Source organism: Condylostylus longicornis, unplaced genomic scaffold (assembly GCF_029603195.1).
Source record: "Condylostylus longicornis isolate FDR11 unplaced genomic scaffold, ASM2960319v2 ptg000030l, whole genome shotgun sequence".
Classification (NCBI taxonomy): Eukaryota; Metazoa; Arthropoda; class Insecta; order Diptera; family Dolichopodidae; genus Condylostylus; species Condylostylus longicornis.
The window spans coordinates 2,660,033-2,804,211 of record NW_026577999.1 but is presented as its reverse complement, the minus strand read 5'-3'; positions in this window follow the sequence as shown (position 1 = coordinate 2,804,211).

Genomic DNA, 144,179 nt, shown 5'->3' with positions numbered 1-144,179 from the left:
ATGCATTCGATTAACAATATTTATTATTCAATTTACCATGAAATTAGATTTTGCATGTGCCTAAAAAGCTAATAAAAGTATTTAGTAAGTACGTAATCCCTTAGCAATTACTTTACTCCATATATCAACACAAATATGCATGCATACAATATACATATGTACATACAAACTGAGTCTATAATTTACCCAATTAAGTTAAACACTAAATGAAATATTTCCAGTTTCAATCACCTTTACATTATTTTAGTTCTTTCGTATTATGTACGTTTTAATACAAATGATTTCAATTTATTCAGTATTACATATTACACATGTATGTAGATATATTGGTTACAAAACACCATATAATACCACATGTGATACAATACATAGCATACTTTGTATAAATAATCCATCATTAACAAATACCGTGAATTCCCATGGTGATTTCATTATACAACATCTTCATAATAATATGTATTACACAGACCTATACATATACTCGTAATAAAGGTGAGGGTATATACTTACGTTAACATTGAATTTGTACTTATTTAAAATTTGTATTGATTAAATAAAAAAAAAAACAGCAACACATTACACACTATTATGCCTATTTTGCCGTTCTATTTAGTTAGTGTATAGAGTCTAACGATATAATTTCAACAAATTACAAAATATCTCTTCACCATATCATATATGAACGAACACATATACACGCACAAATATAATAATATATTAAATGAGCACCTTATATTTTTCTTCAGCTAAGGTGGAGAACATAAAGATCATAACGGAAAGGAAATGAACGGAATAAAAAAGAAAGAATAAGAAAAATTGAAAATTGAATTGCACAAGTGTGCTCGAGACAAAAATACTTCCTTTCTTTATTTAATTCGTATTTTTATCTCCTTCATTTGTGCCATTTCATTATTGTTGGTGTTCTTATACTCTTTGTATATGTGTAGTTATATGTAGAAAAAAAATACGAAAAATGAGTGATAAGTAAGATAAAGTAAGAGAGGAAGGAACTACTCTGGTAATAAACGATTTTTTTTTTCTAGACAACTAATTTTCCGTTTTCCCGATTAATTTTTTTTTTATATTCAGTTTGTTTTTATGTGCTTTACTTTTTACTATTCTATTTTTGTTTTCTTTTTTATTGTATTGTGAAAAATTCTTATTCAAAAAGGAGACAAAACATAAGATACTAAAGAGATCTTTTATTATCTGCAATATAATACTCTTTTCGATTTCTTTTGAGATTTTCAGCAAAAAGGAAAAGCTTTTCTATTTCCCATGTTTTCACTTTTTTTTTCTTTTTTATCTAATAAATTTACTTTAATTTTACAAGCGTATATCAGATTATCGGATCGGTATTATAATCGGTACCGGCAACAACGCTCAAGCCTATATAGAATAACATCAGCACATTTTCAAAAAATTTTTAGTTGTCAACTTTTTGAGCTCAAAATTTATCAATAATTTTATGATACTATATTTGTAACTTGCGATGAGGTTCTTAAATACCACAACTCAACTGAGCAAACCCAGATTTTGCATATACGAAACAGTTATCTACTAGTCTTGCAATTTTCTACCGGGTTTTTGTCACCACATACAACTAATAGTTATTGCTTTTATAGGTGTACCACAGTTATCCGCGCCCGCTATTCGAATTAGTTCAATCACATTGTCAAATTTTTGAAAATTTTTTCTTTCATTTTTAAGTTACCGTGCGAAAATATATGCCATATTGCAGACGACCTTTGAATTGGTAAGAAACTCCATATTAAAATTAATCTCTCTTCACTCTTCAATAAGGCATAGTGTATACGAATGTAATTCTGTTGAATTTTGAAACTTCACAAAATCGTAACACTTAAATTTCGTAATCAAAGAAATTCCATTGATTATCAAATTGATCCAATTCAAATATGCAAGGGTTGTGCTCCTCCTAAGGCTATAAATAACACTAAAAACGTACTTTATAAATCACTTGAGATGTTGCGTCCGAAGAATGGAGTTCTTCTGTCTGGAAGAACTTGTTTAAATGAGTGACCGAGTAGGAATTTTAGTATTAAACAACAGAATTTTACAACTGTAAGCATCGGATATTTCGAACTATAAAGGTAATTTTGAATTTTCAACTCATTGACGCCATACCCACCAACTTTTTTTAATTTCTCATTTTAATAATAACACATTACTAAATTTTCGTTACAAAAGTAACATAAAAAAACACAATCCAACATTTGTTGCGCTCGTGTGTAATAACAATTTTAAAACTCATTCCAAGATTTTTTCTTCTATATTCTTTTTTATTTCCTAAAGGAAATCTAAAAGTTATTCAGTCTGTAAAAATTTTTTTTAATTTTTTGTTTCTCATTTTTTTCATTCATACTTCTTCAAAAGAAGCTTTTGCTAGTCGACTTATTTCATTCATTGTTCAGATTATCGTTTGATTTAATTAGAGTACACACAAAAAAAAAATAAAGAATAAAATTCCAAACTAGTCAGTCATTGTTGTAGATAAAAGGATGAAATCATATATGAAAAAGTATAAGTGTAGGTATACAAAATACTCTACTAGTTTAAAGAAACCTTCTGGCGTTTATCTTCATCATCAAATTAATTTATTAATAAAAATCTGAATTCATGAAAATTTAAAAAGGATGCATGAAGAAAATGAAAAAAAAAGGTTCAAAACAAAAAAAAAAATGAAATTAATTTTTGGAAAATATTTTCTGTTTTTTTCTTTTTTTGTTATTTTTTTTTTTGTTACTTTTTATTGTGTAGTGTGGTTTCACTATTTTTCTTTTCTCTTCTTTTGTTTTTGTTAGGTTCTGATTGAATAAAAAAGGGAATGAAATAAAAAAAAAAATAATTTTTAAAACTTATTTAAAGAAATGAACAGAAAAAACAGAAAATATAACAGATTTTTGAAATCTGATTTGATTATACCTGAGTTCATCCACATTATATGTACTTGTATATATATATATATAGGAATATACCAAATGTAAGCAATCTTCAGAGATAGGCAACTAAATGTGGACATAAAGAATTTTAAAGTAAAATATATTATTAACCCTCTCCCTCGTAATGACCACTAGAACGAATACAAATAATCACCAATTTATTTCGAAGAAACAACTAATATACTTTAGATGTATTTAACTACAATCACGTATTTCGAAACAAGTGACCACCGTACCGATAAATTTAGCTTATCCTAAACACCCTATTGATGAACCTATTAATAAATTAAACAGCTTTTTTGAAAATAAACAAGTGAAGATAAATTACAGTAGGTTCACTAGTTATAGTCCCTCAATATCCTTAAAAATGTAATTTTTTTTGACTAATTATTGTCATAACCCTTTAAATTCTCCAAAAGCAGCTTCCTTAAACATTACAATAATAAATGCCACTCGTCCGAACTAATCACCTCTAGAAATATGTTATTATTTTAAAATTTAAATTTTTGTTACCTTATATTTCCGAAGATGAAAACATTTCCAAATTTCTATAAAAGCAAAAAGCTATGGCACCTACCATCGAAGAATATAATTATTTACCTTAACTCATATACCTAACGATTGAATTCGGTCAATTTGATAAGACTTCTTTAAATTTTTTTTTCCTTTCATCCTAAGTGTATGCAATAATTTTAAATATTTTGATATTGTAATGAACGTAGCCGTTTAAGTTGCTAGTAGATTATTTTTAAAATAAAGAAAAAAGAGCTATTTTATAAACTATTTCCTTTACACTAACGAATTATTCTAAAATTGTCCCATATTTAATGTGTCAAATGTGTTCTCTTATTTATTAACATATTCTTAGCATTTGCTTCAACCTCAACTATGTCTTTGCTTTTCTCTTCTCTTTTATTTCAAAATATGTAAGTCAAATTAAATAATACATAATTAAGTATGCTCAATTCAATTCTCTTTTGAATATTCTCCTTAAAAAGCATACTAAAAATACAATATTCATTTTATTCGATCTAAGTATAACACTAAAAATTAAAGCAAAAAAAAACTTCCAAGAAAAACTTTATCATAGGAAATTCAAATTTTTTTTTAGTTTTCGTTCAAAATTTTTGACACTTTAACGAAAAGTTTTCTTCTAGATTAAAAAGAAAGAGAAAATTCCTTTAGGTTCTTTAACTTATTTGATGACATTTTTAAAAAGTTTATGTTTCAGCATCTGGTTTTTTTTTTAGAGCGTAGATACCTTCTTTGAAGAAAAATTAACATTTTACAAAAAACTCTTTTATAGAGTGGCATGATTTTGGAAAATTTATTTTGCCGACTTTTAATTACTTCAGGCTTCTTACAAAAACTGTTTACAAAGAGAAAACAAAAATCGTGTTTTTTTTTCCTATATACCTAGTTAACGCTACCATTTTCATGAAACTTTATAAATCTAACCTATTTAAATATTTTGTCAAAATCTAAATTGTTATATAAATTTATTACTTTAGCTATAATACAGTTTATTCTTAAAATAGAATGTGGTAATGAATTTTTTTTTACTGATTATTTATAATGCTTATTGTAATTACCATAACAGGGATCACAGTGTGTGCAGTGACATTAAATTGTATCTTACTTATTTACATGACGCGGTGGATCATACACAGTATGACGGCAAAACTAAACATAGTATCACAGTTTTTTTGAAGGGGATGGTCTTCCGTTAAGTGTGGACTACTGCTGTTCATTATCGCTATTAATGATGTTGCATCTGCTTTAAATTACAGTGAAGTGTTAATTTGTGCTGATGATATGAAAATTTTCAAATAGATTCGTTGTGTAAGTGATACAGTTTCTCTTTAAAACGATTTAAATAAATTTTGATGGTGTACTAGTAACAATTTGAAAATAAAGGAAAATAAGTGTGCACTGATGTGTTATTCTAGACTGAGACAGCCGGCAGTGTCAGATTATACACTAAATGATCAAAGACTTACAAGAGTTGATTCACTTGGGATCCGAGTGTTTGCTTTGGCAGTACATTGACGTTTTTTATTCACTGTAACTATATATGATTGGCAAAGCGGGTTGAATGTTGGGTTTTATTAACAGCTGTATTAATCTCTGGTTCGTTCTCATCTTCACAACTTTAATCACCCGATTACAACATTAATATTAATAGGACTGAGTCAGTTCAAAAAAAATTTTTAAGAATTGCATTTCGCCACTTCCTTGGGAGGATGCTGCTATTCTACCACCATAAGTATTTCCATGAAACGAATTTCTGTTCTTCGAATATAACAAGTTGGTACTTTTATAAAATATCAACTTATTTTACAGTATAATAATAAATAAAGAGATGTAAAATTTTATATATTCCTAAAATGTTTAAAGATAAAGACGCTCTCTCTTAAATCAAATTAATTGGCAAAGCTTTACACGTAGACATTTCAGTTATACTTTTCTAATTTTATACATATTGAAATAATTTATTATACATAAAAGAGTGGGCAAATTACAATATTTTTTTTTGGTAGCCATTTAAAATTATTGCACCTGAATCAACTATTGAAAAAAAATATTTTATCCCTACAACCTGTATACAAAAAATATTACAAATTATATGCAAATTATATTTTTGAACAAACCATAATTACTATAAATTATATTTGCATAGTATGTTAAAGTTTTTATAAAGGAAAATCGTTGATGGCCCACCCCTCATTTACTATATTATATTCATATTAAATTTTTTCTTTTTCTATTACAACTTAGCAACCTAACAACACGTTCTAATATAATGAATAGAATAATAAATTGTAATTTGCATATGACAAAATTATTTTCAAAGAAAAATAAATCAAAAAAAAAAGGGAAAATTAAGTATACATAGGTTTTATCTAAGGTGGGTACAATGAGTATAAGTTTTTATCTCTATATGCACTCATACACCTACATTATATATGAATATGTATATAATAATCAAAAAATTTGAAAATAATATCCTTTAATTTAGCACAATGATACTTAAAAGGTTTCACATCTGTTACAAAAAGAACCAAAACAAAAAGAGAGAGAAAGGAAATGTAAGTGTCCATTTCCATGAAAGGATTGAAATATGATTTTAGTCATGTATATATATATAAATAGACAACATATGCTACTTTTAAACAATATAGTCAAATTATTAAATATTTACATAATTACATGAATACATGTAATAAAATATACTCATCTAACTTGAACATCAAATTGTAGATTCCATGCATACAATATGTATGTGAAGTTATGTGGATATTTTTAGAAAATCAGGAAATAATAACTTTAACAAAAGGCTTCCTTATATACTAACTATACACCAATTAGTCAAGATTCTCAATAGGCCATTAATTTTAATTTAATGTAAAATTATTATGGTTTTTTGTTTTCTTCTTCTTTTCTTCTCATTTTTTACATAATATTTACATAAATGAATCTATAAAGAAATTTCCTTTTACCGCACTAAAAATGTTTCTTATATGTACACAGGAAGTTTTTAAAATTTAGTCGTATATCCTCACATCTGTTATTTTACTTTTCAAAGTTCATTACACTTTATCGTGACAATATTATTATACAAGGTATAAAAGAAATTTTACCTTTGTAATTTATATAATAGCCAATAGGGAAAATCAAAGATAATTATGTCATGTAGTCCTTTAAGTAAATATGTAAAAAAAAAATTTTTCTTGTTAACATCAAAATTCACTATCATTGGATAACATTATACTTATATTTATTATTAAGAATATAAGATTTGTATCTGTTAACTTCTTTGATTATCTTATAATACCAATATCTTATAAGAGAGTGCTATGTTAATATGAAAAAATTATGTGAAACTATAATGAGAATTTATAAAAGGAACAGTCTTATTAAACAATTTATAAATTTTTATACTACTCGTAATTATCAACAAAATACGTTTACTTTACTGAAGGAACTAGCACTAGAATGAATGCTGTTCTACAATTTTTATTCCGTAATAGACTTGTTCTGTATTTATTCTTATAGACCTGTTTATTCCGTAATAGATCTGTCCGTAATAAATTACTGTGCACTGCACCTAGTGAACTTCACAAATTATGAGTCTTCAGGTCTTAGAAGGAGAGGAGATAAAAAATAACTTGTAGTTTCACAACCCTTTAGAGCTTTAACTTCACATAAAGAGAGAATAAGGCAAAATATTGTTCTACAAAAAAATAATATTTGTGTTAAGATTAATTTGCCAACATTTTTTTTTTTCTATAGCTCTCTACAACGAAAGGCGTAAAAAATTTTCACGGACAAACTGACAAACATTCTAAAAAAATATATATAAATAAAACTACGAAATCTATATGATATGTAGGTATGTAACTACTACATGTTATTATGAAATTAAAATTATCTCAATAACATTAAAATTAGGCAAATACAATTTCCGAGACATATGCATGTTAATTACATTATTTCTGCTTAATCTACTGTAAGTAAATAAATAGATTGGTATACGCGAATAATAAATCATAAAATATAATTTGTAAAAATTATTTATAAAACAACATAATTTAAATAAACGAAACATGGTCCCATTATACAGTGTTGCACAGGGGTGGTCCAGCATTCCGAACAGCTGCGGAACTGAAATTGATAAGCAAAATTTAAAAAATGGCAATGATATGATACCTTTACTCAGGCTCTCGAAATTCTCTTGCATTTGCTGCCAATGGATAAACTTACCGACGGATGTATTCGGAATCCGCGGTGCGATTGTCACTCGCATCACAGTGATCACACTCTGGCGGACTGGGGTCACAAGGTAAGAACAATTGATTTTGTTTCTCTCATACTTTCATTCGTGGAGAATTTTTGACTTAAATCATGCCGAGATAAACCGGCCGGGACGAAAATATTGTCGGTTGCGGTTCCATTAATTTCTACACGGATGGATTCAAACTTGTTGGAATGGTAGGTGAGGTGGTCTACTCTGAGCAATTTACCTACATTTTAAGGGTGTCTACCTGTTCGTTTGCCGTATCACTGACTTGTTTTGCATTGTCTTTCATGTAAAGTTGTTGCAATTCGAGAAAATATGTCAATTAATGATATCTGAGGGCAGTGTTGGCATCACAGACAGGCAGGCAACAATAAAGTTGATGTGACCTTTATGTCCAAAACGGTCCTAGATTGTAATCTTGTTTTGCGGTTTCAGACATCATAGAGCTCCGGGAACTCTGTGAGATGGATGAGCCCTCGGGATTCTGCTTGAAAAAAAATCTGAGCATATCTCTAAGCGGACGGAAATTGCAGCCAAAACTATACATAAAAATATAGTTATAGTTTTTATACAAATAGGTAGAAAATATTACAAACAAATTAACTATCTCGCAAACTACAAGCCTACAAGTTATCAACAATCAATGACACAATATGATATTCTTCAAAAAATGTGCACACAAAACTATTAAGTGCCTTTAACTGAAGTTAACTTCAAGTTAAAGAATATTATTTATAAAATGTTTTATTAAAACTAATTGAAATTTTGAACAAAAGCTATATAAAATATTATATATGAAAGAATTTTATCCATTTACGGTTTAAATTAAGGAATTTTTTATCTTCTATATTTGAGAATTTAATAAAATTTTCTTAACTTAAACTGAAAAATATTTTATTTTGTCATAAATTTTATATACTAAAATATGTACATACCAATTTCTAAACAAATATACAATATATTATTTCTGTACGACCCCATTAACGCAATATAAATACATACAATGCTATATGTATACAGTTTTCTATATATTCAATAGAAATACACACACAATTCAGCTGAAATTTAAAGACAAAAATTTATATTTAATTAATATTGCGATTGAATTCAATTGAAATTCTTATAATTCCCTTGAACAAAGAATTTGAATTGTTAATTGTGGTAAATTATAATATTATTATATAATATAATTTAATAAAATAACGTATTGTTAATTTTAATAAAATGGTATAAATACTTACTAGGTATTCAGTAATTTATTTCAAATATTTCAAATAGAATAAAGTTCCTTATTTGAGGTTTTTGTGTTTGAAAAGAATAAAAAAAATTTCTATTATTTTGGAAATAAATTATTGTGAAAATTAAGAGCGTCAATGAATTTTTTATTGAAAATATTATTTAATGATTGAGCACTTAATTTTTTGGTATTTAATTTGGAATTTAAGATGATTTAAATTATGAAATTGAATATAAATTATAATAATTTCAATTAAAAAATTTTGAAATTATTTTCGATATTATTTTTTCAATTATGATTTTTATTCAATAATTCTAAATTCAAATACCTATTCATAGTATTTATTGAGTGGTAATTGAAATACTAAGCATAGAATATTGTGAATGAAATTAAAAACTGAAGAGAGGAAAATTAATTATTATGCATATGAACAATAAGAGCACACCGCATTCTCTCTTATAAGAAATTTCGTAAACGATTCACAATCTCTCGATATCTTCGCAATAAGAAATAAATTTTAAAAAGTGTGTAATGTAAAAGAACCATAATTACATATTATTAAAAACTGTATAGAATTAATTAAAGATTTAATGCTATATCTATATCATTATCAACATATTACTTAAATTTAATTTAAATTTTAAATTAAAATTCTGCAGAGAATTTATTTTAATGTTTGCGATACAATTGGCACATGTGTAATGTTACATTTTGGTATAAACCTTCTCCTGTAACGCTTTCTAGGTCTCATACTCTCTGTTATATTATGGATGAATCGTTTGTGCTTTTAAAAAAAACTTGACAACTTTTTTGAGGGCTTATATAGGTATAAAGTTTGAGTATACGGCTGTCACGAAATTCTTGAACCTGCAAAATATTTTCGATTTGAATAATATTTTTGTGCATTGTGAATATTACACTTTTTGGATATTGCAATACTGTTGTAAAATTTAATTTTATAATTTGTTGAAAACCATCGCTAGGTTTACTCTTTTAATTTTTACCTTATAGCTATTCTTATATTGAAATTGCCTATTCTTACATTGAAGCCCATTCTAAAGTAAAAGTGGTATAAATTTTAACTTCCTGTAAATTCAAATGATTATCATATTTCGTTAAATAATATAATTTAACTCCCTAATTAAAGAAATATCCAAATAAAATTTTTATCATACGTACACCTATTTATTAGATTTTAATATTATTGCAAGTCCCTTGAGAAATTTTAATATTGAACACAATAAATAATATGGAATTAATATTTTATTTAACAATAAAATGGCCTAATAAAACCCACTTTTCATACATATCTAAATCTAAATAAAATTACAAATTTAATCATTACAATTTGTTAAAATTATAAAGCAATTTTAAAATCATTTCAATTTGTACAGCACTCCGTTTTTGTTTCGCCATTCTATTAAAAAATTTTAATACTAAATTTGTTTACATTTATAATTTATTATAAATTTGCCTATCTAAATTCAGCACCAATTCTCAATTCTACCATTTAATATCTATCAAATGAATCAAAATTTTATTTCAATTTTTAAGTATAACAAAATGTTTTCTCAGAAAAAATAAAAGAAAAAAAAATCTTCATAAATTTTTGTTCTCGCATACACAGTGGCGAAATAAAAACAACAAAAACAAAAATGTAATCATAAATTTTTTTTAGCCTTAAAGGTCAAAAATTCGAATTATCCTTTTCTAACAACATTCTTTCTATATATATACATTTGTACATATATAAAATTTTCAACTTAAAATTCAATAAAAATAAAAATTTTCCACAGTTAATCGTTTAATTTTATTCTTGTAATGTGCTTTTTCATGCGGAAATTGTAATTTGAACAAATAGAAAAAAATGAATAAAAAAAAAAAATTTAATATAATATATAACGGTAAATTATACACATACACACATATAATATTTTGAATGCTAAAGAAGAAGAAGCAAAAAAAAAAGGATAACAGCTAATAGCCTTATGGCATCAATAAAAGTGAAAAAAAAAATTTATTTTGTAGAAGAAAATAATTTTCAACCGAAAATCACTTTAAAACATTTTAAAAATTCGCTTTTGGCTATCAAATAATCGTCATAATAACAATTTTCAGTAATATAGGGAAACAAACCCAAGTATAACAAACCCAAGAACAGCCAAATAAAGTAATGAATTTTATATAGAAATGCGAAAATAAAGAACATTGGAGAGGAAAAAAAAACTTCAAATCTGGTGAAAGTCAAGTATTTACCAATAAAATTTATGTTCTTAAAAATCGATTCCATACCATTCCATTCCATTTTATTTGCTTTCAATTTTCTTGTTTTCTACTTTTTTTTGGTTCTGTTGTTTTTCTAACACTTGTACAATGTCTAATCTCTAAAGATTATTTTCTTCATTCGCCCTTAAACTAAAATAAAAAACAACAAAAAAAATTGAGAACAGAAACGAACAAAACTGAAGCTCAATCAGAGACCAAAGTATGTAGTGGCTTTTTTTTAAGAATATTAAAAAGCATAAAATTTATAGAATATAAAAATAATCGATTTCTATCACCAAAATATGGTAATTGGTAATCATTAGGTCAATAAAAAAGGAAAAAAAAAATTCGAAATAATAGCGAAGAAATCAAAATTAGGGTGAAAATTAAAAAAATAAACTGAAAACAGAAGGAACTGTTGTAATACACTCTTAATATTTGTAAAAGAAAAAAAAAATAAAATGCTTATGTGTTACAGTGATTTTCAAATTTTCAGCTATAAATTTTGCAAAATTTTTTTGCTATAAATTTTCTTATTTTTTTGTTTTTGTTTTTAACTTAATGGCTATGTGAAATGATTATAAAATACAAATTGTGTAACATATTTTTAAATCTAGATAAATTTGCATATTTTTTTTCTACACAAAATTTCAAGTATTCTAAATACAGTCAGCGAATGTTGAATGGAACCTATGTTTTATTTCTTTTTCTACAAAAACTGAGCGAAAAATTCATAACGCTATTTATTCGCTTCCTACTTAAATATACTTTGTTATTCAAATTAATATGAAAGCATTCCATTAACAAATATTGAAAAATTATAATTTCTTAGGATAAACCACAAAATCTAAGGAAAATTATACAATGCACAATTTATTCACTACGGCCACTTTTATATGAAATTCTTTTTTACTCTACAAATGGATGGATGCTTTTGTAAACGAATTCAATATCGTAAAGTTGTTCAAATGATTGATGACGCAAAGCCAACAGAAAGCGTTTATAAAAAAATTTTAGTAATAGGAGATAGTTTGTTAGTTACAGAGGAAAAGTGGTACCACCAACGACCACCCATCCGATCGACATCCATCCAAGAATAAAGCTCTATTATCTTATTTATCTATAATAAAGCTCTATTCTGCAGAGCTTATCTCTGATATCATACTAATGTCTTTTAGTTATCTAGAAAAAGTTGCTTTATTTTGGCATTAAAATCTAAATTTTCATATGTCAACAATTTTATCATTGATTCCAAATACTTGACTGCACACTGTACTTTATACACCTACTGTTACACTATCAAATTAAAATAAAAAAAAAATTAAAAATACTTTAGGTTTCCTTGTTCCAGTCTATTACTTAAGTGTTAATATAATTGACAAATAATATTTGATTTTAAATATTTGATTTTTAACATTTTTTATAGTAAAACTGCTTACTAGGTTGCAAAAATCAATCACAACATAATGTTTAAACTTGTTAATATTATAACACTCATAGTATTTATTAGGAAGATAAAAGTGTAAATTTTTAGAGCTATAATATCTTAAGTAAATTACCTACAAATTAAAGCAACCTTCGAATAGCGAAATTAAATGAAAATTTTTGAAAATTTCAGGGCGTTTATAATCCTAAAAGAACCATGAAGACAGATTTATAGAATCCTCGAAAGTCAACCTAAAATATTTTCAAGATTAAACTGAATATTTGGACAATATTGAAGCTTCTTGTTGAACGAACAGCAATTGAGAATAGACTAGTCTTTTGGTTCGGGTACATAAATACAAATTATAGTATACTTACTTAAATAAAATATATTAAATTTTTTCGCATTTATTTTTAAAATTTTTTATTAATGCACAATTTTCTACAATGTAAAATCTAATTTAATAACATTTTAACGATTTGAAAATTCCCTAACGAACAAATTGTATATACGTACATATACATGTACCTGAATATTAACGTATAATCTTTTTATAACAAATTGTAATGTAAGTATAGATAAGATAACTAGAAACGTAACGAACGTAACGAACCAAGAAATAGAAATCTAAGAGATAAGATGAAAAATTAAAGAAAATGAAAATTTTTTAAATAGTAAGAAAATATTTTTTAAACGAATTTGCAATGCGTTTAATGATCTATATATATATATATATATATATATATATATATATATTATATATAAAAGAAAATAAATATAATATAATATTGAATGAGAAATCTAGAAAATGAAAAATATAAAATGAAAATGATTAAGTCACGTAATATCCCAAGATATTTAGCGGAATGTTTTCTTGAGAGCCTTATGAGGTCGCGCGTTCATTCTCGCCAGTGATAACAACCAATCTTTTATAATAATAATAAAATATTAAATATAATATTATATACAATATTATATTCTCTAACGCACACGTATACGTACAAGAGTATTTAAATACTATAAATATTTGTATATTTCATATTATTCTCTTACCTTCTCTTCACGAACATCACCATCATAGATTTTGCAGACAAACCATAGGAAAGAGCAGCACAATCTGAAATAAGAAGAGAAAAAAAGACGTATATTTTTTTTATATTATTTTTGTCCTCTCAATGAAAAATAATAAAGAATAATATTAAGAAAATATGAGAGAAGAAAAATTTATATTAACAACTTTAGGATATGCATGTTAAATGGACCCCAGAAATAACAACAATAATTCTAACTTATGTCACTTTATCAAAAAATAAAATCCATGAGGGAGATAATCATATTATATCTTAATAATATTATAATGAGGCAAACAAATACAATTAAATACGCATGTATAAGAAAGAGATGCCATTATTATTTTCTATATTAGAGTAACTATACATTAATTTCAACTGAATATTTATTTATTTAGACCGGTTGAATAGAAATTACAAAATGAAAGAAAATTTGTCAAATTTTTTTCAATATTGTTTTCATTTAATTAAAGTATGCATCATTAAACATTAACAAAAAGAAAAAAATTTTTAGTCTAACAAAGCTCTTTAAAGATTGTGACAAACATTGTAATTTGTCAGCCTATTTTAAAATTTGTTCTTATATTAGGAGATCAGTCATAATTACACTTACATTTACTGTTGTAGACAACATGAAAAACTAGATATTTTATAAACTCACTGCTACATTACGTTGTTTATAATAGAATGTTATGGTATATGCTAAATAATATGACGACACAAAGGAAAATTACGATTGGAAATATTTATAGAGACCCATCACGTGTTCTACTCGAAGCAATATTTTAAATGCTTAAATTCAAATAAAGTTATAAATATTATGAGGTATATGAAGTAGAAGTAGCATAATAACCAAACTAAATTTAAAAGCAACAAATAATATTCAACCTTAAAAAATTTTATGAATTTTTCCAAAAGGGAATTAATTTTTTTATTGGCATCAAATAATAATCTAATAATAACAATCTTTAATCAAGATATTGTTATAAATTTAGATCCTTTTGTAGAACAAAAAAAATAAGTAATCAGATTAAATTTAAAAATACTATTCAAATCGGATTTGGAAGTAAGAGTCATTATTTTATTACAAGTTTTTCTTTTAATCTATACACTAACTTTCCAACTGAATTTAAAAACAAAATTTATTATTCTATATTCTGTTCCGTCCGTCTATGTATGCGTCTGCTAGAAAACTGAAATAAAATCTTGTCACACAAAAGTTGTTTTATAAAAAAATATTTCACTCGGGACAAGATATACACAATTAACCTTTACGATCGATTTCTAAATATGTATTTTATTTATTTCCCCTAAAAGTATGCAATAAATATTTTTGTTAATTTCATTAAAATAATGAAGTAAATAGATGTTTCATTTAATAGCAATGAGTTTTCAGTTGCTTAAGAAAAATGTGCTACTTTAAAAATTTTATTTTGTTATATGTATATGTACATATATATACATATATATATCTATAAATATAGTGCTTGAATTAATATTAAAACTAAAAGCAACCATGGCTATAATAGAATAATCTTATAAAATACAAATTTCTTGTTTTCATTTTAGCTTTTTTATTGTTGTGTCGTATAGTTTGTTGCCATTTTGATGGAATATGGTTAAAATAATAATAATAAAGAATATAGTAAAAATAGAAAACAAAAAAAAAATTGTATAAAATATTGTGACTCTATGAAGTATAAGTGACTCCAAGAGGAAATTGAAAATGAACGTGTATTTTTTTTTTATTCTTAAATAGAAATTGTATACAGCAATTTGTTCAACACTAACAAATATTTTGATAAAAAATTTTTTTTTGATTGATAGCTTAAACGGTTTTTGTGATTAATCACTACAGTTTGTGTTTTCTCGTATAATACAATTATGTGTATATATATTGTATATATGAAGGTGTATATAACACATATTTTCATAGTATACTAAATAATAATATATTTATTGTAAATCAATACAATAATATTATGTGCCTCAAGGATTAAAAACATTAATAAAAGAAATCTAGAATAAAAAATAATTTTATATAACTATTGTCTATATGTATATATCGGTCATATATATGTTATACAAATTAAGTACAATATATTAATACATTTTACGAATAAAGAACATAACCATTCTCAAAAAAGCAAGTTTATCTTTATAATTCCAATAAACAATATCGAATCTAATTCTATTTACTTATTTAATATACCACGCAAAGAATATTGTTTTAACAAAATATTCTTATATATCATATATATATCACAATATATTATATAAATATAGAAATATACATTAATAGTAAATTGACCATTTAATATCCCTATAGTCTGCGATAGAAAATAAAATATTTATATAACTAGCTATATATTCATTTTTGGTATCCAATATGCTTATTCTATTTATAATAATTGTGGCGACTGTGGAAAAAAACTAAATGAAATTTTTAGTTTTATAAACCACCTATTTTTCCTTTATCTTATATTAAATAACGTTTTCTGGTCTTTCTAAACCTAAAATAAAAAAAATAAGGAGGCCACTCATTTTCTCACTTCAAAATTATTCTAAAAATTAAAACCGAAAAACTTAATGTACGTCTAACATTGCTATTGTAACAATCGTTTAAAAATAATTTAGAAAGTTCATTAGAAAATGGTTTCCTTCAGCAAAAAATGTTATAATGTAGGCAAAGAGAAATTTTTAGGCATTTTTCTATTATCACAATGTTCTATATATGTACATACAATATATATATACAAAATATTACGAAATATACAAGTACGAGTATATATTGTGCATTTTTAGTGGTAAGTTAGAGAAATTTATTGTCGACAGGAAATATTTTTTTCGAAATCTATTTATATAACATTTTATATAATTATCTTAATGTAAATAAATCTTAGTATATAGCTTTGGAAATTCATTTAGCTGATATACATAAATATAATTATAACATTGTTGGTTGTATGATGTTCAAAATCTAGTTTGTATATTATTAGGAGAAAAATTCATTCCTTCAAGTCTATATTTCAATTTTATATTCTTGTATTAACGTGTCCTTTATAGTTTTTGTTTTATACATTAAATTTTCTTTACCGGAACTCCAATATTTTGTAGATATTATTTTTTTGGTTTGCATTCCATAAAGATTATACAAACAAAATCAAATTATAATTAGTTTTTTTTTCTTGTCTATTTGCATACATAAAGGCGTCAATTAATATAGAATCGTGCTTATAACATGAAAATTTTTAGTGAATTTTTCTTTGTTTCTAAATGGACGCTTTAATATATTATTAATAAAGAATAGTGGCTGGAATTATAATCTAACAAATTTTAAAAAATTTGAGAGGGTAACAGTAAAGAAGTAAGGAGATGTTGTATAATTTCCAGGAAAATTCGTCGAACGGAAAAGAATCTTTTCAAATATTAATGTGAAGAAGACCAGAAACAAATAATAATTACCGTTCTAGAGTCAGAAATCCCCATTTCTTCAGTCTATACGCTTTAAATAAGAATATGAAACAGTTTTCAAAAATTTGGCTTGATTCGAATGAGAATGATATTAAATACATTCGAAACCACCATAAAGGGTGAATTTTCCTTAAATACGAGTGAATTTTGCGTAAATAAAGAAATGACATAGTAGAAGAAATTGATAAATTTGATAAAAATCCCGTCCGAAACTTATCAAATCTCATTAAATATCTCGTAATCATTACACTCAAACCCTCATATATTCGCTCTCATTCCTATATGTAATTTTGTTCTGTTGGATAAAATGTCAAAGTGTATTTCCAGTTCCGATCTCTTCTCAGTTTAAAAAATACGAAATATTTTTAAATATTAAATATTGTTTATGTATAAAGTACCTCCAAAAAGCCATTTCACATTCAAATCTAAATTTATTTATTCCCACATCTGCTCTCCATATAATCCCCTAAAATAATATTTCAACACCCATCTACAATATTTTTCTAGACTCTTAAGTAAATATAACTTTAATTTTATTTTATTTTTTTTTTTGCTAATTGCATTAGATGTTAAGTAATTCCGTTTCTTATAGAATAAAATGTAAATATATAAAAATATTTCGGATATATTTTAACAAGTAATTGGAAGAAGTAGGCGAAAATGTACATATACATCTAAACAAATAAGGAAGTAATAATTAGAATTGCTATGTTTTATTTTAGCATGCACACAAGAATTGTATAGATTTTCGTAGAATTTGAAAAATTCACGTAAAAAGTAATTTCCTGTTAATATAATTTCTTTAATATTGGATTTAGGTAGTACTTAATTATTAATATATAAATTATAATACAACTTTATACATAATTCATTTAAGATGTGTTATTTTTAAGAAATAGATTATAAGCTTAAGAAATTTTGCGCAAGTATAACAACTGTTACATAGGTATACGTTGAGATAATAAAATCATAAAGCACTCGTGCATTCCAAGGCTTTAACGATGTGAGAAGAACATTAAGATTTAAATTTATCAAATATTTAAAAATTTTCTAATTGAAATTTCATTCAAAAGTTGTGATTTAGCAAAATTTAGACATATAGCTAGTCGCTCACATTTAAATTCACGCAATACTAACGAAAATTAATCTTTATGCTTTTGACAACTACACGTATTCGTGAATGCCTCAAAAAGTCTTAAATAAAGAGAAAACAAAAAATCAAAATTGAATTTTCTTTGAAAAAAATCGTTTTCACATTTCTGAAATCTTAAAAGATTTTCACTATTATTTTTTTAACTGATTGTGGAAGAAAAGCAGTTTCAATTAAATTTCCGTCTCTGATATTGAAAAAATGTTCAATTTCCCAATGCAAGCAAATTTCTCAATTATTTGGTCAATTTTAAAAAAAACGTCAAGTTTATAAAATCTATATATTGCGTGATTGATAAATTTCCAAAAAAAAAAATCCTAAATAATTTAAATCTTAAAACCAATTATTCCCATAAGTTTGAAAAAATGGAAAATAAATTCCGAAATAAACAAGAGAAATCGAAGACCCGCACTTAAAAGAATCAGGCTTTTTTTTTTCAAAATGATTCTTCGTTTTTCTATTATTTTTCCTTTTTTTTTTGCTGTTGTTCCCTTTATTCAAAAAATTTAGAATGAATTTTTGGGTCATGAATAATTTCCTTATATTTTTTTTTCATTCTCATATTACAACTCAGCAAAAAACTCTTGGGGATTCCAATAAGAAGAAAAAGCTGAAGAAAAAAAAATTTTATACATAAAAAATGACACAATCTTTCGGTGAATATAAAAAAAAAAGAAATAAAAATAAGAAACTAAAGCTTCAGAATTAAAATCTAAATAAGAACGTGTACTTCCTTTAAAAGCAGAAGAATGCGAAGGAAATAAAATCAATATTATTAAATTATTTTTAAATATTTAACTCAGCAATACTTACATTATGCATATACATATAATAGCGTCCAGAATGGTAGAATACAAAATTATATAAAATATTTATAAAAAATTTAGTCCTTATAATAGTAATAAATGAATACGAAAAGCAATTATTAAGAAATAAAAAAATATAAGATTTTTATATTGTCCTTAAAATTTACACAAAATACAATGATGATAAGAGAAAATTATTTAGCATGTTTGAAAAGCAAGGTCAGTAAACACAATTGAAATTTAATTAGATTTTTTTGTAAATTTGATTTTAAAATTTTTTTCATTATTTAAAAGATAAATTGTTCCATTTGTTTTTTTTTTTGAATTGACGAGAATTGAATGTTTGTTTTAGCAGTTTATAAATCATACTCTTGCTGATTATAGTACATTTGAAAAAAAAAAAAACTTTTAAGCTCTAGACTTCTTCCCTATTCTTTTAACTAAGGTAAGGACGCAAATCGAAACATATTGGAAGAAAACAATTGTTAATATAGTTCAGATTTTATCACTGCCCTTATTACTATAATCAAGGCAGTGATAAAAAATTAAAATTTACCGTAAAAATATGCACTAAATTTGAGTTTTTTGTTGAGAAAATAACCCTGTAAATTAAAATATTGTGTACCCAAACTTAGATCTTTATGGTTTTTTTTTTGTAGAGCAGGTTGTGTGAATAAGTTTGTTCTCATTGTTTCTATTAGGTATTACATTAGTTTTCTAAATATTTTATGCTCCTGATAAGATTCCTGCCCAAAATCTGAAAATTTTTATTAATGTCATAAACGTCACACAGCCATTCCTAGAAAGTCTCCATTTGACCTGCATCACTATACTTAATATGTATTCAGCCATTTTCTTCTTCTGCTCACAACACTGTTGCAGAGTACATTCTTAACTTTGCTATCGTTTTAATTTGGACTTTAGAAAAATCAATCCCCAATTAAATCTCTTGGATCTGAAATACATAATGAATTTCTATCAATTACGAATCTTGACAATCCAAATAAACGTATTTTTTCTATCCCTCCTACTAGTTCAAACATAATTAATGATCTTTCGGATAATATGTTCGACATTAAAATCATAATCAATTATTCATCAAGGTATTTTATTCCTCCAGATTAAATCTATACGACGATGTTAATTTTCAATTTTGAATTTTTTTTTATAAGAACAAGAATTAATTCTGAGTTTTTTTACTACAAATGTTAAAAATTGAATATATTTTAATGATTTTATTGAAAATTCAATTTTACCTTGAATCTTCTTCAAAACCACAGTGTAATTTTTCCATATTATTATGTAAAATATTCAAATATTATTAAAAAAAAAATATTCACGTCAATTAAAAATAATTTATTACATTAATACTAAATTCTTTCACCGAAAACACAAAAAAAAAATTTTAAACAAAATGAAGAACAAAATACATTTGTGTGTATGTAAAGTGAATTTAATTTTCCTATGACTTTTTCGATCAGAAATCAAGAGCAAAATTTATTTAAAACAATATAACAATATAAAACAGAAATCATAAAATTTCTATAATGATTTTCACATATAATTATCAAAGATGACAAATCCGACAAATCATCGTTTTTATATCCGAAATATCATAGAATATAGATTTGACACTAAACCTTAATTTAGAGCTTGTGTGTAATTTTTATCCTACATAAATTTATTTATAATATACCATATGTATGTGAGAGTGTGAGTATATGTATAAGAATTTTTTATATACAAGTTCATATTTCGAATAATAAAAATTTAATAAACCGAAATTTAGACATGTCAAAGACCAAAACAAATAAAAAGAAATAAAAAATAAGAAAAAAACAAAGAATAATAAAGTGGAAAATGGGAAAAGGAAATTTCATTCTATTCTGAATTTGTTTTTCTTTTTTTTTTTTTTTTGTCATAAATATTTCAACATTTAAAGATATTAATTTGAAATAACAATATCCTCATGTAGAGCAACCGGAAAAATCAGAATGGATTTTTTCCTTTTCTCTCTTTTTCCTTTCTTTTTTTTTTCATTTTTCTTAATCAAAACACAACGATCCCAAATACCATTGAAAGGTATTTCAAGGATCACCTGAAATCGAAATGAGCATTTTATTTTATTCTAGTTTTTTTTTTTTATTTATTTGTAAAAAATTTTTTACGTGTTTCATTTTTTCATTTTTCATTTTATTTTTTTTGTATTTCAATTGGTTTTGTGTTGAAGCATTCAAATTGGGTCATCGCGTTTTGAATGGTGGCATTTCATTTTTTTTTTTTGAAAAACGGTGGTATTTCTAAGTGAAAATATTTTCTCCTTGACATCTTTGTCCACACTATAGAAAACTAAACTAACAAATTTAAAACAAAAAGAAAAACATAATGAAAATAATTGAAATTCTTTACCGAGTTTTCTGTTTTAACGATCAAATTGCACACAACAAGAGGAGTTATGGGATTGAATCAAATTTTTGTCTGATAAAATACGTCTGTATGCTTATTAGTGTATGGATCCGTCAATCTGTGGGTCTGTCAGTCTGTGAATCTGTCAGTCTTTGTGTCTGTCAGACTGTAGATCTGCCAGTCTATTTGCCTTTCAGTCTGCCTGAACACTCTCGTCAGGCACCAGGAACTAAAGCTTTGCTATGGGTCGATTGTACATAGAATTTGCTCATATATAGAAAAATAATGTTGACCAGTTTCCTTAAATTTTAACGTTAATAAAAGTTGCAAACGAAATTTAACAACTGGATAACATTAGAAATGAAATCGGATCAAATAAAACGAGCCTCTACTAAGAAGGAAATAAAAAGTGGTCCAAGTACGTTTTCTTATGCAAACTCTAACAATAGTACCGAATATGTGCTGTTGCAATCTGGTTTGTATTTTTACAACCGAATTTTTTTTGCAAATTTGATTGCTGAAGAATTTTTCAAAACTGTTTTATTAACAATAATAATGGCGCAAGATTGCTATTGAATAATATATTAAAAAATTTACTTAATAATTTAAGAATTGAGATTAACTTTCTTTCGTCTTTTTTTAAAAAAAATCTAAAATATTTCCATTATTCTTATAACGTTCTCCATCTTAGAACTTACACTATTTTCTTAACCATCTTCAGCATCTGTTTAATTGGAACGTTCTTTTATAAAGCGTGACCTTAAAATATCTGACTCAAATGATTCACACTCTGCAACACGCTGAAACTTCACAATAATTATTTTAGTAAATTATATTGATCCTATACTTCGCAAGTAACAAATTCACCGACCACAATATATACAACGTTTAGTCATCATATAACTCTGAACATGTGTATAATCTGAATTATTAAAAGTGTGTGGGAAAATAAAATATAAAAAAAATTTTTATATTTATACAATTTACACTATATGTTTTTCAAACGAACACCAATATTATATAGAAATTTAAGAAAACAAAAAATGATTTGGTGCTGATGCTTCCGCCAAACATTCAATGAATTTACGATCCAGTGGTGTAATTTTTTGCTTTTTTTGCTTATGTATTTCATGTTATCCGTCTTAAACAAATTATATACGTCTTTTCACGTATAGAAAAGTATTTTTTTTTCGTTCAACAGATACTCAAAATAGTAATCTGTTCGAATGTTACTCCCATCTAAAAGCTATACATAAATAATCAATTGGAATTTGTGTATAAGCATGTAGACTTACATGTATGTATAAGAAAGCACTGGTAATTTTATACATGTGGTAAGAATTGTAGAATATTGCAAAGTAATATGGCATAGATTTTATTACTTTCATTAAAAAATGAAGAATATTCCTGGCAGTCTTGCAAGTAAATGAACTTCTTGCTCAATTAGAGGCCCGCAGTAATATGTAAAGTATTTGTTTTTCAAAAACATCATTGTTGTTTTCTGTGCTATAAAGAAAATTAGAAGAAGGTCGCGTTCCAGGAGCGTTTCTTAAGAATCGAAATTGCCACTCTAACTTCAATTTTACTATCTTTCACATTATTGATTTGGCTCAAGTAATTACTACCTCAAAACCAAATAGCACTTTTAAATTATTTGAGTTTTGAGTAAAAGCTCGGATTGAATTGAATCTTGTTTTATGGTACTTGAAAATTCCAAACGCGTAAAAATACATAGACATATTTATTATTTATTAAATGCACGTATTAAATAGAAATTCTATAGAGAACATATTCAATGTATTCACTAGAATTTAATAGTTTTAATAATTAATTAATAGCGATTAAGTGTACAACCGTGATTGTCATATTACACAATTTATTATGCAACAGAGTCACGGAGAAAAACATAATGTCAATTGCAACTTTCACGAACAGAAATACCTTAAACTTTTTTAAATACTTTTAATAATAAAGTTTTTCATGTTCTTTAAAACTTTCTTAACTCGCTATATATTGAATAATGATGATTAATTACAATTTTAAGTATAATTTTTAATTTATTTTATTATATTAAAAAGTCCCCCTTCATTTAAGAAATTGTTTTTCTCAATTTTTTTGTTCTTTGCATCAACTTACGTTGCATTCATTAATTACACAATCAATCACACCTTCTTGCCTTTTCCCGGTCTAATAAATCTTACATTTTATTTATAAAACAAAAAGAAAGTAAAAAGCCAACAATAGCAACGCTTTAAGAATTAATTGTGTGCGACAAATTTGTTTTAAAGAGAAATTTTACCCATTATTGCAAATTTTCTCAGTAATAAAATTTTACTACTTTAAAAAATAATTAAAATTAAAAGTTAATGAGTTTCCTCAGAAATAATTTAAAATTATTGAAACGCAATATTAAACGGTTATTGCTTATAAGAACCTGCCCGAATTAACTACAACTGGTTTAAGATTTCTTCCTGTATTTAAGACTTCGTTTACATGGGGTTCGAACATATATTGTTCATGGATTTTGTCTGATAAGGATTTGACGGCCTTCTAATTTCTTTTAGAAACGAAATCCACGGAAGTTTACATATCCAACATTCATTAAATTTTCATAAAATAAAACAAAATCCGTGACCAATGCCTGATGTTTATACACGCTGCCTCAAATGCTCACTCTCACACTATTTAAAATTTAACTAAGTATTTGCATATAAAAATCCATAACAAAACCTGGAATCTAATTTAAAATATTCTCATTAGTGCTATTTATAAAAAATTAAAGAAAACTTGTTTTTGATTAATGACCGTCCATTTTTTTTAATGTTTTAATTAAAATGGCCATTAAATAAATTTACGCGTACAACATACGTCCTTAAACTTTAATAATATCCAAGAAAAAAGTTTTATAAATTCACCCTTTTCTTTCAAACTAAAATTTCCCTTTTACACTTTTAAAAAAAAAAATTCAATATGAATTTTTATTAAATTCATTAAAGGATACTCGATTTTATTTTTAATTTTCTAACAAAATATTATTTTTGCTTAATGTTGCTTACATATTGAATATTGCGTGACCAAAAGCAGTAATTAAAAAGAAAACTACGAAATAAATTAAATTTCTTGTTGTCACTTTGTTGTAAAGTGTTTTTACAAAATGTTTCATTGAAATTTTAATGATAATGACAAGAAGTTATAAAAGGAGTCGCTGTCAATAACTTTTATAAGTTAATTTACAAAGCAATTATCTTACCCTTACATCAACACAAATATTGATCGTGTTTTACTTTCGACAACTACTTTTTGTTACACATTTTTATAGTTTGATTGATGTGGAACTCTTAGAAAAAAATTTCTCATGTGATTCTTAAAAAAAAATTGAATTTTATTTAACTTCGAACTCGATATTATTTGATAAGATACTAAGAAACTTGATTGATAGCAAATAAATTCTCTGTAAAAAACAGAGAAGATACAAAACATGTCACTCTGCTACCACGAATAGTGAAAAAGCCCTTCCTCTTGTCTATCTCACGGCAGCTGCCACGCATTGTACATGCATTGAAGGGAAATGGCAGCATAACCGCACACGACTCAACAGCCAGATGCCTCCCATCTGCGGTCAGCGTACAATAGGAAATACCTAAAAATAGTGGCGTAGTGTCTTGTATTCTTTTAGTTTAGCAGTATGAAAATCCGCCGGAAGCAAATGAAGAATGAAATTCCAAAAATCTCTATGGACGGCTAAATTAAAGCCCTTTTAATACAAATGCATCCACCCTTTATTCTTAATGCGGTTACATGCCTTCTCTACTGCCGGCCATATCAGATTAACGCACATTATGAGCATTGTGACACTCACATTATGAGCGGGCGGCCTATCATGGGCAACAATGTTGAGTAGCGGGCGAATATACAATGTATACATCCGGATACATAAAAAGTTTAAGGGCCCTATTATTCAAAAAATAACAAGTTTTTGAAAAAATATAAGAATAAAAAAATGTCTAGAATAAGTTTCTACATCCGTATTGCCTATAATAGGATTAAGTGACAATCCACGCAAGCGAGTTAATAAAAAAATATTTGTCATGCATTTTTCTAACACCAGAGTAATGAAATCGTTACTTACTCGTTCCTGTCACAAGGAAAGAAAAAAATACCCACCGAAGACTCAACTTTGATTATGGTCATCTCAATTTATTTCCTTATGAATTTCTTCAGAATAAAAAGTCACATCAAACAAGTTCATTAAGCTTCAAAATTTTTATACTAAAATTTTCTTTAGCCAAAATTATTATCAAGGTAATCAAAATCTGTCAAAATTAATTTTAATTAACTAAATTTCAAAAATTAAGCGAGAAATTATTGAGTTGACCTTTTTTAACTTTGTGGTTCACATATGAAATGTTTACAATAGTTACATACATATATGACATCTGTCAATTGAACTCAATGTTAAAATTTTTGTCAAAAAAGTAGATTAGGTTAGGTTGATGCGGATCAGAGGATACACTTAGACCAAGTAGGCCCGGCCCGGCCCATCTTAATACGGCTATATCTTTAACAAATCGATTTAAATCCCTGGCATTTATATTTTCCAGATTCGTAACTTTCAAAAAGAAATGCAACCCAAAGAACCTTCGCCTTCCCCGTGTTACAACTGGGAATGAGCATTGAAGATGAGCCACCATCTCCTCCTCCTCCTCGTCCCAGCAGTGATCGTTAACTTGGCATTCCATGCTCCTTGTATCTTCGCCAATCAGACAGAGCCCAGATATAACTCCTATCACATCGAGGGAGTGCCATCAGATCCGCCATGCGACGCAAATCTAGCTTTGGTCAAAATTGTCTTGTCGTGCCGCATGTCATTCCATTTTCGGAACAGTAAACCTAAATCAAAACTCATTCATGTAGTCATTCAAATACAGGGTAGTTAATAGTTTCTGAGATTTTGATGAAAAATTACTTCTGAAATTATATGACAGCGACTGTAGAAACTTTATTACACCTTCTTTGGTGTTGCTATACTTGACACCGGTGAGGCCTTTATATTTTCGAAATTATGACCAACTTAATTTTGAAATTGAATGAAATATTTTATGACCACATCTCTGGCGCATATTTCTTAGCAGTACAAACGGAATCAGAATTATTTATAATCACCATCGAACATTCGTTCGTATGCACATAAAAATATTCTAGTACTCCTTAAATTTCAAATTAAGGAACAATATTCATGAATTTTTTTTTAATTTTCATATTATGAAAACTTTTTATTTTTTAAATTATTTTGAACTTAATTCAATTTAATAATATATATATACAAATATATATACAAATGAAATTAACTGAAATTTAAGAATATTTAGTTCATAAACCGAACAATAATATAAAAAACAAAAAAAATTAAAAAAAAAATGAAAAATATCATTATTAATAAAATATCAAATTTCTTTGCTCAAAGTTTAATAAGATCAAAAATTGTCAGTTCTAAGATTTCTTTTCATATATAAAAAAAAAAACCCTGGAAATAAGAATACTTTTTATGTTTCCAAAAATTAAAACAAAATTGAAGAGAAAAAATCTTATCTTGTCAATTTTATAAAGAATAAAAAAGGACATAAGTACATATCAAGTATAAATTTTTTTTTCCTGAAAAAAAAACAACAAAAAAAAAATTAATTCAACAACATTTCTTCGCTTTTCAACACACAAAATAACAAACAAAAATATCCTTACTCTTATAATATCAAAAAATCAAAAGGTTCATCAACTTTCTAGTTCACATTTAAAATATTTTAAATTTCAAGAAAAAAAAAACAAGAAAAATAACAAAAATAAAAAAATGTTACAAAATCTTCTTATCCTTTTTTTTTTCTCTTTTGTTTTTTTGTTGTTATTTTTTTAACACAAAAAATTGATAACGTTAATAAAATCAAAAACCATTTTATTATAATTCCAATGAAATGATTGGGCAACAAAAAATAAAAATAACAAAATCTTATTCTTTTAAGGACGGTAACAAAAAAAAAATTTCGAGATTTTGTTGCGCCTACGGATATGTTAAATCGATTTTAGATTCTCTTTCTTTTTTTTTTCGCAAAAGATTGAAAACTTCAATATTTTTTTAATGATATAGAATAAAGTGTTATTCGAAAAAAAAAAATTTCCTACAAATTTTAATTCTAGATCTTAAATTTTTCCCACGAGACACGCAAAATTTTATCAATAAAACTGAAAGTGAAAGTGAAATTTCAGTGGTTTTGCTTTTATTACCCTTGATTGTGTATAGCGTGTCAAATAATCTCAAGGGTACTTACCCTTCTATATTTAGTGTCTTTTTCATATTCTATAATAAAATTTCAAAAGAATTTTTTTTTTTTTATTATTTTTTCCGTTATACGAGTATGTATAAAACATTAAGTATGCAATTTTTTTTATTAAAATGTATAAGAGAGTAACCCTTTTTCTGTTTATTTATTATATGAGAGTTCCTGTATATAAAATTTAGTTTTAATATTTTTGCTAAAAGCAAATTTTTCGATTATTTTTGTCTAGAGGTTATTTTGATCTTATTCTTATAAATAAATAAAAATATCGTCTACAATTTTTGCTTACACCATAAAATTAGTATATTAGATTGTAGCTTTTATAAAACATAATTACATACATATATAATTTTGATTATTCATGGTTGTATAAAAGTAGAATTTTATATAGGAAATCGTTAGTAGTTATTAAAATTTATTAGAAGAAGCAGAGCAATTTTATGTACTGTAAATAATATTTTTAATAGTTTTAATTTATTTAGCTATAACAATGACCGAATTCTCATATCAAACTCTAGTTTTCACTTTCTGTTCCTAATATAAATATTAATACATTTCCTTCGTAAAAGGAAATGAATAAGCCATTTACGAATATTTGCTCGAATCTACCTTTAAAACACAATTCTTATGGACTTAATATTGTTTTAAAAGTTGATTTTGTTCAACTTTATCAAAAGTATTAAAAATATTAACAATGAACAGAAAAAAGAAAGCTGGTGTTTTTAGCATTGTTTTCAAATTTTGTTAAAGATACTGAAAAACTTTGCATAATTTTTGGAAAACTGATAACAAAAATTCATAATTATATTGTATGCAATTCTTATCATTTCTGTTCTGTCCAACAAAACAAAAGGAAAGAAAATGTCAAAATAAGAAAAAAAAAACAAAAATAGCCAGCCAAATAAAGTTTTGTTAACTTTAAACAGATTTAAAAAAAAATAAAATTTAACAAGAAGTTTTAAACAACATCCACACAAATTTATATAAAGACAGTAATGAATGCGAAAGTTGGTTAGAAAAGTTGCAAAATAAAAAAAGTAAAATAAAAAAAAATCTAATGATACAAAAACTTTATTACAATTTTAATATGAAAAGAATAGCAATAGAAAACTTTTGAATTCATTTTCAAACTTAATTTCAAATAATATAAGGTGTGTAATAGAAATGAATCAGTTGTATTTCACTCACAGACACTCAATTATAATATTAAGCTCTTTAAACAAACCGAAAATATGTAAATTGGAGCTTTTGTAACTCAACATTTCAAAATGGTAAGAGTTTGAACATAAGAAACAATTATAAAATATTAATTGAAATAAAACCGAGAATATCTATAGACGAAGTTAAACGTGTACAGCACCTGCCTTAACTGATTTGAGCAATAACAAGAACAGACATATGAATTAAGGCTGTAGTGAATGCAGTTTTTTCAAATAATTAGTTTGTTAACGAATTATTCCTGTTAATTTTCGGCTCCAACTAATAAATAATTTTTACAACACAAATGAAATTATTTTAAAAATTATACGTTTGAGCCATAAACCAGGAAGATTCTTACAATCTTTAGATTATTTAATTCTGATTTTTTTGCTTTATTTGTCTGTTCGATATTTCAATTATGTACAGCACTTATAATTATTAAGTTACATTCAGTCCACAACATCTAAATTAAAAAAGGATCCGCCAATTTATAATTCTATACATCACAATATGAAATTTGAGTTTATCCATTAAAGAATCTATAACTAATTAATACAGTCGTTCTACCTTCTAAAACTACCATCTGAAACTAATTGTTATAGACAGTTGAACAGCATATAACAGCTAAATCGATTCAGGTGTTTATTTATACTAAGAGTGGTCGTGTCTCAAGCCATTATTCCGCAGCTTCACGGATGTAAGAATTTCAAATCATAAGAGGCGCGGGTACATGTAATTTATTTCATATAGTCAGAATTTTAATAAGGCTTTGGAGTCCAAAATTTTGGGTAGCTTCTATATGGCGGTTCATACACAAAATAAACTATTATGAAAAAATTTTTAACTCAAAACTTGTTTGTATAAATTTTAATTTTTTGTTTTTTTTCGTATAACTTAATTAGCATCTATAGAAGAAAAACTTTTAAGAGGAACTTTCTTAAACTATTGTATTCTGGAACTAAGACAAAATTTTGCAAAACAAATGAAAATCATGAGAGTGTGATATTTTTTTTTTTTATTTCCTATAAAACTTCTTTCAGGTCATTCTTGAACTTTTTCTTTTCAAGTGAAAAGTTCAAGATTTTTTTTTCTAGAACCTCTTCTTTTTTAAAAAAAAAATTTAACACGAATTATGTTAAATTATTAAATAATTTTTTGAAAAATTATGAACCAACACCACATGATACAAAGATACAGATTTCCTCTCTAAAATTATGGGCTTCTATATTCTTTTTAAATTTATCTTTAATTATATTGTAATTTTATATAATAATTAATATTTAAAATAAATTTTATGCTTGCCTGTCCTTGGTAGCTACAAAATTTGAATTATGAATCATTGCTCATGCACAAATCTCATTCTTTTTTACTACAAATTGGAATTCTTTTGTGCGATTCCTTGTTAAATATTGAACTATTTTAATAAAAAATTCTTTGATTAATCAAAATTAAACTTGGAAATCTCCTCACTTCTATCTAGATATATAGAGGTATCCCTAATCCCAATATGAAAAAGATTTGTGTTTAAAATCATTATACGCTCTATGATTTTTAAAAGCAAAATTCAAAATAAGGGGGAAGCTAATAAAATTATTATCGTGTGTTTCTGAATTGAACATTTTCTTTTATTGTTGTTACTCTCTTCCGGGTTTTAGTCTCCTTCTAATTTCTATACGCAATCATACTTTTTTTTTTGTGTTTTGTTTTATGGATGAAGTGTGTGTCTTTTCCATGACAATTGAGAAATTCTTCCGTTTAAAAAATTGAAAATTTATATTTACTTTTGTTTTGTTTTTGTTTTATTTGCCCTATTTTCCTTTACTTTTTCTTAAAGATAAAAAGGATTCTTCTTATAAAAAAAAAATTAGTCCTATTATATATTAAAATGATTTCAAAGAAAATCATTTATGCATGGCATACATAAATAAAAAAAATCCTTATTTCTAACTTTAAGACTTTCCATATCTAATACAAATTTTTTTTTATGGTTTTTCATTTCTCGGATAAAATAAAAAGGCTACATAAACTGGTTCTAAAATTATAAAATAATATTTTTTTTCGTTTCTGAATAAGAATTTTTTTCTAAAAAGGCAATCTTATATTCTCTTTAAACTTTATATACTATGGCAACCTTTTAATTTTCTAAATTTTTAAAGATTTTTCAACAAATACAAAAAAATATTTCTTTTCCTAATCTTAGTCTTCTAGGAAATTGTAAACGAAAAAAAAAACATAAACAAAATTAAGGGAAAAATTTAAAAATTTTTCAAAGTGGCTCTCCATAGCCTTTGAAATAAAAAGAGATTCAAAAGTATTTTAAGTGTATTAAAAATTATTGTTGCAAAAATATAAAAAAAACATAAAGAAGTAAAAAAAAAAAAATTTTTTTTATTCGATTTAAACTGATCTAATTTTGAGGGTAATTGATTATAAAGTGTTTTTCATAAATCTCATCCTATATACAGAAATTAATGTGTAGAATGATTCCTTCTTATACTTATACAATATTATTTACGTTTCGAGAATTATTATCCCCCAAAAAGAAAAAAAAAAATTTGGAATTTTAAAAATTTCATACATAAATATAATTTTATTGATTTTATGATCAAAAAAAATTTTTATTTCGTCCTCATGTACTTAATATTTGAGCAAAAGAAAAATTTCATTTTCTCAATGATTGTGCAAGGATGAGTTTAAGAAACAAGAAGTAAATAATTTTGGAAGTTCATTTAAAAAACTCTTTTATACGATTTACGGATAATATGTAAGAATAATTCTAAATAATTTTTGTAAATTAATAAAAAAATTATTCCCGCTCAAATATACGCTCAAATCTTATTATAAGCTCAATATTGCAACTAATGAGCTTTAATGACCGTTTTATTCTACTTATATTATTTTATGTATTTAATTATTTTATGTATGCATGAAATTAATAAAAACGTGTCTTGATGTGTAATAATTACCTTCTAATATTCATTGTATCTAAATTTTTTTAATAACGAGAAGAAACTTAGCGAAAACATGTTTTCATTTCATATGAAATGTCACTTTTCTATATGAATTTTTTTTGGGTTAAAATATTCAATTTTTTTTTCGGCAAATTAGTACTTTAGTAGTAATAGTACTATTTTAGTAGTGAACAAAAATTATTACTTTAGTAGTAAGTAAAAATACTTTAGAAAGTGAAGTGAAAAATTGAAGTTTTGAATTTTTTTAAAAACCAAATTGGGCCCACTCCTTTCACTCGCAACTTGTTTGCAAACCTCATAGTGTTTATCTCATATTTTAAATTTTTTGGTTAAAGTTATTGAATAAGAATGACACAATGATAAAATTAGTTTAAAAGCAAAATCGGAAAAATTAAACTAAAAACATGAGAAATCTAATTCTCGTCTCCATTTTAGCAAGATCAATTATATAACAGAAAATTTAAACTAATTTATGGAAAATTTGGATTTACAATAATATGCAATTGATTTGGCTGCTATTATTTGTTAAGAATTAATAATAAACGAGAAAAAAAATAGAGTTGACCTTGTCAACTCTGTGATACCCGTACGAATTTGTTATCCTATGTGCGAATAAAGATGTCATAACTGACTATGGGACAGACTATGACTTTAAGTTCCCGTATTACCATATTAATTTATGCAAAATTTCAGTACTGTGAGTTTTTCAAAATACTGTGTGTGCCAAGCTACTATTTAAGTTGTACGGCAGCTACCAGAAAGAGCAAAGAGATTTTAACGAATTTTATCATACACATTGGCCCTACTAATATATTCGTTTGTATGAAATTTCAATACCATAACTTTTATAGTTTCTGAGGTATAGCCAAATAAATTTTGAAGTTGTATGGCAGGTACTCGTACCAGAAGGAGCCCAGAAATTTCATCGACTTTTATGGGACATATTGGCCCTACTAATATAATCGTTTGTGTGAAATTTCAATACCATAGCTTATTTAGTTTCTGAGATATAGTCAAATAACTTTTGAAGTTGTATGGCAGGTACCAGAAGGAGCCAAGTAATTTCATCGACTTTTATGGCACATATTGGCCCTACTAATATATTCGTTTGTGTGAAATTTCAATACCATAGCTTATATAGTTTCTGAGATATAGCCAAATAACTTTTGGAGTTGTATGGCAGGTACCAGAAGGAGCCAAGTAATTTCAACGGCTTTCATGAGACACATTGGCCCTACTAATATATTCGCTTGTGTGAAATTTCAATACCACAACTTTTATAGTTTCTGAGATATAGCCAAATAAATTTTGAAGTTGTATGGCAGCTACCCGAACCGGTACCCCGATCATGTCCAATTTAAATAGGGTTCTGGCACTTACTACAATAAATCATTTGTGAAAATTTGGTGAACTTAGCTCAATTAGTTTTTGAGTTATCGTTCGGACGGACGGACGGACGGACGGACAGACAAAGCTAAATCAACTCAGAATTTGACGCTGATCAAAAACATACACTTGAGTCTATATCTAAGACCGTTATTTCTTAGCGTTACAAACGGTAAGGCAAATTTAGTATACCCTTCGAACATACGTTCGTACGGGTATAAAAATTACTATAAAATGAAAAATACTATATTATTCGGTAACTTCTATTGAAATAATTCCAGAAAATTCTAAACTGTCTCAAAAAAATTTTTAAACATTCCGAGTAAAATTTAAATTAGTGAAATTCATTAATATTTTTCATTGATAATCAATTTCTGATTTAGTATATTCTTTTTGCATGTACCTTACGATTTCTGATCCTATACCACACGATTTTGAAATTTCATTCCCTCCCTAATATTACGTTCCTGAGAATACAAAACAAAAAAAACTGAAACTCTCTTGAATACTTTTCTGAAAAGTTTTCATATTAAATTGACCGGCTAAAATTTGAATATTAAAATATGCACTCTTACCAATACTACATATATATACAAATGTAGGAACTTTAAATTCTTAAAAAAAAACAAAAAATTTACAAAAAAAAACAAAAAACTTTTTACAATTACTTAAAAGAAATACTTAAAAACCTAAATTATTATAACGAAGAACTTATTGATATACCCAAATTAGCACAGAGCAAATACTCTATACACAATACAACAAACAACATACAATAAATAAATAAATCAATATTTCAAGGAATTATTTAAAAAGTTTTGACTCTGAAATATTTTCCATTATAAAAGTTAAAAAAAATCTACGATGACTTTTTGAATTAAATTTTATCATGAAAAATTTTTAATATTTTTATGATTATTATGTGAATTTTATTATACAAAATTTAAGCTTTTGATATCGGATCTAAAATTCTAGATATTGTAGATGAAATCTAATACTTAACCAATTTTCACTTTCCTCTATATTATGTATAATAAATAGAAGACAGTTAGTAGACATCATAAAAATGTTTACAATAGATTTTAACCGTTATCAAGTGTATTTAAATAATCAAGAAGAACCGTTGTCAATTTTTATGATTACTTTATTCAGTTTGGGAGGATTTTTCATAAGCTTGTAAAAAATAAAAATTTTTTTCCTCATATTTTTCCATGTATTTAATATTAAATTTTCTTCCTTTAAAGTAAAATTTGAAAACAAACACAGAAATAAGAAAAAACAAAAAACGGAAATAAAAAAAATCAAAAATGTTAGAACTTTTTAAAATTTAATTTTTAAATAAATTTGTAAATGTTTATTTAGGACACAAAACTCGATCTAGAGCATATTTATTATACACAAGCACATACATAAACCAAAATTTATATATAAAAATTAACATAAAAAGTATAGCATAGAGGGTGGTAAAAAAGTATAAGATAGAGGGCGGCGGCTATACCCTAAAAACTCTTCGTAATCTCCATGGAACCTAATATTATTTTTGTTTTTTCTTGAAATTTTTTTCTAGTACAGAAAAATGACACAAAAATAAATAATTTTCCAGCTCCCTAACCTCCCCCCCACCCCTTCCTTATTATTATTGTTGTTGTTTTTACAAGAAATTTGTTGGAAAAATTTTAAAAGAAAATAAAAACACAAAAATATATGAAAATAAGGGAAATGAGCTTCATTCGAGCTAATTGAAATCTAGAATTGTAAAAATTATTGAAAATCATTTTATTTAAAATAAAAGAGAGAAAAAAATTAAAAGAGTAAAATTTCTTTTTAAAATGTGGTGAAAAATTAAAAATGAATTTTAGTTATTTAAATTATTAAAGACGCATCACGACGCTAAAGGGATTTTTTCTAATTCAAATTAAAATTTAAAATGAAAAAAAAATTTTTCTTCATCTTCTAAAACATACCGATGGTAATCCGGATTAACATTTTATACTTTGATGTTTAAATGAAAATTGAATTTGATTTAATTATACATTTCACCTCTGTGAACATGAAAGTCGTCTTCTTTTTCAAATTAAAATTAAATAAATATGAGGGGGTAAATGAATTTTTATGGAAAATTGTAGTAAATGAAAATGGAAAAATCAAATAAGAAGAGAAAAAAAATATATTAAAATTTATTTAATAATTATCCTAGATTGTAGATTTGTACAACGGGGGCAACAATGCACCGCGACCACGTAAAAAAATCTATTGTGCGCGCCCCTCCGAGTGCGGGACATGCCTTACAACATACGCTCGAGACTCACCCTCCTGATGAACTCAAGCAACTTATGACGACCGGAAGACCATAACTCCGCCGCCGTTAGAACAAAGCACCCCCAGCACCTCCCACCTCCTATGGGCAAGAGTATCACACTCTCCAAGGAAGTACACCGGGGTCTCCCCATACTCCCCACAGAATCTGCAAGTTTCCTCATCTTCCAGGTGGAAGAATAGGTGAGGATTCTCACCTGATTCTTGCCCATCCCCCTAATTTTCTTAAATCGCTTCTGGTCTGCTTGCCGCAGCCTCGGAAGACTTCTTCAGCACTTCCACCGCCTTTCTGATTCCTTCCTTAATTCCCAACGAATAGTATGTGGTCCGATTCCACAGAAGGAATCCGGCCCAAGAAAAGGTGTGTTTGCCTCTTTCCTTGCAAGCGCATCAGCGGGCTCATTTCCTTCCACGCCCACATGGCCCGGCATGTGGGCGTGGAAGACAACCCCATACTGCCGCGGAGGATACTGAAAACGAGCTCCGCGCTCCAATCGCAGCCCGACTGTCCGACATAATCATTATCTCATGTCTCCGATACGCCCTTTTCAGGCTAAACCGCGCGCACATTTCAATGGCATGCAACTCGGCTCGAAACACACTCGGAAAAGTTCACATAAGTTCGGAGGATTTGGTTCTTGGCCCAAACACCCACGCACCTGTCCCTGTTGCTCAGCAACGAGGAAAAATTTTTCTCGAAGCTGCACCTCTTACCATGTCGTCCCTTAGCAACAATAGGAGCGGAACCTCCCCGACAAGACGACCTCGATCCGTCACTTTGATCATTCAAACTCCATTTCTCCCCAACCTGAAAATGGCAGCCTCCGCTGCCATATATAGAACGTGGTGATCACCTCCATTGCCGCTGTCAACTCATTCCAGATTCTTTCTAGCCGTACTAAGAGCCACCCTCTTGCCCATGCCACTGCTCCATAAGTCAGGAGCGGCGCGACCATCATGGTATCTTTAGTAGAGACAGAACCCCACCTTGCGGGCCTCCCTTGGTCACGCGCATCTTTAAGGTGCTCTGCCCCACAGCAGTTTCTGCAACTCTAGTAGCCAACATATTGGACATCCATAGAGAGGTGGTGTCATCCACGTCCCTACGCCGCAAGGCGCTCGCAATCGCTTCATGAGAAGTGTTGTCGACAGCCCCCTCGAAATCCAAGAACGCACATAGCGCCATCTCTCCCTGTTCTATTGTGCTCTCCAGGGTACTAGCAAGGCGGAACAATCTCTCAGCGGCCTCCTCGTCGTAACAACTATTTTCTCCATCGTCTTCAATAAGAACGATGTGAGGCTAATCGACTTGAATGTCTTGGGCACGATGTCCCTCCTTTCCCTTTTGGGAATAAAGACAACCCTAGCCACCGGCCAGGACTCGATAATGTATACTCATGACGTGGTCCCTTGTCACGTACTCTGAAAGTACGTTAATAGTAATATAAATTTAATATTTTGTCTAATTAGAATGCAGGTCCTGGGGCAGTTCTGCCCATAATCCCATACTACCTGTGCATCTCTAATGGACAGTCATTTGATCTGCCCCCTGTATTCCCAGGGCTCCTGTATAATAGCTATGCCCAGATGTTCCTTGGTGAACATCCATTTCAGAACAGCCGAAGCTGCTCTGGCGTGATGGACATTCACCTGGGGCCTTCGTCCGTCATTTGTTCAGCTGACTGGCAGGGTGATCTTCCCTTCCATCGGGACGTCATTTTCTGAAAACGGCTACCTAAGGCTCAGGAGGGTTAGCTCCAGGTCTTCCACCATCTCCTCCGTCGTTAATGAAGGGGGCTGCCCCTCCTCCGGGGTTTCATATCCTTCGCAAAGACCCCTCTCGTCTATCGATTATTGGAGGCCCGCGGAGATTCTAAACGAGTCGCCGAGGATTCCACCAACCCCGTTCTTTCGGGCTGTCCCATTCTGATGGCTTCCGTGGAAGAGTCATCGATACCTATTCGGAGAACCTTTTTGTTACCGTCCTCTCGCTGCCCTATTAGCTTCCAGACCAGGGTATGTATTTCCCTATTTTGGGCCTGGAAGATGGCCAGCGTTTTTTCCCATTCTGGGCCTCCGCTCCTGGAGACGAAAATGCTATCCAACATAGAATCGTGGACATGGGTCCGCTCCATGTGCCCAGAACTGGAGCCCGCTTGATGAACCATTCCGCTGTCTTCTGGGCTTGAAGTGAAATTGGATAACGTTGTCCCAGCCCTTGGCTACCTCGTCGATTACCGCCTCCTCCAGCTGGGTGAGTTCCTGCCATGTCAGCATTATGGAGGGGTATTCCCTCGTCAAAACTGCCACCTTCACAAGTTTGGCGGCTGCGGCATAACTAGTGCCATATTCCTTCTTTCAGCCGTCTTCCTTCTTTTGGCCTGCTCTTCTTGGAGTGTCAAGGACTCTTCAGTGATGGTACGTCTCCAATAGGCCTCTTCTTTTCTTCCGCCAGTTTCCTGGCCTCATCAATAAATATTCCGGTATCAGAGAGACTCCATTTGCGGTAGCCAGTATACCCCCCGGCTACCAACTAGTGCCTGGATTTTTAGCGATGACTTATTGCAGTCAAGCTTACGCCTTTACTTCATGCCAAAGAGATTCTCTTAGTTTTCAGGCCTCACTTTCGACCTTGTCGGCATGTTTACACCTACCAGACACCATAGAGTTGTGATTTCCGTCGACATCGCTCTCAAGATCATTGACTCTACTTCAGCCCCTTCACCACGGCAAGGTGGAATCCCATCGAAGATTATCCTAACTGTACACCAAATAAAAATTTTCTAAATGCACACATGTGACATTTAGTAGAGAAATATGTAAGAAAAATAACTACCACCTTCATAGTTATGCAATCCTTTAATATTCCGTTTTCAAAAAATTTATTGTTTTTATTGTTGTGTGATATTCTGTGCCGTCCAAATATTTTTACTTCAATTGCTTCAATTCCTTCAATCTATAATCAGCCGTTTGAGTCTACTCTTTATGCTGCATTTTTTATTTTTTTAATATAAATTTATATTTATTATGCACACATACCTTTATAATGTTCGTACATACACATGGGTGCATACCTTGTTTACATTTTACTAAATACCAATATCATACATTATACACAATAAAAATGTTGACAGTGCAAAATTCAAGAAAAGAACTTTTTTTTTTATTCTTGTTATTTTTTCTTTGTAAATTTTAATCTTTTGAAAATTTGAAAATATTTTTCTCTTTTGGTTCTTCTTTTTGTGCAATAAATGCTTCTTAGATTCTCATAAAAATTTTCAATAAATTTCTTTAACCGCAATAATAAAAATAATAAAAATTTTAAAAAGTTTAAAAAAAAAAGGACAAATTTTTTTACTTGAATTTTCATTGTTCAAAAAAAATAAAAATTATTTTTAATATTTTTTCTTTTTTGCAAAAATTTTTATCAAAACAAAGATTTAACTCTATTATACCGATTAATACTACCATTTTGGATTATTGGCATTGATAATCGAGCAGAACTGCAATAAATTTTTTTATACACTTTTTCAGAGGTTAGCCTGCCTGAGAGTAAGCCTGAGTACTCCTAAAGTGAGGCTGATGTTTGGCACGCATCTCCATATAGTGAAGGAAGCTCGGCTAAAGACTAATAGATTTCTCTCTGGCGAAGACGAAGCTATTACCACACAGAACTCACAGAGATTTCATTGAACGTAATGTGGTTTTGAATATAATCATGTCGGATTACTGTCTGCTACAATACAACTGCGACTGCATATACAACGTTCCATTTTCTTATCGATAGACCTGGGGTTGAGGCAGCGTAGTACTCGAGTCCCATTTCAGCGCAAGGTACGCGGACTTTCCAAGAAATAGTCCGGTATAAGACTGTGGTTAAGGCATTTATGTGAGCTTAGCTAGTAACCGGGTTCGTGTTTCTGCAAATTTGTTTACATTGCACTACCTAGAAAAATATCGCTTGCAAAAGCTGGGAAAATCGGGCTCGCTTTTGTACATATATGTAAAATTACTCTTCTCTCACGCTCTCAATCGAAATGCAAATGTAAGTGATCACAAAGCATCAAAACGATTTCTCCACATTTCAAATGCAAACAGCAATCCTTTTGAGAAAAATCAAAATAATCCGTTTGATAAATGGGAGATGGTTTTACTGAAAGACAAAAAAAGAGAAACTTTTCAGTGATTATATGTTGAGAAAGAAGTTTTTACTTTTGTAATTTAAATTTTCTCTAATTCTTTCAAAATCTTTCACTCATTTTCATTTATTCAAATGAGAAACTAAACGTAACTATTTAATAGTGAAATCATACAGTTTGTATAATAAAATTAATAATGTAAAACTATGGCAACACTAGTGTTAAATGTAACCATTTTTATGTCCCATAGTAAAAATATGTAATGAAATTTTTATTATTCTTTAATTCGTGTTCAAATAGAGAAAGAAAAATAATTTTTTCTTTTAATATTTTTACCTTAGCATTTTTATTACATGTTTTTTGTTTTTGTAATATTAAAAACTTTGTATAGGTATGCTTTATAGTTTGACAAAGAAAATTTTTATTTTAGAATCGAAATTCTATTAGCTTTTCGTGACTTATTTTTGCAAGTAAGCTACCAACTAAATAATAAAATTTTCTTTTTTTAGTTTTAGGTGGAAAAATTTTAAAATTTTCATTTTTATACAAAACATAGAATGGCAAGAGAAAAATTTCAATTTTCGAAATTTTAAATCGGTTTTAAAATAAAAGTTATGGTTAAAAAATAAATGAAAAATGGAAAAATTGGCCTCATAGGGTCCGACAAGTTGAATTTGTAAATTTTCCTCTCGTATTTTCCTCTTTGAATACAATTACCTGACGTCATAAGAGTTTAGGTTGCCGAACGAAAATATGACGTATGGTCTCAGTGGCAGAACACTACCAAGTATATGGCACGAATAATACAAACAATGTTGATTTTAAATCCAATTGATCTATCATTGATCTATAAATCAATAATTTTACGCTAAACCTATTGATAAGCAGAGTCTTAAAAATGAATCTAAATTAACTCATCACCAAATTTTGATTTTCATAAGTTTATATCTGTGGTTCAGGCAATATCGTTCATATTTTTTAAATTATGAATATTTTTGTCACAGTAAGTCAATAATTCCAGTTCACTGTAACTCAAGCTATGGCCTCATTTCAGAAGAAATAATATTCCATGAAGCTGTATTAAAATGTAAGCTGCCCTAAATGGTGCAGCTTTGTAAAGTCTTTTAACGCCGATAGGTGTGAATTTATAATGTTTTTTCAGATAATAAACATCAAAACAAATAAGATTCAAAAGAACTTACTGCATATTTATAATAAATGTTGTCGCACAATAAAAATCCTGTCACAAATGTTAAGTACAACAGTGAAAATTATGTGATCAGTTACCTTAAATATTTAATTAACAAAGTAATATGAAACTTACTCTTAATACAAATGTATATACATATAAAAATTCAAAACTTTCACTATAGTAAAAAATATTAAAAAAATATTAAATAATATAAACCAAATGTCCATTCAAAGTAATTAAAGTTTGGATTATAATATTGAATTAAAACTTTTACAACTAAAAACTTTAAATGCAAAATAAAATTACATTGAAATTCTATTATGGCCCTTTTCTTGCTTGCAAAGGGATTGGAAATATACAAAATAAGTTATAAAGTTCAAATTAAAACAAAATATTTGCAAGAATAAGAAAAAAACCATTCAGTGCAAAAATATAGATTTTATGAATTCAAAGTATAAAAATATTAACTTTTAACAAATTTAAAGAAGTAAACCATTTGAGAGGAATAAAATATGAATTTATATTTCAAATGTCCAAAAAGATTAAATGAATTGCTTCCATTTCAGCCTTGCGCTTTAAAACTCTTTAATTCTTAATTAAATTCGGTGAATGATTATTTTTATGGCATTCTTAAATTTATGTTTGCAAACTTTCCTTCTATTTACTTAAGATTGACAAATTTTCATTCTTAATTTTCCAAAATATTTTCCTCCTTCCAGATCTGTTTCATTTATCCAGCCTTTAAATCCAATATCACTTAATATAGCCATCAATTTGCAAAAATTTAAAATCATTTATCAAAAAAATTCCGAATCAAAACAAAATTTCTCCCTCCTATAATTCAATCTTAAGAACTTTAAATAAATTTATAAAATCTACTTTATTTAAACTTAAATTATGCTTAGTGGAAGAATAAACCGGATAGACTAACCGTTTAATATTAAATCCGATTTATTTTATTACTTCAATCGGTTTTTCATTCTTTTAAAACATTTACAATTTAACTGTATGCAATAATCAAAGTTCATTTAACAAAAAGTTTAAATATTTTTTAATAAAGTTTTTAAAATTCTTTCTATTTTTGCTTTTTCCATTTTTCAATAAAAGTTTTTTTTTCATAGTTCAATGCATAGCTACTTTGTTTTTTGTTATTTTAAAATTTTTTTCTATCGAAAAATTATCATAAGAAAATGCAAAATATCGAACTTAATTCTTGAAGAAAAAAAAAAAGATTTGGAATTTTAATTCATTCTCTTAATATAAGTTTCTTATTAAAGCTATGCCAGGCAGGCAAATTTGTGCAAAATCAATTTAACCTTCTTAAGAACACAATTCTTTTGTAATACAGACGCATAGAGAAGATATTCTAAAGGAATTGGAAAAGAAATAATTAATAAAAATTTCTTTTAAGGAAACAACTGGGGTATACAAGGATATTCTGATTTTTTTTTTTGCAAAATTTAAACCATTTTACTTTGCCATTTTAGATCAATTTTGTTGTTGTGGAGGGAAGACCTAAATTTTATAGCCATGTTTCTTATTATTATCGAGGAGAATTTCTTCAACATTTTCTTTGAAAATTTCTTATAGGAAATAGCAAGATTTTTCTCAATATTTGCTTCTTCCATTCGATAATTCAAATAATTGGAATATTTTTCAATTAAATATTTTGGGGAGGAAGCAAAGAAATTTTTTAATTAAAAATATAGTTTACAAAATTACATATAATAATTGAAAAAATCTGATGTGATCAGCAGGAATAAAAAAAAATCCGTAAATCGTGGCATTTACGACAAGCAGGTTTTGATAAAAACATTCAAAATCGTGAAATTTTTGTTCGGACCCGCTTAATGTTATACTAACATTTTAAAGCTAATTGATCATACTACAAGCGCATAGTTCTATTTTGGAGATATACGACAAAATAATTTTGGGTGACGATACAACTAACTGCATTCCCTATTTTTCGATTATATATCAAAGCCGTTCAGTAGAAAAATGTTCTTACTTCGAATATTAAAAAGCTCAATATGCTTACCTGGAGTTGGAAAAATATAAATTCAGTTCTTGGTGGGGTTTTATTTCTTATTTTCCTGTCAGTTATAACTTACGAAACGGTCTTTTATAAAATTCTTCACATGACAAAAATTAACTGGAATATAATTTTTTGTAAAAATCTATTCTGCGTAACTTATGGACGAGAGATCACGCCGGAAATAGTTTTTTTTTTGCCGCACTGCGTTAATATGGAAATTTCCCCCGATGTTTCTGTCAAAGACTTAAGTGAAAGAAAATACCTTTTTTATTTCGACTTCACTTATTTAGCAACCCAAAAATTTTATTATTCAACTCTACTATTATCAGTTCTGCATCGGATATTTCAAAAATATAATAAATTGAGTTGCTATCACTGAGTAAAAGGCAACATAAAAAACAGAAAGAATGTATAATTATCACAAGCATCTCTCATAAATTAAAATATAATATTAAATGTGAAAAAATTATCAAACTTAATTTTAATCTGTTTTTAAGCGTATTAATCGATTTTCATTTTAAAATCTCAAAATAAAGGTTTTTCCATTATTTAATTTTTAACATTTTATGATAAATGATTTTAAATCACCGCAAATAAACACTATATATTCATACAAACATGTGATCAACAAAATCAACCAACATTTTAATAGTGTTGTGTATTCTGAGTAGAGATTTTTGATTTCAACAAGCACAATAACAAAGGAAACAATAATGGTTAATAATTTGCTATGCACATATCTACAAGTACTTCGGCATTGTTATAATAATTATTATCTTTTTAAATAGATTTTCCCAGTGTGAGTAAAATATTTATTTATTACTCGTATAATAGTTCCCCATGAGAAAATTTAAATGCACATAATAATATGATATATGTATGTGTGTATATAAAAACACATAATGACTTTGTATAGTTGTGAACTTTAAAATATAATTTTTCTAGTGTTTACTTGATTTTTTTTTTGTTTTTCTAAAGATTAATTGATTTAAGTTAAACTATATTGGTAATGGCAAAATAAAACAATACTTGTACTTATACACCATTGGTAACCATTTAGTGCACTTTGGTTTTGCCGCGTTATACACCGCTCGAGACCATTTTAAATTCAATAACACTATCTATGTGGAATTTTTAATAACAGTAATTATTCACCATTTAATAAAAAAAAATTAAAAAAACAATCAATTTTGTTTTGATTGTCTTAATTATAAGAAACAAAAATTTTGAAATGACCTTTTTCACTTCAATTATTTGCATTGCATATTTGCACCTAATCGTGCACTGAGAAATCATATAATACAAACAAAGCTCAAATTATTTTATATAAAGCACTGCAATTCCTAGTCGTGGATGAATATTTCAACGAACTGCTTAATTAGAAGTTTCGTGTTCAGGCGTTCGCTGACGATATTTTCTTTTAGAGGATGATATCATTGAGGTAAGTTTGAGAGGATTCTTTATGACATAGTGCTTTTCCATAGCAGGCATTTTATCGGGCCAGAGAACTCATTCAAAATCGAACCACTTATGCTATGCATTAATCTTCCAGGATTTCCACAGGTTAAATACCTTTTAAAAGATTATACCTAAAAGCAGGTTGTAGGTTATACTTAGCATCCAGACGGTGGGAATAATATGCAATCTAAAATCTATGTAAAGCATGGCAACTCCTTTATATATTTAATAATTGTGCCGATAAACAAAGTCTTAATACATTGTTATATTACATTTCTAAATTAGTTAACTACCTTTTCACCTTGAGCTATTCGTTTGAAACGTATAATTTCCAAAGGTTTATTTCCTTCTTCTACTCCCAACTGACGGATGGTGACACATCAGGTATTTTTAAGATTTCTTCAGAAGTTATTATTTGTTAACCAAATTTCGGCTGCATGTACTTCGTACCTAAAAAATAGATAGTATTTATTCTATGTAATCAAATTTCTCACAATCATATTCAGTACAATAACTTGCATATAATTGTTGTGCTATCAGTGTATAACTAATAAATTTGATAAAAATCATAACATAAATTCCTTTCTGTCATTGCCATTCAATGTATAGGCAACAATTTAATTTAATTCTCTATTATACATAAATATATCTAGATATACCGTTATTATTACATGAAAATATTCTGCGTGCATATAAAAACAATAAAATATCTTATATGGCAATGACAATAACTTCCTGTTTTTCATATTATTTTCGATTACAAATTTTAATTTTCGATTTTTTTTTTTTTGCATTGGGTTTTTTTTTTGTTAATATTTTAACTGATTTTTGTTGAACCACTACCGCCAGCCACATCCTGATTGAGTTTTTTTCATTTTTTTTTTTTTTGATTTTATTTTTCTTAATTTTTATTTATTTTATTACAGAATATTGTTTTAAAATTAAATAAAAATTGAAATAAAAATACATAAATAACCAATTTTTTTTTCCTCATTTCTTTCATTATTGAACTTTGTTTTTTTTTTTTGGTTTTTCTCAATTTTCTTCAATTTTATATGAAAAATACACGGAATATTTTATGTAGGTCGTGTTAGTTTAAAAATGTTGGCAGTAATATTCGTATATGAAATAATACCATTGATTTCATTACTTTTCAATATATTTCTTTTATTCTTTCTGTTATATATTTTGTTGTCTCTATATAATCATAAAGAAATCTACATATACACACATACATACGCATATTTTATATATAATTTTCATTCTACATATTATTACTGTCTGTTATTTGGTTTAAAAACAAAATAATCTTCAAAAATAAAAACGAAAACAAATAAAATTTAATTAAAAATTAAAAATCAGAATAAAATTGGGTATTTAAAATTAAATATTTTTCATTTCAGTTCCGATTTAAATATAAAAAACAAAAAATATTTTTCTTTCAATTATTAAAATATTTTTCTTGTTACTATTTTTTTCAATAAATATCTATTTTTAATTAAAAATATTATTGAATTTTCATATAAAAAAATTTTTATATGTAATATAATATCTTCATAATGTAATAATAATGATAATTGGAATAAAAAATATGAAAAATTTTTTCATATTTCAAATTAATAAATGTAATTCGAACCAATGGTTTTTATAGTAGCACTTTTCCCTTGAAAATGTGAAAATATTTTTTTCAAAAAACAATCGTCTATCTCTACTTAAAGTTATTCTATTAGTAAACATAATTATTTTACATAATAAAAAATATTGCATACTTTTCGGATGAAAACAAAAAATTTAACATAAGTATAAATATAATGACCGAATTCGATGGATTTCCTACTTACTTAATTATTCATTTGGTAAACTGAAATAAATAATTATATTTTGTGTTGACAAAACAATTTACTGTTAGATTTTGACATTCTAATATTGATCGCAACGTGAAAAGGATCTTTTTCTAATTTTGATCGTAATGTGGAAAGGAAAAAAAATAAAAATATTTCTTAAGAAATAAGTCGGAATTGGCTGTCCGGCGTCGCAATTGTTTCAGAGAACAAGCGTTCGGGAACTGATGTCTCCAGCGTTGTACTTGGAACGGAAATATTATAGGTGGGAGCGTCGGGAGGCTACAATAAGTCATGAACGGCCGCGGTTACCTAAAAGTTGCCAAATCGAATATCTAAAAATATAAAAGTAAAGTAATAAAATATTTTAAGTAGTCTAATACTGTTGACCTCCGTAATCAAGAAATTGACCTTCGTCATCAAACAAATTGACTTTGTGATTTTCAAAATTCAACTTTTTCCACATGATTAGTGAATAACTATTTTTGGGAGAGCTAGCTGTTATGCCTTCTTATAAAGTATTTGAAGTGTTTTTTAGTTTTGCTGAAATTTTTTAAAGAATCGAGTCATTATTTTAAAAATTTTTTTACAATTAAATCCAAATTTATTAAACATAACCTAAAATATGATTATAAATCTTTCAATCTTAATATATTCGAAATGAAAATCTTTATTAGAATAGAGGAGTCAGAGTAAAAATTAACTAGAACTGAATGGAAACAATCGGTGTCTAATTAAATTTATAGTATTCATGCATAAAAATCTAAAAACCAAGAGTACAAACTTGTACAATTAAAATGATTTTTATTGTATAAGAATAAAAAAATTTGATAAATATTAAAATTGCCCCACAGAACAATATGTGATTGTGCTTCATTCAACCAATAATATAGTAATATTATGTACATACATACCTATAATAACGACATAATAATATAAAATAAAATGATCAGATTTTATTTGTTCTCAATCAATCTCGTAAGCGAATGTATTTGGTTATAGATTTCATGATTCTGAATACAATGAATAGATTTGTTTTAGAACTCATTTCAATATTTTTATTTGCTTTCATTCATAATTTTATAATTAATCACCATTATTACCAAGCCATATTAAACATTCTTATATACAATTTTGATTTATTTATCGTCAGTCTACCATATTTTTCATCTTCATCATCACCAATTACTATCCATAACAAAAAAAAAATTTTTTTTATTTACTCTTACTTTTTGAAAGCTGTAATATATAGTTATAATAGGTCATTTGCTTTTTTCAATATTATATTTCATCTATATAGAAAAACTTTAATACAAGGACAAATAGGACAGCCATCTAGATTGGAAATGTTTTAATTTGATTTATTTTTTATTTGAGTATTGTACAAGAAACTTCAAATCACTCTTTGGTAACTACTGATTTTTAAGCGAATTACAACTGAAATTACATCTGGTAAAATTAGAGTGACAATAAAAATAGGAGGCAAAGCAAAATAATTACGGTAGCTAATGGATTATAATTTTGTCCAAAATTTCAATTTCTTATGGTTCTAATTGTATAAGCTCGAAAAGTTGTAGTAGAAACTAATGTCTGCCTATTCGATATAATTAAAATTAAAAAAATTCTGAAATTTGATTTTCTCAAAATTTCTAAATTCTATACTTACCGTGGTTCTTCTTTCGATCGCATTAAAAAATACAGAAAAAAACAAACGGTGTCACTAAACAAAAACTTTTATGATAGTAGAAAAGAAATTGTTTCATTTCGCAGACGAAAGTAATTTATCCCTATTAAAACAAAACTTTATTATATAGGTTTCGAATCAAGATGTTAGAGATAAAGAATATTAATGTTTGAGACTAATTTTTTTAAATTTCAAATATTCTTATAAAATTTTTATTTAAATAAGATTTTTACCTTATTTAGATTTTTTTAACAAAAATTCATTCACTTCATTTTTTGCAATATTGCATACATTAAGGGAGGTTATTTGATGGCACCAAATTTTGAACATCGAGTTGGTAAGGCAAACGCGCTTCTCCATGGTAGCCAAGCGAAAATAATCCATTTTAAGAGAGGTGGCAGTCTTAGATGCTGAGCACAACAGATTTTGTTCTATTGTTCAATAATTACTTTATGAGTCACTCTTACATTTTCAGTGTTAAAAATCTACACCTATTTGCTATTAGTCTCCTCAGGCTGGAGAAACTAACTTTTATAAAGAGTAAGAGAGAGTTTTTATAAGAGTCTTTTACTTCTCATATTTTCTCATTAGAAAGCTATAAATTTAATTTTAAAAGTACTTTCTAAGTATTAAAACAAAATTTAAAAGAATAACAATAGCAATGCAAAACTTTTTTTCTTTTATCGAAAAAGTTATAGAACTTAAGGGGCAACATAATAGAATTCTGATGAAAAATTTTTGTAAAGTGATAGCCGATTCAATACGACATGGGGTACAAAGTTAATAAACCTTTTAATTGAAGGTAAGTAAATATGAAAATTATATTTTATCAATAACAGGACTAAGATTTAAAATATTGTCACCAAGAAGAACACATGAATTTCAAATGTTAGTCTTTATATTTAATTTATTTTATTGTTGTTTATGTCTGTACATTTAATTTTGATTTTAGATAATAATTCCTTACAAGTTTCTGATTCTTATTAAATATTGAAATGGAAGACATTTTTGTATCTTAATTCTGTAATACAGGTATAACAGTTATTAGCCTATAAATTTATTGAGGATTTGGCCTTTATTTTACATTTACCACCATCTACCGGGATAAATGTTTGTATAAGTATTCGCCTCAATTACTTTCTAGTATAAACTGATGTATAGTTGGAAGTGTTATACACATAAACTGTTATACGTTTAAAATGTTTATTACATTTTCTTAGATTGAACGCCATTCAACGCCACAAATGCACCTTTTACTTTCAAGATTGGTGCTATATCAAAATTAAGTTATAAAAAATTTTTTTTGAAAGAAATCTATAATCCCATAAAACATGTACGTACATTTAAGTTAAGCCTAGATTAAATTAAATTAGATTTTAAATTGACGGACGTCATCTAACGGACTACATCATTGCAGAGGGTTCACTGAAATAAAGCCCCAAGATGTAATAAGATAACTTACAGCGCAAAACTCCAAAAGTCGGAAGCCCCAATCAAATAACCAAGCAAATGCAATAGTCACTTTTCATATAAAAGAAGCACTTCCGTCTCTTCGTTCTTATAACGCAATCTTCATAAGTGGTTCGCAGCAATTCCCTACTTGTGCATGTAATATCCAAGACGGCACAGGCTAGTGAGAGAGTTAATGTCTATGAGTAATCAAAATTTATAATATAATAACATTTTCGTGATTACAAGTTTCAAATTACAAAAGCAGAAATCAAGTCGTTGAAGTTTCTTCAGGTCTTTGTATATTATTTAGCAAAACGTTCTCTTTAAAAGCTGTATAAGACGATTTCGTTTTATGAATTGGAGAGGTAATATGATTTTGAATTTTGATAATGCCAGAGAAGCAAATTCTCTTTAAATAATAGAAATTGTTTTAAACTTTTAATATAAATTCCAAAACTCTGGAACTAAATAAAAAATGTATGCATACGCATGTACATGTTCAATGTATATGTATGTTGAAAAATGTTTGCATAAGTACCTATATACGAGTATATATACACAATATAATCTACAAATATTAATTATTAAATTTAATTTCTATTTTTCTTGTCTCTTATTTGATGTTTCTCTCTGTTTTTCGTCCTTTCTTCTGCCTTCTTTATATTTTCATATTCCAGAATTTTTCTTAAAATTAAAAAATTAATTTTGAAAAGAAGAAAAGAAAATTCAAACGAACAGTTTTGTTTTTCACGTTTTTATTTATTTACCTTAATTATTAAAAAACAAAAGAAAAAATTATTTTGTTTTTTTTTTCTGCCCTTGCTTTATGTCGTCGTTAATAGAAAAAGATAGACCTTTACTTAAAAAATAAATGAGAAAGAAAAAAATTATTTTTCATCCCTTATATTTATTTGTTGTGGTTTAAATTTGGCGCGTATAACACTTATTGAAGTAAGATTTTTCTGCTTTATTTTTGTTTTTTGGGAAAACTTTATTTTTTCCTTTATGTATAACGTAATTGAATTTTTTCTTTGTCCATTTAAGCATTCAAAATCAATTTAAAGAAAAGAAAAGAAATTAAATTTCTTGAAAATAAACAGAAAAAAGAAAATGCTGCGATTTAAAAAATTTAACAATTTTGAATAATGGCAAGGCGTGATGGTAGGAAATTTGAGAAAAAATCTCAGTTTGAAATTAATTCAAGCTTAAAGTGTGAAAAAATCTAAATTCGTAATAAATTTAGTAAAATTCACTTCATAAATTAAAACGAGCCGGAACGAAATTTTCGGAATTTTGTGCTTCTTATCAAAAAAAATTTATATTTCATTTCAATTTTTCTCTATATCCCAAAAACATTACAATTACTAGTTGTAAAAGTCAACAAAATCTCACATTTACTCGTTAAAATTTTAACTAAATTTATTGTAATCACTTTTTTATTGTGAGGAAGGAATAAATTTTTCCAACAACATATTCAGTTTCAGGACATCAAAAATCAGATTCTAAAATTAACTAAGTATTCTACAGCATTCATCACTACAGAACGCTACATTTAAATTTTTCTCATATTTTTCATATACAAATCCCTTGTATTGCCAAAATCACAAGGAAATCAATTTCTTTGACCTTTGTATCAAATAAAATGAGTTTGCATTATAAGTAGAAAGTGACTTATAAACTGATGAGGTTAAAATATTGTATTACAGTTTCTTTACAAATAATGAATACATCCTCTATGCTATGGTTTATTTCTTCTACAACTCTATATCTTTAATAATGGCTATTTTAATTTGACATAGAATAATATTACTCAATTTTGAAATCTGAGACATTAATAACAGCGTCAGAAATGAATAAAAGATTTTTTTTTTTGTGTTATTTTAAATAATTGCCTAGTAAACATTGAAAGTATTCTTTTGTTTAACTTTAAACATTATAAAGTGATAATAAACAATGACTTGTATCTATAATAATGATGACCCCGAAAAAGAGAAAATATTTTTAATATGATACCGTAAATTTTTTTTAACAAAATTAAATGAATTTTTTAATAAACACCCTAATAAAATTTTATAGCGATAGGTAATTGTTAAACTCGCCCGATTTCTCAATGTATACAATGAATTATGATTGAAGGGAATGACAATGATAGAGGTAAATTAAAATAGTTTTAATATTACCAAATAGAGGTCACCTGATTGTTCTTTCAAAATTTTTGTTTTTAAACACACATACATATACATATATATTATATTGAGGTCTATTTTATTTTGTAATTTTATTTTTTATTTAAAAATTATGACATAATTTGTGTTCTAAACCAAAATTACTCAATTAAGTAAACAAATTTTGATTAAATTTTAAAAATATTAAATTTCTACAAAATAAAAATTTGACATTTTTGACAGCTTCAGTTTAATAACAACGCCATATTGTTTGTAAATTATTCGATAGTTGTGTGATGAGTAGGGGAGATTATTGATCAGTGGCGTACTTTTTTTTTGTGAAAAAAAAATGTAAGAATGAAGCAAAAAAATCCACAGTATAACATGTTTGTCATCCGTACAACAGTTTCCTCAAAAGCGTGGTTAAACAGAGGGCGTGCTACTAAGATCAAATATTATTGTCACGCCCCTTCTCAATCTTAAATAATTTATTGCTAATTTCAGAAAATTCTAAATTTTTATTTAAAATAAGTATATTATTAACGCCATCTTTTTATACTCCATTGATTTTATTTAATTTTAAATTTTAATCTCAAATAGATTTTTTTTTTAAATTTGTTTGAATCTGAAAAATTTTTTTTAACAATTTTTATTCATTATATAATTAAAAATAATTAATAATTAATTTTGAACAAAAAAAATTATAAAATGTGGTTTTTAAAAATTTCATTAAAAATTAAATAGCAGATCCAATAATAAAATTATTGAAATGTGGGTAGGCGTTTTGATTCAGTTTTTTCCCCCCCAACAGCAGTTTTATTGTTTTAATATTCGAAATGTTATTTGCAGAATTTTTTTTTATATTTTTTGTACATACTAAGTGGTTTCAGAATTAATTAGAATTTCTAAATTCTTTCTAATTTTTTGTTTTTTTTTTCTCCAAAGTAGGTTTTTACCCCATGGGTTGAAATTGATTGCAACAAAAAAAAAAATTTTTTTTTTTTAATTCCATGTACTCGAAATGGGAAATTCATTGTGTTGGTGTCTATATAATTATATTTTTTTCAACACATTATTGTATAACTTTACTAACAAATGCGAATTTTTGAATTCCAAATTAATTTTCGGAGAAAATAAAATATAATACTTAAATATAATATAATATATTCTTAGAATGTCATATTTATTTTTTAAAGAATTAAGGTCGTTATCGTGGTCCAAAACAAATTTAATATTAAATTTATAAGAAAATCAACAAATTTTAATATAGTATAATACATTTTATAATGGGGTATGTTAGCCTTTGTATAAATTTAAAGTTAAAAATGAAATATTGAAAGAGACAATAAAATCAAGAGAGTATAGCGCCTAAGGTAGGTTATGTAACATACAAATAACAAAAGAAGCAATTAGGCGGGGCAAGCTGTTGTTTATACTTAATTGTGCTCTGCTAAAATTTCCTCTAAAATCCGCTGTAAATTTTCTAAGAATTTAGAATGTACTTTCCTGTGTATAGCAATCCAACATACTTATACAATCCAAATTTTTATATGTTCTAATGTTTAATAAAGAAGAGAAGTGTTGCCATATGTTTAGTCGTAAATTATACGAACAAACAGCAATATAACAAATTCGATTTTAAAATATTTTGGTTTTAAATAATTTAAAGAAATTTTTTCTATTTTTAATATTTTTAATTTTAATATTTAAATATTTTTTGTGGTAAAAAAAATTTAGAATTTTATTTAATGAAAATTTTCATAATGTCTACATAAAATATATAGAGAAACAAGTATAGTAGGTTTGTATATGCCGTTGTTATAACAAATTTTTTTTTACATTTTATTCAAAATAATTAATTATTAATGATCGATGTTTATTCAATTGATTAATCGTTTATTTTAAAACAACGAAAACAAAAAAAAATTGTGTTTTTTTTTGTGTAAATAAATTTTTTCTCCTTTTATGTGGTCAATCAGTAAATGGACCACTTACTGAATTATTTTTTATAATTTTAATAAAAATTTTTGTTATGATAACGGTAAATTGTAAGTGGTTTTTGAAACAAAATGAAAAACAAAGAAAAAAAAAATAATTAATATTTAATTTAAATTATGAATTACAAAAAGAAATTGTTATACATGCAGTTGGAGGCAATATGCGGCCTAAGGATGTGGACATAATATTTTTCTAACATAAAATATAAAAATAAATGAAATTGAAATTTAATGCTTTAAATACGGAAATATTTACTGCATTAAATTCGAAATAATTAGCAATTACTTGCAATCTGTAAGAAAATGAAAATTCTAGATAAATTTCAGGAGCCACGTTACACCACACCTATAAAATTTCGTCTTTAAAGAGAAATAAAAGAAAATTGCAACTATTCTTAAAATCCTTATTCTTTTCAAGTTTAAAATATTCCAAATGCGAACACAAAGAATAAACATGTATGGCGCATACAATGACATTACTTTTATTGCATAACTAAAATATTAAACTTGCGTTTTATATAGCAAATATCTTCCCTTTTTGTTTTTTTTTCTTGTTAAATTCTAAACGCATAAGAAATACTACTGGTGACCTCATTTTATCTTTTCTTATAATAAAAACATAAATTATGTAACACTAGTTTATATCCAAAAAATGGAAGGGCTAATATATGAGAAAATATCATACATTACGCGTTTCATCGCTAATGGCAATGGTAATTGCATTAAATTCGAATTTTCAATTCAAGCTTCCTATTTGTGGAAGAAATATTGTACTTTCAAAAATCTAGTACAGGACATGACCTCTATACGTTGCAAATATCGTGACAATCCGAAGAGCTTCAAAACTTTATACTTTCTACAAAAAATTTCTTAAAGAATTAAGATTATTTGAAAGCTTCATACAATTCAATTGAAAACTTCATGATCTAAAATTTAAACCATAAAATAATACCATATTTTCTGACCTCTAGCCCCATTATACTTATAATAATAATATAATTGTCTTAAAATTAAAAAATTAAAAAAGAGAAAGCTTTAAGAGTAAAGTGTATAAACTATAAAGTAATTTTCTATTGTGCAATATCCTACTCTTTTACGTCAATAAGAAACCAAAAAAAAAAAACTATAAAATAAAAAAAAGAAACTAGTTTTATTTTTTAATTTTTTAAATGAATTTTTAAGAATAAGAAATTTTCAGGATTTTTATAAGAAAAACATACTAAAATATAAGAAAAAGAAAAATACAAAAAGTCTAGGAGATTATTTTACATAAAAAGGATTCCTTTCCAAGTTTTTTTTTTCTTGAATTAAAAAATTGCCAACAATGTACTTATAAATTATAATTATAATGCACTTATATAACATATTCAGATTTTTTTTTCTTTTGATAAAAAATTTTACTAAAAACTTTATTCAAGACAGAATTGGGTTTTTAAGTAAGGCAACTATTTTATATATACAAAGTATACACAAGGGAACTTTATTCATTAGAAGATTACAAAAGAATTAAAACAAAGGATTCAAATATCTAGCTGGCTTTTCTTTTAAAATATTGTTTTTATTTTTCCTTACTGTTATTTTTTTTCTTGTATTTATGTATGTACTTAAAACTTCCTTGAATAATTTGTTGGAATTCATAGAACAAATATTTTTAGCTCTTATATTACTGTAGAGCAACGCATTGCTGCTAATTTCTTAATGTTATTTTCTTAAATTTATTTCTACACGCACATATAAACTGTCCGAGAACACATAGATGGTGCGGTTTCTATACCCCCTTTCTAAATTGATTCTCAGACAGATCTCTATTGCATGTATTTCGGCCTGGAACACTGTACAATACGGGTCAAGGGTTGCCTATACACGCGTGTCCGGGCGGACACCGTATACACCCGAACCCACACCCAACTCCGTCTTGGACCCGTCCGCATTTCACACGCACAAACCCGACTCAAGTATCGGGCCACCCCGATCCCACATCCATCGATCGGGAAACAGAACCCTGTACTTGCGGTCGAAGTTGTACCGTGGCAGACAGGCTTCCGATACGGTTATTCTTAGAATCGGATCGCTCTCAATGAAGTCTCTGTGACTCCTGTGGGCCAAATTCAGTCCCTCCCTGTCCTCGCCAGAGTGAAGTCGGTAAGTCACTACCCGAGCTTCCTTCAATATATGGAGGTGCAGTGGTGGCAACCCAATCATCACCTCCATTGCAGCGGTAGGAGCCGTCCGCATTGCCCCGGTCACTCCCACGTATGCCAGCCTCTGTTCCAGCTTGACCCACACCCGCTTGCTGAGCCTTACGGCACCATACAATCGACGCGTAGGTCACGATGGGCCTAGCAAGGGCCGTATATAGCCACAGTGCTATCCTGGGACTGATCCCCCACGTCCTCCCGATGAAGCTCCTACACGTCAACAAGGCCGCCGTAGCCCTCTTGATAACTCTATCTATATGGATATTCCAGGAGAGACGATCATCCAGGGTTACCCCCAGATACTTCACCTCCCTAGAGTAACTAATACGTTCACCAAATAGAATTGGGCTCGTTAATCTGTCCCTGCTTCGGCGTCTGGTGAAGGCGACCAAAATGCTCTTACTTGGATTTATATTTAACCCAACGCCTTCACACCAACTTTCCGCAGCACGTAAATTTTGCTGTACAGTAGCGAGTACAGTACACCTTCTCGACTGACAGGCGTACTGAGACTCATGCAAGGAATTGCTTTCCAGTGCATCGTCCCGTATAAATCTATCAATCACTTTTTCTATTGCTTTCAATAGAAAAGAAGTAAGGCTGATTGGACGGAAAGACCTTGGGTAGTTGCTTGGTCGCTTACCCGCCTTCGGAATATACGTCACTTTAGCAACCCTCCATGCCTGAGGGATGTAACCCCACGCATAGCTGGCACGAAAAATTACCTACAGTGTTCTAGCGATATGTCGGAAACCCCTCTGCAAACACTCAGGATATATCCCGTCATCAATTGGAGATTTGAGGGCCCTTAAAGAGAAAACAGCCCCTTCTAATCCTGCCCATAGTGAAGACAAAAATTATTATATTCACATTAATTTATATTCTTTTAAATATAAATTAATGTGAAAAATATTAATATTAAATTAAACTAAAACATTGACGCCATATACAATTTAAGAGGCTTGCATTAATCATAATAGTAAAATGAAAAAAAAATTAATCAATTACTTACGTTCATATCTGTAATTTACTCCCACATTTTGAAAATGTGAGAAAAAATTAGAGTTCTATAGTTCTGTACCATATACACAAAGGGAAATCAATAATTTCCAAATAAATGCATACTTACATACTCACATACAGAATATTTATTTTCCATTTTTCCAGAAAAATTCATTAATTGTACACTTTACCTTTAATTCTTTTATCGTTAATTACAATTTCTTATATTTTTATTTATTTTTATTGTTTTTTACTTAAACTATATTATGCTTGAATGAAAATTTATTAACAGTTACCAATATTTACTGTTCCTCTCCCCCCAAAAAGAACAACGAAAAATAAATTGAAATAAAAAAAAAAGGAGGCAAAAAAAAAAAGTTTTTCGTTTCTCATACACGCAACACATACTTACCTACATGTTAGTGTGCATGTACCACTGTGCCAATTTATTTTCAAAGTGAAAACAATAAAAGAAAATTGCAAAGAGTAAAACCAAATAAAGAAAAAACTGTCAAAGAATAAAAAAAAGAAAAAAGAAAAATTAATTCATAAAATCATTTACAAAACAGTATTTATGTATGTATTTGTGTTATCATATAAAGTCAAATCCCATACTCATTGGCCAAAGGGTAAATTAGTGTCAATTCAAAGATATGTTGAAAAGCCGTTAACTAAATATCTTTTTATTTTTTTTTTTTTATATTTTTTTTATTGTATTATTTATTTGTTATATATATAAATTTTATTGCATTATTATAGGTGTATTAAAGTGTTGACACCATCTAGTACTAAATTTGAATTTAATCTACTGTATAAAATCAAAAAATTTTTCACTTAATTGCAGAAAATTTCACTCACTTTTCTCATAAATATTATTCAAAACTATTAGCATTTTTGATAATTTTGTAACTTAGATCTGCCATATAAAGCCCGTTCTATAAACAAAAACTGCACATTTGAAATTAGCACATTTGATCAAAATTTCTACTACAAAAAGAGTATGCTCGGAAATCCAATGGGCTTATAAATATTCAAAGAATGTTTAAATACTTTTTCTGTACCTGTAGGATAATATTTTTTTTGTAGTTATAACATATTCGCACACCTATAACTAATAGCAAATAATAAGTTGATTTTAATGGATCAAAATTCAGAAAATTTATAAGCTATTTAGTTTTTGCAGATAGTTAGAATTCTAGATTTAAGTAAGAATTCTAAATATATTTCTCAATTTTCTAAAATATCTTACACCTGCTAATATAATGCATGCATTCTGTTCTAAATCTATTTTAGCGAAAATTTAATCTAACTTTAGCGAAAATATTTAATATTAACTTCTGCCGCGATACAATAAATTTAATCATTAAAATTATTAAATTGTCATTGAATGACAAAAGGGCTGTTGATATTAACGTTAAAATCGTGTTTTTCCTCATCCTAAATATATGCAATAATTTTATATACAAACTTTGGTGTATTGTGAATGAAAATAATTTAGTAGATTGCAGTTTATGGTTTATAAAAGCGGTATATTCCCTTCTTCAATGGAAATGTGCTACTTTCTAATTTATTTGTATTTCATCTGAACCAAATTAACTTTCCTATTTAAAATATATAAAATAACAATTGAAAGTTAGGTAACTTTCAATTGTTTTTGTTATGAACTTCAAATATACAAACGGCAACACTAATCTATATGTGTTCATATCCTTTTATGAATGTTTATCGCAACATAAATATTATTATATTTTCTTATACAATTCGTATTTCGTTTTTTTTTCTTTTCTTTTAAAACATATACAATAATTTAACTGCGGCGAAAGAAAAAAAAAATAAAAAAAAAAAAAAAACAAAAAAATTCGTGAGTATTTTCAGCGGAAAATTTTTTTATTTCTTTTTATTTTTTTTTCTTGTATTTTATATTTTGGATTTGTTTTTTTTTTTTTATTTCTTAACAATAAAAAGGGAAATAAAAAAGTCAATAAATCTTTTCCGCTAACTGAATTTGTTCCTTTTTGGCCGTTAGAACGTAACCAAAAAGAATATACAAAAAAAAAAAATATAAAAATAAAGCGAAAACATGATGACTAAAATAAAGAAATAAAAAATAAATAAAATAAAAAAGTTCAAAAGTCATTATCATACAATCATAAGATACACAATCATACACATACAAATAAACGCATGCATGTAGATTTACAGAAGAACATGCATATAATAATACTCTTAATATGAAAGGTTTAAGGGTATATAAGGTGCGTAATACCATGTTAAATTATAAAGCCACCGTAAAAACGGAATTATTTTTATAGTATTTAATTTTATATGTTTTGCATCTTTTATTACATAATTGTGTTAATTTTAAAATAAGCCATAGGTACTGACTTATGTACGTAGTATAATTACATACATGTACATACATATATAAAGTGTTATAATATGTATGGGTGTGTATTTTGGATTATAATGAACATCAGCTTCTTAAATAATATTGCACAACTTGAAATTTATGACTGCTCATCTAAAATAACTATTATGCTTTGATAAAACACTGACTTGTTTTTTGGAATTGCATAAAAATTAAATCTTTTTCTTTCACCATTTTTATATTAATATGAAAAGATGCTATAACGTATTATTTTTACTTTATTCAACAGGGCTTATGACAACATCTTAAAAAACATCGTTTCACACCTTTTCATTATTTTATTTTTTATACGGATCCGATTACAATTGTGCAGTATTTTTAACTCTTTAACCGAAAATTCACATTTTTAAATTATTTTGCATTTATCACATACTATGCAATATAAAATATAAGGTCTTTGCCCAAAATTTTTAAGGAACGCGGAAATTAGTAAAGATGTTTACATCATGTGACTGATTCAATAATCGAGTTAATTAAAATAATGTAGGCAGCTATGACGGGCAAGTTACCTTCATCTTCAAACTATTATTAAATTGAAAAATTCGTACATACCTAAATTTTAAGTCCATATTAATTCAATTTTTTCAACTTCTACTGTATATAAGCATTACGATACTCGTATGTATATTGCAATTTGTTCAAGCAAAAAAAAAAATTTTATTGTATCGACATTTTTCGCAAAAATCGTACAATTAATAATATTAAAAACGGTATCATTCATTAATAACATGGTGAAAAACGAAAAAAAAAAATTATAAATTATTAAAAAGAATAATAAAAAGCCGAGTATAATACAATAATTCCCGAAAATGGGTTAAATGCAAGTGAAAATAAGGACAAGGCAACTAAAATATGACAAAAAAGAAAAAGTATAAATAAAAAATAAAAATTTTTTTAACCGAAAAAAAAATTTTTTAAGATGAAAAAAAAAAAATTTTTTATTTTTTTTTTTTACGAAGGAAACAGCCAAATAAAATACAGGAAATCACCACTACTAAAGCTAACCTTTTCCATGCATATACTTCCAAACATACCATAGCAAGTAGCGCTTAAAACGCATGAAAAAGGAGAAAAAAAAAATGGTAAAACGAAAGGATAAAGAAACACAAAGAAAGAAAACAAAATAAAAGGAAAAAAAAACTCGACTAACAAAAGAAAAGAAATGAAGGAGCAAAATGAAAACCAAAATGAAAATAAAATGGTTTATTAGTTTCCTTTACAGTATGTTTTTCCTTTCATTCCTTTTCGGCTACATAAAAAAAAAAAATTCTATATAGTCCAAATTTCCATATATAATATAAAAAACGGGTGTATAAGATAAAATTTAATTTGCTTATTGTGTTACAAGATTTAATAAGAAAACTTTAAAGAAACCAAAGTAAAATCGTGTCGGCTGAATGCAAAAGAAAATCAAAATATAAAATTCAAAATGGAAAAAAATTCAATTTCAATACACTACAATTTTATATCAGAATGTCGTGTCTTTGCAATAAATAACATTTATTTTCTAATAAACAACATAGTTTTTCAAATTACTTTTCCTTGTAATATTAAACGCATTACATGGTTTTAAAAAAATTAGAAATTATTTTATTATTTCCATAAAATATATATGAAGAAAATGTAAAATACAGAACACATGACAACACTGTTTTTTTTTGTCAGAAATTAAATCCAAATATAAACGCAGAAATTAAATGCAGAAAGGATTTTTATATATTTTTTTTTTAATAAAAATTTAATTTTATGAAAAATTGAAATTTTAATGTGATTTTACAAAGTTATTATTTTGGCATGATAAAAATTTTAATAAATTGTTTGATTTTCAACGAAATTCTTAACATTAAATTAGAGTAGAGGCTCGTAATGATTAAGTTTCATATGAAAAAAAATTGTTGTTCATGCAGTTTATTGCTTCTTTAATAATTAAAATAGTGGGGTGTGTGCAACTCCAGTACCAAATAAAATATAACTATATAATACACAAAATCAATTTAATTTGTAGTTAAGTGTAATAGACTTAGTGCAATGCTCTTGGTATTCACTGAAAATTCCGTACAAATACTCCAGATTAAATATAACATAGAAACTTAAATATTTCAACAATTAAATACAACAACATAATGTAATTTTTGGAAAAATCCAAAAATAAAAAATTTTTTAATAATAACTATGACGATTTTTACGACGGAATTTCACGTTTTGATACAATTAGGTATGAACTATACGTCGAAAAAAACTCAGAATAGGTGCGGGCAACGGACTTAGCGAATGTAAATGCTTGGTGTATTTTCCGGTTTCTGAGGAGCTCGGGGTACCACAACGGTACCCTATGGAGGCCGCATCAACCTGACTAAAACTAGGACGAATTTAAAATTATAGTGCTGATTAAATTTTATTGAATTTGTAAATATTACACTTAACATAAAGCAAAAAATTTTCCCAATGGAACTAAATGTTTAAATGAAAATATGGAAAATAAAAATTTTTAATTTCATTAAAAATCTTTATTCTTCTTATATTTTCCATGCGTACATTAATAAAGAATATTAATTTATTGTAATCCAGTAATTGATTCAGCTGAAGTTATTAAAATAACTCATTTAATACACCATGTTAATTTTTCTTTTATTCTCATATTTTTGTACCTATTTAATTTTTTTTTACCACACAATTAATTTAATGAGAACAATGTCTACCGTAAATTATAAAAAATTTTAACCAAATTTCTTAATACCGTGTAACACATGTAAAATTAACGTAAACAATAAATGTAATTTTAAATTTATACATATATAGGGTAAATTATTAATAATAGTGTTGAATCAATAAAAGAAATTTAAACAATTTAAATATTAAAAATAAAAAAACTATTTCTTTCACCATTTTATATTGCTTATACACATATGCAATAAAAAAAAATGGTTGTTATTCCGAAAAATTAGATATACCGGCATTTACTAGTATTAATTTCACTATATTATTTTGTCTGAAAATACTATTGAATTGTATGTAGGCTTGTATATACAATATAAATGAATTCTGTGTCTGTATACACGATCATATGAGCATTTTTAATGAAATTGAACTACAATCAGAAAAATTTTTTTTTCATTATTTTTATTTTGTTTTTCAATTTTCTTAAATTGATACTATGTTTCAGAAACGAAAAAAATAAAAATAAAATATAATAAAAACACAAAAAATATAATAATATTATTTTTGTAATACTAAAAAATCTCTATCAAGGATTTTATTTGTAATAAAAACAGAATTGTTAAAATCTATCCCTGGATTATATTGTGTATAACTTTTCAATTTCAACTACATATACTTACATATCATACACGTATAACATATAATATATTAACAATAATAACAATACAAAAACAAGAGAAAAACATCTATATACGAGAGCAAAAAAAAAAAAAACAAAAAAATAAAACTTTACAGTGGATTGAAGTGGAACAAAATTGAAAATAAATATAATAAATTTATTTATACTCAAATACCATACAAATTACGTATCCATACAAAGAAAGAGTTACCATATTATAATGAAATTTCAGGGGTGTACTAAGAAAAATTTTGAATTTTGCTCAAATTAAAATTCTTGTTATTTTATTTCTGTAGATTAATCTATTTTAAGAATCCGTACACAAATCCCAAAAGTTCTTAAATAAAAATTCCCCATCAAAGTGTAGTTCTGTTCCCCATAAGAACTGACATCAAATTTTTTACGGAAAAAAAAAGATCTAACCCACTTCTTTCAAATTATTTTAAAACGTAACACATATGATTTTTCTTTTGTTGAAAGTAATTAAAGCAACTTAAATGTTAAGTAATTTCAGAAATGTTGCGGAACTTTTACTTAAATGATTGCGAAACAATTTCAATAATTGGAATTGAAGAAGATTCTTCTTTTTACTAAAGTTCTTTAATAAAAAAATAGTGTTCTTATATAAGTTATCGCCATGTCAAATTATATATTCAAGAGGTCACACTACATCTTTAGTATGATACTAATTTCTGCTCACATGAAAATTGCTGATACGTATAGCATCTGCAATCAAACATATTGTATAAACATGAAGAAATTTTAAAATTATTAATCACATCAAAAATGTTGACAAAGCATCTAGACATAGTGAATTTCAGAGTTATGAAATTATCGTTCTCATCAAAAGTTCTGACGTAACGTCTACAATTATGCACGAGACAGGAAATGAAGTTAATTTTTATTAGTATAAATACTGTTAGATTAAAGATAATTATGTCAGTCCAAAGTAAGGTGTTAATAACGATAGCATTAAATAAATTAAACTGTTAGTTGAATTATATGAATTGTGAATTTAAGCGAAATTTGTAACATAATTGCAATAAAATTATTTTTTTATAATTCGATTTAACGTAGTTTAATAACTTATATATGCATATACCCAATTTTATCTGTGTAGTCCGTTTTAAATAATAATTTATACTTTTATTTTAATTAATTTAATTATTCTGTATACCTAAATTCTAGTTAAAAATTACTGACTTGTACTATTATCGTGTATACTCGTAGTACCATCAGATGTAGTCAACTTATTCATTAAAAATTCATAGACTGAAATCTTAAGTTACATGCTCTTTCCAATGCTATAATTTCTATTAGAATAAACTCTTTTTACTTCAACTGTTACTCCAAGAAATTTAAAATCGATGGCAACCTTGATTTTATAAAATGTTTACATACACTCACACATGGTATATTTGCTATAAAAAAAATAAAATATAATATAATGTACACACATGTGTTACTATAAAAGTCCGGAAAGAAATTAATTCCATAAAATTCATTGGTAAATCTTAAAAGTTAAGTATTATACAAGTTTTAATACAAAAACAAAAACAACCAAATTAAAAAATAAAAAAAAACAATATAAGAAAAAAAGAATGAATTTATGAGAAGCAGCGTTAAATACCAAAAAAAAAAAATGTAAAATAAAAAAAGAAAGAGTTTTTTTCATTCTACGGAACATATGAACAATTTCCTTCGTTGCCAGAAAATTTCATGTATAAAAGAAGAAAATAACAAAAAAGTAACTTATAACACATTAGCTTAAAAATTGATACTCATTTAAGAAATTCGCCAGTGCAATGGTTTCACAAAATAAAAGGGAAAAACTTAATTCATTGCACTTTATTATTATGAGCAATTGTAAATAATGTTTTTGTGTGTGTTACAAAAAAAGAAAATTATTTAATACAAGCGCTGCTTCCACCCTCCATTTTTATTTTCTGAATATAATTTTCGTTATTTATTATTATAATAAAATATGAAGCGATACAGTGGCAACGAGGATGTAAAACAATTTGAAATAAGTCTTTCTTCTTAAATTCGTTATTACAATACAAATGGGAATAATAAATTAAAATGATTTTTCAATAGATTTAAATTGTTTTAATATCGTGTTTGAAACAAAAAAAAATTCGTTTCTTTCCTAAGACATCCAGAAATCCGAGTTAAATTTTTACAGTATTTTGTGTTTCAGTAGAGTTTCGTATTCCTGGGTTTTTATTTTTCAAGAAATGGAACTATAAAAGACTATAATAGAAAACTATAAAAGACGAAACATAATAGCAATTGCAATAGGATGAGGATTTGCATTGGGAAATACTTTCAAAACATAGTGTACGACAGTCTATTACTCGTATTTACAAAAAAGCCCGAAAATTTTCAAATATTAAGAAAGGCACATGATGTCACTGCCCCTAGTTCAGCGAGACGAATACTTACGTGAAGTGAAACGAAAAATCATGGATTTCAATTGGCAACAACTAAAAAGGGAACATAAAAGAAGCAAAATGGATACCGGAGAATGTAGTGACAGTATGGGCAAACTGTGGTACTGAAATGATGATGAAACGTAATACTGATATGCGGCATAAATTTAAAAAAAGGACTAATTTTGTGATACAAAAGATGTTATGGGCTAGGTCGTGACACTTGCCATTTTTTTTATTCGAAAAACTAAATTTTCTTTATAGGAAAGATTTAATTTTAAGATCAAAAGGAATTTTTCATTCATAGTAATAGTAAAATTTAAAATCCCCGTCCCTAACTCTCACTTACTGGGCACTGCCTCTCGAGGATCCATCTGAAAAGGATGGGCCGGGTGGGGAACAAAGTCTACTTCGAGGAGTGGCTTACATATTTAGCCATACTGCGGCTGCCATACTGCAGTTTGTCAGGGGCCTAGGTGTAATGTAAGAAAGGGGGCAAACACACCTCTTCTTGGGTCGTAGCCCTTCTGCGGAAACGGACCACATACTATTCGTTGGGAATTAAGGAAGTAATCAGAAAGAAGGCGGTCGGAGCACTGGAGAAGTCTCCCGAGGATGCGCCAAGCCAAAGGGCTCCTGGGAGATTATGACCAGAAGCGATTTAAGAAAATTATAGGGATGTGCAAGAAACAGGTGAGAGTCCTCACCGGTATTTTGACGGGTCACTGCAGGCTTAGGGGATACCTCAATCGGCAGGGCCTGGAAAATGAGGATACTTGCAGATTCTGTTGGGAGTATAGAGAGACCTCGGTGCACCTCCTGGGGTAGTGTGATGCTCTTGCTCGTAGGAGGGGTAGATGCTGGGGGGCTTTGCTCCAACGGTGGCGGAGTATCAGTCTTCTGGTCCTCACAAGTGGCTTGAGTTCACCAGAACGGTGGGTGTCGAGCGTGCGTTGTAGGGCATGTCCCGCACTCGGATGGGGGCGCACAATAGATCCTTATATGTGGTCGCCGTGCACTGTTGGCCGCCCCACGTTGGACGCCATTTTCTGTTATGACCTACTTACTTGATGATGATTGAGGACGACAGAGCAAGTAATCCGCCACCGGGTCGTGATGGGTGATGCCGCAAAGAACGGAATTGTTCAACTGTAGGATTTAACAATGGCAACAGGCGTCGAATTGACTGTGTAAGCAAAATCGATTGGCTGTACGTTATTAAGTAATTTCGAAATTAAACAAGTAGATCATAAGAAATATTAATATTAACAAAATCCAGAGTGCAGTACACGTGATCAAAATAATTGGCATTGCTGGTGGGATTTTTCCCACTTTTCAATATTATAATTTGTTTCATTGCCGTCTATTTTTTAAAAAATACTGAATATTGTGAATTTTAATTTTAAAAATCGAAATGTTAAAGTATTTTTTAATTTAAATACCAAAACAAATATTTTTATTTTTAGAAAGTTACCTTTTCTCATACATATAATCCTTTAACTTTTTAAAAATTCAAATGAAATCAAAATTTTTTCAGACTCTACCTATATATTTTAAGCAAGAACACCTATGATATACGTTTTCATACATACATTCAAAAAAACAACGAATGCGTAAAAATATTTTTGATTTCAATTTGATTAATAAAAAAAAAGTTTTAAAGCATTGCAACTAACAAGGAATGAAAAGAACAGTAAAAGAAGCACTATTGGAAAACAAAACAATCCACATAAATTCATTTCAAATTCCACATCCATGTACACATAATATATGCAGGCACATAGCATACTAAATAACTTAAGGGCTATACGAATAAAATTCAACTAGAAAATAACAAAATTCAGCTTTAAATTTGGAAATATACAAAGTATTTTCATTTCAGTTAGCACTTAGTATAAGGAGAAATAAAAAAAAAAAAATTTTAATAATGACTCAATGTTACAACCTAAGGATGTTTTCCATATGTACATATCATATGTGTATACGTTTGTAATCTTGGGTAGGATTTTTTAAAATTTTTATTCATGTTTGTACTTTTGTATTTCTATGTCTGAACATTTTTTTTTATTTTAATATTATGTGTGTACATACTTACTTTCTTAATAAAGGATTTTTTTTTTTTTTTACAAAAAAGATACCATTTTCAATAACTGTCCCCGAAAGGTAACCGCAGCAATGGTATGAAGTGTTAAAAGCATTTTCAATCAACACCTTTTTCATATGAAATTGAAGTGAATTTTATATTTCGTACACAAATGTGTGTTGCTTTAAAATACATAAGTACGCATACATGTTTGTATGTATAAAGTATGTGTTTTTCTTTCTCTCGTTTTTTTGATTATAACATTTTAAAAGGAAATAAATAAAAATATTTCCGGTAATTAAGTTTTTTTTCGCGTTAATTTCAACAATAAAAGAATATTTTTTTAACTTAAATTACTTCTGTTCCTAACATTTTGTAAAATGGAAAATATTTTTTAACATTTACAGAACACACACATAAATCCGAATGTGATTTTGAATGTGATTTTAGGAAAATATAAAAAGTAAAATGTGAAATTATTTAAATTTAAAATTATATTAAATATGCCTAAAAAATCAAGTTTCAGAGTTTTTTTTCCAGTAGAATTAAGAAGTCGTCCGGACCTACGACGGGCGGCGAGGGCTTGGCCCCAGGTGGGGCTAAGTCGCCAGTGGGACCGTACTTCAAAGTGGAAACAGGCCTTGAAGAACGTAATGCTACTGAATGGAATATCGACGAAGAGATGCGGGTGCTATCACGGTCTTCGTCATCCACGATAATCCTGTGTGAGGAGGATTTTGAGGTTAGCTCAGAATTCAACTCACAAGGGGTCAACAGGAGGAGGTCTTACTCGAGCTCTGGGACGGAGGATGGTGGTGACATAACCATCATCAGTAAAACTGACTCCGTTTCGCTGTCAGGAGACGGTGGCATTAGCACCAGGACCGTCGGTGAAGTTGGCTTCAGCAGGATCAATCCGTTTACGGGTGAGGAGTTAAGGAACCAGTCACGGGACGCGCGTAACAAGCTATGCAGTGCTAGGAGGAGGCTCAAAACCCCGAAGGAGCTTAGTCCTTGGGAGATAGAGCAGATGGAGAAAGCAAAGGCGATCCTGAGCTCGAAGGAGATCAGAGAGGTTGCGAAACCATGATTCAGGAGAGAATGAGGCCTGCGGTGGCTGCTCCGGTTTCATCGGGGCGCCCAACAGGGCTAGGGAACCCGCTGTGGCTGCAGCGAAAACCGAGGGGAGGTGGCTCACCCAACCAAGGGCAAAGCCGAGGTTAGGAGTGACAATTTCCATAAGAAGAGGGTACGCTCCGACGATGGTATCCTCCCGAGGACCTCCAAGAAAGCGAAAGGCACAGCTTTCGCGGAAGGGGTATGTGACACACGTTGCCATCGTGGATAAGAGCGACCCGGAAGGCCGATTGGATCATGAGAAATGGTAAAGGGTTGAAGAAAGGATCCAGGAAGAGCTACGGGAGGTGTTTTCATCTGGGTCAGCAGACGAAATCATCTTCGATGGAGCTGGATGGGATGGAAGCTACAAGGTGGTAGCGTGCTCCAACATGGCTTCCAAGAAGTTCTTGGTGGACACGCTGCCGAAGCTTGACGGCATTTGGGAGAGGGCCAAACTATGAGCTATCCCCAGGTCCGATGTTGGTAGTTACCGGAGGCCGAAGGCGTGGCTATGGGTACCCAAACCCTACGTTGCAGCGGAGAAAGTCCTCAGGCTACTGATTGCACAGAATCGGGAGCTTGGAGCTGAGGACTGGACTGGGGTTAGGGAGGAGCCTCGGAAGGAAACTGGACAACACTTCCTGATAACTCATGTTATATGCCCTACGACAGCATGGCAGAGCCGCCGCCGGGGAAATTCAGAGAGGCTATCAGGATGTGGAGACAGACAAGAGGAACGGAGACTGTACGAGCTTTAGGTAAAGAAATTTTTACGGAAGAGAGGATACAGTGGGCTATTAAGTCTTTTGGCCCCTACAAGTCTCCGGGAAGGGATGGGGTGTGGCCTACGATGCTGCGGAGGGCACCGAGAGTCATCATTTATTGGTTGGTGGTAATTTTTCGTAGCTACCTGTATATGGGGTACGTCCCTAGAGACTGGAGAGAGGTAAGAACGGTTTTTGTGCCAAAGCCCGGTAGGAGTGATCATGTCAGCGCGAGGGATTTCCGGCCAATCAGTTTGTCGTCTTTGTGCTGAGGACCATGGAGAGGTTAGTGAAAAAATATATAAGGAATGAGGAAAGGGAGTCGGGTCTGTCAAATGACCAGCATGTCTACAGAAGAGGGAGATCGATCTGTGGAGACGGCTCTGCACGCGGTGGTCACGCAGGTGGAGGTGTCTCTGCAGTACAAGGAGTGTACATTCGCTGCTTTCTTGGATGTTGAGGGTGCTTTCAATAATGTAAAGGGTGAGGCTATTGTGGGGCTCTCGAAAATGTAGGAGTAGAGAAGGGCATAGTCAGATGGATAGCGCAAACGCTTACTACTAGGGTGGTTGTGGCCGAGTGGGGCTCAAGTAAGATGAGGGTGCTGTCAGTGAGAGGCACTCAACACAAGTGTTGTCATATAGTGAGTCCTCGACTGGTCTACTGGTTGTATCAGTGTGTGGTTAGGCCTTTTCTGACGTATGGGGCATTGGTCTGGTGGTCAACGGTGCTTCGGGACAGGGAAAGGAGGAAGTTGGAGAAGGCGCAGCGTATGGCGTGTATTGGTGTGACGGGTGCATTGCGTACTACACCCACTTTGGGTTTGGAGGTAATTCTCGACCTGGATCCGGTGGGTGAGCTGGTGAAAGCGGCGGCTGCGAGGAGTGCCTTCATGTTACAGGCGATGGGCATACTTAAAAACAGGGAATACACACACAGTAGAATTCTGTGTGGAAGAGAATATGGAATGCGGCCTATGGACATTAGGCCTGATTTTGTGGTGTCATACACCGACTGTAGGGTTGATTATGGGGTTGTGGTTCCACAATGGGAGGATTGGGGGGGTTATGCACGCATGAGGGGTTATCCATCTACACGGATGGTTCTAAGACCATGGATGGTACGGGGGCGGGGGTCTTCTTCTAGGAGTTGGGGATAGAGCTATCGATTAAGTTGCCTGATGGATGTGGGGCCTTCCAGGCAGAGATTTTGGCGGTGCTCAGGGCGGCGGAATTGGCTGCAACAAAACCGCTGGGGGGTTGCGAGCTGGCTATTTTTATGGATAGTAGACCCTGGCAATTTTTGGGTCGGCTTTGGTGAGTCGATGCAGGGGGACACTTAGGGCACTTTGTACTATGTGCAGGGTGACTGTGTGCTGCGTTCCCGGTCATAGCGGGATACAAATTAATGAGAAGGCAGATCGTCTTACGAGGGCTGGGGCTGGCGAGGATGCTGACGTGGTAGACGCGTCGGTTCGTCTGCCGCTGGGGGCTTATCTTGCAGTCATAGATGGTGAGTGTGGGAGAAGGAGCGGGGTCTTGTGGGCGGAGGCTCACACGTTTAAAGTGACCAAGGCAATGTGGCCTATCAGGGACGAAAGGGTGACGAGGATGCTGTTGAGATATAATAGGGCTGATCTCAGCACATTGGTTTGAGTTCCCGACGGGGCATTTCCTTCTGAGGAAAATGGCCAATAGGCTTAGGGCTGCTATGACGGATGTATGTTGTGGGTGTCGGGATGTGGCGGAGGTGGAGGATGTAGAGCATGTCCTCCGTGCCTGTCCGTTTCTGATGTGGAAGAGAGAGCGTGTCTTGGGGGCTTATTTTTACGATGACCTGGGGGACCTTTCCGAGATGTCTCTTGCGCGGCTTTTGGGCTTCGCCAGGGAGTTTAGCTGGTTTAGATAGCGGGGTCTTGTTTGTCGAACTGCATGGAGGTTGTTGGGTGTTTTCTGGGGGTTGCCGATTAGTCTTTTTCTGTTGGCCTAGTGCATGGGCCATGCGCGATGGTACAGGTGGAGCCCCCTCTCTTACTACTACTACTACTAAGAAGTAATAAAATATTTTCATATTTACCTATCATAAATTTATTTTATGCGAACTGTTGCGGACGGGAACTCACACGTGCGGACTGGGCAGGCCGCCGTGGCTTTGTAAGATCAAGAAGAAAACGAAGACATATAGTTGGGTATAGTAAGATTGCTCTCATCATAATTTGCAAACTTGTCTTTCAGGGAAAGGCTAGGAGTCACTACAAAGAATGTTTGTCGCAGATGTCATATTATTACGGAGGTGGAGGACGTGGAACATGTTCTTTGTGGCTGCCCTTCTCTGATGTGGAAGAGGAAGCGCCTTACATCATTCTTTTAGGATGGGCTAACAAACATATCGAAAGATGGTTTTTGGTATTTGCATGGTGAAATTTCGAGTGTAAAAGGTTCTCCTTTGGAGATTTCAAGAAATAACGGAGGCAATGGACGTGAAACATGTTCGTTGCCCTTCTCTGGTATGGAAGAGAAAGCGCATTCTGGAGGCCTTCCTTTAAGATAGACTTTGGGACGTGTCGAAAGATGGTTTTTGTTATTTGTATCATATGGTGAAATGTCGAGTGTTAATTTGAGGGTGCTCAAGGTGTTAATGTGAGGCTTAAGTGAAAAAATCCACTGTAACCATATAAACTAAAGCTTTTTTCAAAAACTACAGCTAACTCCTGAAATGGAGCAAGTGAATTCTTCTTAAAAAATTGTTCCTCTAGAAACACAGTCCAATTCATCCCTATTCAATCTAATTTAATCTATTTCTAAAAAATACCAATTTTTGGCAGATTATCGTGCTTGAGTTATAATCAATGTCTTACATCTAATAACGCGTACAGTTTGTCACTAAAGTTATCACGTTTGTATATATTCGCTATCTTAAATATCATTGATCCACTACATTTTAAATAAGGACAAATGAATTAGATAAATTTAGTGCTTTATACTTACACAATGCAAGAGTAAGAATATAATAAAATTTTCATTGTTCCAAAAATTTTAAATTCAATTCAGTAGTAAAAATTTATTGTAAAAACTGCCTTTCACTTTCTTTCTAAAATTTAATTTAATTTCCTTGTTACAGTTATTGTTATCCTTGTAACACTTTGACTTTATAAGTTTTAAAGTTTTTAAAATTTACAATTTAAATTGAATTTTTTGGAAAAATATCTGCAAAATTTTATTTAAAAAAAAAAGAATTTAATTTCAAGTCAGTAGACGTGTTCTACACATGGAACATTTACCAAAAGTATTTAAGTTTTTGTATGTAAAACTATTTTATAAAAACGTGTACAATTGCGATCTAAAAAATTTCCAGAATATTTTCCTTTGGTATTTGAAAATTGTCAAGGACGAAAATTTTGTCACAAACTTAATAACTAAAACTTTTAAGTACAACTCTTGAATGTATGAACAATAAATAATTATACGAGTAATAGAATACCTGTGTATGAAATTATCGTAGAAAAATGTAAAGAAGAGTTTTTGTTGTTTGTGAAGAAAAACGCGCTAAAATAACTGATAAATTCATAAATAACAAAATATAAGGAATCTTTCCGAAATTGCATGAAATGATAATACAACTTAGAAATTTTTCGAGCAAAATGTAGAAAAAATTGTTAGATTTAACGAAGCTGCCTTTTAATTAAAAACCAATAAAATTTTGGTTGAAATTTTATAATTTAATACGCAACATCTCTGGAAAATCTCATCAACAAGAAAGTTCAGGATATCCAATATAGTGAATTTATGCATTTAAAATAAATCATGATATTGATTTAGAAAAATATTTCATTAAATGATCGTAATTATCCTTTATACTTAAATGTTCCAAAATTTCTACATGAAAAATTTGACTGCATAAGTTAAACATTGATTTAACCACAGTCAATTATCGGGTAATAAAAACCACAAATAAAAATTAGAAAAAAAATATGTGTGAGGTGATCAGTGCATTATCGGGCAATTAGTTGTTCTTAAATAATATTTACAAACAAATTCCTACATGCTTAACGGAAGGATTGCTAAGAGTTACTATGCGAAATATATGGAATTTGAAATTTATTAATTTATTTGTTGCCAAAAATATTACACACAAAGGTGCAGTTGCTTGGATCCGAACTATTCCAAAAGCTTAACATATAGTCTACGATTTATAGTCTAACATTTCGTTAAAACTACTTTATTTAACTTGTTTCTCTAACAAGCAAAACTGCATTCGGGTTGGAAAGCCGAGACGTTAAATTTGACCTTGCAATACCTCCCTTATTATATGCAAACTGGATGATAAACTATATTGTATTTCAATTCGAATTGATATATGGTTGTACATCATACCAATAATATGAAAATAAAAGCATACACGAAAGAGTATTCATGAATCTATTTCAGTTTTTTGAAATAACTCGAAAATTTCTTTTGAAAAGAAGATGTGAATTTTGTGTTCCACTTTTCAATTGTACATTCGATTTACTATGACTATAGAAAATCATAAAATATCTCATAAATTTAACATCATACATCTATTTGCAAGGTAACTGACTTGACTTGTATTTCAATTTAACTTTTTATTCATACTAAAAATTTGCATTTTATGTTTTATTTTGTCATTTGTTGGTCTTTATGCACTTGACTTTATATATTATACGTACATTGGTAAATGTACATGCATATTCGAAGCGTTGATACACAAGAAACATAAATTCTTTTGAAAATTCATATTGAGTTTCTAACAGGATGCAACGAATTCACAAAATATACGAAATAGTGATGGTTAAAATATTGGAAAAGGAATATGTCGTTTTTATGGTAATTTTATTAAAAGGTGTTGTGTATTGTATTGCAGAAAATTTTTTAATTAACCATATCGCGACTTGATTAAAGTATAAAGAAAATAAAATTTTCTAATAAATTTTAATTGGTTGTTTTTGTTTGATCTTTCATAAAATAGTTTTAATTTATTTACCAATACGATTGTGATAAAAGAGTTGTCTTGTTTATTTAAAGCATTTCTGTTATATGGATTAAAGAGTATTGTGGGTATTTAACAAAAAAATTTAAAAAAAATTTCTACTATTTCAAATACAAATGCGTAATGTCGAAATAACGTGTTTAAATAAGTTAAAAATTTAGAATTGTAGATAATATTTTAGGGCATTCGGAAGACCGTAAGTTAGGCGCAATTTTACCCAAAATAAAATTGAATCTATTCCTCTGCGGATATAATGAAGCCACGATATAAGTGAATCATTATCTGTTTCAAGAGTTCATACACTCGCTGAATATACATTGATGTCTCCTTCTCTTCTCCAGCGAGTCCCCGTGTGTTTTTTCAGGTCTCTTTTGACTTGATAATGACCAAGCAAGAGGCTCTTCACTTGTATCCAAAATTAAAAATTCATAAAAATTCCTTGTGATTCTTAATATTAATTTTTATGCTTCTGATAACAGTGGCGTAGAAGTTTCAAGAATTGCAAAAACCCTTGTTGCCTCTTCCAATCTCCCTCTATTAGTTATTACGTTGTCCTCCCAATCCGCAAATGTTAAGAATAAAGGAAGGGGTTCACTAACTTCAAATAACAAAAAGTGATCAACGGATACCTTTTTTGATAGTCTGTTCGCTGATTCTAATTAAAATGTTATCTGGAACGCAGTACATTGTTTATTGGTCGTACATTATTATTCATTTTGATTTTTACAGCCATTTTTACACTTCTCTGAAAATGAAACCAGCTGAGCTAAACCCTCCAATAGCAGCCCAAATGTCTAACATAATGAACATATATATTATCCCTTCTTTTAAAACACTTTGTTATCGAGATTTCCAGTTCTGGCGCAAATATCAACGCAACTGTTTGCAAACATACTCGAATGTTTTTAATGATTCCACTGCGGCAGTCAACTACATTCATTCCCTTCGGTGTCTACCAACCTAAGAACTTGATTGCAAAGCCCGAAGCTTTTTTACGCTTTTCGTAAGCTTCGGCTTTAATCGTAGCTTTTTACGCTTTTATCCATACCTTCGAAACTAAGTGAGATAGATCAATTTTTAATATTGCATTGCCTTTTCGCAATGGACAGTCTGTAATCAAGAACTATTATAGGCTCTGTTTTTAATCGTTATATTTTTAACCATCAAATTTTATATCAATAATTTTTTTTCGTGATTAAACTAAATAACTTTCACACTTTATTGAAAGAACTACTTATTGTAATATTTATTATGTTGACATTAGAAAATTTTCATTAATTTTAATATGAATTCATTTTTCTTCCGAAATGGTAGCGAAAATAAATTAAATTTTAATCACAATACCAAAACATGAAGAATTCTATTTGAAAAACCAATAATTATTATTTTATATTATTATGTATTTTTTAAAATTATTATATTTTTCCCCCTATAATTTCAAAAGAAAATCACATTCATTTTTTTCGGTTTTTATGTCATAATAAATATTAATGGAATGATGATAATGTTGAGTGATGATACCCCAAACTAAACCATGGCAATCAATTGCTTTTATATAAGAAATTACTAAACATAATAATAAATAATTTTAAAGCACTTATAAAGTAATTGATTTTATAATAAGCAATCTATTGAGCAAGTAATAAAATTGTAAATTAAGTTAAAACAAAAAGTAGTATAAAAACACGATCGTACATTTAGTATCTACTATACTTACTGCCTTTTAAATTATTATCCAATCATTAATATTGACGAGATATGTATGTGTGTATGTAACTTTAACATATCAATGAATATTTTTTCCAAATACTCATAAAATATTTAAAATTATCATACATATAGAATAATTCGAAATAAAGGGACTGCATTCTAATATCATTATATTGTCATATATGTATGTACAATATGTGTGTATATAAACATACTACGTAATACTTAACAATGTAATTTACACCAATCGTAACATTTTTCTCATACACTGCTATTATTTTTATTTTTTCACTGCCTTTTCTTGTATTTTATAAAAACACCAAATACAATGAAATTACAAAATAATAACATAAGAAAAAAAATTTATTATATATATATATATATGTAGATATGTTATACAATAAATGATTATAGTTGTGTATTGTATAATATACAGTATGTAGATTTAGTTATATAATCACATTATAATAAATTTATCGATTTTAAATAAAAAATATAATTTAATGTTTATTAACATTTTTTTTCAGTGTAATATATAAGAGCATATAAAGATTTCTTAAAAGTGTATATTAAAAAAAAAAATTTGCTAATATCATTACTAATTTCAAATTTATGTTTACTTATGCATTATGTTTATATATGTATGTATGGGTATAAAAATATTAAATATTATGATGTAGAATATACTGAATACTTCAGTCTGCAACCCCCAACTTTTAAAATTATTCAACTTATAATATTGTATTTATTTTTCAGTAGGCCGTCTGCTGTTCTATAATAATTTTGTTACTCTGTTCGATGCAATTTTGTTTACAAAATGCAATTCATAAGAATTTGAAAATCTCTAGTTCTGGTGACCATAAGGTTTGGTTACTTATTATAATACGCTGCAGATGCTGGTCGAGATTCAAACGAAGTAAGAGTGAATGTGCTCGGCACTACTCCACAAGGACGAGTTCTTTCACCATATCTTTGAGTACCGATTTTGGAAAAATTTTTAAGGAAAGCAGTGGATGCAAAGTCCATTAGTACCTGGATCATATCACGATCATAGTTTATGGTAATTTTCTAGACTAGAGACTGCAAGCGCTCTTATAAAGAAAGGTCTTGATCGTATTAGGGAGTGGGGTGGAAGATGTGGGTTGTCGGTAGACCCTAACAAAATGAAGTTTGTTTGGTACTCTACATAAGGAGAAGGAAGTTCCAAGATAGAATGACGCGCGTTACCTTGATATAGTATTGAATATACCAAGTTAACTTGTGATAGAAAAACAGAGGAAAGGGTAGAGAAGGCAACACTGACTCCCGCTTTTCCTATTAGTTGTAGGTGAATATGGTCAAACCTATTCATACATATGGTATTTTGGTGTGGTGGCAAGCAGCAATTGCGGGAAAAGAACTGGGAAAAGTCGAAAAAATACAAAGAATCGCTCGTATTAGCGTGACGTGGACATAAGAGAACTCTGGTGGAATATAATCTGATTGTCAGCCGTTTACGGGAGGACTACCAGTTGCCGAAACCAAACTTGCTGATGAATAATGATGTAATGATTCCAGAGACGGACGGAGGAATGGTTCCTGTCAAGCCGAAGGTGTTTCCATTAAAACATATGATTGTAAAATCTAGTGCAATTAGTGTTGGGGTGTTTTCTGAGCGACTGAATTTTCTTGGCTACGTTGAAATACCAATTATTGGCTGACGGTACAGGGTTGATTTGCCAGTACTTTGCAGAACTTGTCAGATAACTTTGTGTTGATTTCCAGATCATTCAAACTTGATGTGCGATGAAAAGACTAATGAATTGGCTAGATTGGTTACAGAAAATGATCGTTCAATAGTTACGTTTCAGGTAGGTTGCTTTGGGATGCCTTCCAACATTCCTTTATATAGCTAACATTTTCATTTAATTAAAGTAATAATTTATAACTTAAAAAAGAAACACCTACAAATTTCGAAACTACTAATGATTAAAAAAATTCTGTTATATACCATTTTCAACTATATATGCATAAAGGTTATTATTTTCAAACAACCGTCAGCACAAAAAATATTCATAAAAATATTAAAATAATATTTAGTATCTATTACAGCAAATAGGTAAGCATACATTTCATATGTGCCAGAGTAGAATTACAAATTATATCTATAACACATCCATGGCCTTTATTTATTATATTGATAATTTACAATTATTATTAATATCTGTAATATGCAACGTAGTTGTGTACAATATAACATAAATTCTAATAATGTTCTTTTAATAATTAATAATATGCTTTTAATTAAAATGTTTATGAGTATGATTAAATATTTATGTGTTATATTGCATATATAAAATAAATCTAAGTAGATTAATTGGTTGACCTTAGTCAACATTGTTCAGTGATAATGTATACATGATATGTAATGCATAATAATAAAAGATTATAAAAAAAATGCACAAAATGACCACCAAAGAGATCATAAAATTTCATTAAATTTAAAAGGATATTGTATTTAAAATGTCACTATAATAAATAAAAATGAAAACCAAACTATAAAATCTTTATTTAATATAAATTTAATAATCATTTGTTTGGCAAGAATGGTAGCACGATGCAAAATCTTAATATGGCAATTTTAATAACGCCACAATTCTTCTTGGTTTTTCTCACTTTTTATCCTGTTCATATTCAGGAATATAATTTTGTTTTGTATTCAAATTCAATACAGTGTACTTATGTATATATAGAAGTAGGTAATATAAATTGAGAATATACGAAGGATAAATTTAACGCCACATCAAATTCTCTATCCACTCATTTTGAATTCCCGCACCAAAATATAAAAAAAAAAATTAAAATAAACACTGAACTTAAAATTTAACACACAGCTAAAATAAAAGAAACGAATCGGAAAGCGAAAAAAATATGCATGTGTGCATATACATATATACTTTTATATATAATCTAAATAAACATATTATGTATAACAAATACATACGTATGTGTACATATGCGAATACACTTTTTTTTCGTGAAGTAATAAATCTTTTCATAGGCTTAACTCTAATATAATAAAGAAGGATTTATGACATGAATTCCTGTGTGTATTTCAGGGACTCATTCGTTCATAACGATTCCTCTGTATTCCAATTTTTTTTTTAATATTCAAAGCATTGTTATCGTAGTGCATTAGCAAAACAAAACGAGCAAAACTTTGATTTTTATTCGTTTTCAATATAAATTGTAATGTTTTTTTAAATACACACAAACATATGTACACATATAGTATGTATATGAATATTCACAGTTTGATTGTAAATTTTATATTATAACGGTATGTTAACCACCAAAAACAAATACAAAAATAAAATAATAAAAATCAAGTTACCCTTCATCACTGGATTTTCATTGATTTTCTCCATAAACAGGAAAAAAAAAACAAACAATATTTATTATAAAAAAAAGCTACAATTTCACAATTTTTTTTTTTCCAAAAAAAAAACAAAAATATTAAAAAATTTGGAAAACTTATTTTCAAATTAGCTAGATTTTCATATTTGCCAAAATTAAATAATAGGGGGTGATTTTTTAAACGTTTCATTTTTAAATTTAAAGATAGAAAAATTGCTAATTTGTTTCTCATTTTAATTTGAAAAATTACAATGTTGCCGTTTGTAACAACATATTTTAGAATTTAGATGGTCCATTCCAAGGGTTTCAATGTTTAGCCGTTTTTTTTTTTAAATTTCAATCGCAGCGACGCTCACTCAATATTCATTATTGTTTTCTGGAGCTCCAGGCGATGACGAATGGTCGATATAGAAAGAAACTTATTGTGCTCCCAAAACAAAAAAAAATCAGCCGCAAGATGTCGGTTGCAAGCTGACGTAGAAACGTAAAATTAAATGCTCACTTCGAGCTATTTTTCAATTGATATTATTTATTAAATATTAATAATATGGAAAATTATCGGACGTCATTCCATCTACGGAGAAGGGGCAAACCAGACTGAGTTGACTTTCACATTTCCAATAAATTGAAAATCCAAAGTATATCCGTGTCCCAACACAAAATATGCCAGAATTGAGATAATGAAAGCAGAAAATTCTTAAGTACGGTTGAATTAATTTTATTACAGCATATGCACACACTTACTTATATTGTAAGCGGATTCTATATAATATATATGCATGGATATTAAATGCCATTATTTTTAAGAAGTTATTATTATTGTACATTTATAAATAGTGAAGCACAAATTGAGTTTTATGTTTTTTTTTTTTCTTTTTCTAAAATAAATTACAATTTAAAAGAGATTTTAAATATGTTGACGAACACAAGGGAAAAAAGTATGTTGTTTTTTTAAGCTAGTATAATTTTTTTACACGTATTAGTACTTGACATATTAATATGTAGAGTGCGCCACCACTCCTTTCACAAAAATATTTTTTTTATAAATATTTTTATGTATTTATATAATGTATGTTATAGGCGAATATAAAATAAGCAATTTTAAAACTTTTAAAGTGCAATTATTGTTTTTTGTGAAAATTAAATTAAAATGTTGAAAATGGTGAATTAAATTGAAACACTGGTGGAAGAAAAATTTAACAGGTGTTGAATAAATCTCAGTTCTATTGTTAATACTATACGTATTTAAATAATATAGACCTGTTGTAAATTAAAAATTAAGATATTCAAAAATTATTTTTGTTTAAAATATTGTTCGCCTATCAAGAAATATAAATATGTTTTGAAAATATTTATTGAAGTTCTAATATTGTAGCGTCCTTTATTTTTAGTTTTAAAATTTTTTGTGTAGTCTGATGCAGGACAAATAAAACAATGTTCTTTAACTTTTCACCAACGTTTCGATTTAATTTTAAATCTTTATCAGGGCTAAAATAATTATTTTATATGATAATAATGTTTTTACAGTATGTTATACATTTCTTATATGTATACTTACATTAAGTTATTGAACAAATTTTAATTTAATTCTAACATAATTAAGTAACTCAATAGCTCTAATAAATGAATTTACTAAAATTTTTAAAATTGTCAGCTATTCTTTTTTAATAAATAACATATAAATAAATAAATAAATAAAATAAATTAACACAAATTGTAAATGGGACAAAACTAGACTCTTACAAAACTTAAACTATATTAAAAATAAAAATATCACGAATCAGCTGTTTGTTGTTTTCATCTATTGTTTACTCTATTGGGGTTACCGCTTGTTTTAATTTTTTGAAATTTCATAATTACAGATTTATAAAATGAATTTAAGTTATTTGTATCTGTTTTGTAATTTATGTGGTTTTTGTTTAATTCTATGTGTATCATTTCACTTATATTCTTTTTATACCAATTTTTCTCCCTGTCTACTATTTGAAAATTATAAAATATTTATTAAATTTTACACAACCCTAAACATAAAACCTGTTAAAAGTAATTTGTCAAAGATTTAATTTTTGCTTAAAGATTTGGAAATCTTTATTTTAGTATTTGGTCACCTTTAATCGTACGATCAGTAACGACACAATTGTGTTGATTGGGGTGCGATGAACCTGTTGCACCGGCCACATCAACCAACCAACCAACCAAAGGCGGTTCCTATTTAAGCAGATAAGATAAACTCGATTGCGAATAACAAAATTTAATTCGAATTTTTTTTTCTGTCTCCAATATAGAAAAAAATTGGAGCATTCGAAAATAAATATCCTTGAATTACGAATTTATATCAGATTAAATTTTAATATCCATTGTTTATTAATCTTGGTCAGTGTTTCAGAAAGTTGTTAAGTTTAAAACAGAAAAACAAACTCAAAAAAAATTTTTTTTTCTTTTTTTGTATTCAACTATTTTCACTATTGGCAAAAATTGAAAATTTATTGGTTTTCAATAAGATTATGTTTCACACATAATATTTTAATTCGATTAAAAAAAATTGAAAAAAAAAATTAAAAATAATTCTAATGGAAATTAATCCGAAAGAAATAAGATTTACAAGGACATTTGTTTGTTATTCTTATTTTATTATTTAATAAATCCTTTAATTGGTTGTGTAATGCACTCAGAGTTCTTTCATATTCGAACACAATTTAATTTTTAAAATTGAAAATTTTAGATTGAAAAGTGTTATAAGAAAATATTATGTATGTTTTTGCTATTTACTACCAATATAAACAATCACATACACACTCTCCAGCGACGATGAAAAGCCTTGGTTTACTGAAAAGCATCATAGTTAAACGGAGAAAAATGATAACTTTAATAAAACCTACTATTGTAAATCAATTACTCGAGAATTTAAAAAAAATTCCTTTGAACTTAAAAATTAAATCGAAATAATTCACATGCTTGAACAATAATGCGTTGGAGTTAAAGTGACCAATTTCATACTGAAACTAAATCTGGTATTACAACATGAAAAAACTCAATATTTTCCGTGTCACATCGCAATTTGTTCTCGTAGGACGTATTTGATTCTGAATTTATTTTTCCAGTTCAAGAAATACGAACAAATTGTTCGTATTTCAATAGACAAAAGTGTTTACCATGTCAACTCAGCGATTCGCGCAAGAATAAATAATTTTAAAATTTTTGCATGATGATTTCCATACTACTTCATACGACCTCTTATCTTCTTTATGTTTATAGTGCTGTTTTATACGCGTGTGGCAGTTATCATATAAACCTATACAATCTAAAAGAGATTTACCGAAAATAATTGCTATATTACCAAATATGTTTGTGCAAACGAATATCAGCACTGCAGTTTTAATAGTTTCTATAATATATGAACAAATAATTTTTAAAGTTGCATGGTCGCTACCTAAATGAGACATCCAATTCCAATTTCTTTTATTATATATACATAAGAGGTTTGATAAAATATTTACTTATGTGGGAAAATTTAATTTTTAGCGTCTATATAATATAAACAAAGAGCTTTTTAAATTTCATATGGCAACTACTCGAATTACGGTAAAAGAAATTATTTTGTGAAAATTTGCTAAACTTAATTTAATTAATTTCTGAGCCATCAACGGAACGGACGGATAGACATGAATAAATCGACTCAGAATTCGATGATGATCAAAAACATATACTTGCGTATTTATCGCAAACCGTTGTTTCTTACCGTTACAAACGAAGTGCAATTTTGTAAGACCCGTTGAACCTTACATTCGTACGAATATAATAAAAAATAAAAATAATGTTATAAATTCTAAAGAGAATAAAGGCAATCGGGAAATTTACTATTATTTTTCATGTGATAATTTAATAACAACAATATAAACAGTTGATTGTCAATTCAAGGATTTATTTTCTTTTAATTGTTCTTCGATTACATTATATAGATTTTACTTTTATCTAATTAACGTTGAATATTACGTTATAAGATGTAATTAACGCATATATGTACCTACATACATTTATAATATACACAATACACATACAAGTAATTGAAAACAAGTTAATTTTAATTTAATATTAAAATGAAAATTTATTATAGACTAATTAAATCGATTACAGCGTACATACACGTATACATATTGTTAAATGAAATCATCAATGAAAGTTATATTATTAAATTAGGTATTAATTATAATATTATTGATAATAGAAAATGATATCATTATAATGTGATAATAAATTTATTAATTTACAAAAAACCAATAAATTAATTTGTTTGTATAAATTTATACAATGCCATTGTATGGCAATTCAAAATTATTCTATTCTTCAAAAATTGCTATGAAATATTTTAACATTAATTAGTTACTCAAAATTGTAACAATAATTACTTGTATATTTATATATAAATACATATACTTAATATTATACTCGTAAATAAATTGAAATTCCAATTAAATTTTAATTTAAAACAAAATTAAAAACAATATTTCAGGGAAACGAATTCTTTTTTCCTGACTCTAACAAAATCTATATTTTAAATTATATAGAATTGATTGTATTATGTAGGTTAAAAATATTAATTGTAATAGTTTTGAAATTTAATTCGGAGCTATTAAAATGGTATAATATGAACCGCCAATCCCGTAGAAATCGTAAATGTAGAAGATCACCCTAAATATACAACCTATTTTAGTTTAGACAATTATTATGTTCTCACGCCTGAAAATTTCAGTATATGAAAGCTTTTAATACATACCAAGTCAAAACTGCCTTTAGGAAGGACAAGCCTACAAGAGAGTAAAATATAAGCTGATTAAAAAACAAAATTAAATCACAATATTCCCGCGGAGTTATAATATTCTAGGCCAAGTAATACGTTGGTTAGACTTGAGCTCATTATTTTTTTTTTGAAATACTTCAAAATGAGCAGATCGTTTTCCTTAATTGACATTATTGAAGTAGACGGTCTGATACGGGATCGTTAACGCTCTTAAATCTTGATCCTTTCTTATGGAGAAAGCTTAACAACTGGCAGCTCGACCGAGAACACCGGAGAAGGTCCTTATTGCAGTTGGATATCTATTAATCTCAGCTGGTTGCCTATTCGTTCCTTGAAGCGCGAATATAACTTTTGCAAATAACAGAAATAAACGCAGCGAAAAATATTCTCAACGGCGTATTGTTGAACATAAAGCGAGAGTTTATGTTATAGAAGCTTTTTACGTGTCTGCAGGATTCGCTACTGCACTAGATCTATGGTTTTCTCTGGGTTTTCTATTCTTTAGTTCATTAAGTTTCAGAATATGTCTCTTGGTTACCATTGGCTTCAATTGTACAATTACCAGTACATTTAATAAAATTAATATAGTTCTCGGTTAACTATTCCGAACCTTTTTATACAGGTTTATAGTTTCGTTTAATATAAATTCGCTTGAAATCTTTTTTAATTTCTGTGATCTCTAAATTATTTTCAAAAAATTTAATTAAATATTGCAATGTTAAAATTTTTATTGCCACTTGAGACAAAGCTTTAAATTAAACTACAACAACCACTGTACGATTTTGTAACGAAATTTAATTATTTTTTTTTCGTCCTTTTGTAAATAAAAAGAGAACTTTCAAAAAAAAAAGTACGAAAACATTTTTTACGATATTGAACCTGACATTCAAAACAATTAGTTATCCTTTTATTTCGTGATAAATTAAAAGGTCTTCCACAAATACCTTGGAAACCTTTTTTATCGCTTTTACACGAAATAAACATAGAACAACAAAATCAGTTTTATTTTTTCATATTTGTTGCAACAGAGCTTTGAAAACCTAAAAAATTCTTCAATACATTTTTTTTTTCTTTTTTTTTTTGTTAAACTTAAAAAGATGGAAAAAAAAATATTCTTAAAAATTCTCAGAGATGTTTTTGAATGTAGTTTTGAATTCTTTTAAACGGGTACCTTTATTGCTGAGGATGAAATCTAACTAAAGTGTGCACATAAAAGGAAAGCGAAAAAAAAATAAAAAGAAAATTAAATAGAAAACGTCAAAAACTAAATTTAAAATTTTACTTTCCCCATTCGTAATTTAATAGCGACAGAGGGCAAGCTGTAATAAATAAATAATTTATTTTTATTTATTTTGTATTTTCTTTTTCCTTTTTTTGCATCCTTTTAAAAAAAAAGGAGCAAATGAATAAGCATAAAACAGTTTTATTCACAACTTTTTAGCATTGTGTGTTCAACAGAATTGTTAAATCGTAAGCCACAAAAAAAAAGTAATAAAATTTCCACCTACATCGCGATTATAAGACACTTTTTTTCTTTTAGTACCATATAATGGTTTTTAATGTTATTTTATTTGTGTAATTTTTAGGTTTTTCTCATGTCGAAATGGAAGTTATCATAAATTTTGTATTTCGTTTGTATGAAGGCTCCGGAATGGCAATAGTTGTGGAAGACTTATTGTACTTAAATTGCGTTAATATGTGATGAAACAGGGTATTATTCTTAAATATTTATTTGAACATATGTAAACCATAACAGAATTTTGATTTTCATATGAGAGCAGTCACAAATATTTAAATCCAAATGTGTCAATATAATATACATAAATTTATAATTTAACATAAAAATTACTTTAACATAAAAATTAATTTAAATATCTAATATAAAGAAAAACTACGGTAGGTTCGTCACCTACCTATACTCCTCCTAGGAGCGAAGTAGGATAAAAAAAAAAATCTTAGAAAATAAATTTTAAAATAGAAAATCAATAAATTTTGTTATTAAAACTTTAAATTACATGCAAATACTTTTTTGTTCCGCTTATAATTAACATCATTTATAATTTTTTGTATCTTATAATTAACAGAATCAACTAATAATTTCTTTGCGTTTATTTTATGATTCTACTTTTTCAATTTCAATGCATAAACAACCTGAACAATACATAGATAAAAAAAAACTGTATAATATATGTTTGTATGTATGTAATATATAGAAACGTATAGAGAAATCAAAAGGACCTATGAAATTGTTAGTATACAAAAACAATATCCGTCCTGTAATAAATAACTTGTAAATTGAATATAATAAAAAGAACGTGCAAATGCTATATAAGTTGAATTATCTAACAATAAAAAAGGGACACAACAATAAAATATAGACAACAAGAACAAAACAAAATTATATATGTATATAGAATAAGAGGAATACCAAAAAAAAATAAAAACACAATATTTAAGAAAATGGAAAATGGAAAGAGTGTAAGGATAACATCGTTAAATAATTTTTATTTTTGCTATTTTTGCTATTTTTTTCGTTTTCTGTTCAAATATAAAAATTATCAGTGTGCTTATCGATCCTATTATTAACAATAGCTTATACATATGTGTATAAATAAATATATTTAGGTCGTTCGACTTATTTAAATAAATTATATTGTATTTTAATTTATTTCCATACTTCTAACCTATATTCAATGATATTTAATTGAGTTCATTTAAGTAATTATACAATATTGTAGAAATATTGCTATTCTTGCAATTGCATTGACTATCTATATAAATTTAAACGAAAGAACGTGTTAATTTTAAATTGTATAAAATAAATTTCAATGTTTCTCAAATATCTTGATAAGATTATTTTATTCTCGAATTTACAGTGCTGTAGTTAAAATATAAGGATGAACATTAAAACTTTTCAAATAAATATTTAATTTACAATTTTCTGAAAATCATTTATTCTACAAGAATTTGAAGTGATATGAGAAGGTAACACGTATCAAGCAAATACAAACTTTCAAAAACAAGTTACTGCGTAATTCCGAATCAAGTGATTAAATAAGGAACTGTGCCATTAAACATAGGGCGGGTTTAAAGCAGGATGTAAATATTAAAGCCTTCCGGCTCATATAAATGAGTGTGGAAGCAAAAAGACTAAAATGATCGAGAACTGCTCTTGATTTACCATATAATTCTCCAACAGCACTTTTGTGCCTTCCTTCACGAAATTTAGACACAAAAAAAATCAGTATGACAAATTCTAGAATGTATAATGGCCACTCTAGTAATAAATCGAGTTAGCCTATCTTTGATCTCGATGATTTTTAACATCTGTATGAAAAAATGACTTATTTGTTTTGAATTCTTTTACAATAATTTTATTAATAGTGTTACAATTATAACATTTATTTGAACACATTTCTCAGCAAATAATCACGATTTTTTTTAAATTTGTAAATAATTAATGATTAATTTACATATAATTGGCGGAATTGCAGGAAATAAATTACAGGGTCTTATAATACTTATATAACTCAAAACCTGTTATATAAAGCATTAAAATAAAATAAAATTGTGTTAAAATTAATTTTTAACACCCAAAAATCAATTTCCAATAGAACTAACAAATTGATTTAAATGCAATAAAATAAAATAAGTAATTCTCTTTCACATATACTATGTAGGTATAACATCATTTAAGCCCATCTATTTCAACATATACACATACATATATTATATTTCTAATAATTTTCTAAAGAATTCCTATTATCAATGTTTTAACACTATACCTAGCACATGAACATAAAATTCCAATTTAACCAAGTATATATAAGTAGAAAAGATTTATGGTATATAGAGAACGGATAAAGAAACACCAAAAACCAAAGCTATTGAGGAAATCATAAAATTATATAACTTTTGAGATTGTAAACGAGTAACTGTCATGCGATTACAAAAAAAAAAAAACGAAAAATAATAAATAAAATAAAAAAACAATAAAAATAAATAAAAGGGAATTTAACACAGAATTTAAGAATAGAAAAATTTTCTAAATCATACACTCGTTCATTCATTCATTCATTCACTTTAAATACCATTGCACATATAGTGATTATTTATGTATTTGACAAAAGAAAAAAATATGTAAGTCATACAACATACTACAGCTTGTTATACATACTCGTACATACACATAATATATGTATATATATAGCACATATGTAGGTACACATTAAATAAATCATAAAAAAAAACGAAAATCATAAAGTCAGTATGGAAGTTTCCGAAAATTATTTCAAAATTTTTGTTTTTCTTTATTTTTTTTTATACATCAAAGCTTAAATGTTTGTAAAAAAAAAAAACCAAATACATTTTCTCCCTTTTTCTCCCATTCATCCAACCATTTATTATGAAAAAATAAGAGAAAAATTAAAAGAGAGAAAACAAAAGAGAAAACAAAAAAAAAAATTCCACAAAGCACAAAAATTCCAATTTTATTTTTGGTTTTTCACTTTTTTTTTTTCTCTTTGTTGCTTTTATTTTTTTTACGGTTCCTTTTTTTTTTTTTGTATATCACCGTTCCCTATTATACCTAATAATTTTATTTTCCTTTGAGACCTTAAAAAATAAAAAGCCACCTGGAGGAGTACTTAAACTATATAAGTCTGAATAAAGCAACCGTAAAAGGGTTTAAAAAATAACAAAAATAGGATCGTATTACAAAATTGCTCGAAATTCTCAAAATAGAAATAGCCTTATTACCACGAAATGGAAATTGAATTTGTATTTAAAATTAATTGAGCCGTAAACTTACGAGAAGAGAAGTACTTGAGTCGTAATTTATTTAAGAATTTTGTTCATATCAATTTTATATTAGTCGAATTCCGTACACAAGCTGGGAATTCTCCAAAAACTAGAACATCATACATGGTTTTCTTGTCTCCTCGTCATAATGCCATTTTCGCAATCAAGAGGACCATTCAGTTCGGAATATACTTTCGTAAATACTGTACGGTATACTGATGGCTTGAGAATTACGGCGGATAGTAAAATAGTCGGAAAAATTAAAAAATTAATTCATTTTTTTTTAATTTTGTGCATACGATATGTATGTATGTATGTATAATTTATAGCTTGTAAAATAGATATTTTATGATATTTTATAGGCTTTTAAGTGAAAGGGAGTGTAAATGATATTAGGATTCAATTAGTTAGTTAAAATTCAAAAAGGTAATTTTTTAAACTAAAAAAATTTTCGTTTGTATTTTCTTTAAAATGAAAATTAAAAAAGCACAAGTTCATATTTTTACTGAATTTCCGTGAAATTGCCCTTGAATAACAAACTGAAAATTTCCAGGATTTAATTAAAATATTTAAAATTTTATTTTTTCAGCACCTAAAATAAAATTTCATATTCAACTTAGGAAAAATAAATAAAATAAAACAAATTTCAATAAAAACCCCATAGAAATCTTATAGTAGAAAATAATGTAGAGACAGACGAACTATTATTAAAATCTAGTCAATTGAATTTTTTTGAATAAAATTGTTAATAAATAATATTGCATTCATTGTACATCGTTAATTTTTTAAAGGTATCGTTATTGTAAATTTAAAGTAAAATATGTTATTAATATAAATATAAAGGGTACTTATTCGAGGACATTTTATAAAAAACAAAAATAAAAAGAAATAATAACAATTGTATTAACCCGAGGGAATTTTTTTTTAATTTTTATTCTACATTTTAATATAAAATTTTTTGAATAAACAAAAAAAAAAGCATAGCATATTTTAAAACGCAAAAATTTTTAATAATTAAAAAAAAAAATTATTTTTTTCATTTTTGCTTATTAAATTTGTAAAATTTTCAATATTCCTGCTTTGATGCTTTTTTGCAAAAAAAAAAAAACATTTTAATTAAAGGAGAAAAATTAAATTTTACTCTTACTAAAATTAAAAATTAAAATTTACCAATGATCGTAAAAACAAAATGCAAGGATAACGTTACTTAAAAAAGTTACATGACGTAGAGCCAATATCAAAAATATTTGTAATCAATTAATAAAAACCACGGCAATCCAAAGATAACGGCAATCATTTATGAATCTAATAATGTTCGTTTAAAATTTATAACCCACAGTATATCATACTTTTGTAGAATTTATTTTGGCCGCGTTATAACTTCCAATTCTGCCGCACTATCAATAAAGGAATCTAATAAACTTTATTTTCTCTTAAACAATTTTATGCTTTTTATTGACTTAATATGATCCTATGATTTCCAATTTCATTCTTTTGTTTCTGATTGTGAATGTTGTAAAAAATGTGTAGGTGAGGAAACACTAGATGAGATAGGAACGTGTAATGAATAGTATTCGATGCCTCTGAACGAAAATAAACTGCAAAGAATTCTGATTTCTGATATTCGAATTTTTCAGATCAGGAATAGCCCTTTTAAGCCAAGATAAGTAAAAAAATTTACTATCGTCAAATGTGGGATCATCAAAATATTGTCACGCAACATAAGTTAGGGTAGGTTACGCGGCTACCGCAAGGAACAAGTAGGCCATTAAGGCCCGTTGTGAAAACCAGCCCTAGCTTTTCAAGGACCCAAGGAATCCCGCCTCCTTACTTAAAATCCTTAAGCAAATCAAACAAAATTCTTAAACGTTCAAAGAATATCTTAAAAAATTGATTATATATCACTGGTGGTCCGCAGGAAATGAACTAATCAGTAATCAGATCTCGTCAGATTTCCGAATACCTCCGAGACTTTCATAGTAAATTTTGTTTTTTTACAATTACGATTGATTGCATGCCCTCCTTAGTTTTACAGAAATTTTTAAAATCTCTTCCAAAACAAAAGTTTTAGAATTCAACTCTGAATAATTGTCCATAGGGCAATTTTCTAGGCTTTCCCGGAAATAAATTGTTGATTTTTATAATCATAGCTTAGAATTAAGTGACAACCTTTGCTATACGCCATACCCTTAATACTCAATGTAAGATCTGTCAGGTGAACGGACAACCCTACGAAAATATTTACCATTAAGGCAGTTTAATAAAAGTTTTGAAATAGTTTTGACCTACTTATATTTCAAATGTTTGTTTTCCTATGTTTTTTCTATGTTTGAAAAATTCACAATAAAATTACAAAAAACGAGAAAAAAATCAATTAAACACAACGAAATTTAATTTATTTTTTAAAATTTTTTTTTATATTATCAATAGAAAATGTTGTTTAATAAATATCAAATATTTATTTTAAAAATTAAAATTAATTTCACTTCATTTTTTTCTCTCGCTCTCTCTTTCAATTTTATTATTATTAATTTTTTCATAAAAAAACAAATATTAATAAATTAGGTTATAAAAACTTTAGAAATAAAAAAATTATTGTAAAAAAAAATTTAAACTAAAAATTTTCCATTCGGTGAAAAGTCACGTGGAAAACAAGAAAAAATTCACATTTATTGTTTATTGCATGATTTTTTTTTAATATGCTTAAAAATTATGTGAGTGTATGTTTCACAGAAGAATTGAGTAGTTTTTTCTTAATTAGAGAGAGAGAGAGCGATTGCTTTGAGTTCCTGAAAAGAAGCTTTGTACAGATAATATAAAAATTAAAATGAATATGGAAAACAATTTTTAATTAAATTTTCTTAAAAAATTAAAATAGGTTTAAAATGGGTTTAAAAGCTATACCAACTTACGTAATACTCGTATGCTGAACAAAGTAAGCAGAAAAAATTCTAAAATTTTTTTTCAAACACACATGATTTCAATTCTTCCTTTTTTATAACGAAAAACTAATTATTTCTTTTTATAATCGGTGGATCCCCCCCCCCCCCCCCTCTTATTACTACAACTACTAAATTTACATTTTTCTCAATTTATAGAATTTTCAATTATAGTCACAATATAGTCTTGTTCTATTGGTAAGATGAATAATAAAGTTTATGTTATAACCCCTATTATTGACTTAAAAATATTTTTTAAATTAAAGTTATTAAATGAAGTGGACTTTCATATAGCTTTAATTAAACAAAGACATATTAAGCACCATTCCAAATTAGCACTTAACTATTAAGAAAATTTCAAAAAAAAAAATTTTTTTTTCCCATGAAATTGAAATAAATTCTCCTATTTCAAATAAAATACTTGCATAATATATATGAAATATATTGGGTTTATTAATTACATATTTATTTATTTATTTATGTTTAGCTCAAAAATTTTATTTTGGCACTGGATTTAATAACAAAATTCTCAAACACAAAATTTGTAATATTAATTTCAACCTTCAAAATTAATTCACTTTAATTTATTGATTTTATATCAGAATTTTGCTCTTGAACAAAATTTTCTGAAAGGAAAACCGGGTATATTATAATTTAAATTTAATATAGTGGAAGGGCTTCATTCCTCGTACTATTATTTCATAATACAAATAAAAAGGCCTTCCACAATATTGCATGAAAAGGATTCAAGAACATTATTTAAGAAATAACAAAATCTTACCTTGAAAAATATTTCAATATTAGAACGAATGTCCTTATGGTCCATGCTTTATTAAATTTTATAGAAACAATGACAATCTCTATAATATTTTAGATATTTTAAATTACAAAATTTTCTAAGAAAATTTTTTCATTTCTCAAAAATATTTTCCTTTAACTTTTAAAGTTCATTCAACTTTTAATTTAAAGTATAAAATACAGAAATGGTTTAAAAGCATCCATGTCATTTAAATGTCAAACAAAATTTTTTAAAATTTATTTTAATTAAAATCCTCAAAAAAAAAAAACTCTTATACATCTTAAATGAATTATAATGAAAAATCATTATGAAGAAAAACAGAAACAATTTAATTAACATTTAAACTCCTTGTACAAAATATAAACGTTCTCCATTTCTTGTTTTTATATTTTTTGAAAAATCTTAAGGCGGCTTGTAATTTCTACTCTGATGAATTTTTCTTTTAGAATTTTCATTTTAATTTTTATGAAAAGAATAAAATATATTTTAATATATTTTTGGTCTTTTTAAATTTAATTTATGACTTTTATTAATTAAATTTCTTCTTGAATTTCGTACATTATAATATTATACAGGTGTATGTGGATATACATTAATTTATATATAAATATTATACATGTATTTATTCATACATATGCACATATATATTCACATATAAGGGTAAGAAATAAAAGAAAAAAATTTATTTTTAAAAGAATTTTCATGAAATTAAAAAAAAAAATTAAAAACTATAAAATAGGGCCATTCCCCATAGAAAATTTGAATATCTTGAATTGAAAAAGAAGCTCAAATTCTGTAAATAATAATTTCAAAAGCGTTTCCGAAAATGTAAATCAAAAATTTAAAGGCAGATTTAACATTTTCTTTTACTTATTTTATTTTTCATATATAAAGATTTTAGGTAACGAATTATCTAAGCTTTGAAGAACACTTTAGTTTTAAATAAAAATATTCTTCGAAAACTGGAAAAGCTAGGCTTCCTTATATTATTTTTTAAACTAAAATATTCAACAATATCATATTATAATTTCGAGATTTATTAACTCAATTTCTTGAATAATAATATTGTGTTATCCAAAAAATTGCATATTTATAGGGGTAGATATTGAATAAACTTAAATTTATTTAAATGATTCACATAAAATCAAAATTTTTTGAACACAATTTTCTTCTCTAAAATAAAAGAGCGTAAAATTTAACCAACATATAACTTTAAATTTGCTTACACGTAATTCAAAAACGGCGGCAACACTCAATCATGAAATACAGCTTATTTAAATATAAGTTTCTTGTTTTACATTTTTTTCTTGAAAGTTTTAATGCGTTTGTTTATTTATTTATTAGCTCGTCATTGCATAAAAAAACATTAAACCACGTCCTACTTTTCACCTACAAATTACATAGTATAAGCGATAGCAAGCACACATTCATATAAAATTTTAAAAATACCCAATAAATTCTCAATGATTCCAAAATATTTCAAACTGTTTCAACTACTTATTAACTGAAATTTTAACATCTTGTACAAATTTACGATTAGAAAATTATGAACCCACGAATCCAATAGAATATTTACAATTTCCAAGGTTAAACCAGAGCTTTATCTTACGTAGACATTTAATTCAATAAAAAATAAATTATACTAGAATATCAAATAGTCGTCATTTACTATAACAATAATTAATATTGATTATAGAGTCTTAAAACTTTAACACCCAAGTAATTAAATGTACTTATACGATGAGTATCGTGAAAAAGTTTAATCTATCTACAAAAAATCAGAAAAGCAAAAAAAAAGTTTAAAAAAAATCGTACAAAACTGGTTGCAAAGCTCTAGCTCTTGTTGTTTTTTTTGTTACATAGAAAATTGTTAAATCAGTTTTTTATTAATAATTAGTAAGTTTTTTGTAACTTCATTATACAATTTGTTTATTTTTTCGTAACAAAACTAACACAAAACAAAAACAAAATCGTATATATAGGCACGTGTAAAATGTTTAACACTTTATTTTTTTGGGAAAATGTAGACATCTACTCTCAACAAACACAAAACTTATACCAAAGCAACATTGAAAAAAAAAAGCAATTTTTATTTTCAAAAACTTTATCACGTTATTCTTAATTGAGAAAAGTTTTAAGCAACTTTTCGTCATACTAATTACATTAGCATAGCATGACTTCTCTTTCATATGAAAATTGTATCGTATACAAAAAGAACATTGGCTGTGGTCAACACATAACCGGTAAATTTGCCTTTTTTCTCTTTAAATTTTTAAATTTCACTTGTTTCATACAACTATTTTGAAACTTGATGTTCAGCTTCAATCTCTTTGAGCTGGAAATATAGCCAAAGTTAACAAAGTTGATAACACCAATCCACAGATTGGTGTCAATTCGAAACACTCCTCATGGATGGAATTGGATCCATTCCTGCTTCTGTCAGAACGGTGATGGATATCGAACTGGCCAGAGAGGCTCTGATGGCGGCTATTACTAGTGCCTATCATGGGAGCTGCCGCGCTAAGCCGAGGCGGAGCAATAGGAAGTGCCCGTGGTGGAATGAAGAGCTTTCAAGGCTTAGACTAAAGACCAGAAATCTATTCAATAAGGCCAAGGCGTCGGGTTCGTGGGAAGAGTATAAAAACTCACTCACGAAATACAATAAAGAAATTTGGAAAGCGAAGAGAATTTCGTGGAGGACGTTCTGCAAGGGCATTGATGAACTCTCCAGCAGTGCGCGTCTTCACAGGTTGCTTTCCAAAAAGTACATAGCGGGTGGCCTAATGGAACGGCCTGATGGCTCCATGACTGAGAACGGAAAGCAGACGTAGGAGCTTATGGTGTTAACGCGCTTTCCTGACTCGGAGATTCTTCGGAATCACTCAAATGCGGTCATTGAACCGAGGGCACCCTGGCCCAGGAGGGATAACTGGCAACGATCCCGTCAGGTCTTCACGATGGGCAGGATTAGATGGGCTGTTTTCTCTTTCAGGCCCTTTAAATCTCCAGGTGATGACGGGATATATCCTGCATTTTTGCAGAGGGGTTTCCAACATATCGCCAGAGCATTGTTGGAAATTTTTCGTGCCAGCTATGCGTGGGGTTACATCCCTCAGACATAGAGGGTGCTTAAAGTGACGTATATTCCGAAGGTGGGTAAGCGACCAAGCAACCACCCAAGGTCTTTCCGTCCAATCAGCCTTACTTCTTTTCTATTGAAAGCAATGGAAAAAGTGATTGATAAATTCATACGGGACGATGCACTGTGAAGCAATCCCTTGCATGAGTCTCAGTACGCCTAACAGTCGGGAAGGTCTACTGTACTCCCTCTGTAGAGTCTGGTGAGGGTCCTTAAAAACTCACTGGAAGTGCGGGAGGTGGCAGTTGGCTGCTTCCTTGATATAGAGGAAGCTTTTGACAACATCTCATATCATGTCATCTGTGTGTCGTTGCACAAACGCGGGATTGATGCGACGACTAGCAGATGGGTTAATCGGATGCTACAGGATAGGATTATTAAGTCCATCATAGCTGACGATATACTCTTCATCTCCGCTGCAAAAGGATGTCCGCAGGGCGAGGTTCTTTCGCCCCTCCTGTGGTTCATTGTAGTGGATGATCTAATCGCTGCTCTCAGGGGCTCCGGGGCACATGTCTGGGGATACGCCGACGATGTGGCCTTCGTTGTCCGGGGAAAATTTGAGAGAACTATTTCTGATCTTCTACAGCAAAACTTACGTGTTGTGGAGAGGTGGTGTGAAGGCGTTGGGTTAAATATAAATCCAAGCAACAGCACATTGGTCGCTTTCACCAGACGCAGAAGCAGGGACAAATTAACGAGCCCAATTCTGTTTGGTGAACGTATTAGTTATTCTAGGGAGGTGAAGTATCTGGGGGTTACCCTGGATGATCGTCTCTCCTGGAATACCCATATAGATAGAGTTATCGAGCGGGCTACGGCGGCCTTGTGGACGTGTAGGAGCTTCATCGGCGAGACCTGAGGAAACAGTCCCAGGATAGCACTGTGGCTATATACGGCCCTTGCTAGGCCCATCGTAACCTATGTGTCGATTGTATGGTACCGTAAGGCTCAGCAGGCGGGTGTGCGGGCGAAGCTGGAAAAGGTACAGAGGCTGGCCTGGGTGGGAGTGACCGGGACAATGCGAACGGCTCCTACCGCGGCATTGGAGGTGATGATCTGGTTGCCGCCACTGCACCTCCATATATTGAAGGAAGCTCGGCTAGTGACTTACCGACTTCTCTCTGGCGAGGACAGGGCGGGGCTAAAGTTGGCCCACAGGACTCACAGAGACTTCATTGAGAGCGATCCGATTCTAAGAATAACCATGTCGGATACATGTCTGCCGCGGTACACCTTCGACCACAAGTACAGGGTTCTGTTTCCCGATCGATGGACGTGGGATCGGGGTGGCCCGGTACTTGAGTCTGGTTTGAGCGTGTGGTATGCGGACGGGTCCAAAACGGGGTCGGGTGTGGGTTCGGGTTTATACGGTGTCCACCCGGACACCCGTGTATATGCAACCCTTGACTCGTATTGCACGGTATTCCAGGCTGAAATACATGCAATAGAGATCTGTCTGAAAATCAATTAGAAAAGGGATATAGAAACCACACCATCTATGTGTTCTCGAACAGCAGGGCTGCACTGCTGGCGCTTCGTTCAGCTCAGGTTACATCCAAGCTGGTCTGGGGCTGCCTTGTTGCACTTATGGAATTGGCATCGGAGAACAGAGTCACGCTTATTTGGGTGCCGGACCATAGTGACCATGCGGGCAACGAAATTGCCGATGAGCTGGCTCGGAGGGAATCTGGGGCTGACTTTGTGCAGCCGCTGCCTTTTTGCAGTTTGCCTTCTTCCGCCGTGGGAACCAGGCTTGCCTGCCTGCTCGCGGCGGAATGCGGCCGTCACTGGCGGGAAACGAAAGGGTCTCGTCATGCGAAGATGTTTCTTTCGGCGTGCTCCAGCGAATTCACCGCAGAGTTGCTGAGGATGAGCAGGAGCCGGGTTCGCACTATTGCGAATTTCTTCACGGGGCACTGCCTAGTGAAGTACCACCTGCATAGGCTGTGGAAGTCGGGATCCCCCCTGTGCAGATTTTGTGGGGCTGTTCGGCGCCGCATTGTCATGGACATGGGTCTTTAAGTGTTTGGGAACTGTTGTCAAACTCCGTTAGAGATATCTCCGGCTTTGTGGTTGGGGCGGAGATATCATAGGCGGGAGCGTGGAGAGGCTACAATAAGTCAAGAATGGCTGCGGTGGCTTGGGGGGTTACTCCTGTCCCACTCGGTTCCTTTAAAATCTACAATCTACAATCTAATATAGTTGATAAACACAACTCAAAATATATTAAATTTCAAAAAATTTATTTAATTACTATAAGTTAGTAATAGTTGAAAATGCGAAATTTGTGTAGTTATTCTAATCCGGATTTCAATGAAACGTTATTATTTCGATTATATTCTAAAGACCTATAATAGCGTGCAAATAGAATTTCAAAAAAATCCTTTTCATTACTTTTGTGAAAATAGGCAAAATAGGCCCCGGGCTTAATTTACTATTATCTGACCTACGTTTTGGGTATTTATCGAATTTCTAAAATATTCTCAAACTGAAGTCATGTAATACAAATTTTCAGGTGGGTACATACCAATATAACCACACAGACTGGCAGACCAAGAGACGAACCAACATACCAACCCGACTTCTCTTCAAAAATGATTGTGTTTCACCTCTATAACATGAGAAATTGAATTTTTTCCAAGAAATTGACATTTAAAATTTGACACGATCACAATACCTTCCATATCGTATGCAATATAGTCGATAATAGGGAAAGTTGACTTTTTTTTTGTCTTTTTATACAACAATAATTTTATATAAAAAAATAATTTTATATTATGTATTCCCTGGAAATGAAAACTTATATGTAGGAACTCACATATATTTTGGCTGAAATTTATATTGCATTTTTACTTAAAAAAAGAAATTATTACATATTATATTAAAAATAAAAACCGGTTTGTTTTATAAGATTTCTTTAGAGAAACCAACCTTTAATACACCCAAAAACAGAGGAAACAAACAAAAAATTCAAAAAAAGGAAAAAAAAAACTCTTATGTCGTCACATTTTAAATGAGGTTAATTAACTTTTGTTGGGAAAAATTTCGCTTAATTTCGCAAAATTTTAACATGCAAGTTAGTTTTTTGCTTTTTTTGAGCTCTTTTTTCTAGCAACAACACCAAGCATTTACATACAGTGAAAAGTTTTTTATATAATAAATTATATAAAAATTCAACACTAATTTGTCATAATTTAAGGTCCTTTGATCACAAAATTTTTATAATTAACATAGCTTTTATGTCAATAGTATTTGAAAAAGAAAAAACGGAAATAAAAGAAAAACTCTTAAAAATTCTCACGTTATTAAAGTGAAAAAATTAACAAAATAATATGGTAAAAATAATTATACAAAAAAAAACAAAATTTTTAAAAAGCAACAAACAAGTTAATAAAGTTTTTAATCCTTTAAGCTGTTAAGAAAAATTTTTTGTTTAAAAAATATTTCGGCGGTTGTTGTATAAATTTTTTATATAATATGTGTGAATTAAAAAATATTAAGAGAGAAGGTGGTACAATAAATAATTTCGTGTATTAATAACTATGAAAGCAAGAACTATAGAATTTTGGGTTAAAAATTTTTATACTAGAAGATTTTTGAATTAATTTTATTTAACAAATTAACTTGGTTTTCTGAATAATACTAATAGGGTTTTAGGTAATTTTAGTTTTTCCTTACAAATCCTCTTAATTTCATTATCTTATTTTTTTTTAAAAATTGCTTAATTTTTCATTTCCGATTTATCATTAGCTTGCAACTGAAGATTTGTTCCTATTATTGTTTCATCTTATTAGAAAATCTTTGTTAAATAAATGAAAGAAACTCAGATCACATTAATGTAGAGTAGTACTTTTGCCTCAAACATCTTAAAAATAAAATTTTTCTAAAAAAATATTTAAAAAAATTGCATACTTTTAGGAATGGTTGAAAAAAACAATTTTATTAGTGTTAACGAAATGATCGGATTCAACGGTTGACTAAGTAAGATAAAAGACAAAATATAGGTGACTGTTAGTCTTTAGAATTTTACATATTTGATTATAATATTATTTTATCCTTTTCCCCCCGTATACTTAATCATTTCGTTTGCGTTATCATAAACCTTCTTCTGACCGCCATAAAAATCACGTTCCGTTCCATTAGAAAAATTTTTTTAATATGAGTTTTTTATGTTTTATTTTACAATATTTATTCTGTAACGCACTATTTGATACTCGTTGTATGTTTCTTGGTGCCATCTAAATTCTACATATGCTTTACGTTTTTCAGACGCTAAATTTTTTACTTCATCGCGGAACGAGAAGGTTACGGTTTTAAATTTCTCTTATTATTATTTATACTAATAGGACGTTTACCAATAGATTCTGCAGATGCTTCGAGTATATTTGTTTTAAATTTGTTCCTTGTGATATTCATAGGTACCTTACTCAGTAATTTTATTTCTTTCAATTTTTGCTGCAAGCCGACTTTAATATACGATATAGACTTTTTGTAAATGAATTTACAAAGAATGATTCTATTTTGTACTTCTCAACTATTTGTCCATACTCTCGTGATCTGTTTGGATGTTTTGCACAAATTTTAAATAAAACTAGATTGTTATTCGTGTCAACAACTGCTGAAAACAGAAATCTGACGTCAGCTATTTCGGATGGAGTTGATGATAAGAATGTAATCTACAGTAGATTTACAATCACTTAGATGAATATGTATTTATGCTGCGACTTGTGACCAAAAAACGTATTGCTTATTCTTAACTCAATTTGTGGATTGAACTAAGTCATTCTCTCACTATTATCGTTCATTACGTCTAAATTGAATCTATGTTTTACCCTATTGATAACATTATTTTCCTTTCGCGCATTAGGATTATTATTTTATGTCTGGATGCTATCTTATCTACCAATAATGTTGTACCGAGAATTTTCAGTATTTTAATGAGCACCCAATACAATATTGCAATTGAATATTGAATTAATATATTAAGAAAATAAAATTTAAAGATAATTAAACTTATATTTTCTCTTTTAATTTTTAATGATTTCATATAACAACGCAAAAAATGTAGAAATAACGTTTGTAGCAATTGTGCTACTACCTACACAAACTTATAAACATCAGTTACTGCTTCTTTAAATCTCTGAACCAAAATATTTTAAATAAATTTATTTATAATTTAATAATACTTTTCCCAAAAATTATAAAAAAGAAACTATTCTCAAGAATTTAGTAATTACCAATTTTAGAAAACTTTAACTTATTTCCTACACACACATTAATAATAAATAAGAAATTCAATTTACTAAAAAATGATTGTAATATAGAAGTTCAAATCTATGTACTTTAAAAGCACTTTGAACAAGTTCTTTTAAAGGAATTTTAAATTTTGTAAGAAATCATTAGGTGTATTGAAAACTATTTCCTTAAAAATAAATTTATTACTAAAATTTAATTTTTCTCATGAAATAGTTCTTAAATAAGTTGAAAAACTTATGTAAGGTTCATATACGACAAAATCTAAGATTTGTTCACGAATGTCGTATGTGTAGACGTTACTTGATATCAGACTTTGTCTACTATCAAATTTTTTAAAAGTAACATTGTAATAATTAATTTTTTGTACAAGATTTGAATTGGGTTCAGTCTTCTGCATTTTATGACGGATATAGATTTTGCAGCGAAATTATTATATATTCACAAAAACATCAAATTTTGTCGTAGAATTTGTCGTAAATATGAATTTAGATGCCGTTCACATACTAATATTGTATTGTGATTTCTTGATTTTTTTTTTTAATTTTTGAATTCACAATTATTTATGCCTGCCAAATGTTTTTTCTGGGACAATTGAACTTCTTGGATATTTGTCCACCATCTTTGGTTTTGGGCCTTGTTTAATTTTAATATTGCTATTTGTGGATTTTGTTAAAGACAAACACTTTGTAGCAATACTATGTGCGCAAAAAAAAATGGCAAATTACAGGCCATTTCATTATTCTTATATTCTCAATTATTATCATAATTATGAAATAATTAGTGCTAATTCAGAATAAAAGATCTTACCTAAAATACATGAAGAGCTTGAATAGAAACTGTTCTAACACATAAATGTAATGCATGAAAATTCAAGGGTATACGTGATCGAGATTTATACTGATTTTATTTCACCTAAAAATAATTAAGACAAGCATAATATTAAACAAAAAATTAAATTTTCAATAAATTTTTAAAGAACTTTCTATTTTACATACGAAAATATAAGAAAATATTATTAAGTGTGTTATTGTAAGCCTTATATAGAAAAATTTTCTAACATAAATCACTTTTGTTTTAAAATTTTATTTAAAAACTACATGGTATAAATACTTGGAAATTTACAAAATTTTTAAAATTTTTTAATTTGTTATTTTTTTATAAAACAATAAAAAACACAATAGCTCGGTACAATAAAGTTAAATACTCTGAAAACTTTCAATAATTTAAACAAAAAAAAAAATAAATTTTTCTATATTTTCATAGCTCTTATTAATTTAAATCCAATAAAAATATTATTTAAAAGATATAAAGAAAAGTCTTAAGGGATTTCTATAATAAATTTTTATTAAAAAAAATTTTTAACTTTAAATTAAAATATTCTTAAATTTTAAAAAAAAAAAATTTAATTTTCAAAATATAAAAAAAATTCAAAACTCCTGTGGATAATAATATTAATTGGTTTGAAATAAGAATATGTGCATACATTTAATTTAAATAAACTTATATGAATTCAAAAATAAATTAAATTCAACAATATTATTCAAATAATATTCAAGAATTTAATAAAATTTTAAATAAATTCTATCTTGAGCATTAAGTCAAATTTTAATCACAAAAATTATTTTATTACTTTTAATTTTCTAAGCAGATTATTTTTAACAATAGTTATAAGCTTAGACACTGCTACTAAGCACTATTTACCCTTTGTATAGCTTTCGAATAGGTGAGTTCTAATTCAAATTTAAACAGGTTCATTTAAAGGGCTACTATGTGTAGGACAAAATATGTTAAAATTTTTTAGCTATCATCCGTATTTTTATATTACAACTGGATCCGTATTTTAATGTGGTACATATAATATGCACTATCACATTTTATGACTTATTACTTTTAAAAGGAAAGCTAAACTCGCTTTTGGCATCACTATGATATTCGAATAGCGTACCCTTAATCATATCAGAAGAAATTGAATGTTCATCGGTAAGCTTCAGTGGCTCATACAAAACAGCACTCCCGCATCTGAAAAATCATTACAGGTTTCTATATTATTATCACCTTCAAATTTTTCATGCTCATTTTCATCTGCGTTCATAATCTAAGAATTTTTATGAAAAGGAAGATATATGAAAAATTCTGCCTACAAACCTAATTCTGCCTACTACCTGTACGTATACGTGTATACGTATACGAAAAGCGTTTAATCTCTTCAAGATTTGCATTACAACTAATACGATTTCAAAACCCTTTCCGTTGCAGCATTTTGGATATAATTAGTTCTCATTATTTTTGAATAGGCGTACACAGTAAAATATAATTTGGCGTATTTTTGGAATCATAAGTACCTATCTGCATCAGCCGTAACGAAACGGTTAAAACATAGAATGTGTACTTGAAGTACAACTCCGATATATTCAAAAATTTATAAATTCTTCTTGTATAATATTCATTACTAAATTTTTATAACCTTAATGTTACAAGTTGATTTCTACTGGAGCAGTTATAAATTTGCTGTATTCATTAACATTGTATATATTCATTAACTTGATCTCTCATTGTAATTTTTGCATAATATATGTACGTATATATTAGTTATTTATAATGAATGAAGTTAATATTTTGAGAAGAGAGAATACTCTCTTTTATATACTTTTAATAAGTCACTGAATTGTAAGCATTCACTGTAATTGTAAGCATATATTATGTTAAATTATTATAAACATACCTCCTGCATGTCTTTCAATCTGGAAATTAAAATTTAGCAATAAGGTCATGTGTTCCAACCCTTTTAAAAACATTTTCATTACATTTTCCGTATCACAGATGTTTTTGAAAATGAATTTTACTAAAGTTCAACTGCCTTGTTGCATGTACGAATTTCGTCCATTATTATTTTCTTCATGAATTTATTCGAGCTAAAAATTTACAAAAAAAAAAATATTTTTATTCAAATCTATAAAAAATACATACACATACTTATGTAACCCTGAAAAATTGTTACAATTTCAGATAAAAATTTTATTTTAATGTTTAAATCGTAAATGCATCAAGATTTTGTTTGTTTTTTTTGTGGATAAATAAAGCGCTTATTTTAATTTTTTAATTATAAAGAAAATTAAAAAAAACACATATTTAATTTTATTTAATTAGAATTTAGTAAAACCAAAATTAACTTAAAACTATTTTTAATATTCTATACAAATTTATCTCATGGGAATATTTAATTTAATAATTTTAAACATGTAAAAAAAATTGTGCATTCTATTTGAAAATATTCAAAAGTATATTATAGCTACATAATAATTTTTATGAGCCTTTGATATCACATTCTATTTATACTATCATGGCATTATTGTATTGTTAAAACAAAAACAACTGAAAAAGTTAATTTTGGCCTTTTCCAAAACTAAGTACCTGCCTATTTTAAGTTTAGAAGCAACAAGAAATGGTATGACCGACCTTTCAAAAAAGTTGTCAAACAAAAGTTGTAATGATTTCGAAGACTTTTTCAAGGATTTGTTATATGATCATATTAAGAAATAGCGCCCATAATAGGACACGGGGCTCATTTTCAATACCAATCAGCGTGTAGTAAAAATATGCATCAGTACCAAATTTCAAATCTCCACCTCTTAATGTTTTCAATTCAGCGTTGCAATGACAGGCGAACTGACGGATGAATCAATCAATTGGATCAACTTAAAATTTAATTCTAAGCAATACCCTAGGAGCTCGCATGCATTTCCTTCTTGGTATTACAAACGTCATGACAAATTGAATATGCAATCCTTTATAGGCGCTTTTAAAAAACATTGTTTATGTAATAATACTAATTTTTTTTTTATTTTTGTTTTTTAATAATAATAATTAGTATAATTACAGATTGCAAGTCCTTGGATAATAAATTTTTTAAAAGTATTATTTAATTAACATAAAAATTTAAATTATATGTTTTGGAACTAATACTATAGTGATTATATTTATGTGCATGAAGGAAATAAAAAAAACAAAATGATGTCTAATGTAAATAAGTAATATATTTGTAAATATATGTATGGTGCTCATTTGGACTATTCTGTACTGTATTCAATTCAGATTGAAAATTATTCCAGCCATATATGTAGTTATTGCTTTTATTTATAGAAGAAGTGTCCCCGAAAATGGCTGAAATTTGTCAAATTTCATTATGTTTACTTTAGGAAATTGTCGGGTCGATTCGTTAAAGTTAATGGGGTTTCATGGTAAAAATATTTTTATTTACAAAAATTAGTCTACTAATGATAACTTTGACATAAGCACATTTTATTTTGTAGGTGCTCATTTTTTCGTCATAAGTACTAGATCCTCATTATAAAAGAGAAAAAATCAAAAATCAGGGAGGTCTGTTCCGAGTTACTAGCGCTCCCGAAAGGACAATAGAACAAAGGAAGGTGACCTCATATGCGTTCCGGGTCACCGAAGAAAAGCTCTAAAGGGAACAGGCGTTCATGCCATCATAACTCTATGTCTGTACAACATGCAGAGGTTGTATGGTACAAACCTTAAGTATGGAGGTAGTTAAAGGATGTCCACAAGGTGGAGTTGCATCTACGTTGTTGTGGAGTCTAGTGTTGGATGGACTCATTTATGAGTTGCTTCGTCAAGGAACTGATGTTCAGGCTTATGCCGATGATATTGTCATAATCACGAGGGCTAAGTGTGAGGGGATTCTTTGTAACATAGTTCAAAGTGGGTTATGGGCGCAGGCCTGGTGTGACATCGTAAGACTCAGACTTAACCCTAGCAAGACGAGCCTACTACTCTTCACAAGAAGAAGAAAGCTGGTGCATCTGCGGAGAGTTCATATGTGCGGAGAGGTTATAGAGAGAAAATCGAAGATCAAATCTCAGATCAATTGGTAGTGGTATTTAACCTCTCTGTGTGCGGTGTTTGCCGCAAACTCTTTGAACCTATGGAAACGTTTGCGAACATCTTTTAGTCCAAGGTTCACGTCGTTGAACTGTGCGTACGGTTCAGCCTGGAAAGCGGGTATAGGTGACAGGAGGTAATGACTATGTCAGATAGCAGAACTGCCATCGGAGCGTTGAATTCGTTTTCGGCATCTTCCGCAATTTACTCCCAGAATTTTATAATCGAAAATACATTCTAATAAATTAACTTTTGAATCAATACTCTTCTAGAACACTAATGAAAATTTGATATGACCTTACAAAATTCTTTTTTTCGAAAGATTTCTTTGAAACTATTAAAAACGTATGTAGATTGATTGAATTTTTAAATATGTAACTATGATATTGCCCTAAAAGTACAGTTACTATGTATACGCAAATATTGTTTAAAAATTTTTTAAAATAATTTTTTTTTTGTTCATATTGCATAACAAAAATTTGTCATTCTGAAATTTTGACATATTTCGAAAGAAAATCTTCTATATGAAATTATCTTGAAATACTCACTCTAGAATTCTAAATATGTAAAATGCACTTCTATTAATTTTATATCAAATTTATGACAACTTTATTTTCATCAGTTCAATTTTTTCTCTATTTTTCTTTTTTCTATACTCTCTTGCTTTTTGATTATCTTACATTTTTTTTCTATTTTTGCCCATTATACTTCAACTTTCTGCATTTTATATGCTATGTACAAAAATTTTAATACATACACAAGAGATTTATTATTTTGACATCTCACCGCACATCCTTTCCTCTCGTATTTGACAATGTCGAATATTTTACTGTACACATACAATATAAATTCTTTTACATATTTTTACGAATTCAATTTTATTTTTATAGTTCTATCACAATATTACATTACATTATTATATAAATGCATACATTGATTTAAAGTATTTATTTACAAGTAGACTACATGAAGATTTCTTTTAGCCTAATTTATCAAAAATTTTTTCTATTACACATACAATCATACGATATAGTAATAATAAATACATGTCCTTATACTTATTGTAAATGTATGTGTGTTTTAACTTAAATTACATATTATCACAAACATGTATAATATACAAAATGTTTTCTAAGAAGACAATGACACAAAAACCTAAAATAAAAACAAATGCACAATTTTTAATATTTTTATAAAACAATTTATGTACAGTAATGCAAAGTTAAGACTGTACATAAAAATAATGTGTATGTACATATGTATACGAGTATACTTTCCACTATCTACTTATTTTCCACTACAATTCCACTAATTACTAAGATAACAAATTTTAAAATTGAAAGGCTAAACACTATGTTTATCGAAAAGAAAACCAAGTCTGCACAAAAATTTTTTAGCACTGAAAATACCGAAAAATTTTGAAACACAAAATCCGTAACGTTTTCAAATATTTTGAACATAGCAACACCGGAATATATTTATTGTTTTAGTTTTGTTTGAGCAAATAGAAAAAAACCTATTTAAAATAATTTATTGACTTATTTACTTACAGAGAAAAGTACGAATACGCTGTGAAATTCGGCAACTTTAGATAATTATTCCCGCAAAATCTAATTAAAGCCTTAAAAAAAACTACAGTTCATTGCCATTTCGGCTCTACCACGTTGCACCGCACCTAAAAATCATCGGATCATAAGAAATAAGCTTAAAAATAATTAAAAACTTATGCTCTCCTCAAATTTTCTTTACTTTAATTTATGTATAAATAATTTTTTACACTTACGTTAATCTTGTTGATTCTGGGGCCACTGTACACAAATTTCAAAATCAAATTTACGAATTATTATTTTAAGAAATCCTCTTCTTATCCAATATGCATACATATCATGTGATTTATGTACTTATACATATGTATATAAAAATATATTAAGAAAATGAATATGTAAATATAAGTATAATGTACATACTTAAGTTATTTCATTTTATAGTGCTTTAAATCTAAGTGCATACATATATAAAATAAATGCAAATAAACGAAGCAAATGAAATTTCTTTGCCAACAGACATGATGATTCGTCTTTGTTCTTCAGACAATTTTTGAATTATACATGGGAATATACAAGTATGGATATTTACAATCTGTACATCTCTCTTTGTTCGTTTAATCTACATATATATACATTTATTATAACATTATATCATTTTGTTTGCATATTATATACACATTTTTAAATTTAAAAAATAAATTTTGCATATTTTAAACAAAAAAAAAAATACACATAAATAGACACGTGTGTGTCGAACCATAAGCATAACAATTGACACTTTACTAAAATATACATACATAAATATACATAATATTTGTACATATTTATTTTTCAATTTGTATCATCTATATTAAATTTCATAGTATCAGAGGATTACGAGTATTCTTTCAATTTTCTATATAGAAATTCCTCGAAATTGAAAAAAAAAAAAAGAAAACAAAAAATTGAATTTTTTAAAGAATTGTTAGTTTTGTTTTTTTTTTTTTATTTTTTAAAGGCACTTGAGGCATCTTTTGTACACATTAATTCATTTTTTAAAATTCAATATTTATTTATTTTTTTCCCATTATATTTGTTTGTAAAATGTAAATAATTTAAACATTTTCGTAGGACCTTTTAATTTTTCTTTTTAATTACAAATTGTAATTAACAAAATATAAAAACAAAAGTTAGTTACAAGGCAGTATTGCCTGTTCGGCGTCGGAATTATTTTCAGTGGGGTTTCATAAGCGTTCACGAACTGCTGTCTAATTCAGTTGATGATTTCTCCAGTCTTATACTTCGATTAGGGAGGTTACAATAAGTCGCGAATGGTCTAGGGGAAATGCCCTCTTGTTCTATTCAATTTGCTTCAAATCTGTAAACTACATTTTAATTAGAAAGCAACAACATCATTAATTCAATTATCTTAATAAAATGTGTTGTATTTTGCTGGAATTCAATTGTCGTCCTATTACAGTTTTAGAGGCTTTTACAGAGAAATATTTCAAAAATTAATTTTATGTGTTCGGTCATTATGTTCTCAGAATTCAATGTTAAAACTATAAACTTCATCATAAAATAACAACTAGTTTGTTACAAATATTTCCGTTATATATTTTCGGCAATTATTGGAAATCTATATACAATATATGTATAACAAAAATTTCACAAAAAGAAACCTTTAAGGATTTAATCTTATTTGATTTCATTAAATTTTGTTTATCGAAACAATTTCTTTTACAAGTACAAAAAAAATATTCTATTTCTCTAATTTCATTTATTAAAAAACAAAAATATTGTTATAACAACAACCTTGACTTTTCTTCATAATAGCTAAAATAAAGAATATTCAATTTCATATCTAATAAATATTTTGTCAATAATAAAAATAAAAAAAAAAAAATCAAATGAAATCAAAATATTATTCTAAAAAAAAAATTATACAATTTCATCTCGAAATTATTCATATTTCAAGGATACGAAGGGTATTTTCTTACTAGGAAAATTTGAAAAATTTAATATCTATTCAAATCTGCCTAGAATTATAGTTATTTCAATTAGAAACGATAATAGAAAATATTTTCTTCCAAAATATTTTTATGTTTAAAATTTCAATATAATTAAAATTATAAGCAATTGAAATTTTACCAAAATTACATAAAAATTTTAAAGTTAAAATTACCACAATTTTGTACAATAGCATTAAATTTAGGCCACATGTATCAATTAAAACTCGTGTAACTCTTATGGTTTCAACATTAAAATGTAAATGACAGATATAAATATAATTTCGATTATAGCGTTCCATTTGAGAGCATATAACACTCTAAACGTATACATTACCCTTTGTAAAATAGTAGCTAAGACTATTAATTAGATCCTAGCAGTTAGAATAATATTTTTTATGGAAAATAATAATGTCAAATCCTCAATATTGAAATTTATAGATTAATCTCTACTTCTGAGTAATCGTTCTTCAACACAAAACAGCACTGAAAGTTCAAAGTAATAATATATTCCTCCCCCGTATCCCCCCCTTTTCTTATTTGAAATAAAATTTTCTTTAAAAATTTTGCACTCCACAATATTTTTTCAATTAATTTTTTTAATAATTCAAACCAAAATTAAATTCTAATTTTGCAATTTTTATAAAAATGATTTGTTACCGAATTGAAAAATTTAATTTATTATTGTAAAACAATTTGTTCACATTAAACACATTGATTTATATACTTGCTTTCTTATATACATACATATGTTTAAAATATTTTGATTAATTGCTTTATTTGTAAATTTTCACCAAAAAAAATACTCTTTTGTGTACTGCCTACACACACATCATATAAGTACACGTCGATTAATAGGTTACAATCAAAACTGTTCTTATAATTTCTAAATTTTTCAATACAATATATACCCCTCCTCCGCCCTTTTTCTATGAAAATTGTCATACAAAGAAAATAACTGGTATTATTCTGGAAATATTTTCATATGGCATAAAAATTTCTTGCATACCAATTTCGGTTACCGAAAAACCCTCTTAACAATATTGTAATTTGACCTTGAAGTTTTTGTTCTACGACATGAATACATAATATAATATGTATGTATAAAAGTAAGTATATAATGTGTTAAGTATGTAAGTAAAATTCAAAAAATTATTTTTGTAAAATATTGAGGCAATATGTTCTAGAGAAATTAATGCTCATTAAATTATAATTTTTTTTTCATTTTTGATTTAATGAAAGAAAAACACATTGATGCAGAAAACTTATAAATTAATATAATAAAATTTATATATGTACGTTTTTATAAAATTATAGATAAATACTTTTCCTTTAATATAATTTAAATTTAGATTTCATATTTATATCAATTATTAATGGAATCTACATTACCAATGTACCCAAAATAAACAACAATCTTATTTATTTCTACACTATACAATTATTTCAAGGACATATTAATTATAATTTACCTTTATTCCCGTATGTAATTTGAAATAATGGTTGATTATTTTTCTTAATTAATTAAAATATTATCATTAAGAAAATTTGATATATTACGTAAAAATATTAATAAAATTAGATAAATGAATATTAAAACTAGAGAAAAGACATTTAATGAGAGAGAGTAGATTTAACAGTGGCAACCCTTTGATTCCTTTATATATATGAATGTATTTCAAAACCTATGTGATAGTGTTGTCAAAAAGAATCCCTAATAACACTCCAGCGGTCCTTCTTCTGAAATTGGCCTTATGAATTTTGCGTATCATCGGTGTTTGTACGATCACGTTTAATATCAGCAAACCTTTGCTAACCATTTGCCCCGATGGAAGCAATTGTTTGCTCTGCACCGTGTTTTTTTCCATCAAAAAGCAATGTTTAATTAGCACACGAAATTCTGATTTTTCTATTTGTTTCAATTCACAAAAATTGATTCAATCATTCACACACTAACTTTGTAAATAATGGTCCGAATGTCATGAAACTTTGACAGATATCGTTTGAAGGTTTGTACTTTCTCAACACCATACGGATTCGGTATTTGTATCGACATCTGTATGTCATCCTATACAGATTTATTGAGCAATGCGTTAGGCACATTGTAATTATACAACTTGTATATTTCCCGAGATATGACCAAATTATTTATGAACTTGAATTTTAAGGCAGAAATTTTAAATTTAAAAAGACAAGGAATGTAAACAAGAGAAAAATTAGAAGAAATACGAACATGAAATATAGGAGGCGGCGAAGCGAATAAAACAACTAAACTTGAAAAATTTATAGTTAAAACATATTTTCCACATATTTATATCTACATTCATTTATTTAAATGCATAATGGTTTCATTTTATAAATGATCATTATTCATTTTTGGAGAAATAAAACAAAAACCGAATCTAAAGGGCAAAGGTTGAATTTTCAATTCTTATTTTCTAAAATTTTATTCATAAATGCTCATTATTATTTTTCTCTATCATTTCTTTGAATAAAGTGTTAAGTCTGAATTCACATCAATAAAAACTTTTAAATTAGCTTCTCTCCCTTTAAATCACAACGGGTATACTGAGTTACTAAACGTTGTCATAGTTCATGCAAAAAAAAATTTCTGACAATTTGCACTAATTCTCTATGCTTTATATTGCATACAAAGAGTGCTAATATCGTCATAGAATGATTCGTAAATCGCAGTCATATATTTGTAAATCTCTCTGATTCATTTTTTTCCACACAAAACCGGCAAACCTCACACATTCTGTTCAGTGCTTAGGTGAATTATATTCAACGAGCAGGTTCATTAGTCAAATCGCCAATTTTCAAGTTTATCACACTTTCAGAGTTTATTAAATTCCGAAGATGATTTCGATAATTGTCCTTGAATATTTCCTCCAAACCATAAAAGGCATATTGTAACAATGTTCTTGTGCTCTATAAATGGTATTGTTACCCTATTACGATCAATGATTATTCTCGTTCTCGATTGCATTTATACTGTGATACTAAAGCATCGTCATTAACATGATTTTGTACCTAACCAGCCTATCAAAGAGGTCAATCCGCACCTTTATCAATTACAAATTCTCAATATTTTGCACCAGATTGTCTTAAAAACGCTCCTATACTCTGAAAAAACATCATCTAATCAACTCAAAAGTTGATTAGATGATGTTTTTTCAAAAGTGTTATTGTTTCTGTTATTATATTTTGACTAATTTTGCTACACAGTTTATTTACTTTTATACAAAGCCTTCATACTATTATAAAGAAGACCTTATCTCAATATTTTATTAGAAAAGAACCATTTTTCACAATTTCGAATAACTGGTAATTCAAATATTTTAATTTAAACTTAATAAAAAATAATATTTTATGCTCATAAACACTATAATACAACACACAATAATATTGAAGTTATTATAGGCTAATATTTTGTCAACACCTCCATGAATCCTATATACTCGTGTACGAGTACATACAGAATATAATTATACAATTTAAAATGGCATATGACGCGACTCTAAAACAAATACTTTTTTTTTTCTTTTAAGAAAATAAATGTGACATCAAGCAAAAATACTAATGACTTTTGTCTCCTTTAATGATAAATAAAATTAAAACATTTGCAAGAAGAAAGAAATATTTCTAAAAATAAACATACTAACATACTTATACATTCATACTTACATATTTCTAGAAATAAGTTAAATATGTTAAAACAAAAATATTAAAAGATGAGACATTCCTTAACTTTAATGTTGAAAATTTCCAAGTCTATGATGTGCTCTTTTATTTTTATTATATAAATATACAATTTACATAAATAATAAAAAGTGACTATACATACATACATATATATAATATTGTAGAATATAAGAATTGCAAATGTGAATCCTGTTAAATGATTTATTTCTACATTTGACTGAAATGGAAAATACAAAGGAAGCATAAAAAATAATTTGTATTTGTTTTTTTTTGTATTTTTGTTGTTATTTTCTTTTTTTTCCATTATATTTATATTAAAACTGATGAAAGAAGAAAAAATTTTGAAATAAAATGAGAGAAAATTAAAATTTTATTTGCCTCTCATTTTGAGATATCGCGTCATGAATTTGTACAGTTGATGAAAACCGATATAATATGGCGATTTTTTTTCGTTTCGATGGTATTATGAATTTTCTCTCACAAATGTCAGTATTTAAAAATTATAGAATTCAAAACAATAATTTATATGAATTATAATTAATTTATAAAAAATTCATACAGCTGAAATATTACAGTTAGTTTTCAATTTAAAAATCAAATTTGAACTTGAATTCTTCGAGAAATCATATTAATAGGGACTTTCCCCAACACAGTTTTTCAGTTAATCCAATTGGTTTTTGGGAAAATTTCTGTTCTGAAATTTGTTTGCAAAAATACTTCCATCCGCGTTAAAATTTTGAACTGAAAACCAATATAAAACTATATTATTTAACCAATCCAAACCAGTGATACTTTAAACTACCCCCTGGCCCTAACATTATCACTATTTTATCCAATAATGAATGTTATTATAAATCAATTATTAAATATATTATAGCTATTATAAATTTCTCAATCTTAATAACAAACCCTCGTACTAGCGTACATATTTTAAAGAACTAAAGCAACAGAAACAATCAAAAAACAAAGAATTCCTTTCTGTTTTTTGTTATCCTTGAAGAAAACTTTTTAAAATCTAATTTAACACAATGAATTTCTAGAAATCTTTTTTTTAAAAAGAATCGCATAAGTCGCAAAATAAGAATGTACACATGTATATATATATATATATAAAAATAGTATTATAGACATTAAGGACATGAGAATAGAAAAACAAAATGAAAACGTGAAAGAATAAGAATAAGATTATGATTGTATCTATAACAGTGTTGCTATCAAATAGACAATAATGATATCATTATTATCAACATCATTATTATTTTTATACATACTTATTATAAAAAAAAAAAAAACAAGCGAAAAAGAAGAAAAATATGGGATGGTATTTAAAGAAAAATGGCTAGATTTAAAAAAATACGATTCTTTTAAGATTATGGTTTTTGCCGCCTTTTATTATTTTCCTTTATATTTTTTTCTTTTTTTTTTACATTTTTAATAAATCGCTTAAAAATCAGAAATGAATTCGTAAAATTAATGCAATTTTTTCACTTCTTTACTTATTTTCTTTCAAAAATTTCAAAATTTTATTTTCACGTTTTCTCTTTTTTTGTTCAACTTCTTTTCTAATTTTTTTTTTTGATTTTGTAAAACGGAAATTTTTCTTTTTTTTCACTAATTTTTTTTTTCTTCTTTGAAATCTTCTATTTAAAGAACCTCCACATTAAGAACTTGTTCTTAGTTAAATTTCCATAAAGATACTTTATACAAAGTCTAAGTACATAAGAAAAGGGTATTTTTATTCAATTATAGAATGGGAAACAAGTAAAATATTATTGTCGAATTTTCCGACTATTACCGCGGTATGCCATTCAGATTGAATTGTTGAGAACTATTATTTCTGTTAAATCATAATTACCTTACAATATTTCACATAATACGACAAAATTACAAAAAAAGTGTAGTTTACATGATAACAGAAAGTATAACATTTTAATACACAGCCAGAAATTGTAATATCACAAAAATTGCATACTTTTCGGGGATATTTCAAATGACAAAAATTTTATATTAATTCAAAGTAACTACATTGTTCTTGAAATAATATTATTAAATTTGAGTCAAATCGAACAGTTATTGCATAAGAACGAAATTGAGAAGAGAACAGAAAATATTTCTCATTTCTCATTCAAAGAGAACTTGTGGTTTTCTGTTTTTTAAATTTTTATTCAAACTCTCAACGCATATTATATTTAAATAGCAGTCAATTGTCTTAACTGCTCATATATTGGCTACGAAATCTCAGAATGAAAATTTCAGAATGAAATTTAATTCTTTTCTACATTAAAAAAAATTTTAAACACTTAAGAAATCCTTTTATACGAGTAGTTTATATTCAACATAAATTTTAAATTTTCAGAAAACACATAAATTTTAGAAATAGTGAAAATTCTGCTTCTCTTTTTAATTAATCTTCTTAAAATGCAACTTACTGTATATACATATATACAAATGCACATCTTTAAAATTATAAAGATTTTTAAGTTTAATACGATTATAGTATTGTTTTATAACATTACCTACGTTATTAGTCAGAAATATAGTAATATTTCTTTAACTTTAAATATACACACAATTTTAAATTGAAAATGAAATAATCCTAACAATACAATAGTTTTAACAGTATACAAGGAACACAATATATCTATGGCAGTGTATTGTCTTCCCAACAGACAATCTACAATAACATTATAGTTTTAATAATAATCATAAATGATAATTTAGAGTCATCAGAGTCAATATGGATTTTAACTAAAAAACCACATTCATCTAAAATTTTAATGCTATTGAAACAAATATTAGGTAATATTAGTTACAATTAAAAGTTTCAATATTTAATACTTCAAATAAGGATAACAAGGAATCAATCATTACTAGTAAATGTTAATATCCTATAATTTGGTGAGTAAGAAAATTTTTAAAACCTAATATTAATTGCTTAAAATTATTTATAGGACAAACTATTCGAATTATAAAAATTTTAATTTTAAAAACAAAAAAAAATTACTTCAAGACCAAAATTGAAACCCCAAACTTAATAAGAAATTTAAATTAATTTAAGAGAATTTGTATCAGAGAACGTAGCTCAAAAGAAATTATTCTATACATGAAAAACATCTTAAAATTATTCAGACAAGACCTAGTATACTATCCCGACTATTTAAAATTTGAATTTCGTACTACACTGACTTAATTTGGTTTTCTTTCATTTTATAAAAATTATACGTCAGAAAATTAATTTAGCATAAAATTTCTCAAGTATAATAGACTTACAATCAAATATTATTAGCATTATGCTTTTCAATTTATATTTTGTGATAGCAAATGAATTTTTTTAATAAAAACTACATACATTTAATATTTAAATAAATATTTTATAATATAAAATTCAGATATAAAACCAAGCCCATGGGATATACAAAATACATCCAATCTGCTACTCTCTCCTCCTTTATCTCTGCCGCTTTTAAACACATTGTATATTCAAAATTTAAAACTTACATTTCAATTTTTAATTCTAATTTAATTGCATAACAAAATAATATTAAAAATTATTTAAGAAAAAAATTTTTTTTTTCATTTTATTTGAAAATAGTCAACTTTTATTATATGAAATTGATTCCCTTGACAATAAACTAATATCTTAATATCTTCTTTATATACAAATATTACTTTGTACAAACATACATTAATATAAGATGAGCATAAATGTATATGCATACAAAAATAAAGAGAGTATGAGTACATAAAATTTCTTTTGTTAATTCTCAGAACTCTTAACAATATTTTAAGGAAGTGAAAAAAACTTTTTTTTCTTTTGTTATTTTACTTATTTTTTTTTTTTTTTGTAATCAGATTTAATACTGATGAATACTGTTATACAGCGCAATTACTCATATATAAATATAAAAAAATTCATATTTCTTATTGAAAATGAGAATATTTTATATAGAGAAAGTATAGACAATATAAAATTTAATATACAAAAAGGTTGCGTCATTCACTTATGCTTTAAAAGTTTAATTATAAAAAAAAAAGCAGAAATTAAACCGGGGGCGCTATTTGTTTTTTTTTTCGCTTGTTTGAAACTTTTTAAAAATTTTTTTATCATTAAGACCTTAATATAATTTGTATATCTATTACGGTTAATTTGCTATTTTTTCATAATTAAAAGTAAATTCATACACACATACATTAATGTAATTGAATTTATTATAAAGATATTTAAGAAAGAAAAGAGGAATCTGATGCATTCAGATGCCAATCACATATGTTTCAGTTATATAGATTAATTTTATTATTAATATAAGCGATACCAAATAATAATAGCTGAATTAAGTGAACTGATAAGTGACTTTTTGGAATAATAAGTCTAAGAATTATAATAAATTGTTTAAATATTTCCAGAGTTCTCTAATCTTATCGGCATACCCCTGAAAGTATGCAAAAAAATTTATCTTATTTGCATACCCCTGAAAGTATGCAAAATTTGTAGTAGATTGCACTAGTGATTATTCTCTTTGTAGTTTCAAATGGTACGCAATTACATACACCAAGACAAATGGACAGGAAAAGCATTTTGGAAAAAATACACAGCTATTTAAAACTTCAATCACTTATTCATTCTAATATCCAAAAGATTTAAAAAATTTATTCCGATTTTCATAGCTTTGATAATGCCGAATATATTCATGAAGCCGTTCACCAAGCTAAAATAATTTGTCAAAGTATTCCAAGATAACAATTTTCCCTTACGATTTTAACATAAATTTGAAACGTATTTAAGATTTACTATTTGAGTTCCATAACCTTTATATTAGGCATTACCTTAGAGATCCGAGTTTTTGCATATCATATTTTGTATGTTCAATCAACTAAATTCTCGTTCTTATCAAGTAACTTAGTCTCTTTCTATCAAGGATTTTTTTTGTTTTTTGCTTGTTTTGAAAATTTCGGAACTTGCCCAGAAATCTGGAGTTTTTGTGCATTTAATGCCAATTTTTCAAGTTTTAACCGGGTTCACGAGCTCTCACCTTAATATATCACATTTCAAAATAAGAGCATATTTGTATATGCATCAATTAGCCCTTTTTTTTCTAAAATCTGGAGCTCTTTTCTAAGTTCAAAATTCGTAATAAACATAATTTAATCACATTTAGTACACTGGATTTTTTTCCAAACCCCAATCTTTATTTGTCCCCAGATCTAAACCTTCTATATAATTCACATTAAGATTAAGAATTACAATGCAATTTACACATAGCAAGCAATTTGTTTTGCCAAAAGCAATTGTGTCGCTAAACCTTACATACAAAATTTATTTCCCATTAATTTTAAAAGAAACACACAGTACTCCTATAAATCATAAACAATCGATAATTCAAAGTTCTCATTTAAAAATTTTTATTTTACATATTTTATCACCCCTGAATATCTTAAATTTTTTTATTTTTATAATAAAATGAGATATTTTTTTAAGATATTTTTATTCTCTCTTTATTTTCGAATGGTCTATATTTAATTTGAATTTCCATTATCAAATTTATATCTCAATTTATGCACACACACACAAACTATAATCTTCATATCTACATTAAAAAAACGTTCTTCTACGAAAAAGAAAAACAAAAAATACAATCAATTCAATCAGTTGAGATGCCCTAAGTAGAATTATGCTTTTATATGCAAAAAAAAAAATGATTTCATTGCAAAAATTTTCGATTGCAATAATAAGGATAAAAGATTAAAAACAAACTTTTAAACAAGGAGAGAAAAAAAATTCTTATTCTTTTCAAATCTTTTCTTAAAAATTTTTTCTTTTATACTTAAATTTTCATAATTATTTAAATTTAATGCATTCAGCAGAAATGAAATAATAATTTTTTTTCTTAATCCTGTTTTTCTATAGTTACATTTATCTTTATTATTGAAACTTAACTCGAAAAAAGAAACAACAATTTTCCATCACAGATAAAATTAATTACGTTCTCCGGGTTTTTTTTTTTTTTTAAATACAAACGCTTTTTAAAAGGAAAGAATTTTCCTAATAACTTCCTTTATTATAAAAAATTCAATAATACTTTGATGTGATGCTCATACTTTTTACCATATTGTTTTTGACCTTGACACCATCAATTGGTAGTTTTCTTTGTTTCATTTCTTATTTTTTTTTTTGCTTTTGTCTTAATGAAAGGAAAATAGATAGAATTTCTTTTTTCAAGTCTTTCTAATTGATAGAAGAGAAGGAGAAAAATAAAAACCAATTTATTTTATAACTCCTTGAAAATTTAAGATTTGTATCATCTTATTCAATTATTAATGTATTTATTTAATATACACATACATATATACACATAAACATTACAGGTCTTTAATTTTTTATAATAAAAAAGAAAAAATTCTATATAAAAGATTAAAATGTCGACACGATATCCTTACAAAAAAAAAAAAAATAGATACCCATTAAATAAGATAAAGTATTTCCCCTATATATTTATTTTCACCTCATTTCAACTTTCTACTATAATATTATATACCCTTTTTCTTATCTCTTCAATTATTATAGAACCAATAGAATTAAATTAGACAGGAGAAGAGAGGACGAAAGAGAAAGCGAGAGAGGGTTTTTTTTTTGACGGCGGCAATATTATTTAAAAAGAAAATTATTTTATCTATAAATATTACCCAGCCTATTCATTGAACATATACATATACATTAATATATATTGGGTATATATAATTAAAATATACTACATATATATAAAATAATTATTTTGCCCCTATTTAACAATATAATACAAAAACAACAAAAAATTTATAAGGGGGAAAAAATATTAATTATTCTAATAATGAGTTGGTAATAATTATTATTATAGTTGATTATTATATATATAGAATGATATATATACATTATATAGGTATATATACTATAATTATTATTATTAAAATCTTCTTTAATTTTTAAGATCTTAAATTTCTTGTCAGCGCATAGTTAGCACTTCGGTTAATGAATATTTTCTATTAAAAATATAAACTGAAAATAAATTACTTGTATCACATTTCATTTTCTACTATATAACTGGGAATCTGTTCAGTTATGATTTTTTATAAAAAAACAAGACAAGCAAAACAAGTTAATAAGCAAGGAATTTTCTATTATATTCCTACGACATATACACATATGTACATAGGTACAATCATATAACATTAATATATATCATATATATATTTGTATATATATTTGTATATACATATAAAAAATTTGTTAGTATAGATGTTAATAAAAGAAAAAAATAATAATGAAAAATAAAACAAAGAAAAAGTAAACTACCTAAAAACAATCCACAATATAATCAAAATCAACGAACCGACCAGCCTCAATAATAAAATAACAATTCGTTACCGTTATTATTTTGTAAAATTCTAGATCTATATACATTATATTATATACATGAGTATATAGTATGTATATATACATATATAGAGTTATATAAAATTATTTTTTTATATATTACATGATATGTCTATATCGATCATATATATTATAAGTTGTCCCGACAAATAATAAATTTTTATTAAAATACATAAAAATAAATTTTTCTTTAAATCCGGGATATATGTATATATTTATATACATACATGCATATGTGAGACTGTATTGATAATTTGTTCTTATAAAATATTGTCATTCTATTGAAATTATTTGCTCATCTAAACTAGAAGTTCTACAATCCCTTAAGAGAAAATTAAAATTAAAATAGCCCTTAACAGATATTCAAAAATAAAATAAATATTTATAAAAAAGTTTGGAGTTGCTTTCTATTAATAAGTCCAGCAGTATCAGCAATTATTTTATATTTTTTTACCGACTGCATTGTGTATAACAAGGGAGGTTATGTGATGGCACCAAATCTTTTATGTCGAGTTTTCGGTGAGAACACACTTCTCCAAAATAGGGAAGTTTAATCAATTTTTTTAGAGTGACGTTGGGCTGTCGGTCTATTGGTCTGTTTGTGCACGCGTGTATCCGATAAGTTCGACTGAACCGATTTTGATGAAATTTTATGTGAGTTTATTTTTGCTCTGTCACGGATTTATTCAATCGTTGATCTAAATTCTAAATAATGATTCTAGTGTTAAACAAAAAATTTTAGTTTAAATATTCAGAAAGGAAGAAAATATCCATTTCAAGAAAAACTAAATTATTCGGTAATTTATTCATTACTGGTAAACCTTTAATACTAGGACTCTAAGCGGAAACTTTTGGACAACTTGTTTAATATAAAAGAACTTTAATTTCATTTCAATTGTAAGTTTACATTGTTTTTTTCCCAACTTTTCGTTTTTTTTTTTGGAAAGCAAACAATTTTATAACGAATTTCGATTTAATAGAAAACAAAGATGAAAAAATCCTTTTTTGATTGTTTCCTGTTTATCATAAAAAAAAGAAAGTTATTTTGCCGTATTTCCACGGTTCAACTGTTAGTCTTTTGTTTTTTTTTTAATTTTTCTCTTTCTCTACAGATTTTATTTTTTTCCTTTTGTTTTCCTTACTTTACTGATTTTGAACTTTAAATAATTCAATATTCGTATAAATGAAACCTTTTCTCTTCTTGTTTTTTGGTTTTTGTTTTGGTTTTTATATTTTAAATAAAGAGAGTTAGACATTTAGTTAAAAAAAACAATATTGAATATTGGATATCAATTTTCGAAACACTTTTGTCTGTAATTAATTGGGTCTTTGTATATCGAACCACTCAATTTTAGGTCAATTTACAATAAAAACAATATGCAAATGCATTCTTATGTAGAATTCTATAGCTCAGATTATTTTATAAGAAAATGTCTATAATTTTTCATTAAAATGTAGAACAGTATATTTGAATCAATTTGAACTTAAAAAATTTTCCAATTAAAATTAAAATAAAACTTATTTTAAGAAGTATGTAGAGAAAGTAGGAACCATATTTTCCACGAAAAAAAGAATACCTTTAGAGTGCAAAATATTATATTGACGTACAATATAACAGTCAGAACTATCCCGGTTAACACTCTTACGGATATTAATTTCTGTAGATGACTATGAATTTCATCATATTTAATACTAAAATTTTTCAAATTTACATTTGTATGGCTCAGTTTTTACTTCTATATAACAGTTAACACGTATAACAGTTATTGCGTATAACAGTTTTCCTATAAAAAAAACTGGCTATTCATGTATTCCAACTATTTCCAACAACTTCCGAAATGATTTTGAATATTGAAACTTATTCTGCAGAGAAGCGAATCATTTGTAATTCTGGAAACATTTTACGATAACCTAAATCCATTATGTACCCCTCACAGGAAAATACACAGTCCAAAATTATAAATTTTGTAATATATTATGTCTATGTATACAATACTTGTTTGTTATACAAATATAATAATATACTTTTGTATCATTTTCATGGAAATTAAGATTTTATTATATTATATTACTAAAGCTGTCTTTTTTAGAAAATGCAATTATATTTACTCAAATAATTAAATTAAGAATGTGTCAGACCACATACGAATGTCAAACAATCTATGAGCAAATATTAAAATTCCATGTGCTTTATAGAAAAAAAAAAAATTTTTTTCCAAATAAAAATTTTATTTTTTTTTACTATTTTTCTAACTAATTTTCATGCATATGTGTGTTAAAAGCATTATACAAAAATTTTATATGTTAAATTTAAAAAAAAATATTTTTTTTTTATTGCAAACAAAGCATTTTAAATTTTATTAAAATTATTTTTATGCTTCACAAATAAAATTAAAAAATGTTTCTACATATTATATAAAATTCAAATATAAACGTATAACAGGTAATGCGTGTCCATTTTAAAATTAATTTTAATTCAAATGCATATCTTAAGTTCTTTTAGAACTATATTTGCACATAAGTTGTACAATGACCAAATAAAACGTAAATAACCATCGTGTTAACCTCCATTATAGGTTGTACTTCGATCATATACCATAGTAATAATAGCGATTCCAAAATTTTGCGCCTTAAAATACGATTAATTGTGTTTTTGCTTATAATATTTTTATTTCGTTCTCAATGCTTTATCTCGGAAAAGTTGATTATAATTTGTGACCCCTTACTAGTTAAATAAGTTTTAGAGTGGAATATTAACACCTTATACCTCAAAAAATTATTGAAAGAAACTCTTTGTATATGAGAGTCTATACATTTTCTTCTTTACATTATCTTTTCTATATAGAAGAGCTATATATGCAAGACCAAAAATGGTATCAAATGAAATCAACCAAATTAAAAATTCTATTGCAATAATATAAACACACCGACCCAAAAATTTAATATATAAATTTGTTTTCAATTTAAATTGAATTTTATTCCATATTTTTTGTAACTCTGACATTTTTTTTGTATTATTAAAAATTTGATTGTAAACGTATACGAGTAGTAAAATTTTATAAAATTACATTATAAGAAAATTGTAATTTAAAAAAAAAAATTTTTAAATGTGTCTTTTGTGGCCTAAAATTATAAATACCTACTCACACATTATCCATATATACATACACCAATATACACAATAATAACTATATATATACGATATATAGATATACGGGATTTACAAATAATTCCACTTCGTTTTGGATCACAAAATTTTTTCTCTTACAAATTTATTTATTTGTTTTTTTTTTCTTTGTCCTTTTTCTTGTTTTCTTGAAATTTTATTATCCTTTATTATAATGTAAAATATAAAAATTCTAATGAAATCGTTCCATAACGTAAAATTTTTTCTTTAATAATTTTGGTTTATTTTTTTTTTTTCATTTAATACAAAAAGTACATTCATATAAGAAAAGGATCATAAGGAAAAGTAAATTTATTTTGGCCAATTTTAAGCTTCTTATGCATATTTGGTTCAAAACGGAAAAAAATAAGAAATAGATAAAGAAAAAAATATTAAAAGAGAGTTTACTATATACGAAAATTGTATACCAATAAATTGACATGAAAATTTTACAACATACATTCACACATACGCTGGCACAAATATTTTATCGTATTGTAATACAAAGGTTTTTTTTTTTCCATTTTATATACGATCATCAAGACGACAAGGCTATTTTTATCAAATATAATAAAAGTGACACAAGAAATATAACAATAACACAAAAATGGGAGTAAAAAAAAAAGGATTCGGTAACTTTCCTATAAAATGTAGTTTTTTTTTTTGCTTTCCTTTCTATTCAAATTTCTGTTCCTTTTTTATTATATTCATATATATAGACTTTTATATTTTTGTATAAATCAACAAAAAGTGATATACATATTATGTACATACATAGATATGTGAGGATATCTTATGTATAACAAAAAAAAAAAATTTAAATTTGTTAAAGAAATATCATCATGTTCTGATCCTTACAAATACCAATTCATATAGGTACATACATGTGCTTATATTATATTGACATTGTTGGAGTTCATTTTGAAGAAATATAATATTCCAAACTGCTCGAGAACAAATGGGAATGACTTCAAATTGGAACGCTGCTTTTAATTTAAAGGTTTAGTTTGAAAGTGACCTAAGTCTAGTTATATTCCTCTTAAAGTGCTCCCTCCTTCTTTTTATAACACTATGTATAGTTGCAAGTGTTATACACTTAGAATTTTAGACGATTAGATAGAGCGTTATATAGCGTGCTACACAAACATATTTCAATATATGGAAGAAAAATTAGTCTACTCATTTAAAAATTTGAGGATTTCACGTTCATTTCAGGATATACTGTAATTGAAACTGTTATATACTTACAGTCTTTCATATTCTGGGTGTCATATGACCATAAATGGAACACTTTAAGTAATAAAACTGTAAATACAAACATAATAATATGTATATGTACAATATGTATATAATACACAAATATATGCATTTATGTAGAAAATTCATTTTATATTACATAAAATGTGTGGTATTGAAAAAAACAACAAACAAAATAAAAATTTAAGGTTATACAAAAATAAAAAAAAAAAAAATTGTAAGTTTATTTTAATGCTGATGCACATACAAAAATATGATAGATGTTTTTTTTTTTTTGGAAAAAGTAGATGCAAATTTTATCTATCCATACTTGAGTACCTTATATATATCTACACTTTATATGCATGTTTACAAATATAGTGTTACCAACATTTTGTACATCAGAATTTTTTTTTATGAATTTTGTTTTAAATTTTAAATGCAAATTTAATTAAAAAATAAATTGTTATTTATTGAAAAATTTTTTTCATTACTTTTATTTTTTTATTTAGTAAACACAAAAGTGCATTATTGTAAATATATATACATACATCATACATATTTACATATGAATTAAAATTTTTTTTAATATTGCATAAAAATTTCTATATGCAGGTATAAATTAATTTTTATGCAACAATGGCCATAATATTAAATTTGATGGCATTTAATAAAAACTAGTAGAAGACAAATATAGGTTTATGATGCATACCTGAGCGTGTAAGCTTATTAAGATTTAAGATTTTATCTTATTAATTGTACTTAAATTGAAATTTAAAAGAAAAACATGAAATTTTTCCAAAAAAGGAATTTTAAGAAATTTAATAACAAGTAAAAACGTTTCAGTCGGTATAAACCGATTGAATAATACCCTGCACCTTTCGTTATTGTGTAGCAATTACTCGAACCTGTGAAGTCATTCTATAGAAACTTCACGGATATGTCTGACCTATAATTGGACATCCGACTGCCAAGTATCATGAATCTGACTTTATTATTTTTCCAAATATTTAAAATATGCTTTTGGAGTTGTTTGGCAAGTCCCCGAACCTGTCAAGCAATTCCACTAAAACTTCACAAATATATATGATCTATAATCGGACACACAACTGCCAAGTTTCATGGATCTGACTTTATTATTTTTCCAAATATTAAGAATAAGCTTTAAGACTTGTATGGGAGCTACTCGAACCTGTCAAGCAATCCCATTAAAACTTAAGAAATATGTCTGACCTATAATTGGACACACAACTGCCAAGTTTCATCAATCTGACTTTATTATTTTTCCAAATATTTAAAATTAGCTTCTGGAGTTGTATGGCAGGTACCCGAACCTGTCAAGCAATTCCTCTAAAACTTCACAAATATATCTGATCTATAATCGGACATCCAACTGCCAAGTTTCATGAATCCTACTTTATTATTTTTCCAAATATTTAAAATTAGCTTCTGGAGTTGTATGGCAGGTACCCGAACCTGTAAAGCAATACCTCTAAAACTTCAGAAGTATATTTGACCTATAATTGGACACATAACTGCCAAGTTTCATGAATCTGACTTTATTATTTTGCCGAATATAAAAAATTTGCTGTTGGAGTTGTATGGCAGCCAGCCGAACCGGTGCAGCTATCCCATTATAATTTTTAGAGCATGTGTAGAATATAATTGGACACATGTATACAAAGTTTTATATTTATAGCTTTATTAGTTTTTGAAATATTTAAAATAAACTCTTTGAGTTGTATGGCAGCTACCCGAACCCGTTGTCCGAATTAGTCCAATAACAATAGGGCTCGTCCTTGGCACAAAAGAAAAAACTTGTGAAAGTTTGGTGTCGATTGCATTATTCGTTTTTGAGTTATCGTGCGAACGGACGGACGGACGGACGGACGGACGGACGGACGGACAGACGGACATGTCTAAATCGACGCAGAATTTTACGCTGACCAAGAATATATATATATGTCCATACCGCAGATGACTCCAAGTAGTTACAAACTCCATACCAAAGTTAATATACCCTTCACGAAGTGCAGGGTATAAAAATGAATGATTTTCAAAGTAGTACACTTTGCGAGAGCAACAAAAAATTTTCTATAAGGATTTGCTTTTAAAAAAATATTTTTTTTAATCATTTTTAACCCTATTCATAACATGATAATTTGTTCTCTTATTCCATACATTTAGGATAACAGCATAAGTTAAAAAATGAACTAACTAAAAAACTATTAATTATGAAGGTCAGCTGAATAAAATTTCAAAAATAAACTTATAGATGTACGCTTCTATGCGTTATGAATATAATAAGGACATTTTTTCCAATTTTGAAAATCACTTTAAATTATTTGAATAAATTTTATGAATTTTTTTTTACAAATGTTTTATATATATACTTACAACATTTTTGTACGTTATTACTACACCCGGTCCATTTGCTGCTTTTAGCATTATTTTTGTGAAGTCTACACTTATTTTCAGTTCATTATTCGTGATTGACCTTGCAATTTATGCAAGCAATTCTAACCATGAGCAAGCCGCTTGCCTACATGTATATAAGAATACCATAACATTACATTGATTATTTTGACTCCTAACTTCATATAAAAAAAAAATATTTTTTAACAAAATTCAAGTTTTAAATTACAAGTTTTAAATTCATTAAATTTCTTAAACAAACATTTTATTATTGATACAAAATGATTATATTACATAATCATTTTGCATCTTGTGGTTCCTTTTCAAATAAATACAATCGCAATATTAAATTTTAAAAATGATTGCTGTTATATAGGGAATTTTTGAAAACTATATCATAACAATGTCGTTTTCCTTGATAATTATAAGATTACAAAAATAATATGAATGAATTAAGCAATATTCATAAACTGCGATATTTTGAAGTTATTTAACAGGCAATGGATTAATAATTCAAGCTTAGTGAAGTATATATAATTATAAAACTTTTCTATATATCTTCCATAAAATGAGAATCTCAGCAAAATCTAAAAATAAAATTTTGCACTATTCATACAAAATTATATCAAAAAAATTATCATATTTACTTACATGATTTGAATTGCTTTATAATCCTTTTAATTTAGCAAATTATCACATACAATATGAACCCATTGAAATTAGAAATGCTATAAAGAAAACACTAAAAGAAATTAAAGGAAAAAATTCTATTCATGCAAGAATTCTTATTTATTTTTCAAATTAAATTTTTTTCTTATTTCCTTTTTTTTCGCAAACAAACTAATTTCTTAAAAATCAAAATTAAAATTGAATTTTCGCTAGAATACTAGAAAACATACACATATTTTATCAAAAATAAGAGTATTTAATAAAAGTTTTCATATGTGTTTAAAAAGAAAAGAATTTTCTTAAATTTAAACTTCTTTCTTCATCTACTTTAACTTACATGTGAAAAAAGAAAATGAAAGAAAGTTAAATTCGCCAACTTTGAGGTTCCTATGCAATAGAAAAGAATATGTAAGTACATATGCTTTAAATTGTAAACTTCAAAATTAAAAAATCATTACAATTCTGTGATATACCGAAAATGTTTTGTCATGTACCTTAAATGGAAAAACAACTTTTACTTATTCAATAACATTTAGTTATTTTACCACATTAGTAATTTACGAGACATGTGTTTAAAGTTCACTTTAGTTTCAAGTAGTTTTTACTTTCACTTACTATAAGTATTTTGCAGCTTAATAACATACTAATGCACACTAATTACCCAAAATGTAAAGGTAGATAAGGCTTAATTTAGTTATTTGACTCTTATCTATAAAAGTATCTGAAATATTTCAAATAATTAAAATAGATCAAAGAAAATTAATTAAAAAAATTTCAAGTTCCTATTGAAAAATTTTCTCAAAAAACACCACAAAATGATATCGTAAAAACTTACGATATCAACTAGCGCAATATCGTAAAAACTTACGATATCAACTAGCACAATATCGTAAGTGATATCGTAAAATTGTTGTAATATCGTAAATTTTAAAATGTGCCAAATTCAATGAATTTTATAAAATTATCTTAAATAAATGAAATTGGTTCATAAACTATAGTCAAACGTCTACTAACAAAACATACAATAATTTTTAAAATCAAGTTAAAATAAAAAATTTAAACTCCATATAAATAATTACTTACTACATTATTATTTTAATAAAATTATAAATTATCATTTTTTTTATTAACTCTAAAAACCCATAAACAATTTTATATACCACAAATTTTTATTAGGTACATACATAACGTGAATTTATTTTACTTTATAAACGTCCAATATTATGTATGATAGTATAAAATTTTTTGTAAATTTTCTTAATTCTTATTATAAAACTTCATTTTATTCCATATATGTATATCATTATATAATAATGCTACACCGAATGTATAAACTATAATGGCAGTTCAATCAATATAAAAAAGAGTTTTTCTTCAGGTTTTCCTATGAGATTTGTTCACAAAAACAAAAAACAACAAAAATAACTAAAAAAATACAATAAAAATTATAAAAAACAGGAAAAGTTTTTATGTTCTTTATACGGTCAAATAAATAACGAAAATAACCACAAAACAAAATATATTGGGGAAAAAAAAACAGTAAAAATAGTGAAAATTTACTTGAATTAAAAGAAAAAACAAGAGCAAAACAAAAAGTGAACAACTATTGAATGGCAAGAAGAGAAAAAGAATGAAAAGAAAACAAAAAAAAAAAAAAAACATTCCATTTCAGGTGACATAACAAGTGAAATGGTACACTAAGGTAAAATTAAACGCTATGATGCTGCTATATACGTTTATTTACTTACATATATACGTATACACATGCTTATTACATATTTACGTACATCTTATATGTTTGATGAAGAAAAAAGGTATGTAGGTAGTTTTGTAGTTTTTTTTATTACAATTCTTTTCAGCCATTCAGGTACAATTTAATATAAAATATGAAGGAAATTTTAAAAATTTTGTGTTTTTTTTTTGTACAAATACAAATTTTACACTATTTAATGTACCTATATTCTGTTTATGTATAGATTTTAAGCATAAAATGTAAGAATATCGTAACAATTTAAAGTATCTATTAAATCCTCCATGTACATCTACTACTGAAATATCCTTAGGTTTCATATTGCGATTATACCCTGTTTAAATCCGAACTTATAAGATAATTTGCTGAGTTCAGTTTAAGTACGATTTTGAAAATCAAATTTAGAAAACCAGTTTTACTACATTACATTAAATACCTTGAACTTAATGAACTAATACACAAACTAATGAATATTTAAAATTTTCATTTAATATTAATTCGAAAAATTCCAAATACAAGAAAGAAACTTTGAAATTTTATCGATTATAGTCAACACCTATGCTGATTAATAACGTTTCAAATTGCCGCCTAGCATAAAATATGAATATAATTAGAGTTTTCGTTTAAAAAATTATTCACAATTTTATAGCAATATTTTGTTACTTGCTTAAGAATTTCAATTCACAATTCAAAGAAATTTTTCATATATTGCTTCCAATAAAAACATATAGCATGTAAACGAGATTTCAATTTCCTGTAATTAATTAATTAACATAATGAATTCTTAAAAAACACGTATATAGTCAAAAAAAAATTAAAAGAATCCTTTCTTTCATAGATTTTTTAAATTGCCTACGTATCCTTTTTATATATACATAAATATACCCATATATGCATACATCCATAAAAACATTAACAAAATGAAAAAAAATTATTTCTTGTTATTATTTTTACAAAATTTTCTCAAATTCTTTTCCATTCATTCTATTTTTCCAAAAATTTTATTGTATTTTTTTTTGTTCTTCTTGAAATAAAATTGCACCAACGGTGTAGGTAAGGTACACCAAAAACAATTCAACTTAAACTTAACTAAAGATGGTACTTCTTTCCACAATTCGATGGTAACTCTTTTCAATAAAAATATATAAATATTTCGAATTCTATTTCATTTGATTAAAATGGTTTAACGCCTGTATTTATACGTTTTGGGTGGTTAAATTTCAATGAATTTTTGTACTGAAGAGAGAATTTGATCAAGACAAAATAATCTCTTTCTTTTTCCAAAAAAAAAAAAATGTTACATACATATACGTATTTATGTTTATTCGAGTATGTGTGTAAATCTATAAAAAATTTTTGGGTAATAAATATACCTTAGCAAATACATCAGATAATATTCTGGTTTGAGTATAATAAAAAATGGATTTGAGCAAGACGTACGAACATATCAATTGAAATTTTTCACTAAATTAAAATTTTATTACAAAAAAAAAACCAAAAGATTCTTAAATTACCATAATTATTTTTCAAAATTAAACAGAAAAATAAAGAAAAAAAATCTATAGGCATTTTTTGTCTTCTTCAATTTCAATTCATTTTGATTTACAATCAAATTTAGCTTTAAGAAAAATAAAAATGAATGTTAAAGTGAAAAATCTATGTGGGGGTTTCTACTGACTTATTAAATTACAATTGTGAATTTCATCAAACTGATTTCTAATATAACAGGTTAATTTTATTTAATTTTAGAATTTGAAACTTTATAAATTAAAGGCTTCGTGGTATTTGTAGAGAAAAGGCGAAACCTTCAAACTTCTGCCTTAGTAAGCTGGGAAAGGATTTGTTCTAAAGATCTTGGGCCTGTTGCAGTCCTATTGTGTGTTGGTGGATGAGCGTAAGATAACCATCTTTAAAAAATTCTCATCTTTAACAATTTCAGAGAGGAATTAGTAGAAGTGATGTAAGAGAAAGAGTACTAATTTCATATATAAAACTTGATCGCAATCAATATTCTAACCTATTATACAAGGTGTTTCGCATAAGGTGGCAAGTAACTTCTGGCATTATTACATTATTCTGAGTTTCGCATTGGAAAGTATAAACTCTTATTTTTTTGAAATGAAAATATATTTTTGGGGGCGTTTTTCATATTAAATTTATAAACAGTACATTTTTCTGAATTAACATGTTAAAAGTGATTTTGATAAAGTTTTATTTTACATTACAAACGCTTTTTCTTCCCAATATCGTTATGCGCTTTCATATGAATTTCTTTCAAGGATGTAATTTATTAAAGTAGCCTACTTTTTTAACAAAGATTTCTAAGTGGTTTTAAGTACATGTCAACTCACTTTTTTCGGGGTTTATGCAATTTAAGAAAATTACGGGTGCTTTCCTACTTTCTCAACGCAAGTAAAGTGGTTTTTTATATGAATCTTTTATATGCGTTTTTCTGTAAAGCGTGTACACTTCATAAAACGAAACCTTACTGTGTGTTCCCATTTAAAAAAAATCATATAAGCGTTCAACAACAATTTTGTGTATAAGAAAACAAAACATTCATATATAAGAAAGCATGTATTTTCGAATGTACATCGTTCTCTTTCACAATTCTTTTTGACAATCCAATAATTTTGTCTTACAATTTCATTTTAATACACCCACAAACCACATGCAAAATTAAACAAAACAAATTAAAGTTTTTGAAAACTTTAAAACTTAAAAAAAATTCAAATACGATTTTCCATATAAAAATTCTTTTTAAAAATATTTGAATAAACTTTTTTAACTTGCATTAAAAATTAAAATGACTCCCTTTGCCACTGCAATGTACTTTAATTTAAAATCTTTTATAAATATTTTGACAATCATTTCGCGTGATTGTATTTTTTAACCCTATACTAAATATTTATACATTTTTATGCTCACAAACAAAAAAAATATCAACAAATGTAAAAATGGAGGACATTCTATTGATTTCCACCAAAAAAAAAAAAAAAAATCAAAAAAATGTTGTCCTATTTCGGAAAATGTTTTTCTTTTCTCTCTTTCTCTTTCTCTCCCTCTGTCTCTCTTTCACCCTCTCTCTCTCTCTCTGTGTCTCTTTTATATAGATAAAATTTCATTATTTTTAATCTAGTTTAAAATATTTTGATAGCATTTTCTCTTCTTTTTAAAAAGTATAAATATTAGAATAACTGCATAAAAAAGAAATAAAATGTAAAATTATTTTTGCAGGTTAAGAATTTTTCAGCACTCAAATTAAAAATACACAATAAATATTTTTTTTTTTTAGATAGATATGAAACGCTTCCTTGTATAAGCGCTACAAAATCACAACACGACAATAATAGTCACGCGAAAAATTTGTTCTTTGTTTTTTTTATAACTGAATATTTTATTTTTTTGAATTTCATTTAATTTTTTTTTTTATATTTATTATATTGTATAGTTTTGTTAAGTATTGCAGTTAGCAATTTTACCAAAAAAAAAAAAAAGAGGAGAAACAAATGAAAAATTTCTTCTCAAATAACAAAATATTTATCGCTTTCGACCGTGAATCGACTAATTTAAATAAACAGAAAAAAAAATTTGTTTTTTTGTTCCCCTTTATAAATTTTAAAAAACTTAAAAACGAAATTTGTTATTTTTTTTTTTCTAAAATATAATTTTGAGCTGGAAAAATTGTAGCGTTAAACTTTAAGGTATTCTTTATGAAAACGGCTGAAATTCATAAGTTTCTGAGATAATTCCATTAAAATATGCTGCGATTTTGTAGTTTTCTCAAAAAATTTCATAATCTGAGTCAATATAGAACACTAGTTCTAGTTCGTTTTTGCAGAATAACCTGTTCTTCTCGATACTCTCTGTACTGTAACCATCAAAATTCCTTACTTAAGTGAATAAAAATTCCAGCAACCATATCGATACGTCAGCAATCTGATGTATCTTCAAAAATTTATTGGCAGACCAACTGTATTCGGTCTCCTTACTAAAAACTATATACGAGGCATAATTAACCGCTCTGCTCTAATCACTGTGGCGATTTCTTTGTAAACATATTATTATGTATTTTGCAATATGTATAATTTGCCCAAGAACTTTAAGCTCAAAAACAGATTATCAATTAGCTTTGTTATTTGAAGTCTACGTATGTTATTGATTTAGAGGATTTACTCAAATAATTTCAAAAAAAGTTCATATCCAGCGAATTTTTAATTCAAAAATTTTTTTCACGATATTATAATCGAAATTACAAAATATCATTCTAAACACATAAAAAAACATAAACGGGTGTGAAAATTTTTTTTTCGTTTTTGCAACTTCCTATACATCTGCAATTCCATTTTTACATTTAAAATAACTTAATGACATATATAAAATATTAAACACACTTGTATTACATTATTCAAGGTCTAAATTTAAACTAAGGCAATAGATTTTATAAGCAAAAAAAAAAACAAAAACAAAAAAAAATTAAATATTTTTACGTTAAATTATTTTGGTAGCATTTGGCCTGAATACAAAATATTTTCAAAATTAAAATTAACAATTTTTTCAAACAAAGTACAATTTACAGAAAACATATTATATACATATGTACTATGTACATAAACATACATACATGTCATCCATACATGTTAATATTAAGTCTTGCATACACAAAAATTAAATTCCGCCTATAAAATTATAATGTCAGAAATGTCTGTGAGGCTCTACAGTTTTGTTATAGGAAAATTTTCTTAAAGTAGTGATTTGTTATAGGAGTAATTCTTAAAATGGTGATTAGAAATTAATATTAAAATTCCGAGAACATTTTTATTAGTTCACAGTTTTACCAGCCACGAATAAATCAAGCACAATCTCAAGCAAATTGGTTGATATTTACTCTATATAGGTGTGCGGAAAATATAAAATCGATCCGTAGTAAAGGTAAGATACAGTTGCTGGCACATCAGACATTTGAAAAGCTGAAAAATATAAGAAGGTTATACATATACAAAGAAATTATAAGAAAAACGTAAATCACGAAATAGTCCAAGATTTAATCAATTTATCATGTTGACCAAAGTAAACTCAAGTATAAATTTTTACTAAAATCGGTTCAGCCGATTTAGATACAAGTATTTTTTCAGAAAGTCAGACATCTGTCGAAAAATATATAAGGACCCTAAGATATAAGGACTATGTATATCCATTGGACCTAGATGGTCAAATACATTTAACAACCATATTTAAATTTATAGTTACTATTTATAGGTGCTACACAGGCAACATAAACATTTGCCATCAAAATCATTTCAAAAGTTCTTTAATTTCGAATAACAACACTAAATTTATGTATATAATATTTACCTAGTCAGTGATTCTCAAAATTCATAAAAAAGAAAATAAGATTAATTGAATTTTTTCTTTCTAAATTTAAAGCTTACAACACCACAAAACAATAAATAGCACTTCAGAAAAACTTCTTTACCATCTCAGTAAGAAAAACCTGAAATAAAAATTTCTATAAATTCAAAAAATTTTGACTAAAGTATACGTTTATGGGAATAGTAAAATTTATTGGAACTAATTTGTGAATCAATAAATCAAACAATTAAAAATAAAATTGTAATTTCTAAGAAATTTTAAAAATTTAAAAAGTAAAACATAAAAATTTGGTTTTAAAAACAAAAAACAAAATCTGATTACCTCAATTTCCAAATTTTTTTCAAATTTAATAGAGAAATTCCTGAACGCATTACCATTAGTATATTATTTGAGGACAAAGACCTCAATTTTTCTTAAAAAATAAATCTTGTGTATGTTTTTTATTTTTACTTTTTACAAAAAAGAAAAACTTTAAAATTTTCAGCACAATTTTCCTTCTTCTCTATATACACACATATTTTCTCGTCCACTTTATAGGGAACCAAAGCAAGAATATAGTGCAATTGACATAAACTTTATTTTCTATGTATAACATTTTATTAAAATATTTTCAAGCTTTTCTGCATATTTTTGACATAGATTTGGCCCAGAAAACAATTCGACTTATACAAAAAATAAAAACAAAAAAAAAAAAAATGCTTTTTATTCTCAGACAAATTTTTTCAAACAAAAAAAAAACTTTTATTATCCCCACAATTTTTTTCTATATAATTATTTAAAAAGTATATAATAAAACTATTTTAACATAAGAAGATTTTTTTTTTATCTTTAATATGAAAAAGGAAGATTTTTTTTGAATAATGTCTGAAAGTATTTCCATGCCAATTTAAAATTTTTTATGATTTTGTTTTGTCTTTACTTTAAATTTATGGAAAAATTTTCTAAAAAATTTCAAAATTTCCAAAAAAAAAATTTTTTCTATCAAAAATATTTATAAAAAATTTAAATTTTTTAATTTAATTTAATCTTTATTGTTTTTGTATACTTATTCATATTAAATTTTTAATGTTAAAAAATTCAAATACAACAAAAATATTAAAACTAAAAACAACTTATACATACAAACAAACAATCCTTGATTTTGTCTTAAATTTTATACTCAGAGGTTTCTCTTATTTTTTTCTCCACATTTAATAGTTTTTCGCTATATAATCTAAATGAGTACGTATAACACGATTTGAGCCCATAAAATTGGCATAATAAAAGTAAAGAAAAACATTGTAAATGACCTTGATGATTTTATTATTCTTTTCTTTTATACTAATATAATTTTACACACATACATTCACATACATTTATTTTATTTTTTTTTTTATTACACACAGAATATGCATTATTCCTTGCCACTTACTTTTACTATATTATATTTTTTTTTTTTACAAAAAAAAAAAAAAATTTTTTCTCTTGAATAATTTCGCAAACGTTAACATTTATAACTGTGAGCCCATCTCATATAGGTACTCAACAACACACATATGAATAAAAAATACTCAAAAAAAATTTTTAAATTCTAAAAAAAAAAAAAATTAAATAAAATAATTTTTTTTTCATTTCTCTCTTTTAAAAAATTTCACAAAAAAAAAAAACCGATGAAATTTTAAAAGAATTTTCTATCCTTCTAAATTCATGCACAAACGTATAACACATTTGCGTACATACAATATGTATATATAATAAAATAAAATAACGTTCTATTGACAGAGAAAAAAAAACAAGGAGAGCTCAACCAGACAGACATTTAAAAAAAAAATAAAAAAAAAAATGAGAAATTATGAAGAAAAATATGAGAGTAAAACAAAAAACATTAAAATGAATTAGCCATTTTGCTCACCTTCTCCACCTACCTTTCTTCATAATGCTCTTAAAAATATACTTGAATATACTCATTATTCTCCCACCACTCCTCTGACCAAAAATAAAAAGAACATGTCTTTTGAAATTTTTAAGATAAATTCACACAGGTGAATCTAGAAAAAAGGTTCTGTCGAGTAGTAAAAAAATTATGAAATTTGATTATTTTTTTTTTTTTTTTTAGTTTTATAGTTCAAGTTATTAGATTAGAAATTTATATGTATATAAGCATATATTAATAACATTATATGACTAGTACAAAATTTGTGATTCCTATAATAAGTAAGTGTACGAAATATCGGTAGATAACCAAAATTCAAAATTCACTTATAATTGAATAAATATTTTTAGAATAGTAAAAAACTGTTGTGGTTTGCTCAGAAAAAAAAATACTTTGAGCTGGATTTTTTTATTGAATCCCGAGAAACGAACCACAAAGTTATTATTGTAAACACAAACCAGTTTATACAAACGGTTGGCGTCTACGATAAATAGTTTCAAATTTTTTTTTCATCAATAATTTTTACGATTTAGGATAAACCCCTCAATAACTAATAATATTCGAATGGAGCCTACTATCGTTGAAATCACTGAAATCTCTATTCTCTTCGATTTATCAAGCTTTTTCTTAAAACCACAGAATTCAATCCTGAAAAAATTTGATAAAAAATATATTAAATTTGAAAATCATATTATTAAAAAAGTGATCAATTCAAAAACAGAATAACTGGTGCAATATTAGTAACAAAAAAATATAGTTTGCAATAACCATAAAAGAAAATAGGTAATATAAAAATAATCTCTCGGAAATGTTGTTTTTTTTTTTCTATACCAAATAGAGTTCTCTAGAAACATAACGAATAAGGAGCAATTATAATAAAATAGGTTATAGTTTAAATGAATTAGATCCTTGTTTCATGTTATACAGAGCTATCGTAATATTGATGTTATTTTAAAAAAAAAAAAATTTATATTTGTATTTATGTACGTATGTATACTCTAATGAATTGGCTTTTATAATAATAAATAACAGTAATTGTCTGTTATATTAAAAAATTTAAGCATTCTATCTTAAATTCTTAATTGAATTGAGAATAAAAGCAATTTGGACAATACTCAAGATAAAAATTAATTTTTTAAAACATTCCGTTAATCTTATATTTTTTAACCATATTACTTTTTGCTGAAACAACAAATATTAGATGGTAAATAATAACTAATTGAGGAATGAGCCAAATTAATTTTCAACGTGGTTATGCTTTTTAACCCTTGTGAAATAAAAACAAAATCCGGAAAGAACGAACAATCCTTTTCCACTATTTTTCCTTAATTTCGAAATTACAGAAATTCGATATTATTAATGCAGTACAATTAACAGATTATGGGTTATAATTACTGGATTGTTTAGCAATCCAGTGTTTACTGCAATTTTAAAGTCGTAGCTTATTATTAGTAATATAATTTCAATCATTAATTCACAATTATAGAATAATATTATTTAATAATCATAGTTTTATTTTAGTGCTCAATAAAATTCAAGAATTTATGAAAAAATTTACTAATTTTATTTTGAAACAGATGGCAACTCTTTTTTCATTTAATATCATAATATAATTTATGTCACATTTCTACCTGTATATTACAGCATAAATATTATTACTGTACTCACATACATACAACAACACACTATCTAATATAACATCAATGAAAAGACCACGCCAAAATTATAATTTTTTTATTTATGAATACTTGATGTTAGGAAACCATTTTTTTTTTTTAAGCTAAGAAAATATTTTTTATCAGTTTAAGTATGTGTTTTAATTGAAGTACACTAGATATCATAATCATATATAATAATAATATTTTCCTTGTATAATATAAATTGAACTTGATATTTTTACCATAAAGGTTATCTATATTAAAATATGCAGGTGATCCAATTGATGCACATAATATAAAAGTCTATAATACGAATTATGTGGATCTATAATAAAAATTTTTGGGATAGGTCCAATTTTTTTTTTACTTTACCTTTTTCGACTATTTTTTTTTTTTTTTGCTTTTTTGATAAATAACAAGGTACATTTATATTTTAACTATGTTGGATTTAAAATTCTAAAGTAGCCGAAACATTTTGAATCGATTCCAAAATATTTTGAAAAAATCCTACTATATTATACGTGATTCAATTCTGTTTTACAACTAGCATTAAGCCTATTATAAATGAAACAGATGGGACGAAACAAAAACAAAAAAAATATTGTAATTTTAAATATTTTATAAATTTTATGTTAATTTTAACGTATTAAATAATAACTATAATATCAGTGTATTTTGCAGAAATATTTTGGGTTTTTTTTTTGCAAATTATTATTATTGATAAAATTGTTAAAATTTCCTATATGCTATAGGTCAGGACATTTTAACTATAACTATATAACACTATAATGCTATAGTGTTATATTGTATTAAATGATAATTTGTTGGATAGAAATTTATAAAAAGCAATTCATTTATTGCTATAGATTATCGTTCATATACTACAGCTGGAAGTTGCTTATCGATTTTCAAAGCCAGAGGTATTAAGCAAAGCCTTTAATGTGTAATTTTGATGAGTGTTTTTGTTTGTAGTTAAACTAATTTCTCGTTTTCTCATGCGTCCCGAAATTTTGGCAGAGTTCGTTCGGAAGAGGATTTTTGAGCCACAGTTTGACAGCATACTAAATGTTTAGTACATCAATGTTATCGGCCAATAGTCTCCCAGATTTTGATTAGTGTCGCATCCCCTATTCCAACAGCCTCCAATGTAATAGGGCATGAGTATCTGAAACATCCCAACAAGCATAAATTAACTTGGAAGCCCTTGTATCAAAAATTCGGAAATTCTAGTTCCTACAACCAGCGATCAGTGATTATGGCTATTTTCTTGATATAACTTAAACCATGACATCCAGAATTACGCAAATAATTAAAAAATCTAGTAATAATTTAAGACCAATAATTGTAAAAATCTAATTGTTTAATATTATTTTAGCTATTTTTTTTTTCAAATTTTTAAAAGAATTATTTGAACGGAAGGCCTTTAAGCTATATGTCTTCTAACCGATAATAATCCATTATTCAATTAATTGAAATCAGAACTTTCTACCTTTAAATAACGAAATATAAAAGGTATGAAAAATAAACTGCATACTATTCTAATATTTCTCCCACTTTTCTAAATTCAACCTTAATCAAATCTTCCAAATTCAATATACAATGTCATTGAATTAATCATTTACTATATTGCAATTGTTCATATTATATTGTGTTAAATATTATAAAAATAGAAAAAAAAAACTATATTATTATTTTTCCTTAATTATTTAATTTACAAAACGTGATCCAAATAAAAACAAGTCTAAAAGATTTCAAATGAATGACAATTTCTCCAACAATCTATTTTAATGCCACTTTTCTTTCTTTTTCTCTTTTTATGAACTATGTATCCCTACAGGATTAGTTTCTATTCTTTTTTGTGAAGAATTGAAATAAATATAGAATAAAGAAAAAAAAAGTTATTTTGCTTTATTAAAGCAACCGCCGCACCACTCCATTTTCATGGAGATTTTTTTTTTTTAATTTTTTTGTTATTGTTCCTTGTGTTAATTTGTTTTTCGTGTCAAAAACATAAAATTGACATATTCCCACTTAACACTTGCATTTGGCCAAAAGAAAAATACAATTCAATAAAATTGAATAGAATTGAAACTTTTTTTTTATAGGAAATGAATAGAATCGATTTAATCGATACCATGGCACATACGAGTAGTTTATTTAATAGAAGATTTATTTAATAGAAGCAATCGTATTGTTTGTATTCAATGATAATTATAATGTTAATTATATTATATAAGGAATTATTTTGAGTTCAAATCAAATGAAAAACTGTGAAATCAAATTAAATTTTTATATAGTATGCTATTATATTAATTAAACGAACACCTGCAGGTTTTGTACGGAAAAGTGGAGAAAATTTCAATTCAAAAATAGTTCAATTTTCATCCGCAGAAAAAGGTCATCTTTAGGGCGATGCAATCTTGTAGTGGAAGGTTTGCGAGAACACTATCTTACGCAACTGCTCATATTTTATCAGTTCAAAAGAGTACTTGAGATAAAGAAGTTGGCATGGCAGATATGGGGGAGGCAAAATAGCTCTTCTAGGGTCGAAATGCATGTAAATTTAATAAAATTCAAAAAAATTCGATCAGATTTCAGGGGATTGGTAGATATGATAGGGTAATAAAAGAAATAGACTTGTGGCGATCAAAAGTCAAATTTTTATGCAACGATATAATTTTTTGTAAGTATCTTAGATAGAACCTTCTTACCCCCGGTTGAAAAATTCAAAAAATAAGAATATAACATCATACTATTCAGTTTATAACAGAATATTCAGAGATTGTGAATTCAGTTTATAACAGTTTATTACTGCAGTTTTAAAGTCACGAAATCATTTATAATCAGATCATCATAGTCATGAAATTAATTCAATTTTACCCATATTTATGCAATTTAAATTATATTTTCTCTAAAAATATCTAGTATGTATAACAGTTTATAATTCTATTATAAAAGAATATATACATGAACATTTAAATTTATATGTAGGACGCATTTAATAATAAATAGTTTAATAATTAATTACGACTGACACAGCAACTCTTGACAAAAATGTCAAAATTATTAAAAATAAAATGGCTATTTAAAAACTTATATACCTTTACATATAATTAAAAATAAACTGACCGAATATAACATATTATATAAAAATTTATTATATAGCATAATTAAAGTAGTTTTGAACTTTTAAGAAAAATTATAATAAAACTTTTTATATAAAAGAAAATTATACAAAATTTTGAATAAATTGTAAAATCCATAAACTATATATGTAAATATTATATAGCTTGTGTATAACACTAAACTAAACTAATGTGTCAATTTAAGAAAAAAAAAATTGAATCAAAAAAAGCTCAAGAAGACAAGAAATTCAAAACTCATAAAGAATCTTATATAATTTTATCATAACATAATCGTTTTAAGGATTCCTCTTGTGCCTTATACAATATTTGAAAAATTTTCATTTTGTATTCCATGAACTTTTCCATCTATAAGGATGAAGATAAAGAAGGTAAAAAAAGTACAAAATTATTACATAATAGGACTTTATACATTCTTTTAAGAGGAAAAGTTTTGACTTAAAACTTAACTCGCCTCTCTTGTTTTTTCTTTTAATTTTGCTTAAATTTTTTATTTTGTTCTAATTTTATTATTATATTTTACTTTTAACATTATGCTACATAACATAATTTAGGTTTTACAGGTGCTAAATATAAAATTTATTTAGTTTTTTTTTTTAGAATTTATGGTTTAAATTGGTTACTTGTAAGTTTTTTTTTTGTTAGTTTTATAAGACCGGAATGAATGAAACTACATACACAAGTGTAATAATGAATTCTAAAGCAATAAAAGTTAAATTTATTACTTATAAAAACTTTTCAAATTTTGAGTATATTTTAAAAACAACTTGTTAACATTTTCGTATATAAAATTCTAAGATTTATGATAACAAAAATTATTAAATAAAATATAATATGTCTCTTATATATACATATGTATATAATAAAAAAATTATAATGATTGTATGAAAAAGTATAACAATAATGAAAAACTTTAATGCAAGTGAACGTATGCTCAACTAAATTGCTGTTATACACATAAATATTACAAATTTTCTATGAAAATAATAATTACCAGAAATAACCCTTATATACATAATGCAAGTTCTAAGCCCTGTATATAAGTATCAGGCTTTCAGTATTAAGTCAATAAAAATTTTATTTAAATTATAACACTTGTATTGGATAATTTTTTTACAATTAAGCTATTTATAAGAATATTACAGGAAGCTATTTATAAGAATTTTACTGTTATACGAACGGGGAATTGAAATTGTTATCTTAATCTTTTAAATTACGACATCGTCACACTATTGACTATTGGCGAGGTTGGAGGTGACGACTCTTTTATATCAAAAAAATTTTCTTTGGCCTGTTGTATACCATACCAGATAACTAAAAAGTTTTCATTGATTATCTCTTTTTGAGCAAATTTTCAATACTGAGCAATTTTTCTTTGGCTGGAATCCTAAACTTGGGACAATTTCAATAGACCAAAAAGGGAACATTAAGGAAGGGAGTTCATTATATTCAGATATTTTTATTATAATAAAATTCTTTGAAATCAAATATTGGACCGGATATTATTGTAATTTGTTTACATTCTACTAGTATAACATTTTGGGATTTATAGGACATAATCCATATTATAATAATAAAGTACCACAAAATTGATAAGTAAACTATAAAGGTCTAATTTGCTTGAATTTATTATGAATTTTTATTTAAGGATTGATAAATTTTTAATCGTTTTACCAAAATACATTTAAATAACAAAATGTTTAAAAAAATAAACAAAATTATAAGAAGCAGACAAATTTTCATCTTATTTCTGTTTTAAAGGTAGGATTATACTAAAATAAATATAAAAAATATCAAATTTTAAAGCAAAAAAATTCTATTCTCCAACGAAGAAGCGAAAAAGGAATTTGCAAAATTATAAAACGTTGAGTTTGCTCATTTAAATTTAAGAATATTCGACAAAAAATAAGAAAATACAATTTCGAACAACTCACATGAATTTCCTTTCCTGAAATAATTTTTCAAAAATTGTCCTCTTTCTCTCTTAATTTTTTTTAATGTTTTCTCTTATTTCAACAAAATTGATATAATTTAATTTTAAGAGAAATGAAAAATGTAGTATCTCTAAAAATTAAAAACAACAAAAAGGAGAGTTAAAGCGCTTAATATATATATAAAATTTTCTCTTTATTGTATGCAGAGCTATAAAAAATTTTACGAATATTTTTGAAACTATCATGAAAGTATGTATATTTTTAAGTAATTTTAAAAATACTATGCAAAATGTAAATTTAACTTAACTGTTCTCTGTTATTTCAATTGTAAAAAATTTTTTAATTTTATTATAAAACAAAATTAAATTTATAAGTTGATTTCGATTTATAATACTTTGG